At 48.5% G+C, this 130853-nt stretch overlaps 2 protein-coding genes across 9 annotated transcripts; both read right to left on the bottom strand.

Annotated features, from left to right (window-relative positions):
• Positions 1-4279: 4279 nt before the first annotated feature.
• On the bottom strand, positions 4280-15879 carry LOC133353838 (potassium channel regulatory protein-like). Of its 3 annotated transcripts, none has more exons than XM_061570274.1 (6): positions 15806-15879; positions 11771-11908; positions 10702-10884; positions 9402-9587; positions 8161-8315; positions 4280-5839 (listed from the first exon to the last, which is right to left on the bottom strand). In XM_061570274.1, exons 2-6 carry the CDS (start codon positions 11903-11905, stop codon positions 5575-5577), a joined length of 924 nt encoding a protein of 307 aa, XP_061426258.1. In that variant the 5' UTR covers positions 11906-11908; positions 15806-15879; the 3' UTR covers positions 4280-5574. The 3 variants fall into 3 exon arrangements, with proteins under 3 accessions (XP_061426258.1, XP_061426257.1, XP_061426256.1); XM_061570273.1 differs by lacking the exon at positions 15806-15879 and adding an exon at positions 15413-15789; XM_061570272.1 differs by lacking the exon at positions 15806-15879 and adding an exon at positions 15393-15789.
• Positions 15880-22360: 6481 nt separating this feature from the next.
• Positions 22361-112905, bottom strand: LOC133353936 (serine/threonine-protein phosphatase 2A regulatory subunit B'' subunit beta-like). Of its 6 annotated transcripts, none has more exons than XM_061570455.1 (15): positions 112802-112905; positions 109919-110346; positions 108584-108701; positions 53375-53611; positions 50435-50538; positions 49694-49796; positions 39940-40014; positions 38221-38307; positions 37301-37457; positions 36366-36414; positions 33613-33702; positions 33276-33451; positions 31957-32075; positions 30766-30872; positions 22361-28995 (listed from the first exon to the last, which is right to left on the bottom strand). In XM_061570455.1, exons 2-15 carry the CDS (start codon positions 110155-110157, stop codon positions 28863-28865), a joined length of 1794 nt encoding a protein of 597 aa, XP_061426439.1. In that variant the 5' UTR covers positions 110158-110346; positions 112802-112905; the 3' UTR covers positions 22361-28862. The 6 variants fall into 6 exon arrangements, with proteins under 6 accessions (XP_061426439.1, XP_061426438.1, XP_061426435.1 ...); XM_061570454.1 differs by having other exon boundaries at positions 112601-112874; XM_061570451.1 differs by lacking the exons at positions 108584-108701; positions 109919-110346; positions 112802-112905 and adding exons at positions 88209-90494; positions 100095-100301.
• Between the last annotated feature and the right edge of the window lie 17948 nt (positions 112906-130853).

The following is a 130853-nucleotide window of genomic DNA, read 5'->3' on the forward strand; positions in this document are numbered from 1 at the left end:
ACCGCTAGAGACGCGCCCATTGCGTTGGTGACGTGAAACTTTGACTCGAGCGTCGAGCTACAAAATCTAATGTGCTCTCTACGGACGAACGACCCGGTCAGCTTCCCGTGCCTAGACGGATTATGTTCTTAGTGCAGTGGATTGCTACGTTACTTAACACTGAATTAAGATATCAGTAATGGACCCATGCATGCATGCTAATTAATCCTAGGCTACGTGCACACCTCTTGGTAGGTCAGGGGAGATGCCGAGTCTGTTTGGTTTTGCCACAAACGATTAAATTAGGTTACACAGAGACCCATAGAGCTGTATAGAGACTCATAGACATGTTGAAAAACCCATATGCCTACAGAGAGACCCATAGACCTACACAGAGAGCCATAGACCTACACGGAGACCCATAGACTTACACAGAGACCCATAGACCTACACCCATAGACATGCACTATGTATTGCTGTGTGTGTGTGTATGTGGTCATCATACAATGCGCGTGTGTATTGCTGTGTGTGTGTAGATGTGTGGTCATCATACAATGCACTATGTATTGCTGTGTGTGTGTATGTGGTCATCATACAATGCACTATGTATTGCTGTGTGTGTGTGTGGTCATCATACAGTGCACTATGTATTGCTGTGTGTGTGTATGTGGTCATCATACAATGCACTATGTATTGCTGTGTGTGTATGTGGTCATCATACAATGCACTATGTATTGCTGTGTGTGTGTGTGGTCATCATACAGTGCACTATGTATTGCTGTGTGTGTGTGTGGTCATCATACAATGCACTATGTATTGCTGTGTGTGTGTGTGGTCATCATACAGTGCACTATGTATTGCTGTGTGTGTGTGTGGTCATCATACAATGCACTATGTATTGCTGTGTGTGTGTGTGTATGTGTGGTCATCATACAATGCACTATCTATTGCTGTGTGTGTGCGTGCAGTCGCTGCGTTGGGAGGACGATGTCTCAGAAGGGCGATCGCGTCCAGGGGAAGTGAGTGGGGCACCAATCACCGATACATCAAATCACCGATACATCAAATCACCGATACATCAAACCCACGACCCTCGGGCCCCTCCATCCCACGTGTGTCAATCCACTGCTGGATGAGGGCCTCTCCCACGCCACCGTGCGGGTCCGTGGCAAGCATAGAAGTACGGTACAACGACGGGGTTTTGTCGCCCTGAGCCCTCCCCCGTCTCGCGTCCGAGGCAACACGCGGCGCATCGTAGGTACGTTGCATGTACGTGGGACTTCTTTCGCACCGTACGTAGCCACCCGCGCGAATTTCAGGCGTCGATGCAAGCCGCTATGCACGCAGGCTTTACCCTGATTGAATTTAAAAAAACAAGACGTGGATTAAAAAAGCCTGTACCCTCCCCGGCATGGACACTGGAGGAGCTAAAGATGTTCGATTTAAAGCTTTCGTGACTGCAGGGATTCATCTTCTTGGTTCTTTTGGTAAAGTCGCGTAGAAGGGAAGTAATAAAATAATAGTATTTATTATTATTTTATTACTTCGCTTCTACGTGACTTTACCGAAAGACCCAAGAAGACATATATATATATGTGTGTGTTGATGGTGTTGACCCATAGTGAGCAGGTGGGAGGCGAAGCGGGCAAGCGGACAAGCGTGGAGTGAACGCGTCATCTCGCTCAGCAGCGGGCAGGCGAAAACCGGCCTCTGGTGTAGCAGCACAACACGATCTGTTTGGCGTTGGCTCTGCCAGAGCGTGATGTGCTGCAGCACGAGGGCAGGGTGCTCACGACTGCCGCTGCTGAGCAGACTCACGGACACAAAGACAAAGATCCCCCGTGTAGCCTTCACGGACTTGTTGGGGCAAGTGCTGTTAGCGAGCGGCTACGAAGACCCGGAACGGTACACAAGGGGGGTGGGTGGACAGCACCACGCCCGGCCGCCTTTGTCTCCCCGGTGGCGATGTTTACTACACGCCGCGCCAGGTACTCATTTCAGGCTGAGTCGACCTAGGGGAGGCCCAGGACCGGTTCAGATGATCGTCACTGGTGTTGGCCGTGAGCGGGAATCGAACACCGGGTAGTCATGGATACGCTGGGTAGTCATAGATACGCCGGGTAGTCATGGATACGCCGGGTAGTCATGGATACGCTGGGTAGTCATGGACACGCCTGGTAGTCATGGACACGCCGGGTAGTCATGGACACGCCGGTAGTCATGGACACGCCGGTAGTCATGGACACGCCGGGTAGTCATGGAGACGCCGAGTAGTCATGGACATGCCGGGTAGTCATGGACACGCCGGTAGTCATGGATACGCTGGGTAGTCATGGACACACCGGTAGTCATGGACACGCCAGGTAGTCATGGACACGCCAGGTAGTCATGGACACGCTGGGTAGTCATGGATACGCCAGGTAGTCATGGACACGCCGGTAGTCATGGACACACCGGTAGTCATGGACACGCCAGGTAGTCATGGACACGCTGGGTAGTCATGGATACGCCAGGTAGTCATGGATACGCCGGTAGTCATGGACACGCCGGGTAGTCATGGACACACCGGTAGTCATGGACACGCCGGGTAGTCATGGATACGCCGGGTAGTCATGGATACGCCGGGTAGTCATGGGCACGCCGGGTAGTCATGGATACGCCGGTAGTCATGGATACGCCGGTAGTCATGCAAGAGTTGTTTCTTTTTGTTTGCATTTTGACTGCTTGTGTTGTGGTTATTGCAAACATGATCCCTTGTATAAAGGTGTCAGTTTTTGTACCAGTTGAAAGGGTAAAAACCTATTACTAGAACGATGCCACCTTAGCAGCTGTTGAGGGCCACGTGACCTCATCTCCCCTCCAATCCAAAGGCCGTCAGCGCAAAAACAACGCAGGGATAAGCGTGCACATTAACACGCAAATTAACCTGCGTTTTGTACACGAATACAAGCAGTTCGTGTATGTACGTGCACCGCGTGTGTATTGTAGAACATTGTCATGTATGAACATGTATTTAATTAAAACAAATGTTTGTATTTTTTGTTGATTTAATTTAGTTGTTTTCATTTATTTTATTTTTTACTTACGTGGCTTTACCGAAAAAAACAAAGAGTATGAATCCTTGCAGTCACGAAAGTTTCAAATCTAGAATAGCATTTTTAGCTCAGAAAGGTTGAAATGCTCAGGGTTTTGATGAACACATTTGCAGGATATTCTTGTTTTGTGTGTGTGTGTGGCGATAATCGGGACCGAGGACTGCCTGGATATTTATAAAACATCGCCCCCTCAAAAAACATATTTGAAATTATTTCTGGTTGTTTGCGTAATCAGACGCGTTCATCACGAAACCCGCCGCACTGCGAAAAGCGCCTCCCCGCACCGCAGGGAGTGGAAACATTTTTTTAAAGTTTGGTTAAATTTGAGGAAAGATTCAGCCGCTATTTGTGCCGTTATCACAATTGTGCACGACGGATTTTTTTCACAAATAAATGGACAAATGTGCGCCCGTGTGTGTGCGTGCAAACTGGCCCTGTGAGCAAAACCTTGTGACATGGGATTGTTCCACTTAACATCTCGGAGGTGATCCACACACTCCACTACCCACACACTCACTCCACTACCCAGCCACACACTCCACTACCCACACACTCCACTACCCAGCCACTCACTCCACTACCCAGCCACTCACTCCACTACCCAGCCACTCACTCCACTACCCACACACTCCACTACCCACACACTCCACTACCCACACACTCCACTACCCAGCCACACACTCCACTACCCAGCCACACACTCCACTACCCAGCCACACACTCCACTAGCCACACACTCCACTACCCACACACTCCACTACCCACTCACTCCACTACCCACACACTCCACTACCCAGCCACTCACTCCACTACCCAGCCACACACTCCACTACCCAGCCACTCACTCCACTACCCACACACTCCACTACCCACACACTCCACTACCCAACCACACACTCCACTACCCAGCCACACACTCCACTACCCACACACTCCACTACCCACACACTCCACTACCCAGCCACTCACTCCACTACCCAACCACTCACTCCACTATCCAGCCACACACTCCACTACCCAGCCACTCACTCCGCTACATCGTAGTTCTGTGGGCCTTATCTGGTAAAATAAAAAATAGTTTTTTAGAAACAAGCGTAATGATGATAATGACAATAAAACTGGGTTCTCAAGTGGAGTGAGTTAATGGTCTTAGCCTGCTCATCAATAGCTGTACACACACATACACAGAATATTATCACGATGAATAACATTTTTGTTCGGCAATTTAATTCGGCTCCAAATTCCTTCTCTGCGATTTCAAAACGTCGGCCCGTGACCCTCACGGCACGGGCATTGGGGTCGGGGCACAGCGGGTGGCAATGTGTCGCCCCCTGCTGTGTCAGATGTGGTTCTGGGATAACCACTTCCGTAGGCCTTTCCCTAGCACGGAGGGCGCCACGGTGGCTAGGAGATGTTAACGACCTCGCCTGGTACACAGGAGGTCGTGGGTTCGATGCGGACCCTGACGCCCGCTGCTGCTGTATATTCGGAGTTTGCGGTGTCTCTCTCTCTTATCATCATCACGGTGGCTAGGAGATGTTAAATACCTCGCCTGGTACACAGGAGGTCGTAGGTTCGATCCGGACCCGACGCCTGCTGCTGTATATTCGGAGTTTGCGGTGTCTCTCTCTCTCATCATCATCACGGTGGCTAGGAGATGTTAAATACCTCGCCTGGTATACAGGAGGTCGTGGGTTCGATCCGGACCCTGACGCCTGCTGCTGTATATTCGGAGTTTGCGGTGTCTCTCTCTCTTATCATCACAGTGGCTATGAGATGTTAACTACCTCGCCTGGTACACAGGAGGTCGTAGGTTCGATTCGGACCCTGACGCCTGCTGCTGCTGTATATTTGGAGTTTGCGTGTTTCTCTTTCTCCACGTGGTCGCGAGGATTTTTCTCCAGGGTCCTCTGGTTTTTCCCTCCACATGTAGAAACAACATCACGCGTTGAGAGTAACTTGGCCGCTATACATTTCTACGTGATTGATGAGCCACTTCGTTGAGCAATCATTTGTGACTGCCAGGTCGCTTGAGCTAGAAACCTCAGTGGGGGCTTACCTGGTAAAAACATAAAATATAGTTTCTAGTATTCTTGGGTCTTTCGGTAAAGTCACGTAGATAAGTTAAACCTATCTACGTGAAAGGGAAATAATAAAATAAATATAAAACAATAAAATTCTCACGACGTTTATTGTTTAATATTAATATTATTTAATTATTTCCCTTCTATGTGACTTTACCGAAAGAACCAAGAATATAAATCCCTGCAGTCACGAAAGCGTTAAGTCAAGATGTAGTTTAGAGTTTAAATAGCTGATAGCTTTTCAACTTCTGCTCAAATTATGCACTCCCAGAAGGCCATTGGTGGTGGAGGAGGGGGGTGGGGGCTGGCGCTGGTTTACGTTGTGATAGGTCTTCTTTACTTTCTACAATTCCATGCGGAGACACGGACTCAGAGGTCAAGAGAAAGTCCCCCTCCACCAAACCTACCCCCAACGGCTACTTCTTCGCCGGCTTGCCATTGGCTGCCTTGCCGTGCCCTCCGATTGGCTGCTCGTGCCCCGCCGCCGTTGCCTTGTCGCCGTGATGCTGGCCTCCCATTGGGTGACCTCGCTCAAAGGTGTAGCACTCGACCCTGTCGTCGAGCGAGGCGGTGCGCGCGGCGACCAATCGGAAGCCCTCCCTGAGGACGGTGTCGATGAGCAGGCCGAGCACGTTCACCCCATTGGTCAGTCGTCGCTGATCGGGCTCGATCGACACGTACCTGGACGGTGACGATTAACAACAACAACAAAACCGCACGTGACTCAGCAGCAACAACAACAACAACAAGAGGAAATACAAGAGGTCAATGACTCACCTTCGAATGGCCTCACGCAAATCTTTCAACGTCCATACTGCGAAGATGCCAGGCGGTCACGTGACATTTTCGCCGTTAAATAAACGGGCAGCATTAACCCGGGGCGGCCTGCCGGATTCGAGTGGCGACATCTCCCGGCGCCACGTGTGACTCGCCCCTGCTGCTTGCACCGTGGTCACGATTTTTAAAAAATATTTTATCTGACCACGTGTTTAAGCTTAATTTGGAGCTTTCGTGACTGCAGGAATTATTCTTTGGTTCTTTCGGTAAAGTCACGTATAAATATAAAATAATAGATTTGTGTTTCTATTTAATTTATACCTGATGATGATTGCTTGTGTTGCAATCGAAACGTCGTATGCTAGTATTTAATTTAATTTATTATTTTATCTTTATACGTGACTTTACCAAAAGAACCAAAGAATAACACGTGTTTAAGGCCCACTGGAGCCGTAGAGCTCTTATTTTTCAGAAGCGACCAGGTGACCACAAATGCGAGCCCGTCAAAGTGGTTTATCGTCACGTGGAAATGTATAGCAGCCAAACACTCTGAACGAAAGTTGTTTCTAAATGTGTGAAGGGAAACAAACCCGGAGGACGCGGTTGAAAAATCCAACCCTGACGCCTGCTGCTGTATATTTGAAGTTTGCGTGTCTCTCTCTCTCATCATCATCATCATCACGGTGGCTAGGAGATGTTAACTACCTCGCCTGGTACACAGGAGGTCGTGGGTTCGATCCCAACCCTGACGCCTGCTACTGTATATTTGAAGTTTGCGTGTCTCTCTCTCATTATCATCATCATCACGGTGGCTAGGAGATGTTAACTACCTCGCCTGGTATGCAAGAGGTCGTGGGTTCGATCTCGACCCAGACACCTGTTGCAAATTTGGAGTTTGCGTGTCTCTCTCTCATCATTATCACGGTGGTTCGGAGATGTTAACTCCCTCGCCTGGTGTGCAGGAGGTCGTGGGTTCGATCTCAACCCTGACGACGCCTGCTGTAGTTTTGGAGTCTGCGGTGTCTCTCTCTCGCCTTGGTCGCGTGGATTTTTCTCCGGGTCCTCCGGGTTTTCGCTCCACGTTTAGAATCGACATCACCACGCGTTTCGAGTAATTTGGCCGCTATACATTTTGCCACGTGATGATGATGATGAGCTTCTGGTAGAATTAAATAAGTAAATGTTCACAGTTTAACACAGGGGTGGGCAACGTCCGGCCCGCGGGCCGTATAAAGCCCGCAAAATCATTTGGTGTGGGCCCTGCCAAGGCAACCGCAGACGGGACTCGAAATTCAATAAATCTAGGAGCAAACCTGGCAAAGCAGTTGCGAGTAGCAGCAACATCATCAATACCAGCTAACATCACACGCCTCGCCAAAGAGAAGCAGTTCCAGCCATCACATTAGGGGTGAGTTAATTAAATGTTCCACGAAATATAACGGGCTAATTTTTAAGTTGAGAATCTTGTATGGCCCGCGAATGATGTTACGAATATCCAAATGTCCCTTGTCAGAAACAAGTTTTCATATTCTTAGGTTTTTTCGGTAAAGTCACGTAGGTAAAAAATTTAAAATTAATAAAAATAAAATAAAAATCACGACGTTTCGGAGGCAACACAAGCTTCCGTCTTCAGGTGGAACCGTCACAGCACGATAGCTGTATCTTATTTGACAGACTATTACAGGTTTACCATGTTTAATGGTTGTCTCCTTGTCACAGGTTGAGTCACAAACCGTACCTCTCCATAACAAAGGCTCAGCCTTATGCAGTCTATTCTAGTCTTAAGCCTCACCTTACCATATGAATAAAAAGTGTGCCGTACTTGGCCTTTCCCCCCCCTCTCCAACCATTATATAAACGGAGTGGTAGCTCCAGCAATCTCTCATTTACTTGATACAGCTGTCGTGGCTGTGACGGTTCCACCTGAAGACGGAAGCTTGTGCTGCCTCCGAAACGTCGTGATTTTTATTTTATTTTACTTTTATTAATGTTAATGTTTTACCTACGTGACTTTACCGAAAAAACCTAAGAATATGAATCCTTGCAGTCACGAAAGCTTCAAATCTAGAAGTGAGAGAAATTCCAAGAACACCGTATTTGTATATATACTGGTTGAGGGTGGCAGGAGCCAAGCTAGGCCATTCATATTATTTCGTGAGTTTTCGGTGCGGCTGAAGCACGCTGGACTTGAACAGCTGAGTGAATCTGGTGAGGTCGTGGCCGACCTCACGAAGCTGGCGCCAGTGGAGGAGGGCGCCGGGCCGCACTGGAACACGAAGTCGTGGTGCGAGGGCCTCTGCAGGGACACGCGCTCCAGGCTGGCGGCTGGCCCCGACGATGACCACGTCGGGGCCGCCTGCAGCGGCCACCCGGCCCAGCTCTGAGAGCGGGGGGGGAGGGGCGGGGGGGGGGGAGCGGGGGGGAAGGGGGGGAAGCAGGAGGGGCGGGGGTAGCAGGGGGGGAGGGGGGAGCGGGGGAGGGGCGGGGGGAGCGGGGGAGTGGGAGGGGCGAGCAGCGGGTGGGGGAGGGGGGAGAGAGCGAGGGAGGGGGAGGAGGTGATAGCGGGGGAGGGGAAGGGAGAGCGAGGTGGGTGGGAGGGGCGGGGGGGGGGCGGGAGGGGCGGGGGGGGGAGCGGGGGGGGGGAGCGAGGGGGGAGGGAGGGGAGGTGATAGCGGGGGGAGGGAGAGCGAGGTGGGTGGGAGGGGCGGGGGGGGCGGGGGAGCGGGGGGAGCGAGAAACGGAGGGGCGGGGGTAGCGGGGGGGGGAGGGGGGATTGAGGGGGGAGCGGGGGGGGGTGGCGGAGGTATCGGGGGGAGGGGGGTAGCGGGGGGGGGGAAGGAGGGGGAAACGGAGGGGCGGGGGAGCGGGGGGGGGGGGGTAGCGGGGGGGGGCGCAGAGATGGAGGCACACGGGTGAACACAGAGGAAGGGCGCAGAGTCGCGATGTCCGTTGTTGTGTTGAACTTCCTTCGCACCGTACGTAGTCAACCGTACCCCGAGGGACGGCTCTGCATGCAGTGAAGGTGCTGATAACTGGGCAGCAGATGGCTTACAACGACAGGGTGGCGAGTGGGCTCCTGTGATTAGCAGGTGGTGCTACTGCTGCTGTTGGTGCATGTGGTGCTACTGCTGCTGCTGTTACCGGGTGGTGCTGCTGCTGGTGCAGGTGTAGGTGCTGCTGCTGCTGCAAGTGGTGCTGCTGCTGGTGCATGTGGTGCTACTGCTGCTGCTGCTGGTGCATGTGGTGCTACTGCTGCTGCTGGTGCATGTGGTGCTACTGCTGCTGCTGTTACCGGGTGGTGCTGCTGCTGGTGCAGGTGTAGGTGCTGCTGCTGGTGCATGTGGTGCTACTGCTGCTGCTACCGGGTGTTACTGCTGCTGGTGCATGTGGTGCTACTGCTGCTGCTGATACCAGGTGGTGCTGCTGCTGGTGCATGTGGTGCTACTACTGCTGCTGCTGCTGTTACCGGGTGGTGCTGCTGCTGGTGCATGTGTAGGTGCTGCTGCTGCTCGTGCTCGTGCTCGCTGGAGACGTGGACGCGCTCCGCGAGCTCCAGCACGGAGTCGGCGCGGGAGCCGAACACGCGGAAGAAGGCGGCGCCGCCCTCCTGCAGCGAGAAGCGCACCTCGAGCAGCTCGGACCGCGACGCAGCCTGCCACGGGGAGACAGGGGGAGACACGGGGAGACAGAGACACGGGGCGTGAAGACACGGGGAGACACTGGGACGTGGAGACACGCAGGGACACGGGGAGACACGGGGGGACACGGGGGGACACGGTGAGACACGGGGGGACACGGGGAGACAGAGACACGGGGCGTGAAGACACGGGGAGACACGGGGGGACACGGGGAGACAGAGACACGGGGCGTGAAGACACGGGGAGACACGGGGAGACACGGGGAGACAGAGACACGGGGCGTGAAGACACGGGGAGACACGGGGAGACAGAGACACGGGGCGTGAAGACATGGGGAGACACGGGGAGACACGGGGACGTGGAGACACGGGGAGACACGGGGAGACACGGGGGGACACGGGGACGTGGAGACACGGGGCGTGAAGACACGGGGAGACACGGGGAGACAGGGGGAGACAGGGGGGACACGGGGAGACACGGGGACGTGGAGACACGGGGAGACAGGGGGAGACAGGGGGGGGCACGGGGAGTGGACGGGAAGACACAGGGACGCGGAGACACGGGGCGTGAAGACACGGGGAGGAGGGGACATGACGATGATGGTGCTGACGATGATGACGATGATGATGGTGCTGACGATGATGGTGATGATGGTGCTGATGGTGCTGATGATGGTGACGATGGTGATGATGGTGTTCACGATGACAGTGATGATTGTGTTCACGATGAAGGTGATGATAGTGCTGACGATGATGGCGATGATGGTGATGCTGCTGATGCTGCTGATGATGATGGTGATGATGGTGTTCACGATGACAGTGATGATTGTGTTCACGATGAAGGTGATGATAGTGATGATGATGATGGTGATGACGATGATGGTGATGATAGTAATGATGATGACGATGCTGCTGATGCTGCTGATGCTGCTGATGATGATGGTGATGATGGTGTTCACGATGACAGTGATGATTGTGTTCACGATGATGGTGATGATAGTGATGATGATGATAGTGATGACAGTGATGACGATGATAGTGATGATGATAGTGATGACGGTGATGCTGCTGATGCTGCTGATGGTGCTGATGCTGCTAACGATGACCAGGGAGGTCCCGCGCCCGCCACCTCTGCCTGCTGCACGGCCCGCGCCAGCGCGTGCAGCTCGTAGAAGACGGCCTCGCGTCCCAGCGAGCGCAGCTCGGGGCCCTGCAGGCCGGGGCTGAGCGCCCCATCCCGCAGGAAGGCCAGCACGTGGCGGAACATCGTCCCGTCACGGTCCACGAACAGCGGCTGCTGCTGTCCTGATCCCTAGAGACAGCACAGGGTCAGAGATGATGCTGCTGCTGTTGCTGATACCTAGACACAGCACAGGGTCAGAGATGCTGCTGCTGCTGTTGCTGATCCCTAGAGACAGCACAGGGTCAGAGATGATGCTGCTGCTGTTGCTGATACCTAGACACAGCACAGGGTCAGAGATGCTGCTGCTGCTGTTGCTGATACCTAGACACAGCACAGGGTCAGAGATGCTGCTGCTGCTGTTGCTGATACCTAGACACAGCACAGGGTCAGAGATGCTGCTGCTGCTGTTGCTGATCCCTAGAGACAGCACAGGGCAGAGATGCTGCTGCTGTTGTGGCTGTCCTGATCCCTAGACACAGCACAGGGTCAGAGATGGGTAACGGAGATGCTGCTGTTGTTGCTGTTCTTGCTGATACCTAGACACAGCACAGGGTCAGAGATGCTGCTGCTGCTGTTGCTGATACCTAGACACAGCACAGGGTCAGAGATGATGCTGCTGCTGCTGTGGCTGTCCTGATCCATAGAGACAGCACAGGACAGAGATGGGTTACAGAGCTGCTGCTGCTGCTGCTGCTGTTGCTGATCCCTAGACACAGCACAGGGCAGAGATGCTGCTGCTGTTGTGGCTGTCCTGATCCCTAGATACAGCACAGGTCAGAGATGGGTAACGGAGATGCTGCTGTTGTTGCTGTTCTTGCTGATCCCAAGAGACAGCACAGGTCAGAGATGGGCAACAGAGATGCTACTGCTGCTGCTGTTGTGGCTGTCCTGGTTCCCAGACACAGCACAGGGCAGAGATGGGTAACAGAGATGCTGCTGCTGCTGTATACCAGGCGAGGGAGTTAACATCCCCTCGCCACCGTGACGCTCGCTGTCTGGGGTCTCCGCCACCAACCTGTCCGTGGGTGCCGCGATGCACGAGGCGAGCGAGCAGCGAGTCCGGGTACCGCGTGAGCGTGGCCATTGAGGATGAGAAGTTCGTGCCGCCCACGTTCAGCACCACCGGGTGGACAGCTCCGGGGTCTGACATCACCTGATGGGCGAAGGGATTCATCTTCTTGGTTCATTCGGTAAAGTCACGTAGAAGGGATGTAATAAAATAATAAAAATAAAACATAATAAAATAATTCTCACGACGTTTCGGCCACAACGCAAGCAGCCGTCCTCAGGTGAAAACCAGGTCTGTCGAGGCGACAGCGTCTGAATGAAACAGCGCACGAGCTTGGAGCATATATATAAGCTGGGCGCCTTGACAAAGGAATTAGCATATCAAGAGGCCCGCTCGTGTGCCCTGCCGCCTCGGGCAGTGGATATTCTCAACGTGGTTTGGCTACTGCCGCAGCTAGTTTACACAACAAAGGCTCATTCCTAACAGCGTGCTTCAGCCGCACCGAACCTCACAAAAATAATATTCAGGGCCTACCTTGGCTCCTCCCACCCTCAAGCAGTATATATACAAGGACTGTTTTCTTGGAATTTTTCTTACTTGATGCAGCTATCGTGCTGTGACGGTTCCACCTGAAGACGGAAGCTTGTGTTGCCTCCGAAACGTCGTGAATTTTATTTTATTTTTATTTTACTATTATAAATTTTATTTTTTTACCTACGTGACTTTTCCGACAAAACCTAAGAATATGAATCATTGCAGTCGCGAAAGCTTCAAATCTAGAATTGGCTATTGCTGTTTACCCCCCCCCCCCCTACGCACGCCGCCCCTTTGTTGAATTTAGTTTCATCCGAGTACCCCGCTTGCCCGAGCCAACGTGGCTATCTCCCCCTATCCCTCCCCCAACCCCTCTCTGACTTATATAACTTCCTTAACTCCGGCATCTCTCCCACTTCAGTAAAACAATTCTTGCTGTGGTTTTCACACCTGATGATGATTGCTTGTGTTGCAATCGAAACGTCGTGATTTAATTTACTTTTATTTATTTTTATTTTTAAGATTATTTTTCACCGACGTGACTTTGCCGAAAGAACCAAAGCGTATAGATCCTTGCAGTCACGAAAACTTCAAATCTTGAATAAATGTACGAATTAACGAACGTCAATATTTCCACCCAATTGTTCATTTTGCGAGGCTGTTCCTACTCGCTAGGAACTGCAGGGCGAGTGAACAAGAAATATTCAACGGACGCTGTGATAATTTTCTCAAGCTCGCTGGATACTCTTGAAAACCAACATTGTTAAAGATCCAATTCTAGATTTGAAGCTTTCGTGACTGCAAGGATTCATACTCTTAGGTTTTTTTTTCGGTAAAGTCACGTAGGTAAAAAATTAAATTTAAATTAATAAAAGTAAAATAAAAATCACGACGTTTCGGAGGCAACACAAGGCAACACAAGCTTGTATTTTTATTTTACTTTTATTAATTTCAATTTTATTTTTTACCTATGTGACTTTACCGAAAACAAAAACCTAAGAGTATGAATTGTTAAAGATCACCAAGTTTAGAAATGTATTTAACATCGTTCTCAGTTGCCATATGGATTTACAGTTTATCGTCGTTATTTAATATTGGCGGATTCACACGGCGTGATTATTCACAATCGACTATCATGTGCGATATAATTTCACTCATTTAAAAGCCACCTCACGTGTTGTGACGGTTCCACCTGAAGACGGAAGCTTGTGTTGCCTCCGAAACGTCGTGATTTTTATTTTATTGTTATTTTACTTTTATTAATTTTAACTTAATTTTTTTACCTACGTGATTATATAGGTGTGTTTTTCAGATGCGAACTCACCACAAATGATAGCTCAGCGATGTGGCTTATAACGTGGAAATTCAAAGCTGCCAAATACTTAAAACGCGCGTCTCACCCATATCCGGAAGAACGGCGCTGCCGTGCCAACAGAGTGGAACAACGCGCGCGTTCAGAATAAACACCACCTCATTCGAGACTCAAACATCATCACACCTCCTCCTTGCTTCGACATTCCTCCTCGAAGACACCGGTGTGACCATCTACCGCATTGCAATATCAACGGGCCGATACGCACGTCTCCTGCATTAGTGGAAATTTAAAGACAGCCACAGTGAGTGCGATTGTGTCCGTGCAACCCACACTACGGACCTAAAAACACATTCCTCCTGCGGAGGGAGCTGGTAGGAACGTTGGGTTGCTCGGTCAATGGCCAGGGTCAACGGCGGCGTGGTGTATTCCGCAAATATGCCCGACTGTGAGGGCGGGCACAAGCCGGCGTGAGTAGGTTAAACGTTGAGTTTTATAAGGGCACCACGGGGTGACCAGCCCCTCCCCATCCAGCCCCACCCTTCGCACCCCCCACCCAGCCCTACTCTCTCTACCCAACGCCTCCCAACCCTCCCCACCCAGCCCCTCCCCACCCTCCCCACCCAGCCCCACCCTCCCCACCCAGCCCCACCCTGCCCACCCAGCCCCTCCCCACAATCCCCTACTCACCCAGACCCACCCTCCCCACCCAGACCCTCCCCACCCCACCCAGCCCTGCCCTCCCCACCCAACCCCTCCCTGCACGACGGACACAATAATCCCCTGTGTGCTGGTGTAACCAGGAGGTTCCTACCAGTATAACTCACTGGAGTCTGCGCTCCTTCGACGGCGGAGAGGACAGCAACACGACACGACCTCTCTACCTGGAGCCCTTTCATCGTGGCGGCGAGCAGACCTCGGCAATGGCATGAAGTGCCAATCGAGTGTTGTTTGATTTATTTATTTGACCAGGTAAGGCCCACTGGGCTTTGCAGATATTTTTCAGAAGCGACCTGGCCGCGACTGAAGTGTAAATTTACAGCAGCAAAACTACTCTGAAGCAGCGTTCTTCACTACTCTTCTTATCGGCACTTTCGCTGATAAGACATCATCAGCGTGAAGGTGGCCGCCACGCATTTGAAACCATTGTTGGGTTTTTGACGGCAGCGCGACTATGATGATGATGGGGGTGGTGTTTTCACTCTTTGTGTATTTCGATTTAAAGCTTTCGTGACTGCAGGAATTCATCTTCTTGGTTTTTTCGGTAAAGTCACGTAGAAGGGAAATAATAAAATAAAAAAATAAAACATTATAAAATACGCTCCAAGCCTGGTAGTGTTTCATTCAGACGCTGTCTTCCCGACAGACCTGTTCTTCACCTGAGGACGGCTGCTTGCGTTGTGGCCGAAACGTCGTGAGAATTATTTTATTATGTTTTATTTTTATTATTGTATTATTTCCATTCTACGTGCCTTTACCGAAAGAACCAAGAAGATACATTAAAACCGTTAGAATACCTTATGCCAGAAAAAGTGTGTTGACCAGTGTAATCAACCAACGACAAGTGCGGAGAGGACTCACCTATCTTAATTTGGAGCTTTCGTGACTGCAGGAATTACTCTTTGGTTCTTTCGGTAAAGTCACGTATAAAGATAAAATAATAAATAAAATACTAGCATAGTATGCTATTATTTAACTTATTATTAGTATGCTATTATTTAACTTATTGTTTTATCTGTATACGTGACTTTACCGAAAGAACCAAAGAGTAAGAGGACTCACCTACTGAAGCGTTCACACACCTCGCTGACAACCGCAACCTCCGCTGCTGATCCGAGCCGCGGTCTTCGTGATCCACGTGATCTTCGTGATCTTCGTGATCTTCGTGATCCACGCGATGCACGTGCTCGACCCCGACCTACTCGAGAAACGTCGCGGCTCCCGATTGAGTTTCCCCGGAGAAGTGAATCGGACCGGGAAGGAAAACCCTCCAAAAAAACCGAGTGACAATTGTGGTCAATGATACGATGGCGCTACCTTCCCCCTCCACTCCGCACTCCCAAATCGCCACGGCCGATCCCCTGGCCGGCTCACGCAGTCGCAGTCTGGGTGCTAAATGCGCGGCTGCTCACGCGCGCTAACAGCACTTGCCCCAACGGTCTGTGAAGGCTACACGGCGTGGGTGGGGTCTTTACCTTTGTTGCGTGTGTAGCGTGTGAATCGCACTGTGCTTGCAGGTGAGCACTTGCACAGGTTGTTTAGCCACCTGGTGTCCTAGGCGACTGAAACCAACGCCAAGTCTCCCCCCCCCCTACCCCCTCGTCGTTCTCTGCACCCCTCTCGGCGTCACCGCGGGTACATCACAAACCCCTTCGGCTCCCCCGCCACCCCCACACCGTCCCAGCCAAGGCCCCCCTCCCCCCTCCACATCGCGGGTTCGCAACGATATGCCCCGAACGAACACGTTGTGTAAACAACACATTGCAGAGTACTGTATGGGAACATTGTGTGTGTGTATATAGTGTACTCGTAAATCACGCCTGTAAGCGTTGGTGGATTGCCGCGGTGGCTAGGAGATGTTAACTCCCTCGCCTGGTGTACATGAGGTTGTGGGTTCGATCCCGACCCTGATGTCTGCTGTATATTTGGAGTTTGCGTGTCTCTCTCTCATCATCACGGTGGCTAGGAGATGATAAATACCTCGCCTGGTGTACAGGATGTTTGTGGGTTCGATCCCGACCCTGACGCCTGCTGCTGTATATTTGTAGTTTGCGTGTCTCTCTCATCATCACGGTGGCTAGGAGATGTTAACTACCTCGCATGGAATACAGGAGGCCGTGGGTTCGATCCCGACCCTGACGCCTGCTGTATATTTTGGAGTTTCGTGTCTCTCTCTCCCCGTGGTCGCGTTGGTCTTTCAACCGGGTTCTCCCTCTACATTTAGGAATCAACATCACGCGTTTAGAGTATCTGGCTGCAGGTCTCTTCTAAACAAACAAGAGCTCATAGCTCAGTGGGCCGTACCTGGTAAAGGGCCGTCCATAAATGACGTCACGCGATTTTGGATGATTTTAGACCCCCCCCCCCTTCGTCACACGGCGTCACAAAAAGTCAGACCCCCCCTCAAATATGACGTCACAAAGCTCTGCCCCCCCAAAAAAATACATGCTTCAAATCGCGTTATACTATTGTCATTGTAGTGCGTATTTAATGTGGCGCTGCACTCTGATGTTGTAGGAGAAAACATTTATTAAAAAGTCTAATTAATTAAGTAGAACGTGTTGTCTACATTTATTTAAAGTTGCGCATTTTGATGTGACGTCACATTTCTCACCCCCCCCCCCCTCGTCACACATCGTCACAAACGTCTGCCCCCCCCCCCCTCTCGGTGCGTGACGTCATTTATGGACGGCCCCTAAACTAAAAAAAAGTTTAGCTTCGTTGTGAAAATTCCTTCCCGTCGGTGGGCGTTCCGAAGACTGTACCGGACCGTGGCTCTGCCAGAATGTTGACCAATCTCCCATCTGTATCCATCTGTACGGGGATGGAGTGGTGGTCCCTCGCACGCGTGGACTTGTTGCACGCAACCTGCGTTTATAATGCCGCCCACAACGTGACCGACGTCTCCGAGCACAGGAATAGGAGGAGACGTGAGACGCGAGAGGGTAGCAGGCGGGACGAAGCAAGGGAAGGAGTACCAATGTCCACGTGCCAGCAGGTGCAATGCCCCTTGTTAGCTTGGGCGTGGAAACATGAGATGGAGTTACAGCTCAGAGGATTGGGGGGGGGGGTTGAGGAACCGCTGATATTTCTGGAACTCTGTGAGCAGCCGTAGACTTGTGCCGTTGTCAGACTGCTCGTGCTGTGTGTGGAGAATGCTGGCGGGCAATGAGGAAGAGTGATGGGATAAACAAATGCAGGCGGGGAGAATTCCTCGTTTAACGCGGTGGTAGATACGTTCCTAGGGGTGTAGGGAGCTCTGGGTAGAGGTAGTACCTTTGTTTTCTGGTAGCTGCACTCAATTTTTGAGTGGACGGAAACACTGGTCCTCATCCATCTCCTAAATCTCTGACGTCTGGCTCCTAGTGCCACACCCCGGTAAACCGCTTCAGCTGGCGGGCTAAACGACGTGAGGGGGTGATGTCAACACTGCATCACTGGGCGAATGAACTCCCACGACGGAGTCACCGGCCAGGGCGGAAGGGTTTCGTTAGGACCCAACGGCCAAGTGTTCGGGAATAAGGCGCGCCACTTCGTTACTGTGGACTGCGGCTGTGGCCTACCAGCTATGGTTTGAAATAGCAGGGAAGGTGGATCTCTTCAGCCTTGGAAGGCCGTCTACCTAGGAGAAGGAAACTCTGATGTAAAACCTACGGCCCGAGGACCTCGCTGTCACCGTCCCAGCTTGCTAGGCCATGGCAGACGAACCCCGGGTTTAAAGGGTGGGGTCAGTTCTGCGCACACTGCACTCCACTTGAAAGCTCCTTTGCGCAGGCAAGAAGGAAATCTTCACGTCTACCCCCCCCCCCCCCCCGGTCTCACTAAGTCCTGTAGCGATGGGAAAGGGGCGAACTCGGCAGGTGTAAGATGACACTGGCAGCCGCAGTCTCAATCCTGCATGCAGGCGGCTCAGGCGCAAGTGGTCGTCTGATGATGACCTGGAAACGACATCATCACCCGGCAGCACCCTGAGCGACCAAGCAGCCTTTTCTAGGGACAGCACTGCTTGCTCCACACGGAGAGGGGCCTAGAAAAGGTGGCCTAAACAAAGCTCGTCTCCTCCTCCCTCAGTTGGCTTACCGCGGTCAACGGGCATCTTCATATGCGGTCGAATTACATCAAAGAATCGACGGCGCATCCCACTCGCCTTAAAAGGTGGGAAAGGACTCAAACTCGCATGCTGGAACATCAGAACCATGCTAGACTCAGCTGACAGCACTCGACCTGAGCGACGATCTGCTCTAATTGCACACGAACTCGCTCTGCTGGATGTTGACATCGCCGCCCTCAGCGAAATCCGCTTTTCAGAGGAAGGGAGTCTGAGGGAGCATGGCGCAGGTTACACTCTCTACTGGTCAGGTAAACCAGCGACAGAGAGACGCCGTTCAGGTGTCGGCTTCATGATCAGGGACTCTATCGCTACCAAGCTTGCAAGCCTGCCAACTGGTCACTCTGACCGCATCATCTCAATGCGTCTACCACTTCGTGACCAGCAACACGCAACGCTGCTCAGTGTGTACGCTCCAACTCTCCAGGCAGATCCCGCTGATAAAGACAAGTTTTACTCCGACCTACGCAGCCTTCTGCAGGATATCCCAGCTGACGACAAGATTGTCATCCTTGGCGACTTCAACGCCAGAGTGGGCAGAGACTCGGAAACCTGGAAAGGCGTACTTGGAAGGCACGGTGTGGGCAGCTGCAACGACAATGGACGCTTGTTACTTGAACTCTGTGCGGAACAGCAGCTTTCCATTACCAACACCATCTTCCAGCAGAAAGACAGTCTGAAAACAACCTGGATGCACCCTCGGTCAAAACATTGGCATCTCATAGACTACATCCTTGTGCGCCAGCGTGACCTAAAAGATGTCTTTCACACCAGGGTAATGCCCAGCGCCGAGTGTCACACAGACCACCGTCTTGTCCGCTGCAAACTCAGCTTTCACTTTAAACCCAGACCAAGAAACGGTGGCGCCCCGAGGAAGAAGCTCAAAGTCTGCAGCCTTCAGTCTGCCGTGGTCAAAGCAGCTTTCCAGAAAAGCCTACGATCTAGGCTAGAGGAACCGAGCTGCCTAGGAGACTCGCCTCCGATTCCTGAAGTGCTGTGGGACCGCATCAAAACTGTTGTTCTGCAAACATCTGAAGATACCCTCGGATTCTCCACGAAGAAAAACAGAGATTGGTTCGATGAGAACAACTTAGAAGTCCAGGAGCTGCTGTCAAAGAAGAGATCAGCACACCAGGCCCACCTGGCCCGACCATCCTGCCCGCACAAAAAAGCAGCCTTCCGCCTGGAATGCAGCACCATCCAGCGCAAGCTTCGAGAGATTCAGAACGAGTGGTGGACCAACCTCGCAGTAAAAACTCAGGTTTGCGCTGATACTGGCGACTACAGGGGATTCTACGAAGCCCTAAAAGCGGTATATGGCCCCTCGTACCAAATCCTGAGCCCCCTGCGGAGTGCAGACGGGAACAAACTGCTCACTGAAAAGGACTCAATCCTGAACCGCTGGTCTGAGCACTTCTACACGCTCTTCAATGCTAGCCGCTCAGTCCAAGAACCAGCGATTGACCGCATCCCACAACAACCAGTGAAAACCGAACTGGATGTGGCACCAACATTACAAGAGACTGAGGAAGCCATTAAACAGCTGAAGAGTGGTAAAGCTGCAGGAGTCGATGGCATCCCTCCTGAAGTATGGAAGAACGGAGGCCCAGCATTTCACACCAAACTCCATGAATTCTTCGTCTGCTGCTGGGAGCAGGGTAAACTCCCTCAAGATCTCAAAGATGCAGTCATCATCACCCTGTACAAGAACAAAGGGGAGAAATCAGACTGTTCCAATTATCGTGGCATAACACTTCTGTCCGTCGCCGGCAAAATCCTCGCAAGAGTACTGCTGAATAGACTGGTACCCGCAATAGCTGAAGATCACCTCCCAGAGACCCAGTGTGGCTTTAGAGCCAACCGGGGAACCACAGACATGGTGTTTGTCCTGAGACAGATTCAGGAAAAGTGCCGGGAGCAAAACAAAGCACTGTACGTCACCTTTGTGGACCTGACAAAAGCGTTTGACACCGTGAGCAGGCAGGGACTTTGGAAAATCCTGGACAAGCTAGGCTGCCCACCGAAGTTCCTCACCATGATCGTCCAGCTTCATGAAGACCAGCTTGGACAAGTCAGACATAGCAACAATCTCTCGCAGCCCTTCCCTATTGCAAACGGCGTGAAACAGGGCTGTGTTCTTGCTCCCACGCTGTTCACCATTTTGTTCAGCACGATGCTCCAGCAGGTCACAGAGGACCTCGACGACGCTGATGGCGTATACATCCGTTTTCGTCTCGACGGGAGCGTGTTCAACCTGAGGCGTTTGCAGGCCCACACAAAGACCATGGAGCAACTGATCAGGGAGCTGCTTTTTGCTGACGATGCCGCCCTCCTTGCTCATACAGAGGCAGCTATGCAGCGAATTACGTCCTGTTTCGCGAAAACAGCTCAGATCTTCGGCCTTGAAGTCAGCCTGAGGAAGACTGAAGTTCTTTATCAGTCCGCACCCCAGGAGGAGCACCATCCACCAAGCATCTTCATTGAACAAACAGAACTGAAAGCTGTCCACCAGTTCAGCTACTTGGGGTGCGTCATCTCGTCTGACGCCAAGATCGACAACGAAGTCGACAACAGGCTGGCCAAGGCAAACAGTGCATTTGGCAGACTATACAAACGTGTCTGGAACAACAGAAACCTTAAAAGAGCCACAAAGGTCAACGTCTACAAAGCTGTTGTGCTGACCACTCTCCTGTATGGCGCTGAGTCATGGGTCACGTACCGTCGTCACCTGAGTCTCCTCGAGCGTTTCCATCAGCGCTGCCTCCGCACAATCTTCAATATTCACTGGAGTGACTTCGTCGCCAACACTGAAGTCCTCAAGTCAGCGAAGGTCATCAGCATCGAGGCCATGGTCCTCAAGACACAGCTTCGTTGGGCAGGGCACATCGCCAGGATGGAGAACCACCGCTTGCCTAAGATTGTGCTGTATGGGGAACTGTCCTCTGGCCATCGCGACATAGGGGCACCACGAAAGCGATACAAAGACTCCCTGAAGAAGTCCCTCACTGCTTGCTGCATCGATCACCGTCAGTGGGCAACACAAGCAGCTGATCGCAACTCCTGGCGGCACACAGTCCACCAGGCCACCTCCTTCTTCGAAGATACCCGCAGGGCCCGTATGGAGGACAAAAGGAGGAGGAAGAACCGTGATCCCTCAGCACCCATCCCAGATGAGACCTTCACTTGCAGCTGTTGTGGCAGGACCTGCCTGTCCCGCATAGGCCTCTTCAGCCACCAGCGTGCCTGCAGAAGACGTGGATGTCCTTCCTAGATCTTCGTTCGCGAAGCCAAGCCATGATGATGAGATACGTTCCTGACACGTGACGCAGGCTCGGCGAAAACGTTGCGTGAAGCGAACTAGCAATTTGCCCACGAAACAAAAAAAAACGTAACGATAACGTTTGTCGAGATACGGCGCACTAACTGCGACACGCACAGCGAGACGACCGGGCAATCAGCTGACGATTCGCCGCTGCGTCACTGCATCATTCCGTGTTCTGTGTCACCACCGCCACGGCCGCGAAGCTCAAGACACGGATTCGTCACCGACCGCTCAGAAACCGCCTTATAACAGGAAACGCATTCCACGTTATAACAGGAAACGCATTCCACGTTATAACGGGAAACGCATTCCACGTTATAACAGGAAACGCATTCCACGTTATAACGGGCAAAGCTTGGTGGTGTTCATTCAGACGCTGTCTTTCCGACAGACCTGTTCTTCACCTGAGGACGGCTGCTTGCGTTGTGGCCGAAACGTCGTGAGAATTGTATTTTATTATGTTTTATTTTTATTATTTTATTATTTCCCTTCTACGTCACTTTACCGAAAGAACCAAGGAGAAGAAGACCTCCAGTCGTCAACACGTGGACATGATGAAACTCTCAGAGCTAACCCTTCGGAATGACCAGGCACAGTCTCTTGGGAGTCAAGACCTTTTTTTAATACGCAAACCAACGAAAACACTTTTTTTTTTAAACATCCTTTTTCTTTACAGTTCACTATTTACACAAATCAAGGCACGTACACATCCACACGACGACAGGAGTGAGCCACACAGCCCTTTTGGACAACGTTAGACTCCACTCCAGTCGGTCGCAACGCCCCACGGTAATCCAGCTTTCCGTCATCACCAACCATCACGTGCGTGCAAGCGTTCGCAGTGGGCTTAGTTCACGTACGGAATAGACAAGGCTGGTCACCAAGAAAGACGTGGACCGGTGGGGGGGGATTGGTCGCGAGGACCGGAGTGGACAAACGTTCCTTTAGGATGTACAGCCCCCCTTCAATTATTTATCCCATCACTCTTCCTCATTGCCCGCCAGCATTCTCCGCACACATTACGAGCAGTCTGACAACGGCACAAGTCTACGGCTGCTCACAGAGTTCCAGAAATATCAGCGTTTCCTCAACCCCCCCCCCCCCCCAATCCTCTTGAGCTGTACTCCGTCTCATGTTTCCACGTCCCCGCTAACAAGGGGCATTGCACCTGCTGGCACGTGAACATTGGTACCGGGCGATATAGGAAAGCCTAAACGTGGAGTTCTATTCACACGTTGATACAGAAATACATTGTGTGTATCACAACTATACCAGCTATAACTTAAGAAGCAAAAACACATAATTTGGCTCCATGCTCTCGGATATCGCAGTGCACGTGGTATTGCTTTAAGTGTCGTATTCGCTCAGCTCTCGGTGGCATTCATTTGGTGGCCATGGCGATTGCTCAATACGGCTGAATTGTTCGATTCAAGTGAGACTAAGGCTTTCATGAACACTACGCAATTGTTCAATGCTATATGTCTCTACATTGCAATGTTCTTCAATTACTACGATGTTGCACAGTACTACAACCCAAACCATAACGAGTGGGCAGTGACCTCTTAAAAGGGTCCCGGGACCCTCAACATCACCGACCCATACTGACCAACGTGGTGAAGTATGGTCAATCATTCCCACGATCGACACGGTGCAGTGAGGCCTTCAGCGTATTGCCAAGGGGCTGAGCAATTACAATTCCCATATTTGACGCAATCGCAGATGTGGAATCACAATACTTTTTGAGCATTTCCAATCGACCTGATGTCGTTTTCTGGATCGAACGGATGCAGATAATCGCCCAGCAAATATTCACCGCGGAAAGACGGACCATTTTGCTCCAAGAGCCGAGAACCAAAGATGATTTGCTTTTCTTTAAATTAAAGACTCCACCGCGCTAGGCTACGAACAATTACATGTAAATGCCGAACGCAAAAGGCACCTCAAAAACAAAACGGCCGAAAGAAAAATAAAAAAAGCAACCATTTGCTTGCTTGTCGTCACCATTTCGTGTTTTCCTCCAGGAATCTGCCGTCGACTGAGCGACGCCCTATCGGCGTGCCGGGAACGCGTCGGCCGCTCTGGGAGAAAGAAAAAAACCCAAAACGAACCGGGCGGCCAGACGTGGTGGCACGTGACGAGGGGGCCGCTGCTTGGCCACGATCACGTCAGGAGCTCCCTGCCGCCACCGCTCCAGGCCCTCTCTCTCTGGTCGAGGATTATTCGAACGAATCTTACCGTAGCAAGATCGGCACACTACTCGCGCCGAATTCCACGGGGAAGGTGGGGGGCGCGGAGCGTCTAACGGCCGCCCGGTCTCCGTTAACCGCGGCAAAATGACGCCGTCGCGGTGAAGGACCTCGTCACGCGGCACGGACGGACGGACGGACGGACCGACGATTGAATTGGAGGAATTGAGAACGCACTCCGAGGCGTTGCTGTAGTGTGAGAGTCGATGAATGCATTGCTTTGTGATGCCATGTGCCGACTTGAAGCGGTTGACGTGTGTTTGATTTGACGTCTTTTGCCATACGAAAGAAGATTTGCTAGATGTTTTTATTTTATTTGATTGCAATAGAATACTGTACAACGGACATGCGACCCTTTTAATATGTGCAGACATTTTGCCAGCACTCTCCTAAACGTTATGGTATTCCTGTTTAACCACGAGTAGAACCTCTAGGCTTATAATATAGAAGTTGTAGATCTGATCGCAGTGAGTGTCGTGTGAGTCGTCGTTAAGTGGTGCTGGGGGATGAGAAGCGATTCCGTCGAGCCAAACTGCTGCAAGGCAACACTTTGCTCACACACAGGATGTGTTGCCAGGCCTTGGCAAGACCATTGCACCCAAGGGTCACATGAACACGCACACACACATTTGAAAAATAAAATACAAACGTTCATTTGAATTGCAAGTGCATCGTGACTCCCATGCATCCACTTGGAGGAAAAAAAAATCAATCGACAACACTGCCTTAAAAGATAGCTTTTTTCAAGTAATCACGTAACGTTTTGTGGCAATGGTCGTTCTTTATGTGCTGTGATGGGTTACTTGTGAAGAAGGGCAACTGCCCGAAACGTCACCGATTATATATTTGTAATTTTTTTAAGGCAGTGTTCTTGACGAGTAGGTGTTGACATTCGTTGTTCATTGTGCTCGCGCTGCCACTGCCAATGCGGCCGCAGCAGCAGGAGCAGCGTCACCCAAATGCAATATTATCAAATCGAAAACAAACGTTTCGATCGCAAGCGTGGTCTCCAGACCTCTGTTGACGAGCTCACAGCCTCGAAAGAGCAAAACGATGCTCTGGGCACGCTCGCCGATCAGCATCGGCACCCGAACAACTCCGGCGAACTTTTAAACGTTCAGAGGCAACGGCCCCCCCCCCCCGGCAGTCAGCCCCCCCCCCAAAAAAAAACGCAGGTCTCATCTCTCACGCCTGTCCTCCGAAACGTTGCCACGAACTTACGAGGTAGCAATCTCTTCATTCCCGTCGCTCTACGCCCCATGTACCGTTCCCGTTCAGCACGGTCGGCTACGTACCATGCGCAGAAAGAAGCTCAACATACATACAACGGGTACCAATGCCTACTTTATTGAGATAGAGAGATATTGGCACGTCCAGACTGATTGACTGATCGATATAAGGAGACGTCGCTTTTTTGTGCAACTTTCAAGCCGGGTGGCATAGTGGTTCGAGTGTTTGACTCGAAACCAGCAGGCCCATTCAGTGCCTAAACCATGGGGAGGGAGGGGACGATTTCTTGTGTAGGCGAGTCGTTCTTCTGCGTTCGATATATAACGAGTTCAACCTCTGCACAGATTCAAAGCTGGTTCTCCTATGGATAGACTGGGCCCCGCCATGTGAATGTGTAATGTCCACCGCAGGCCCCCCCCAGGGGCCACCAACGGAGATGGGTACCGCTTTGCACTCAGATTTGAGCAGGGGGGGAGGTTTTGCCTCGACTCCGCTGGTCTCAGTACGGCGCCTCCGCACACGGCAAACGCCAACGTTGCATTCCAATATTTCGGCCGTGGGAAACGTTTACAGGACCAAATGGAACTCTCACTGACGGTATACTCGGGGAGACGTTTGGGAGTTCTTTCAAAGTGTCAAGTTAACCCGTCATCAGTCTGTGGGTATCAAGACTTTTGACAGGAATGAACTCCAAAATGTCTCTATCGAGGATACATTTTTCGTCCCGAGTTCAATTTCTTCGGACAAACTGCGCTCATTTAAAATGTGTGCCGCCCCCCCACCCCACCCACTCCACCACGTGATTGAAACGGTGTGCGAGAATGTACCAGCCGAGCGGTCCGAGGTGTTTGCGGGCGCGCACATGCACACAGGACGAGCGAAACAGGAAAGAATTTGAACAGCACACAGGAATGTACGATTGGAAAAAAATGAATAATTATAAACAGGCTTCAAACAATCGCACGGTCAATCACGAGAGAAAAAACTCAAACTCAAAAAACGCAGGAAGGAACGTGCAAACGATGTTGTGAGAAGGTCAAAAGGTTACAGCAGTTGTTAGAATGACATCTGGGTCACGTGAGCTCTTGGAAGTTTTTGTTTGGGTAATTTTTTTGTGTGAAAAACAAAAAGTTGTATTTGTCCATTACAAGTGTCTTCGTTAATAATAATGATGATGTGAACTTATTGAAATGTGCTCACGGAAAACGTGCGAAACGCAATGTTGTTTCAGCGCGGCTTACGAAACGTTATAAAAAAGTTGACAGGCACAGTGGAAACGTCCTCGTGACGAACACGACCGTCAAGTTAGCTCAGGCGTAAAATGTTTGCGAAACTGCATGGGCACGGGCCTCGTTTGCATCACAAGTCTCATTTTATCGTAACGGTCTGCACTACTTACATGTTTAAAATAATTGAAACCCCAACGTTATTGAAGAAGCTCTGCCCCTTTTTTGTATTTTTTAAATTCACTTTTATTTTCAAAGGCTGACGATGCAACGTTATCAAGAACATCCCGTGCCACCACGGGTAGCAAATTTCCCCCCCCCGCCCGCCACCCGCCGTGGTGTTCCGCAAACTTGTCACCCCTACGCGAAGGAATGGCACAGCCCGCTAATGCGGTGGGTTTCAAACGATGGCGGCACGAACCACCGCGACAACGCGCAGGGGGAGAGGTATAAAGACCGCCAAAATGCGTTACGTCGGTACGTCGCAACCGGAGTAGAGTTGTTTTTGAATAGGCGGGACATGTGGCATTTGTGCTATTCCCCGGTGCCAAAACAACGTGCTATTTCTGTGTCGAATGCAGAGGCACAGTGCGCTAAGGCAGCATTGGCCTACATTAAAATATAATTTTCACATATAACCCCACCTCAACAGAGGATTAAGTGTTCAGAAACACTCGGCACAAGTGTTGCATAGCACGCGTGCACGTGTCTGTGTGTATACATATTACAGCTGTGATGATGTGCACATAATTACATCCATTACAATCGTCTTAGCACTCATTAATATTATTACTACTGCTACTACTATCGCCAACAGCCATGAGTCCACACAACCCTCGCTCACAAGCCCGCGCCTTAAAAGCGCGATTGTTAAGTGAACCCACAACCACCCCCTCCCCCCCCCAAAAAAAAACAACTGGCACTCATTGTGCAAAACCCGGTCGACGATGCTTGGACCTGGTGGTCACGGCGGAGGTTTGGGATATTCCGAGTTGGACAAAAACTTTACCGTTAGTTTAATGTACGACCGGAACAGAAACGAAACACAGAAACCAAACTTAAAAATTAAAAAAGTGCCCATGCTACACACGGGCCAAAGCTACAAACCGAGCCCAGCCCAGTATAGCTACTACACTTTGCGTCCTGGGCCAACCGGAGCCATCTCAGGTCGATGTGGGCGAGCGAGAGGCCGGCCCAAGATGGGAAGAGTGATTCTGGAATAGGAGTCGGTGCGATTGCCAGACTTGATTGAGGTTTCAGAAGTAACGCGACTCAATCCCGCGTGCTTTTGCATCGCAAAACTCGCAGCACCGGGTGAATTCGTCGCACGACACATTGCTTTCAATAGACATCAGGGTTCAAAGTAAGAGAACCCGTGATGTGACTGCGGGCCGTGTGTGGTGTGATGTGCATGCTGTGGCTGCTGCTGTGCTCTCATTCGTCCCAGCTGCTGACCCCCCCCCCCCCATCATACCCCCCCCCCCCCCATTGTAATTGTTATTTTGACACTTACGAATTTATCAAAATGAAAGTAATCACAAGAAGTAGTTGACCGCTACATGCTACCTAACCATGATCTGATCACATACAAAAAAACAACACCCTAAAGAGTAATAACACAGGATTACACACACTGGGCTTTGGCGATCCGATCACATTAACACACGGTTAATTAAAACACGTTAACTCTGCAACGCTGAGAACCAGCCCAGCATAGCCCAACGCCTATAAAAAGCCGGCCCTCATCTTGCTTAGCGCTGCGTCATCAATTTTAGCCCGGTTTAGCACGGCCAAGCCGGGGGGGAAAACGCTGAGACGCCGCTGGGGCGTCAACACATCACAGCAAGGGGCTACCAATTTGCTCACTGTGCCTGGACAGTGCTGAGCTTCAATGGGACTAGCCACCGGTAGAAGCGAAGGCTGTGCTCGGCCCTGTTTGGTTTGGCTTGAGAGAGCCTAACCTCAGCGTGACCTGCAGAGTCCTCTGTGGTCTATGTACAAATGCATGGATTAGAGAAAGAATCCGGTGTGAAAGAGTCTCTGCCAATGAGAGCTGTACAAAGGACAGCGAGACGGTGAGAGTTTGTGAAAGTGACAGATACAGAAAGATAGAGACGCACACGCACACAAAGTGTTTAGCCTTTTGGTATTCAGTCAATATGGACAGGCAAGCTGATGTGTATGAAGATTTACAGGCGGACAAGATAACCGACAAAAAGATGGACGAATTAATAGGCAGGACAGATGGACCTAAAGAATACGGAAGAAACTTAAGAATGTACACACGGATGGATGAATGGTTGGATCGACAAGCAGACCGGCAAATATATGAACAGACGGACGGACGGATGTGCGGGCAGACGGGCAGGGAAGGGACACGGGAGGGCGATGTCGTCGCGTTCAGTACTCGAAGTCGTCGTCGTACTCGTACTGGTCGTCGCTGAAGCGCGTGCTTGGGTTGGGAGGGTCGCTCAGGGTTAGCCGCCCGACCTGCTTTCCCAGCAACGCCTCTTCCAGGTCCTCCTCGTACGAGCTGCACAAACAAACCAGCAAACTGTTACAAACTAAAACTAAACAAAAAGTTGTTTTCTTACTTTACCAAGTAAGGCCCATAATCGTAACTCTGTTTCTGAATGGAGTTTTAAGCTCAGTCATAGCTTGCAAATGATAACTTTAACCCTGACAATTAATCTTAGCCATAACCCTAACTCTGACGCACTTTTTCAGAGTGACCTGGCCACAAATAAATAGCCCAACGAAGTGGCTTATCGCGTGGAAATGTATGGTAGGGAAACACCCGGAGGGACCGGAAAAAAATCCACGCGACCACGGGGAGAGAGACACACAAACTCCATATATACAGCAGTAGTCAGGGTCGGTATAGAACCCACGACTTCCTGCATACCAGGCGAGGTAGTTAACATCTCTCCACTGCAGCACCACAACACCACCACCAGCACCACCGACGACAACATCATCATCATCATCATCAGACACAGTGACCGGCTGGCTCTGTCCAGCCGGCAACGCTGAGGATCTAGGGTTCAAATCCAAAAAGAGACCTGTGATTAAATCAGGGTTGTAAGTGTTGTTGGTTGTGGCCCAGTCACCAAAGATTTGGACGAAAAAAAAACCCACACATCAAAATTGGTTCTTCACTTAATTTGCACTCTGTTTGGCTAAATTCCAGCTCTTGAGAATGGGATCGTGCTGATCAACCTGGAGTCTCGAGGCTGATGAGTTATCATTGTCAGGGAAGAAACCAATGACTGCACAAACAACAAAATACATAACCCCAGCACGTTGAAAACATTAATGCCATCAGAATTGAAATTATTGGTTTCATCCTCCTACAACGAACAAATATTCTTCATGGCAGAGCAAGCGGGTTGGGAGGGTGCTGCCCTCTAGCGTGTCAATCACAGGTCATTTAAGAAGTAGTTATATGATATCCTTTAGTGGGTGGTTCTCTGTAGGGGCGGTGGTTAGCGGCCAGGGTACAGGTTGACATCATAATTATTCACAATGAAGGTTTGTGGGTGAAATCGCGGACGTATGAATGTGTTGTAACCCTCCACCACCCGACACCGCCAGTAAGGTTTGTCACGTAAACAACGCGCCATTTACACTGAGACCTCCTTTACCAGTGGCAAAATATAGTAATAGGTTTTTACCCTTTCAACTGGTACAAAAACTGACCAGTTGAAAGGGTAAAAACCTTTTACTATATTTTGCCACTGGTAAAGGAGGTCTCATAGTGTAAATGCTTACCCCGAGCTCTCAATACTCTGATGGTGCACTGTTTTTTGAGTTGTACGCCTTTTGGCGTTATCTGGTCCAACACCAATGGAGACTAGGCTCTAAGAAAAGCTGTCTCGGGTGTGGACCAATCAACTTCAAGGACAGTGCATATCATTATCAAAGTTGTTTCTTTTTGTTTGCATTTTGACTGCTTGTGCTGTGGTTATTGCAAACATGATCCCTTGTATAAAGGTGTCAAGTTTTTGTACCAGTTGAAAGGGTAAAAACCTACTACTATAACACACCATTTAGTTACTACTTTAGCCCACCGGTGTGTTTGAAAGTAAATTGTAAATGTTGTGGATTTACACTCTGAAGTAGTGAACTAATTAACGCGTTGTTTAAGTGACAAACCTTACTGGCTCAGTCGGGTGGTGGAGGGTTACGACACATTTATACTTAGGCGATCTAACCCAAAAAACCTTTATTATGAATAATATTGGTCGCGAAAGCCTACGTGTTAAACATCAAAATTATTGCTGCGTGAGTCTCTGTGTCTCACATGGCCTGCATCCGCTGGTTTGCCGACTCCTCTGCGACCAGGATCTCGTACTCCTCTGCGGCGTAGCGATCCCAGTCCGAGGACTCGGGCACCTCCCCATCTGCCTCCTACACACACACACGAGACAGAGACAAAGATCCCACCCCACCGTATAATCTTTAACAGACTGTTGACGCCAAGTGCTGTTAGCGAGCACATCTGAAGGCCGCGATGGCACACGAGGGGGTGGGTGGCCAGCACCACGCCCGAACGCCTTTGCATCCCCAGTGGCGATGTTTATACACTTATACACTGTACCACGTAATTATTCAAGGTTGAGTCGACCTAGGGGAGGGCCAAGGCCCGGTTCATATAATTGTCACTGATGTTGGCCGTGACCGGGAATCGAACTCGGATCACTGGGTTCGTAGTGCAGTGCACTAACCGCTACACTACAGCTACCCCTAAAAAGATCCCCCGTATAGCCATAAGACACTGTTGGGGCAATCGCTATTATCGAGCACCTATTAACGCCGGCGCGAAGCACGTGGGGTGGTCTCAAAGGCGGTCGTTAGGTAGTGTACGCAGGCACCTCGAGAGCACCGGCTCGCAAGCTTGCGCTGGTTGCGGGCGTGCGAGGCGGGCGAGTTCAGAATCAAGATCCGTATTTATCCTGGAGGGATCCCACTGAGCAGTGAAGTTCTTTATCATGAATGTGTCCAGTCGGGGCGGGTCAGCGAGTTACATCAACAAGCTGTACGATGTAGGCGCGAGATTGAGAGGAGGTAGGTGAGCAAGCCGCTAAAACAAAAACGACTGCTAAACACAAATAAAGAACGCAAAGTACAAATTGCACAAGCGCAGAAATTCTTGCCGATTTGTCAACACCGATCGCAAGCCGAGGAATTTCGATTTGAAGCTTTCGTGACTGCAGGGATTAATATTTTTGGTTCTTACGGTACAGTCACGTAGAAGGCAAATAATAAAATAATAAAAATACAACAATACACCTGATGATGATTGTGTTGCAATGGAAACGTCGTGAGAATTTTATTGTTCTATATTCTATTATTTCATTATTTCCCTTCTACGTTACTTTACCGACAGAACCAAGAATATGAAGCCAAAGGAATTGGCAGCAGAGCAGCAGCCGAAAACAGTCCGCAGGCCACAGCAAGCCGACGATCAGTCTCCTCAATTGCATCGCGATACCTTTTGGACGGAGAAGGGGTCCTTCTGCTCGTGCTCCAGGTACTTCTCGAGGTTGAAGAACGTGTCGTAGAAGACGTACGCCATTCTGCACCGCTTCAGATCCTTCAGCGTGATTTTGCCTGGGGACGGGGGAGCACCAAGACGATAACAAAAACATTTCAACGGGAAAAAAATTTACAAATCTCCCAAGGCGGCCGAGTTGTTCAGAGGTGGCTTGAGTCATGAGCTGACCACTGCAGAGATCCTGGGTTCGAATCCGGCTTTCAGTCGCATCTGATCAAACCCGATTCTCGAGTCTGGTGAGTTGACAGCCTCAGTCCAGGTCACATTGTATTGTTGAACTTGTACTGGTAGGAACCTTCTGGTTACATCAGTCCACAGGGGATCATTGTGTCCGTTGTGCAGGGAGGGGCTGGGTGGGGAGGGTGAGGCTGGGTGGGGTGGGGAGGGGAGGGTGGGGAGGGTGGGGCTGGGTGAGGAGGGTGGGGAGGGGCTGGGTGGGGAGGGAGGGAGGGGCTGGGTTGGGAGGGGAGGGTGGGGAGGGTCTGGGTGGGGAGGGGCTGGTCACCTCGTGGTGCCCTTATAAAACTCAACGTTTAACTTACTCACGCCGGCTTGTGCCCGCCCTCACAGTCGGCCATATTTGCGGAATACACCACGCCGCCGTTGACCCTGGCCGTTGACCGAGCAACCCAACGTTCCTACCAGCTCCCTCCGCAGGAATGTCTTTTTGCACCGTACGCAGCCAACCATGATAATCGGAGGTGCGGGGTAAGGACAACAAACTAAACAACAAAAGCAGTTCATCTTCTTGGTTCTTTCGGTAAAGTCTTGTAGAAGGGAGATAATAAAATAATAAAAATAAAACATAATAAAATAATATAATTGTATTGTATATAATTGTATTGTATTATTTTATTATGTTTCATTTCCATTATTTTATTATCTCCCTTCTACGTGACTTTACCGAAAGAACCAAGAAGATGAATCCCTGCAGTCACGAAAGCTTTACATCGAAATTTAAAAGCAGTTCAGTTTACAAATATTTGCACTGTCAGAATTACAAATATCAGTTTCACCCTCCTGCGACTACCCATGAGACTTTCGTGGCAGAGCGAGCGGGTGGGGAGGGTGCCGCCCCCCCAGCGCGTGCCGATCGCAGGTCACTTGTCGGCATCTCGGAGGCAGCTCTACGATATCCGCTTCTGTCGGCGGCTGCCCTGCGAGCGCTCCCAACGGACGCTTCGTCACGTGACACGACAGCCCGACCAACGGCGCGGTCGGCACGGCAAAAGAGATTCGCAAAAGACAACACGAACCTTCCACCTGGGGCTTGACGAGGTCGAGCATCTGGCAGAGGCAGTCGCTGAGCGGCAGGGGCTCGATGCCGAGCTTGTCCATGCGCGCGCACTGCTCGCCGTAGAAGTGCTCCAGCTCGTACATGGACAGAACGCCGTCGCCGTCCAGGTCCATGCAGCGAAACCAGTACTCCACACTGGCGCACGGACGCGCACAAGCACAAACGTGCATACGAGCACACGAACGCAATAATGTATACGCACGCACGTGCATACGCGTGGACACGACACAGACAACGGTGCACGAGCATTTCTGTTGCTGCTACATTTGTTGAATTCGTTTTACACGACGCCTCACCTCGTCGCGGTCTTTTTGTCTTCCTCCGAGATGAGAAACCACACAAAGTCGGCGTAGCTCATCCGCTTCTCGCGCTTGGTGGCCGGTCCCCTGCTCACACCGTACCGCATGACACCGCAACGTACAATAACACACCGCACAATATCACACCGCTCCACACAACACCACACCGCACCGCTCACCGCTCAACACCATACCGCTAAACACCATACCGCTCAACACCACACCGCTCAATACCACACAACACCACACCACTCACCGCTCAAGACCACCCCGCTCAACACCACACCACACCACTCACCGCTCAACACCACACCGCTCAACACCACACCACACCACTCACCGCTCAACACCACACCGCTCAACACAACACCACACCACTCACCGCTCAACACCACACCGCTCAACACAACACCACACCACTCACCGCTCAACACCACACCGCTCAACACCACACCACACCACTCACCGCTCAACACCACACCGCTCAACACAACACCGCTCAACACCATACCTATCAACACCACACCGCTCAACACAACACCACACCACTCACCGCTCAACACCACACCGCTCAACACAACACCGCTCAACACCATACCTATCAACACCACACCGCTCAACACAACACCACACCACTCACCGCTCAACACCACACCGCTCAACACAACACCGCTCAACACCATACCTATCAACACCACACCGCTCAACACAACACTACACCACTCACCGCTCAACACAACACCGCTCAACACCATACCTATCAACACCACACCGCTCAACACAACACCACACCACTCACCGCTCAACACCACACCGCTCAACACCACACCGCTCAACACAACACCACCCCACTCACCGCTCAACACCACACCGCTCAACACCATACCTATCAACACCACACCGCTCAACACAACACCGCTCAACACCATACCTATCAACACCACACCACTCACCGCTCAACACCACACCGCTCAACACCACACCGCTCAACACCATACCTATCAACACCACACCGCTCAACACCACACAACACCACACCACTCACCGCTCAACACCACACCGCTCAACACAACACCACACCACTCACCGCTCAACACCACACCGCTCAACACCATACCTATCAACACCACACCGCTCAACACAACACCACACCACTCACCGCTCAACACCACACCGCTCAACACAACACCGCTCAACACCATACCTATCAACACCACACCGCTCAACACAACACCACACCACTCACCGCTCAACACAACACCGCTCAACACCATACCTATTAACACCACACCGCTCAACACAACACCACACCACTCACCGCTCAACACCACACCGCTCAACACCACACCGCTCAACACAACACCACCCCACTCACCGCTCAACACCACACCGCTCAACCCCATACCTATCAACACCACACCGCTCAACACAACACCGCTCAACACCATACCTATCAACACCACACCACTCACCGCTCAACACCACACCGCTCAACACCACACCGCTCAACACAACACCACCCCACTCACCGCTCAACACCACACCGCTCAACCCCATACCTATCAACACCACACCGCTCAACACAACACCGCTCAACACCATACCTATCAACACCACACCACTCACCGCTCAACACCACACCGCTCAACACCACACAACACCACACCACTCACCGCTCAACACCACACCGCTCAAGACCATACCGCTCAACACCACACAACACCACACCATTTCGATTTAAAGCTTTCGTGACTGCAGGGATTCATCTTCTTGGTTCTTTCGGTAAAGTCACGTAGAAGGGAAGTAATACAAATAATAAAAATAAAACATAATAAAATAATTCTCACTGTGAGAATTATTTTATTATGTTTTATTTTTATTATTTGTATTACTTCCCTTCTACGTGACTTTACCGAAAGAACCAAGAAGATGAACACCACACCACTCACCGCTCAACACCACACCGCTCAACACCATACCGCTCAACACCATACCTATCAACACCACACCGCTCAACACAACACCACACCACTCACCGCTCAACACCACACCGCTCAACACCACACCACACCACTCACCGCTCAACACCATACCGCTCAACACCATACCTATCAACACCACACCGCTCAACACAACACCACACCACTCACCGCTCAACACCATACCGCTCAACACCATACCGCTCAACACCACACCTATCAACACCACACCGCTCAACACCACACAACACCACACCACACCGCTCAACACCACACCGTATCGCACGACACCAAACCACAAAACAGCACACCACACGGCAGCACACCGCACCAAACCACACGCGTTCCTCCCATGGGGCTGTCGCTCGCTCGTGCTCACACAAACACCGGCGCTGGAATGCGATCAATACGGACTGCGAGCGAATCTCACCCAACACGCACGATATGGGCCAATCGAACAACAAGGGAGCTTTTAAGCACGACGCTGTGCCACCCAATGGGATTACTGGACCCACGGGTCGCTCGCCAATTGAAATCGAAGCAGCGATTGACCCTCGGTGAGCCGATACTCTTAACGTGGCTGTCGGATCGACCGCGACCAGAATCGATAAAACAGGCACCACGGTTCGGGTTCCACGAGACCAAATATGGGCAGGGGGACGAGCCCCCTCCGGTCGGTGATTTCGTCGGGGTGTGCCGATTTCGTGGCGTCACGGCGCCGCCTTGTTCTGCGCAAACGCCGCACTGCGCGAGCCATCAGGCACCGCGTACCTCGTGACAGCTCCGGAGAATATCCTGTCGATCATCCGGCTTGAGATCGCTGCGGCGACAGGAAAACATCGACGGCAGTGACTTTGCTGCTGAATGCAAAGATGGTTGTAATCTGGCGCTTTGGGGGGGAGAATGTTTGTAGGATCACACAAGATTTTGTGGGCGGGCGGTGGAAGTACAGTAAGTGGGTTCGTGTTCCCGTCTGTGCGGAGCCTCCAGTGGTGTCCACCAAAAACATTTGGCGAGTCTTCTCCAGGTGCTCACCAGAGTGGCGAGATAGTTAACTACCTCGCCTGGTATGCAGCAGGTCGTAGGTTAGATCACGACCCTGACGCGTGCTGCTGTATATTTGTAGTTTGCGTGTCTCTCTCTCTCTCATCATCATCATCACATTGGCTAGGAGATGTTAACTACCTCGCTTGGTATGCAGTAGGTCGTGGGTTAGATCACGACCCTGACGCCTACAGCTGTATATTTGGAGTTTGCGTGTCTCTCTCCCTGTGGTCGCGTGGATTTTTCTCCAGGTCCTCCGGTTTTTCCCTCCACGTTAATAAACATACGTTTAGAGTATTTGGCTGCTATAAATTTCCACGTGATAAGCCACTTCGTTGGGCTATTTATTTGTGGCCAGATCACTCTGAAAAAGTGTGTCAGGGTTAGGGTTATGGCTAAGATTAATTGTCAGGGTTAAAGTTATCATTTGAAAGCTATGATTGAGCTTAAAACTCCACTCAGGAACAGGGTTACGATTATGCTTCGGGGTAGTGTCAGGATTAGGGTCACGATAAGCATGAGTCTCGGGTTAAGGGTCGTAGCTAGTGGGCAGGGCTGTTTGTATTGCAAGTGTGTACGTTGAACGTAGCCAACCGTGCTAGTCAGACGTGCGGGGGACGGACAACAACGCGCTAGAGTTGAAGCGTTGGTACGAGCCGTACCGTGGTCGTTGTGCTTTTCCAGGTCCTTGCGGTCAATGTAGAGGTCGTGGTCCGTGTCCAGCTCCCAGAACTTGCAGTAGATGACGTAGAAGTGCTCGTAGGAGAAGTAGTCGGTGATCTGGTTGATGTCCTCCTCCTCCTCGAGCAGCGCAAGCGTCTGAACCCATTCAAGTCGCCAATCACAGCGATCGTCGTCATCATCATCATAATCATCGATAACAACATATTCGTCGTCATCGTCAGTACGATGAAAAACAAAATATCTTCGACGCCGTGTTGCTGCAGTTTGAAATGTAGACGCGCCGTCGGAAGTTTGCTCGCTCGAATCTCAAATGTCAGTCGGGTGTCATATTGCCCAACGTCGGTTAAATTCCGTCTCCCTGTGTCGGAAATCCACGGCGGTTCTTCTAACTATTTGAATGAGGGAACATTATACGAACTGCGCAACCGAGTAAATCTCAGCGACGGTTAACCTGGGATTATGCCCCACTTTGAACTCTGTCTAACGTTGTGGGGAAGCCGACAGTGTTTACTGCAAATATTTAAACGTATGAAAAGAAAAAAGCATCGAATGAATGTGTGATTTCGTGAAGGGGAGGAGAAGAGCTAAGAGCAAGATGGTGCCCCCCCCCCTCACACCTTCCCGTTCTCCTCTCCCCATCCCTGTCTTTCTCCCAGCGTGTTCTTTACCTTCCACCCTCCTTACCCTTTTCCCCTCCCCATACACACTCTCACGTCCCTGATCGTCGTCTCAGGAAACACATATCGGTCTCTTAACAGCGATGTTCATATGCGAAGAAGAGTATTTCATTCCTTGACTTTGGCATGGACAACTGTGCGCCGAGTGTGACCGTTGTCAATCAATCGATCGATGGAAGATTCGGCAACAAAAAAAAGCTGAGAGGGAATGCGCGGCTCACCTGCAGGAAGTTGCTTTTCCGTAGCTCGGTCAGCGAAATCCGTCCGGACCACGAGCGATTCACAACGTAAAACACTCTCTGGATCACCTGCGGGTGCGGGTGGTCGGGTAGGGAATTGAATTCACCAAGGCCCTTGAATGCTGCAGCATCTGACAGCGCCCTTCAACGCACGAACCGGCGAAAATACCCAGGGCATGCTTGAAAATATACACGAATGCATAAGGAGGAAAACGTAGCATGCAAATTGGAGACATCGTACCGACTGCTAAGAAAAGTAAGGACACGTCGCGATAGAAGCAATGCTGGCCGCTGGTCTAGACTAACGACGGAGTGGCAGCCCAAGGAGGTAACTCACCCGGGAGGAGGCCCACCGCGGGAACGCGGTGCGACTAAATCAACGAGACGGACCGTTGCGCCGTAGGACCGTGAGCGGATTCGCGGTGACATGAGAGGAGGCCTCTATCCAGCTGCGGACAGATCGTGGTTGACGACGACGAGCGAGCGAGCCAGCGTGCGCACGTAGAACCTCTAGCGGCTGCCGGGTGTTTACCTCGCCTGGTATACAGGAGGTCGTGGGTTCAATCTCTACCCTGACGCCTGCTGCTGTATATTTGGAGTTTGCATGTTCTCCCCCGTGGACGTGTGGATTTTTCTCCGGCTCCTCCGGTTTTTCCCTCCACATTTAGAAATATGCATTTAAGAGTATTTGTCTGACGTACATTTCCACGTGATAAGCCACTTCGTTGACCTATCATTTGTGGCCAGGTCGCTTCCGAAAGAGAGCTGTATAGCTCAGCGAACCTAACTTGGTGAAATAAAAATAGTTGATGGTTTAGTTTAGGCAAACCAATCGCGTTCGCCAAGCGCTCAATCCAAAAGGAAAGAGTCTTACCCGGCACGACTCCATGCTGGCAGCGTGCGCGCGGGACATACGGCTGGCTGGCTGGCTGACGAAACTAAAAGTCAGCTGCGTCGCAAGGGCAACGGGAACGGTGATCCCAGCGTCACCGCCACGGTTTCGCGGTGGAACAAGGCTTACGGGCGGCAGCGCGCGCCCGGGATTTGTGGAGATCAGTGCGGGGGCGGCAGCTGCGTGGTTATTATTAACGCCGATTTTGGCCGCTCCCGAGACCGAGCTGCCGCCGATGTTTCGTTTCCCGGTAATGTCACCCCCGCGACGCGGCACGAGCGTGCCGCTGGCCGCAGACCGAGTCAATGGGCGAACGCCGGGCGCCTCCAAGCCCTTACAAGCCAATCGGCAAACCGCTGACGTAGGGCCAGGGTATATTCTCTCACCGACCACGCCGCCGCCACCATAGGAATGAGGAATTTCCACCACTGGTGAAAAGAGGATGAGCGCTGAGCCATGCTTGTTTGAGCAGAAAAAACCGCGGTGCTGTTTTAAAGTACATTTTAATAAATAGGATTAGGTGATGTTGTAGAGTTCGGGAGATAGGGTATATGCAAAGTTAGGATATATTGTAGGATTACGGGTCGGTTGTAGTCTAAGGGTAAGTGGTAAGTTGCATGGTTAGAGTAAATTGTCAGTGCACAGTCAAGTTTCAAGTTCATAGACTCGTTTGCAAGAGTGACCCGGGTTATCAACATGACATTACAGGGCAAGTGTGCGTTGCAGCGTTGTGGGTTTACTATACACGGCTGGGAGGCAATTCAATGGTTAAGGCACAGAGTTGGTTGCAGGCTATGGCATCGCCTTACCGTTGTGATGTACCGCGAGTGGAATTCCGGTGCCTCCTTCAAAAATGTGAGTCCAGGGTGACTGTCCACGATGTCCTGAGCATTGGGACGTAAACGGGAGAGGACAACCACATCAACGATAATGAATTTGACCTGAACATAGCCATATATTGCCATTCACAATTACAATAATGCATTTGTATACCTGGTGGTGCTGCTGGAAAATAATTATTTTTCAGGAGCGTCCTACCAAGTTGTCGCAGCGGGGGGCGACGTTAGTTGCTGCTGGGCGTAATCCTAATTTGGGTCATTTGCAGGAATATATTCAGCGGTGGGATGTTTTGGCCAACACCAGCCTGTTGTATTGTGTGTTATTTGTTATGCTATGGAACGAAACCGGAGAACGCGTGAGGAAACCCACGCAGAACAGGGGGAGAACATACAGACTCCACACAGAGATGGTGATTAAACGGGGGTTCTCAATCCCAGTGAGCTGATGGCCTCAACCCAGTCACCACTGGTCATACAAAAAACAAAAAGTGCTGCATTTGCTGATGTTGTAACCCCGCACATTCCAGCTGCAGAAATTAACACAACTCAAGGCTGTCACTTTATTAACCCTCTTTACGGGGAAAATCATTCGAGCTGGGTTATCCGTTAATTTAAGTATATCGATTATTCAACGAATCGGATATAATACAATTGCAGTCTTGATTGGAAGCTTGCTAATCTCTCTAATCTCTCTGCCTAATCTCTCCCATCAACATAGTGCTAATCTCACTATGAGATCTCTTTTACCAGTGGCAAAATATAGTAGTAGGTTTTTACTCTTTTAAACTGGTACAAAACTGACACCTAATAAAGGTGTCAGTTTTGTACCAGTTTAAAAGAGTAAAAACCTACTACTATAGTGCTAATCTGCCATCAACACTGCTGCGGTGCGCATATGCGGGGACGATACTCTTATGCAGCGACGGAAGCTCACTTCGGCATGCTAATCTCTCTCCCTAATCTCCTCCATCAACACAACTGATGTGCTTGCGTGCGGGGATGGGACTCCTTTCCCGCCTGCTTGCCCTTGGCCAACATATATAACCTCTTGTTGTAGCAGCTCTCTCGCTGCTGTGTTCTTCCTGGTTCAGCAGCTCTACTGCTGGATTATTTTTTTTCCCGCCCGAGGACGATCGCTTGTGTCGCGATCGAAACGTCGTGATATATTATTTTTTATTTTCTACCTACGTGACTTTACCGAAAGAACCAAAGAGTATGAATACAATTGCAGTTGGGGGGGGGGGGGAAGGGGGAAAGAATGTCGTAAAAAAATATCGTCGCCTCCGTTTCCACGCGTGACGCTGGATGGGAGGGGAGGCGGTTGGCTGAGCTTGATGACCCCATCACCATCATCAGCCGCGTCACGCTGGGCGTGGCTCCTCGGGGGTTGCCTGCCTTCAGGAGGCAGGATGTGGGGGCGGCCGCCGTTTTCTTATAAGGGGTCAAAATACCGAAATTTAAAAACGTCGATTGCAATCTCGAGTTGATAAATGAACTCATCGTCCCGGCTCTACCCTGTGGCTAAATCAAGTAATTTGTTTATTTAGTTTTTACGCTGGTCTAATAGTGCACGGCTATCACGAAGGCGCTCTGTTTCACGTAGCCCGTAGCAGTTTGGCGACAGGGGGTGACGTTGCTATGTGTAATCCCAGTTGAGAATATCGCGGTTACATTTTCAAATTCGCACAGCTTTTTGACGCGATATTTCAGAAGTAGTTCTACAACTTCCCATTTCCCTAACGCGATCTCAGGGTTGCATTTGCTCACTGTGAGAGTTCCCAATGGACATTTCAATCGGCTCGTGACAACATTGCAATGCCTCTCGGAACAAATTGTAATCAAAACTGCGAATATATTCAGTCAAAAAATAAGTGGGCCTGTGTGTCAGAAGTCACAATCGGGTACCCGATACCCGTACCCTACCCGATACCCGGCTACCCATTTGCGACCCTGGTGCGGCCGGGTACGGGTAAGGAATCAAAACCCGTTTGCGACCTCTGCCGTGTGTGGTGTCTTTTTTTGTCTCGCGGTACATTTTCGCGCTGCGTGCACGCACGTTCAACTTTTTTCGCACCATACTTTGCTAACCGTGCTAAATCGGAGGCTTTTATTTATTTCTTGGTAATGATTTGTTTCGGGGTCGTACTTAGCCGCTTCTGAAACTGAGTCGCGCGAGAAACTTGTTTCGGTTTGGCGCCCACCCCTCCTCCCTTGCCCCCCTTCCGGCGATGCCACGGGCAGCGTCGGTTCGCGGAGTAAATGCGACCGTCGTATTTTTAGCGCGGCGTGATTTATTTCGAGGCTTGCCCTCTTTGGGCTGGAGGCATTCTCTTCTGCTGCGTGGTATTAAACGTTTAAAAAAAAAACTTACGTAAGTCTATGTTTTTTTTCAATGTGTATCACCGATAGCACTTGTGCGTCTATCAGAGTTACGATACCATGTAAGGTAAAGGAAGATGAAACCGTGGAATTACTCGCATCGTCACATCCAGTAAGCCTCTCTCGTCCTTCGTGTTGTCTGAAACACGGAACTTTGTTGCATTTCTGTCATCCAGTGCATTTATAACTTCAGAGCTGCAGGAGGCATGTTTTAAAATTGTGTTTTCACGCACTCATCGATGACTAAGATGGGCCCAACAAACGTGCTACACGGTTGAGAACCTGATTTAATCACAGAAAGCTTAACATGTCGTTGGCTTTCGCAACCGATATTATCCATATTCGGTTTTTGGGTTCGATCACGGAAATACAAATGTGCCATTCAAAACCCGCCACCACCCGACACAGCCAATTAGTAAGGTTTGTCACGTAACAAAAACATTCCAATTCGTTACTCGTACAACACACCGGTGCGTTGGAGAGTAAACTCAAAAATTTACAATTCGAGTACGACGTTTCGCCAGTAATTACAACTAGCATCATCAGGCGACAGCCAGAATTGTGGAGAAATCTCCCTGTTTCGGTCTTAAATAGACAGACAGCTGCCTGAATATGACATGGCCATTGAGCCCCTCTGCCATATGCTACGAGGACACACGTGTGTACTTTCCTTTGCATCTAAATGATTTCATCGTAGATTTTTAAAGGAGTCTGTCTGGGTGGCGCTGCGATTAAAAGTACCCGACTCACAAATTGGGACGCTCCCGATTTCAAATCGCCCGCCGACTCATCGGCCCCACGCTTTGCGATAAGTCGACGGCGTTCGTCCAAATGAAGAGACCGTCTTCTTGCTGTGTGAATGTGGAGTTTCCACCATCGGCTCAGGGCCAGCGAAAGAGATCCCAGTGCTCATTAGAGCAGAGGGAAATCTTCGCATTTGGCCCGTATGCGGCAAATGAACCGCTCCGTTTTGCCAATCACCGGAAAAGTTTAATGTACGTTTGTTGAACTTCTTTCGCACCGTATGTAGCCAACGGTGCTCACCGGAGGTGAGGGAAAACTGCCCGTGGCATTTTATTATCCGCTCTACGAAGCGTGAGAAGACGTTGCGAGCTGGCGACAGCTGCTAAAAACGAATGCGGGGGTGGCTCTTTAACCATTCTATTTCGGACGTCTGTTCTTGAGAGAGCGAGCGAGCGAGCGAGAGAGATACGCAAGGCATGGTGATGGCGAGCCGGCAAGCCGGCAGGGAGCGGGGCGAGGCGGGAGGGAGGGCCGGCATGCCACAATCGGCGCTTGTCTAAGCGGCCCGGGGTAGGGTCCCGATGTAACGCGACCTCTCGGCTGACGCACTGCAACAATACGCCCGCTGGGGCTGTTATCGCCGCCACCGCAGCCGCACCGGTCCGGCGTTTAGAAATCAACGGTTGCGTAACAACGGGGCTTCGTGCAGACGAACCGGCGAGTGGACAGAATTGTTCTTTAAACGGATCGAAAACGGCGAGTTTATTTATTTTTTGGTTAAAAGGAAGACTTATCCCAAACTGACAAACACAGCTCTTGCAGATGCATATGTATGACGGTGTTTATCTTGGCTGGCAAACCGCTGGTTTCAAGATACATCCACGAGAGAGATAAGATTCTAAAGAACATGATGGCCAATCATAGTGTTCTGGTGATAACAGGGCACTGGAGTATAATTAAATTGCAATGGAGCGATATTAAATTTGGGTCAGCAGTGCCATAATGGTGCACTTGATGTGTGTGTTTAACTTCTTTCACACCGTACGTGACCAGATATTCGGTGGTGGTAGAATTTTTCTTAAAGTAGCTTGAAATGGCTATGGTTGACTGAAATTAGTGGCATGTGGTTTCTTATGTTTCATTCGTCAAGTTAAAGCATCACTTGTGAATAATGTCGAGCGAGTAAGTGATGGAAATTCCATATTCTACTGACAGTGGCCAATCTTTCCATAGGACAACCACATTTGACTTAATACAAATTACATTTTATCATGCTCTTTAGCAGCATATAAACAATTCCAGATCAGTTACATTTCATGCTTACCAATGAGATGTTGTTATCTCAAAATAACTCAAACAGAAAGGTAGATGGGGAGAAAAGGTTCCGCAGCAGTAACTTTGTGCTACGAAACTGGCGACCTGGGTTCAATTTCCAGCTACGGCTGACATCAGTAACAAGTAATATCTGGGCCCCAATTTACCAATCCACAAAGACCAGTTTGGCGAAGTATGACCAAGCAACCACGCTGACCAACTCCACGTGGGGAGGCCTTCATTCTACTGAGGATTGACAAAGGGCTGCCTGTCTGTCTGTAGAGCAGGGCGGAGTGGCAGATGGTTGTAATCTTGTGCTTTGGAGAGAATGTTTGTGGGATCACACAGATCTGTGAGCAGGAGATGGTAGCATAGAAAGTGGGTTCATGAAAGTGGGTTCATGTTCCCATCTGTGCAGAGCCTCCAGTGGTTTTATCAAAGTATTCGCCAAAGTGGCGAGATGTTAACTACCTCGCCTGGTATACAGGAAGTTGTGGGTTCGATTCTGACCTTGATGCCTGTATACTCGGAGCTTGCATGATCTCCCCGTGGGCGTGTGAATTTTTCTCCGGGTCGTCTGGTTTTTTCCTCCACATTTAGAATCAACATCATGCATTTACAATGTTTGGCTGCTCAAAATTTTCACGTAATAAGCCTCTTCATTGGGCTATCATTCGTGGCCATGTCGCTTATGGGAGCCTTACCTGGTAAAAAAATATCGTTAGCGGTTAAACTCAGGTTTTCCTTCCACACGACTCAAAAACACAACTTAAAAAAAATAACCGGCCAACCACCCCAAAAAGCAGGATCCTCTTGAGATAAAAAGAGCCGTGGGATTCAGCAAGGCTTGCCCAGACCAATCAATGGGAATCAAAACCAATTGACCTTCAGTATCAGGCCCTCACCATCCCCACCATGCAGTGGGGCTAAACAACAGCACTCGTAGGGAACCGGCGTTACTAAGCCACGCTCGTCTGTCTAGCAGCGCCAATGACAGCGGAAGGATAAACTTACGCATCAGCGCAGCCCTCATCGCTGGAGAGGGGCGGCTTTGAAGCCCAAATTTAGCGCTCGGCGCGCAACCTTCAACGGAGCCGGGCAGAGGAGAACGAGCCGCAGAAACACTCGGTAAGCGAGGAGGCGCGGCGCGCGCCGTTCCCGTCTGCGCGGGCCGACAAAAGAGGCCACGGCGAATTTAATCTTGCGCTTGGAAGAGGTTGGGAATCTCTCTCCTGTCTCGCTCTCAAAAAACACCAGTCTATCAGGTCGCTTCTGGAACCTAGAGTCACCAAGGTGGTTAGAACGGCGGTTATAAACGCCCGCGAAATTACACATTCGATTTCCCAGTTGGGGGAGGGTTGGGATCGGTCTATCGTCCCTCCTGGGCTAGGGGGCGCATTTCTTCAACCCCAATCCCTAAAAACCCTCCAAAGAAAATTTTTCCCAAGTTCACCAATGTAAAGTGTCGCTGGAAAACCAGGTGAGAGAGGTTGTAGGGCCTTCGAGGGCCTCTGTAACGACGGTCTGTGTCGGGGAACCCTGCTGCTGCTGCGAATGTGCAGCGGGGATTGATCTTTTTGGTTCTTTCGGTAAAGTCACGTAGAAGGGAAATAATAAAACATTATAAAATAAAATTCTCACGACGTTTCGACCACAACGCAAGCAGCCGTCCTCAGGTGAAGAACAGGGCTGTCGTTCATTCAGACGCTGTCTTTCCGACAGACCTGTTCTTCACCTGAGGACGGCTGCTTGCGTTGTGGCCGAAACATCGTGAGAATTGTAATTTATTATGTTTTCTTTTGATTATTTTATTATTTCCCTTCTACGTGACTTGACCGAAAGAACCAAGAAGATGAATCCCTGCAGTCACGAAAGCTTTAAATTGAAATTTGCAGTGGGGATGACGACGTACCGGACGGTGCGGGCTACCACGGAGAAATGACGCCGAGGCCAGAGACAGCCATGCCGCCTCTGTTTAAACACACACTAAGCGGTCACGAGCTGCACACGTCTGCCTGCTGATCGTGACGCTCGTTCCACGTGACCTAAAGAGGGCCGGTCGTGTTCGAATTCCAATCGAGATGCGCGCGTGTGCACGCGTGTGCTTACACGCGATTAAGAAGCGCTCTCTACGATTCACGATTGACTGTTCAGTCAGGCCACACGAGCAAGATGTGTGTCGTACACCCTCCTCCACCCGACACGGCCAATTAATGAAGCTGTCACAATTATCAACTGCCTGATGATGCTTAGCTGTAACTACAAGCGAAATGTCGTAGCAAAACCCTGTGTTCGCCACGGTGGCGAGATGTTAACTACCTGGCCTGGTAGGCAGAATGTCGCGGGTTCAAACCCGACCTTGACGCCTGTATATTTGGAGTTTACATGTTCTCCTCGTGGTCACGTGGATTTTTTTTCCGGTTCCTCCGGTTTTTCCCTCCACGTTTAGAATCAAAGTCACACGTTTAGAGTATTTGGCGGCTATACATTTCCACGTGATGAGCCACTTCTTTGAGCTATCATTTGTGATGGCCAGGCCGCTTCTGAAAAATAACTACACAGTTCAGTGGACCTTACCTGGTCAAGTAAAAAAAATGTGTTCATAGTTTGAGTTTGGTTGTGACTCAAGAGACGAGGGCCACCCTTGCCGTAGTCAACGGAGATGCGTTGCCGCCCGCTTGAGCTGCAACACTCCGGGCCAAATTCGATGACCGAAAAACATCCTTACTTGGCAGCTTGTGGCATTGTTGTTGTGTGAGATACAGAGGTCGCAAACAGGTTTTGATTCCTTACCCGTACCCGGGTACGGGTAGCCGGGTATCGGGTAGGGTACGGGTATCGGGTACCCGGTTGCGACTTCTGGCGAGATATGATGAAGATTTTGTGGAGAAATTATTGGGAAGAAAATTATCATTTTCCCGCAGGATAATTGGGTTCCGTTAACTTTCGTGCCGTGTATAATCGACAAGGAAATGGACGTCCACTGGGGAGACGGATTGTGCAGGAGATTAGGTGGATTTTTACATTGCAAGATCGTGACAGGTGGCGGCGGTGGCTTGGGTTGGCCTTCATCCAGCAGTGGATTGGCCATGGCTGACGAGGATGATGATCATTTACAGATCCATTCATACACTAACGCTGCAAGCACAATCACTTACATGTCTTCACAGCCCTCTGTAAATCCACTGCTGGATGAGTGTAACATTTGCATTTGTAACAATTTAATTTTGTTGCTCATGGAAACCTCACTGAAGTCTCAAGATTATTTTGAGGAGCGAACTCCTTGGGATGTTTGGACAATTGCAAAATTGTTTAAGTTTACTGTGTGGAAGTTAACCCGAGCGCATGGAGAAACAGCATGCTAGTGTGTTTCTCAAGCGCACATAAAATATAGAAATGTATATAGGAACACACAAAGAAAAGTAAATATGTAGAAGAACACGTTAATCGAGGAGATGCTAAGCTGCATTAACAAGAATGTGAACTGTGTAACGGATAAGATAAAGCTATTTTAAGCAATGGTCTTTATTTAGCTATATGAGCACTCACTGAGACTCATCATAATCATAATAATAAAATAATCATTTGCATCCCCACCCCCCTACTGATCCACTGCTGGAACGCGTCTCCAGCTGTCCCCACATCAAAATGGTTATGGGGGCTGCTTGACCATACTTCACCAAACTGGTCAGTGTGAGCTGGCAAGGGTGGGTGGGTGGGTTAGTGGAGGGTGGGTTGGGTGGCTGGGTTAGTGGAGGGTGGGTTGGTGGCTGGGTCAGTGGAGGGTGGGTTGGTGGCTGGCTTCGTGGGGGGTGGTTTGGTTGGGTCACGTGGGTGGGTTTGTGGGTGGTTTATTGGGGGGTGGGTTGGTGGCTAGGTCAGTGGGGGGTGGGTTGGGTGGGTCACGTGGGTGGGTTAGTGGGGGGTGGGTTGGGTGGGTTAGTGGGGGGGGGGGGTTAATGGAGGGGTGGGTTAGTGGAGGGGGGGGTTAGTGGGGGGTGGGTTGGGTGGGTGGGTTAGTGGGGGTTGGGTTAGTGGAGGGGTTGGTTAGTGGAGGGGTGGGTTAGTGGGGGGGTGGGTTAGTGGGGGGTACCTTAGTGGGGGGTGGCTTAGTGGGAGGGGGTTAGTGGAGGGGTGGGTTAGTGGGGATGTGGGTTGAGTGGGCGGGTTGGGGGGGTGAGTGGGTTGTCAAGGAGAGGTTCAGATTTCACACGCCACTGACGTTAGCCGCAGCCAAAAGTCAAACTCGGCCCACCAGGCTCAAAGGGCCGCAAGTTGCTCTGACAACACCGATTCTAGAGATTCTGAAACGAATGAAACGAGATGGCACAAACGATGACGCCGACGAGGACGACCACATACCAATCGTGCCGATACCGACCCTGATACTAATGACAAGAAAACTTTCCACCACCGATACTGATGACACTCACACGTTGTATTGTGCTTTGTATTGCGATGCGGCAAGTACGGACAGAGGATATTCGTGCCATTCTGAATGCATGAACGCTATCACGACATGGCTATGTCCTGTCAACTTCACGGAACATTTCCCACTTGAGGCTGCAGCTGCTGCTGCAGAACTGGTTCAGAATTGGTGACAACTCACAGACAGTGACCGGCAGAGAACTCCACATAGATGGGCCAGACATTGCAAGGGTGTGCGAAAGGCTGAGTGGGGTTGGGTGGGTGAGTGAGTGAAGCGAGTGGCTGAGTGAGTGGATGAGCGAATGGGTGAGCGGGTGTTTGAGCGAGCGAGTGGGTGGGTGTGTGTATGTTGAACTTCTTTCGCACCATACTTAGCCAACCGTGCAAATCGGAGGTGCGGGTCAGTGAAGGGTGAGTGGGGTTGGGTGGGTGAGTGAATCAGCGAGTGGCTGAGTGAGTGGATGAGCGAGTGGGTGAGCGGGTGTTTGAGCGAGCGAGTGAGTGGGTGGGTGTGTGTGTATGTTGAACTTCTTTCGCACCATACTTAGCCAACCGTGCTAATCGGAGGAGCGGGTCAGTGAAAAAATTAATGGGAGCGTGAGTGAGTGGAAGAGTGAGTGGGTCAATGGATGAATGAGTGTCCGTGCGGTTGAGTAGATGGGGAAGGACACCGCAATATCTTTGGGGGGCGGGGGGGGTGTTGATATCAACTTCTCGGTGCGTCGGACAATCAGGTCACCGTGCATTGCCAACCGGAGTAAACGACGGATGCCTCACGCGACCAGAACAATAATTCCGAATCGTCTTCGCTGCTCTTCGTCAAACAGACGAAGAGCACGGACCGCTCGTTCCTCCTCACCTGCAGCAAGGGGATGAAGTCCTCCTGTACCAGGTAACTGCAGCCGGGACGCGCGAGCAGAGCCACAAACTTGGCCGAGTCGTCGTGGCAAGTTCGCAAGAGCCTGCGCCACCGCGGGGAGTGGGTGGCACGCCGGCGAAATCATCGTCACAATCACAACGAGGGGCTGTCAAAATCATCACGGTCGTCAATCGTCGACACAATAATTATCAACGTGGTCATTGCCGGGCACCGTTCGTTTTGTTACAAGTACAATTTTACTAAAATGTATAGTCCAGGAAAGCTGTAGTGGGTCTCAATACTTGTATTCGTGAGCATCGAATGGGCATTACGACAGCGCTTGGCTGCATTGGTGGCCGTTGAGCAGGTGGTGTAAATTCCATATTCCTATGGCGAGGACTGGTCGCACGCAAAGACAAATGTCCCCCTGTATAGCCTGGAACAGGCTTTTGGAGCAAGTGTTGTTAGCGAGCACCTATGAAGGCCGGCACAGCACACAAGGGGGTGGGGTGGCCAACACCACGCCCAGCCACCTTTGTCTCCCCAGTGGCGATGTTTATACATCGACCTAGGGGAGGCCCAGGACCGGTTCAAATAATCGAGACTGGTGTTGGCCGTGAGCGGGCATCGAAGTCGGGTCGCCGGGTTCGTAGCGCAACACGCTAACTGCTACACCACCGCTCCCCACATGGTGAGGGACCGGTCAAACAAAGACACGCACACCCCCATACACATACTCACTTTCTCCACATGGCCACAAAGGTGTGCACGGACACGAAACCCGTTCGCTCCCCGCTCGCCGCATGGAACAACGCCGACTTCCAGTAAACAGGGCAGCCACAGGCCTGGGCGGACAGAAAAGCAAGCGGGATTGGGCAGGACGGGTTGCTATGTGGAACGGCGTCCGGTGGTCGAGACTAGCAACAGAGAAGGGGCACAATGGAGGGAAAACGCCCGAGAGGACATCCACGATGTTCGTAAAAACTCTGACCTCGCTGGCAAAGAGTAAGTCTGAACATTTGCTTTTGCGCACTCTCACAAGTACAGTTCGTCACGGATTGCACAGAGTAAGCTCTTTGGAACAACAACACCGTTTTAAGTTTGTTGGAAAACTGGCTCAGACTCAAGGATGGATACCGAAAATGTGCCGGCAACGGGCTCCAGGTCTTTGGGCCGGAAACTCGGGTAAAACTGCACTGGCCGTATGGCAAGGAAAAATGTGATACAAGTTAATGTAAGCGTAGAGCACGATTATTTTAACTATACCTTCTGGCGAGCCACTCAACGAAATTAGCGTGTGCTGGCGGACCACGTGATGTCATTTTCCACGTGCGCAGATGCTGGGCACCACAGTGATGAGATGTTACCGCCCTTGCCTGGTATACAGGAGGTCGTGGGTTCGATCCCGACCCTGATGCCTGCTGTATATTTGGAATTTGCATGTCTCTCTCTCCCTGTGGTGGCATGGATTTTTCTCCGGGTTCTCCGGTTTTTCCCTCCACATTTAGAAGCAACGTCCGTTTAAAGTATTTGGCTGCTATAAATTTCCACGTGCTAAGCCCCTTCATTGAGCTATCATTTAGCTGGTAAAATAAAAAATTGTGAATAATTCAGTTTAGTTTAACATCGCCCCGTCACGTTGTCGCGCCTGTGTGTGCCACCACCGATCTGTACTTCTTGTCTCCAGGTTTCTCATCTCTATCTCTTGTTAATCATTCTTTTGTCTCACTAAGCCGAATATTTTTTATATCTTGGCAAACATTACTTTTCGGTGGGCCAAAGCTCGGTCGGGCCACTCCACGTGCCTTCGTGGGATACATCCGTCTGTGGCGGGCAGCTAAAGAGCCCTGGCTTAGGCCATCAATTCCAGGGCAAGCATCCAAAGTGGTTGGATGCAAAAATGGACGTGGAGTGTTTTCCATCTCGCTGGGCCGATGGTGAAGTTTCCATATTCCTACGACGGGGGCGATTAAATCGGCAGGCGAACCAAAGCTCGACTTACCGCAATTAATCTTCTTGGTTCTTTCGGTAAAGTCACGTAGAAGGGAAATAATAAAATAATAAAAATAAAACATTAAATAATTCTCACGACGTTTCGGCCACAACACAAGCAGCCGTCCTCAGGTGAAGACCAGGTCTGTCGGGGAGACAGCGTCTGAAGCTGTCTGAAGCTGTCTCCCCGACAGACCTGTTCTTCACCTGAGGACGGCTGCTTGCGTTGTGGCCAAAACGTCGTGAGAATTATTTTATTCTGTTTTATTTTTATTATTTTATTATTTAACTTCTACGCGACTTTACCGAAAGAACCAAGAAGATGAATCCCTGCAGTCACGAAAGCTTTAAATCGAAATTCACCGCAATTAAATCAATGCATTTGGTGACGCTTCATTGGCAGGCGTGCACAAGCACAATTACAAAAACAAAACTCAACACATTCAACCAACAACAAAGCTCACATTCAACAATAACAATGCCTTAAAAAGAAAAGAAAAAAAGCAGGCGACGTTTTGGGCAAATAGCCCTATCTTCATAGCACTTTCCAGAAATGGGTACTCATTTAATTTACCAAACAGCTTCTCAGCAGAGATGGAGCGATGATACCAGTTTCATGTGCAGGCGTGTGACGGATGATCCCATGGCAGGATTGCGTGCGATGGCGAATGAGTGGGGAGGCTTTCGTTCAACGGTAGCTGAACAACCGGTGGTGAACCAACCTAGCAGAGCGACGCCATCCGCCCCGTGTGTACCGTCCCGGAACCTACGCTCAGCCGGTGTCGGACCGGCCGACCTGTGCGAGATACACTCGGCTTCGGCAGAACGGAGCCGCTCATCTGCAGCCCATGTGACCTGGAGTGGTCTCTGTCGACTGAAGCCCGCTCAAGCGTGACTATCGACGAAAAACATTTATTTTCTCTTCTGTAACAGTTTCATTCAGTTCAAAATGTTCTGTGCCATCCGCGTCTCAGCGTTTTGCCGAACATGGCGCGCGTTGCAAATCGTGGGTTGATTGATTGATGAAGTTAAAAATAGGAATCATCTACATGCCGAAGATCACCCCCCACTGCGAAAACTTGGCAGGGACCTTCCGACAAACGGTCATGAGACTTAGCGAGGCTCTCCTGGGTAAACAAGCGAACTAATAAAATAATAATGGTCTTAAAATGAATGCTGTTGTTGCTGATGTTACTTCAGTTGTTATTAATGTTAATGATGATGCTGTTGCTAACAACGCTGCTGCTAAAACAATTCTGCTCATGATGTCGTGACTGCTATTGATGACAATGACCCTGCTGATGATATTAAAAAACGTCTGCTGATGTCGATTTTGCTGATGCCAATGATGCTGATGTTGTCGATAATAATGACTTCAAAACGACTAATGCTGATCGGAATGCACACAAACCCATGAGATCTCGGAAGCCAAGCAACGTTGAGACCAGACAGTGCCTGGGTAGGGCACCCATCATGCACAGCAGGTTGCTGTAGGCTACTGCGGGGCGATGCGATGGTCAGCAGGGGGCAGTGCGGCTAATTCAATCGTTGATATTTTATATGCTCCCCGCCTTCACCAACCCCGGACACACACACACGCACTCCCTCCCTCCCTAACGTGTACGTGGCAACGTACGGCACGAAAGAAATTCAACACACGCACAGGTCACAGATAAAGAGCCCACGCACCTTGGCCACGGTGGCCATCTGATGAATGTCGGCGCGCTCGTCCGGGTAAGGCGTGAACGACTCCTCCACCCGCTCGATCATCTGGTCCGACGTGGGGCCGTTGGGCGCCGGGCGGCCGTGCGGGAAGTAGAAGCGCGGCACGAGCGAGTGAGCCGGCACCGCGTGCGGCTTGGGCAGCGCCGGAGGCAGCGACTTCTTGTCCTTGACGCCGGCGGCTGTGGTGCTTGCGGGCGCGACCTGAAGATCACGGTGCGGCGGGGTGGCGAGGAGGGAAGGTGGGGGTGGCTTTTAGCGATGACGTTGACAAAGTTCACAAGTCGACTCACTAGCCTGTCTTCCTACGCTCTCAACTGGCTACCCATCGCCAGTAGGGTCACATACAAGATCGCCTGCCTCTGCCACAATGCCTTCATATCCGCCTGCCCGCCGTACCTTTCTTCATTATTGACAACTTGCAGCTCAGCACACGGCAGATGCCTGCGCAGCGCGACTCACGACCTCCTCTTGATACCAAGATCCAGGATGGTCACGTCTATGCGCCGCTTCTCAATGGCAGCCCCAACAGTCTGGAACGCCATCACCCCTCTGCACATTCGCAGCATCACCTCAATCGCCTCCTTCAAGAGACACTTAAAAACTCACCTCTACAATCTACAATCATGCTTTCGAGCGACTCTGAGCTCGGCTCCGCGCCTCTGAGTTGCGGCCATTACGTCCGCAAATTTGCACGCGTTATAAATTGAACTATTATTATTATTACAAGTCAAGGTGGTCCCAGAGTCTCCCTGCCCAAACGGGGAAGCAGGGCGATGCTCATCTCTGCTGGTGCCACTGAACCAGTGGTGTTAATGTGACGCTCACGTAATGGAGTTCCTCCATTGCCTCTCAGCCCTTTTTCACCAGCACATCCGAGCCGAGCCGGCACGGGTGGTTTTTCCCACTGGCCGTTTTGCCGTGCCGAGATGCGCTGGTCTCACGAGACGCCTCAATCTGGCTCCGGACCAAGCAGGGCTTGGGGCAGGGCTAACGATGCGTTCATTGCGTGTTACGCCGATGGTCGTGAGCCAATAACGACCATTCCACATTCACATGGCGAGGGACAGTCTTCCACTGCAGGACGATTGAAATCCTGCCGAGAGAAACGGGGCGCTTCGTCTTGTCGACCCCGGAGGGATGACGGTTGGGTTGACCTCCAATCAACATGCACTCACGACCTTCAGAGTTCTAGCAACACCGGTTGGTCAATTCGTTGTACACGCGAGTTAGTTTTGTCACTCTAGTTAGCACAAGTTTTATATGCCCTGCAAACAGCGATCGTCGCATGGCAATTGATTCAACGTTTAAGTGTCCACACCTGGAATGTATCCAAATTCTGTGTAAACACAATGAAATAAATCAGTGTTTTTTACATGTGCAGACATTGGTTACTAGTCTGAGAGCAAGTAACTTGCCTGACTTGTAACCCGGATTAGAACCCAAAATCTCCAAGGCGCGACTCGGCTGTTGTGAGCCCCCCAGAGTCATGCAGCCATCGCACTTGTATTAATTATCACCACGCCATGCAACCAATGTCGATAAACCAGCAACATAAATTCATTGAACACTACGCATGCAATACACACAATACTTTGCGCTTAAGAGGGAAGGGGCGCAAAGCGAACGTTTGTTGTTAAAAACCTTAACGAAAAGTGTGCGATTCCCAGGTTGATGGAAACGTGCATTTGTAGCAATTTTGGTCAAGCGGACATCGAATCATGGAATAGAGAGGAGACGACAGTGAAAAACAGGCTCCATATAGATCGTACTGCGTTGTAGAGCAATCTCCTACGTTGTTAACATAGAAGTCAAGGATTTATGTTCGTAAATCAAATGCCACGGCGTCCCAAAGCGACTCGCAACGACAGATGAATGTATGGGAAGAGTCAGAGGGAAATAAAAAGAGAAAAAAACGACGCAAGCACTCAACGGCAGAGGGACACGGCCGACACAGAAACGAAACAGCGACCAGTTCGGACAGCGACAGTCGCCGAGAGATGCAGGAGCAACAGCAGCAGAGTCCGAGGGAAAGTCCGGAAAACACGAAAGAACAAAACACGCCTGGCCTGTGCCAATTTACACATCACCCCACCCAACCAACACCACCACCACATACTGCCAACAACCACAACCCAGCTAATTACCAATAAAAACCGTCACCCCCAACAACTCACATAACCACTGCCACCAATCACCGCCAACCCCAACCACCACCATCCAGCGGCACAAACCACAACCCATCTAACCGCCACCATTTACTAGCACCGCAAAGCACAACCAACATAACAGGACCACCTACCACCAAACATAACCCACCCATCCACCACTACCAAACCACAGCCCATCCAACCACCACCACCGAGCATCAACCACTCCTACCCACGCAACCACCACCAACTACCGCAACCCACACTGCTGCACCAAACGCCAAATGTAGCAGTCAGATGAGTAGGATATAAGCGGGTGAAATGCAACTTCTCAGAAGCAACGTGGGGAAACGAGATGGGACAGCATGAGGGACAAGGACATGGAGACACGTGGCAGGTAACCTGCTCGAAATAATTCAACGGGCAAAAACCTGAGTGGTAAGGCCAGATTAGGCAGATGGAACATTAGTTTACTGAACCAGTGTAGTCCAATCAGTATGTATGTTGAAATTATTTTGTACCCTATGTAGCCAACTCTGCTAATCAGAGGCGCAGGGAAAGGACAACAAACTAAACACAAAAAGCAGTTCTAAAGAAATTAGTTTTCAATCTAAATTTAAAAGTGCATAGCTCCAGTGGCCTCCTAATATCGGAAGGAAGAGCGTTCCAGACGGCCACAGAAGCGCATCTGAAAGAGCGCGATGCGGTGACCGTCTCTGTTCGATGGCCAGCCAAAAGCCGCTGCTGTGAGGTTGACCGCAGCTCGCGTGATGGTTTATACTCCTTGACGAGATCGGCGAGGTATTGTGGTTCATTTGTGGCAAGCACTTTAAAGACAACAAAAAATGACGATGACTGTGTCAGCTGATGATATCGACGATACGTTTTCCTTTTCGATTTAATGCTTTCGTGACTGCAGGGATTCATCTACTTGGTTCTTTCGGTAAAGTCACGTAGAAGGGAAGCAATAAAATAATACAAATAAAACATACGGTCTTTCCGACAGACCTGTTTTTCACCTGTCTTTCTGACAGACATGTTCTTCACCTGAGGACTGCTGCTTGCGTTGTGGTCGAAACGTCGTGAGAATTGTATTTTATTATGTTTCATTATTATTTTATTATTTCCCTTCTACGTGACTTTAACCAAAAGAACCAAGAAGATACGTTTTCCTTTCATTTTCACCCCACCGTTCTGTGTCCACAGCCCTCTCCAGCGGCCCATTACAGGCCCCAAAACATTCTCCAGCTGCTTTTGAGCACAAGATTAATGTACTGCCAAAAAACCGTCCACAGACACCTGTTTGCGGACGAGCGATTGGGAGGGCCCGAGCACGGAATCCTTGCCGCCGCTTGCCTTACACGGCGCTGCAGAGAGGCGGAAACTGTGACGCGCCGCCAAAAGGCTGGGACCTCGAATCGTGCTACGATTTGCGCGCTGGCAAAGCGAGTAGAGGTGGTTTGGTTAAGGACGACGACGACGACGCAATGGCCCGCGGTTGAAATGACAAACAGTAGACGTGTCAGAAAGGCACCGAAATCTACTGACCGAAAGGGCACCGTTCATCTACATTCATGGTTCTCCGAAGCGGTTGTGGAAATTCCACATCTCTATGGCAGGGACCAGTCTTGCCCTGACAACTACCACGTAGTTCCACAACAATTTCAAAAACATCAGGATAATATACATGGTTGTCATTTTGAAGGTAATTATCGCTACTCTGAGAAAGCTTTGCTTATTCATGGAAGGAGTCATTTCACTGTCACCATCATCCCAGCGTGGATGAATACGTCTGTTCGCTCAAAGTACATCTGACACCGCGGTATAGTATGAGCGTTTCTCCCAAATAAAGAAAGTAGGACAAATTATTTCTGTGTGTTACTGACATGCTATGCTCAAGTAAAGAGCCACTACGTGATTACAGGAATGATTATCAATATCCTTAGAGATCCAACATCGTGAAACTTACGCTACTATGAAACATTTCAACCAAGCAGGTTGATGTTATTGATCCAGGAAGCGCGATTGAACTCAGTCTGACAAAACCGATGGACACACACTTGTACATAGACAGGCCAACAGAACAGGCACATACAGCAGAGGCCAAATGATAGGCACGCAGACACATCGATAGACAGACTGTTGGGGCAAGTGCTGTTAGCGAGTACCACCAATGAAGGCTGGCACAGCACACAAGCGGGTAGGTGGGCAGCATCATGCCCAGCCGCCTTTGTCTTCCCAGTGGCAACGTTTACACATTGCGCGAGATACTCATTTGAGGCCGAGTCGACCTCGGGGAGGCCCAGGACCGGTTCAGATAATCGTCACGAGTGTTGGTGGGTGTGAGCGGGAATCGAACTTGGGCGGCCGGGTTCCTGGCACAGCGTGCAAACCACGACACAACCACTCCCGACAAACAGACAATAGACGGAATGGAAACCATACACACACCCTTTAAAAACAAGAAGAAAAGTACAAAACACAGAGACATGCCAGAACACGGCGGAGAGAGAGGCCAGGGCAGACGCACCACGCATCAAACGCACATAGACGGGGCAAAGATCGCTCATCGGCAGAGCTGGCCATGTTATTCTTAAGACGTTGTTGGGGTATGTGCCAGCTGTTGCTTATTACTGCTGGCTGAATGATCAAGGGACGGGGAGGTGCGTGGTGAGGGGAAGTGGAGGGGGGGGGAGTTGCGGGCTATGTTAGAGAGGTCTTGAAAACGAAGCAGGTGTGTTCTGTTTGCCACGGCCCCCACTGCTTTGATAAAGACAGCACCGGCTCGAGATTTTGAGGGGTCCCCCCCCCCCCATTTATACTGCCGTTGTGCCTTTGCCACTGCTGTCATTGTGATGATGATCCCCCCCCCCCCCGTGTGGAATTCGTGCGGCGAGTCGCGGAGGTCGCCACGCCATGGCGTCACGACGAGACTTCTGTGACGGGGATATTTACCTTCAGAGCGTTTGCCATGCGTCCATCAAACCGCAAATCTTATTACTCGGGAGTCGAGATGAGATGCATTAAGCGAGGAACGCAATTTACTGTCGTGGGTTTTTTGTTGTTGTTGTGAGATCAAAACATGTGCTACAATTGAGGACCTCCCGTGCAATCCACTCATGGCTGAATCCCAAATTCAAACTCAAGTGATGCCAGCTCAGTGGCTGTCAGAGCCAATATGAACCCCTGAATATACATACAGACAGAGACAATTCTAGATTTGAAGCTTTCGTGACTGCAATAATTCATACTCTTAGGTTTTTTCGGTAAAGCCACGTAGGTAAAAAATAATAAAGATAAAATAATAACAAATGAAAATAAATCAATTAAATCACGACGTTTCGGAGGCAACACAAGCTTCCTTCATCAGGCGTAAAAAGACACAGCAAAATAACTTTAGTGGATTTGAAGCTTTCGTGACTGCAAGGATTCATATTCTTAGGTTTTTTCGGTAAAGTCACGTAGGTAAAACATCAAAATTAATAAAAATAAAATAAAACCAAAATCACGACATTTCGGAGGCAACACAAGTCTCCGTCATCAGGTGGGACTGTCACAGCCGGATTAGCTGTATCAAGTGAGGCAATGAATCAAGATGTAATCCCTTAACAAGCTCCCCCCCCCCTCTTCTCCCCCTCAACTTGCTTGTTAAGGGATTACATCTTGAATCATTGCCTCACTTGATGCAGCTAATCTGGCTGTGACAGTCCCACCTGATGACGGAGACTTGTGTTGCCTCCGAAACGTCGTGATTTTTGTTTTATTTTATTTTTATTAATTTTGATGTTTTACCTACGTGACTTTACGGAAAAAACCTAAGAATATGAACTTTAGTGGAGACAGAGACAACCCCACTCATGGCTTGGACCCAGGATCTCAGCAATAATGCCCAAACAGCATCGTTATGGGTGTAATAACACACACATTCCGTCGTTATAACACGTTTTTTTGCACACTACACAAGCATCGAATTGCGTAAGGACATAATCTGATTTGTATAACCTTACGTAATCGGTTCATTTGACTAATGTACGATATCAAAATACCAAAATCTTGAATTGAATCGCCGTACAAATCGTGACAACGCACTGAATCGCAATGAGGTATAAGCGTTAGAGGCTGCAGCATGGATACCGTGCAGGATACATTTCTGTCTGCCGGGAACATTATCACCATATTGTGACGACAAAACACACTAAAACACAACATGAAACAAATGCCTTACTAACATACTCTTAGTTTGTTCGGTAAAGTCACGTAGGTAAAAAAATGAAATAAAAATTAATGAAAACAATAAAATCACGACGTTTCGGAGGCAACACAAGCTCCTCCGAAACGTCGTGATTTTATTGTTTATTGTTTTCATTAATTTTAATTTCATTTTTTACCTACGTGACTTTACCGAAAGAACTAAGAGTATGAATCCTTGCAGTCACGGAAGCTTCAAATCTAGAATGCCTTACTAACACCGCATTGACAATAGGTGTGGACTTGTGATCTGTCTGCATTGGGCGGGGGGGGGGGCACGGTGACCAGTGGTCTGGATTGGGGGGATGCCAAACCAAAAATAAGGACATCCACTTCCTACTCAGTATGTGCCAGGGCATGGTGGAATTCGATGGCCTTGCAGTCACAGCACTCGAGCACGAACGCATACGTCCGATCCCTGCTCCTGGCACGGCAAAATGACTATCCACGGCAAAGCACTGCAGCCTACTGTGACTTCTTCACAGTGGTGCCAAACACACGTGTGCAAAGTAAAAAAGAAATTGGAGTAGAAGGCAGGGAGACCAAGGGGAAGAAAGAACGAAAGCCAGATGATGGAATACCGGTGCAGCGGACCTTAAAGATCACGTGACAACTCTGCAACAGCCGCTGGATTTCGCAACCTTAAGGGAAACAACGGCGTTGTTCTGTTCCTGCATCAGCATCGGCCGCACGATCTCTTAAAAGGGCGAAGGGAAAGAGCGAGATCGCGCTAGGAACACATCGGTGGAGGCGTCACCACCGCGCCAGCTCAAGGTGCCTTCATCTGCTGCGAGAAGTCCCTTGCCAGCTGCACGGTGGAGCGTGGCGATGGAGAGTGGCCGGGGTGGAATGTTTGAGGTCACCCTTGAACGTTCCCAGTCCCTGCCCTGAACCATCTGATCTCTCGCGTCAGGGGCGGCTACGAGACAAACATGGTGGCAACCAGAGGCTCTCCCTGTTAGGCAGGCACCGGCAGTGTGTAATTGTAACCAGATGAGAGCCCGTTAAGGCAAATTACACTCGCAAAAGGAGATGATCGTCAGCTGGGTGGGGGACCCTTTGCGACTGGAAGGAATGAGCCCTCTTCTGTCAACATTTAAAAGTTATAACGTTTTATTGCAAGACACCTATGCATGCTAACTTAGGCAAATCCATCACATGCAAACCCCACACGGTCCAGAATTCAGCTGCCCGACTGCTCACTGAACTATCAACTGAGGCCACATCACCGCAATCTTCAGATCCCCGGCTTCCCCGTCCAGTCGCAAAGCAACTGCAAAACTGCTCTCCACTTGGTCAATATCCTCCACGGATTAATTCCTGTCTATCTCTCCCCCCCCCTCTTATCTCACTCAATTTTCCTGTTATGGGCCTTCAGCTTCTGTTGAAACCCCAAGTAGCCACCAATTCAGATCTAGATAAAGCTGAATTTGAGGAGTTATCACACTGCGGCGACATTAGTTCAAGCGAGGCAGGGTCAAAAGAGTCAAGGGGGTCAGTCGGTGATGGGCACGCGAGAGGGAGAACAGCCCACTCCTGGATATGCAGGTATGTCTAGAGCAGTGGTTCTTATCCTTTACTGCAGCCTTGCACCCCCCCTTTGGTTGTCAATCGTAAAAAAACATAATATTAATACATAGGTTTGATGAAACAAAGTACAGTAAAACCTTGTAACTTGGTCTGCGAGTGTTTTGCAAAACGAGCAAATTTTTTAAGTAAATATTTATTTGATAAACGAGCGAGGTCTTGCAACACGAGCAGTACGTGTATACGCTTTGTCTGCCGAGCATCACGTGATCACACCTGATATACGAGTGATTTGATATACGAGTGCTTTGGATTACAAAGACGTTTCCGGAACGAATTATGCTCGCAATCCAAGGTTTTACTGTAGCTTTACTTACGTGCCCGTGCTTAATTTGTATTTCGATGATTTACCTTCTAAAATATCTGGCCATGGCTCGCACCCCCCCCCCTTCCCAGAAAGGGCATTTCGAAGCCCCAAGGGGCACGTGCACCCCAGGTTCAGAAGAACCACTGGTCTGGATATACCACGAGTGAGGCCACCAGCTAAGGGTTGCACATCCTGTTCCTTGGCACCGATGCCTCTTCCATTTCAGTCGACTCATGCGAGGTGCTTCCAAAACCCCAAGTCAACTTCCACTCAAACTCCACTGCCATCGCTAGAGACCATTCCCTATTCAAGTCAAGGCATAGGAACGTTTCAACTGATTGCACCATCGTCATTCCAGGGTGTATCAGTTCGTCCGATTACGTCCGACACCGCAGTATATAAGGAACAATTCTTCCTGATCAGGAGAGGTGGACACTATTTCTGTTCGAATTAAAGTCTCGATCATTTGATGCACTAATGTATTACCCACATCTTTAAAGTATCTTAAATGTACATCTACACGCCCATAAGTTGTTCAAGGTGAATGCTCTTAAATTGGACTTAGAAAGTATTTAAACCGGGCAAGGGAACACTTGAGATGATGGTTCATTTATTCAATAGAAATCTGCAATTAAAAGAAAAAACATGGATAAAACAAACTAGACTTATGTATAAATGTATAACTCCTTTTGCACCGCACGTAGCCAACCGTCCTAATGGGAGGTTCGGGATTCACCCTTCTTTTAAGGAAACAGCCCACACATTCAAATGCAGGACCTTCCTGAGAGAAAGAGAGAGTCGCGAGACTCAGCGAGGGCTCCCAGCGCAAATAAAAGGCCACGCACGTATTTATTTACCACCGCGACGATGCCAACAAGCGAAACAGGGGGCCACTTCTTTGGCCGATTTTGGATAAAAACACAACGGGTACAAACGGGACCTCCACCGACTTGGCAAGCCTCACGGGCGAGAGATGGAGGCTCGCGCGGAGAGAGAGGGGGGGGGGGTCGGTCCGCGTGAGTCAGCGTGTCACCGAGAGAGAGAGGCCAGTGTGAAGAGGCGAGTCGCCACTCATAAGGGCGCCTTTGTGTCGGGACGCCCGTACAGTTTGGAAGGGAGCTGAGAGAGGTTTTTTTTTTTACGCGAGCCAAATTTAGGTGCGCGCAGAACGCCGGTGCTTGAACCCACGTCACGTACCGGGCCTCGGCATCGAAGTCACGCAGCGAAAGTCAGACCGGCGCTCACGTGAGAATCACACGTTCCCATGACAGAGCCCACTCCGTACACTGGACCGCCACTGACGACTTCCCTAAATTGATCCCCCCCCCACCACCCTACTCCTCCACAACAGGAGGATGTGTTGTGTCGCTCCACCGAGCGGGATTTGGATGAGAAATAACGGGATGACTTCAGGGCATTCGCAAACAAACCTGCGCAAGAGTGGTGTTGGAGAGTAATGCATGACAAGTTAGTTTAACATCACCCTTACCATCTCCAAAGGTCACCCATGCGCTCGCCGCTTGCCTACTTCTCCCATCTCTCCGCAACTACCCTCCACACACTCTCCTGCCTGTCCTCACATCTACCGTCTGTCCACACACTCTCCTCACTCTCCCCGTCTCATCTCAGACTACTCCCCACCACACACTCTCCTTCTGTGGGCCATTCTCGAACAGGATCGGATGCACTGCTCGGGATAAAATTGTGGAGAAAATGGCACAAACGAGACAAACACGTCGTGTTCTCCGAAGAAAAAAAAACACAAACATGGCATTACTTTATTTCTACCTTGCCTCTAGAACCACATGCATAATCAGTAACGAGGAATACAACTGGGCTGGCCAGCACTGTGCAAAGGCGATTACGTTGGATGTGTTTGCAAAAGCTCGGGCGAGCACGACACACGGATGCAAATACGCCCGTGCGTTGAAACGCGTACGTAGCGAGCACAGACGCTACATCTTTGGGCATGGCCGGGTGTATAATCATAGCCATATGAGAAAGAAAAATTGTGCCTTTTTCCCCCTTCTGGCTTACCACCATCTACCCCCACCTCTCTCTCTGCATTTGGCTTCCCTGCTCTGTGATTGGTATTCATTTCCGTTGGGGGGGTTAGCGGGGGGTGGGTGGGGGTAACAGGGTTCTAGAGACTTTGGTGAGTATTCCATGTTAGTATGACAGGGACCAGTCTTCCCTTAACTCGCGCAGCTACAACAAGAGCACCCAGCTGTCCTCTCTTTGAACAAATAACAGATGGATGATGAAGATTGCAAATATGATGATGATGACGGCAGTGGTGATAACGGTGGTAATTAAGTTACTGGCCGTGGTGATGATGATGTTGGCGACGATGATGTTGATGAAGATGGTAGTGTTGGTGGTGATGATGGAAGTCGTGAAGATGAAAGTGGTGATGATGATTATGATGACAATGATAATGGAACCAGGTCAGGGCTTGAACTCGCGCAGCTTCACAACTGGAAGCCCCGCTCGTTGTATCAACTCAGAAGTCCGTTAAGCCGATCAAAGCCTTGCAGCAGCAACAACAAAAAAAAAGGGGCCTGCAACACACCGCCTTGCCAATTAGCTCCACAGTTGCTGAGCGAGACACGGGCAGGCCTTCCTCCAAAAAGTTTAGAGCAACGGTGGTGCATTTTTACGAAACAATTTTTTATATTCTTGGTTCTTTCGGTAAAGTCACGTAGAAGGGAAATAATAAAATTCTCACGTTTCTATTGCAACACAAGCAATCATTTTATTGCATTATTTCCCTTCTACGTGACTTTACCGAAAGAACCACGAATATGAATCCCTGCAGTCACGAAAGCTTTAAATCGAAATTTAAACTATTTTTTATTTTATTTTACCAGGTAAGGCCAACTGAGCTACATAGCTCTTTTTCAGAAGTCAGCCTGGCTATCACAAATGATAGCTCAAAGAGGTGGCTTATCACGTGGACATTTATAGCAGCCAATTACTATACATGCAAGTTGACTCTAAATGCAGAGGGAAGAGCCGGAGGGCCCTGAGAAAAATCCACGCCACCACAAGGAGACACACGCAAACTCCAAATATACAGCAGGCGTCGGGGTCGAGATCGAACCCTACGACCTCCTGTATAGTAGGCGAGGGAGGTAACATCTCCGATCCACCGTTGTCCCCATTCCCCAATGCAACCTCTGATGTCTTAAAACACAACGGGAGTGCAGGAAGGTCAATGTGGAGGAGTGCCGGCATAAATAGTTGTGACGCGCGCACAAATAAGGCATGGAGCCACACCGCTCTGCTCATGGCCCACAAAAGGAAAAAAAAAAACTGTAGAAATAATAAAATAAGGTGGCTGGCACCGCTGTAAACCCTTGACGTGGACACATTGAGCGCACACGTGTAAACACGCCACCCATATCCATAAGCGAGAATCTAACCCCAGCCTTGGGATAATAGCACATGCGCGTAATCTACTGCCCATTGGCAGAGCACAAAAGAAAGTGGCAAAGACCCCGTGTGTGGCACGGTAGATCGTGGTGGGCAAATGCTGTTCGCGAGCACCTATTTTGCACTCCCAGAAGGCTTTGTGGTTAACCGGAAGTGGGAATAAAATACCACTTCCGTTTTACGTGGAAGGACGGATATGTGATGGACCTCCGATTAGCACGGTTGGCTACGTACGGCTGTGCGAAAGAAGTTAAACATACATGCAAAAGATATACTCGCTGATAATCATTCACGTCGTTACTTAAATTATTCACAATGGTGCCAATGGTTATTTTGTATTAAGGCTGGAATGGCACATGATAGAGTGGTGTGGCCAGCAATAGATCAAGGCCACCTTTGTTTCTGCGCTGCTGATTTTGTTCCACGCATTTAAGAACGACCCCACTGAGCGGAGACCCAGGATGCCAATTCCCACCGACTGTCGTACATGGCTGGGAATCGAACCCAGGTCGCCAGGACCGAAGCGCGTTGCACGAACCACTACGTCACCACTACGCACGCACGCACGCACGCAAACACACACACCAGGCGTATTCGGTGACACCGAAAGCCGGGAAAAAACACGCACGAGGTAAAGTTTCGTTACGGAACACGTTTTGCGCGCAGACGTGCAATTTATCGGCGTGGCCAAAGCACAATGAGGCCATTCACGCCCCTTAGGAGGCAGCTTGAAGGGGTGATTTGTCACGCCACTGTAAAGCTCACTCCTTGTAAGCTTGTTGTGGTCGCGAGCTGGAATTGCAGTGCTCGTTAACAGCCCACAGCCATCACACTCCCAACGTGTGCACACGTGGTGCTGCGGTGGGGTAGTGGTTATTGAACCCAACGACCCGAGTTCAATTCCCCGCTCACGGCTAATATCAGTGGTGAATATCTGGACTGGTAATGGCAAAAGTTAATTTGCCACTTAAATGGTTGAAAACTCATTTCTTCAGAACTGCTTTTTGTGTCTTAGTTTGTTGTCCTTCCACCCCGCCCGCACCTCCGATTCGCACGGTTTGCTACGTACGGTGCGAAAAAAGTTCAAAATAAATAGGTACATTGCACTGTACTGCAATCCCAAATGTCTGTATTTGATTAACCGGCCGCGCGTGCTCTGCCTTAAACGAGGGATCGAGTAGCTGGTGAGATGTGCAGACACCGGGCACTGTGGAGGACAAGCCTCTGGTGCTGGTGCCACCACCACCCCCCTCGTGTGCAGTGCGATCCCAAACCTCATCATCGTTTTCAGTGCCTTTGTCAACCAATTTTGGGTGAAGGCCTCCCTGTACCGTGTCGGTTATGGGGGGAGGGGTTGCTGGACCATACTTCATCATACTGGATAGTGCAGGTTTGTGAAGCTTGCTTTGAACCGGTGTTTAGTCATGGCCAGGAATACAACCTAGGTTGACAGGTTCACAATAGAGTGCGGTAACCACCGCACCACATATCTGCCAGCACATTCTGTATTACCACATGTAATACATCAGGTATGCTTTGCGCGCTTATGTTGCAAGCCGCCCGATGTCTCACGATAAGCGGGGTCATCACGGGGCCATTACTGCCGATCGCTAACTTCCAAGTTGCTTACACTATGCCCCCGCGCTCCCCAGCATCCATGCCTGCACATGTGTGCCTCCTGTCGCAAAACCTGCTCATCCCCAACTCATTCCTGCCACCACCATCTCTTCCTAAAATCCCCCCGGGGGGAGGGGTCACTTCCGTGCGGCAACCGGGTCCACCGTTACCTGCAGCTGGCGGTAAAGCCGCAGTCGGCTCTTGAAGCGTGACGGGAAGACAAAGTCGCAGCCGCGGGCGAGCGACGCGAGCTCTCCGCGCAGGTCGGGGTCCTGGCGGAGCGACACGCTGTCCTTGATCATCATCGCGCCCGCGTGCCGCCCCCGCTTCTCCGCGCCCCCCCGCGTGGCCCCCCTCTCCGTGCTCGCGGCAGGGTCGGAGTCCCGCTCCCTCCTCCTCGGCACGGCGGCCCGATCGTCGCCCGTCGTTCGACGTCGAGTCTCTTATCCCTCCCCTCTTTCCCTCCCCCCTCCTCCTCCTCCTCTTCGTCCTCACCACCACCCCCGTTCCGCCGTCACCCAGAGTCGGATTTGCCGGCGGACGTTCGGCAGATAATATTAATCTAATTCAGAAAAATATTTAGAAAAATTCGGGCGTTTGGTTGCGATGGTTTTTGTCTTCGGCTGCACGAGCAGATTTGACTGATCCGACTGCTTCTGCTGTGCCAACTGCCAACTGCTTATGCTTCCTCCTGTTGCGTCCAATGCTCGTTGCTTTCTGTTGCTGCTGCGCCAACTGTGCTTCTGTTGCCGATTTTACCGCTGCACCTATTGCTTGCTGCTGTTGCCGATGCTGCAGTTTATCTTGCCGTTGAACCACCTCGCGCTAACACTGCTGGTGTCAAGTGCAGATAGAGTCGCAGGAATTTAAGAGAGAACAATGCGTTTGTACGTTCAAAGTGAGTGCTACGCGATACGGACGCGAGCATATACACGCAGGCGCGCGTGATGTAAAACGTATACAAAAACGAAAGGTTTGGCGTTGTCTCGAAATCAATTGGATGTGCCCCAGAATGGATCGTTGTTGTTATTGCTCATAATAATACCAAGCAGATGTTCAGGGACAGCTAAAAACAACAACACAGCGTTGCTACAGATTTATTGATCTTTCCCTCGATTTTTTAAACTCGCAATTTTGCGTCCCGGTCTGCGTTAAGGGTCGCTCGCAATTTGAGTCGGCGTAAAAGTTCGCAGAATGATGATAGCGATATTAAAACAATTATTTAAAATTATATTATGAACGTAGCATTTAAATGCATATATTCTAATCAATATATGAAAATGTATTATTGAAATATTGTTATTATATTAATAAAATTTATGGAAAGACAAAAAGGAAAGCAAATTGCTTATAAATAAAAGTGTTAAATAATAAATCACTGCAAGACCTTTATCACAAGAGTTATTTCTTTGCTTGTTGATCGGATCAACTAAAGAAAAGAATGAGAAATGTATTTCTAAACTTATTAAAATACCGTTTTATTTGTAACAAAAATTACAAACTACAGAAGAATGTTTGATTCCAAATCGCCTCTTAAAATGGACCATGCTAAAATAAATACTGTCAAAAGTTTAAAGCTGCGCTCAACACAAATACGGATCACTGACACATAACTGAAATTTTAAGATTTCTAAAAATGGAAGAAAAAAATGTGTCTACTTCACTCACGTCACGACTTGACTTCGTGAATGAGCTTCGATGAAAAACCCTGGCGAGGTCGTGGAAAACGCAAGAATATTCCCGCGTGGATTTTCGTCCAGCAACAACGACGAGAAGACGTGTTCTCGTTGAACTCGAGTTCGAACAAAGGCCGTCACCGGCGTTGGGGTGAAGAGATCGTTCGAGTCCTTTGGGCGCAACGGCCGGCAACGTTTTGCAGCGATAGCCGAAATCTTCAAGGGTGATCGTCGACGCGGCAAGACAAGCGGCACTCCTTACCGCAAAATCAAAGAGTGGCGTGCATCGTGGCAGAGTTGCGTCCGACCGAAAAGAGTGTTGCGCACAGCGCTGTCAGCCGCTTACACCGAGTAAACAGACCGAGTGAGCAACGGCGCAGCGAGTGACGGCAGGTGGCTTGAAAGTTGAAGCATCGTTTGTGCGGTCGCGGCCGGCACAAGTGAATGAGACGGAGGGACAGGAGCTGACACAACTCTGTTGTTCCCAGGCTCCCATCAACGCACGGAAAATCTCTGGAATCCAACAAGCGGCTTCTTCTTCGCCAAAAGCAACGGGACCGTGCAACGGTTTGCCAGCGTTAATACTGTGTTCATAATACTCGCGGTGAATTATTTTTACAAAGACATCATAACTGAGAGGTGGTGGAGAGGGGGGGGGGTGGAAAAAATGAGCGGAGGAAAAATGCCGAATATTATTTGACTTGTAGAAATGCAGCTAGTAAAATGTCAGAACAGACTTCAAACAAAAACTACGCTTACAATACAAATGTAACGAAAGTTGCAAGAAAAAAAAGAAGTAAAATAAAAAAAAACCGATATACGCAAGCAAGGCGGAACACTTGAACACTTGCGGGATTCTTGTCAGAACAACGACGCGCAGCTCCTCGAGTAGAAATCACTCCGCTCGTGGAATCTGAGCTCCCCGATGGAACGTCGCGATCTTCGTCGTTTCCTCGCACGCCTTTCTTCAACACCACAGCGAGAGCCGTGCGCGTCCGTGTGTTGTGTGAGAGCGCCAAGGGTGTTCGTTCGGTAGGAGTGGCTAAGAAGCAAGAATAGTAACAGCACTGTACTAAAAATAAAAAACGTAAAGCCACCCCTGCTTTTTGGGCTGTACCATGTGGCTCCAAGAACCTCTGACAGCAACAGGGTGAAGGGGGGGGAGGAGGTTTGGACAAATCCACGGGCTTCAAAAGAAAAAAACATATGCCCGCACAGACTGTACCAAGTGTTCAGGAATGACAGGCAAAGTTACTTCAGGGTGACTTTGGCTGCCATGGGGAGGGCGCATCGGAAAGTTTAGCTTTTTCTTCTTTGGCCGTTGTAAATTTTTATGTTTTCCAACCCAGTTTGGAAGTGTTTATGCATTAGCTCTGCCCGGCTGTCTTTCTACGGCATGGGGGTTGGTCCAGGAGGAACGCGACATCGCTTATAAAGATGATCCGATATAATTTAAAAGTTTAGTTTTCAAGTTGTGTGACTATTAAGGACTTGCCCTATTATCAGGGGTGAGCAACCAAAATAATATATAATACAGGGCGTTTCAAAAAGATGGACCCAATTTCAAAAATATAGCGATTTCAAATCGGGTCCATATTTTTTAAACACCCTGTATAATCCAGCCAAATGAACAATCGGCGTTACCCAAAACTTGGGAGTAAAAAAAAACAGCGTTTGGCAGACAAGTCTTTTGGGCCAAGGTGATGACGTCACGCGCCAATTCGAGCGCCTCCACTCCCAATGACGTCATGCCACGCGCGACACCAACTGTGACGTCAGATGTCACGCAGTTTGCACGACCAGTTAAATTCCGAGTGGATTTTAAGATACTGCTATCTTACCTATAGGGCTTTAACAGGGGCTCACCCCATATTGCTTGTAGGAACTAATACATTTATATTCCATCAAGATCCTTAACATATTCTAATCTCCAGCTGCTCATCACTCCCAGGTCTCGGTTGCGCTCTTTTGGTGATCGGGCTTTTGTTAGCGTGACATCACAAACTATGGAACACCTTCTTGGTTCTTTCGGTAAAGTCACGTAGAAGGGAAATAATAAAATAAAACATATTTAAATAATTCTCACGACGTTTCGGCCACAACGCAAGCAGCCGTCCTCAGGTGAAGAACAGACCTGTCCTCAGGTGAAGAACAGACCTGTTCCTCACCTGAGGACGGCTGCTTGCGTTGTGGCCGAAATGTCGTGAGAATTATTTATTATGTTGTATTATTATTTTATTATTTTCCTTCTACGTGACTTTACCGAAAGAACCAAGAAGATGAATCCCTGCAGTCACGAAAGCTTTAAATCGAAATATGGAACACCTCACCACTTGAAATTAGGCAATCGCAGTCGGTAACTTTGAGTCTGCCTTGAAAACCGCTCTCTTTAAAGTGGCCTTCCCTCTTCAGCTTGGTCAGTTGGCCCTGGTTCTGTTTTTGTTTCTTCCTTGTCATGCATTGCGCATTAGGATCCTAGGATGGAATGCGTATCATACATTTAAATAATTATTACCGCGAATAAAGACAAACTTCCGAGAACAAACGACGTTTTACAGGATTTGTGCGCAACGCCGGAATTTTCTTCCTTGTTTCTCTGAAGCTTTAACGTCGGGTGCTGCGTTTTCTCGGTGGCACTGCGTTAAACGGACGATTTGCACAAATTTGACCATTAAATTCCCATCGCAGCTGACGTTTTGTATGTACTTATGTACAACTTCTTTCGCACCATACGTAGCCAACCGTGCTAATAGGTGCGGGGGAAGGACAACAAACTATGGGTCTCTGTGTGAGTCTGTGTCTCTGTGTGAGTCTATGGGTCTCTGTGTGAGTCTATGGGTCTCTGCGTGAGTCTGTGTCTCTGTGTGAGTCTATGGGTCTCTGTGTGAGTCTATGGGTCTCTGTATGAGTCTATGTATGTATGTAGACCTTCTTTCGCACCGTACACGCTAATCGGAGGTGCGGGGGGGAAGGACAACAAACTAACGTGCAAAAGGCAGTTCTAAATAAATTATTGTCAAATTTTTGCTGGGAGGGGCGGCTAAAGATGTGCCGCTGTGGCAAGGTTGCTCCACGTGCAAAAGCCGAAGGCTGCGAGAGTTGGAAAAACACAATTGCGGCTCACTCGACGCATCATCCCTTCCAGGTTGATGCAAACGACCATCACTCGGTGACAGGTCAAGGGGGGGGGGGGGCAATCCTCGGGGGAATGTGGAATTTCCATTCCATCACCGACACAGAGATGAGCATCGCCCCACGCTCGTCGGAGCTGGCAGACGCTTTTATTCTTGGAGAGATTAGGCGGAGTGTGCCACCTGCTGTGAAGTGGATTTTAAAGACCCGCTGTGTCACCATAGCCACCACCAAGTTACATTACGTTTCAAAATAACGCTGTGTGGCCTTGAAAATGAATAACTTATAATAGGCCAGAAACGTTGCTTATTGTACATTTATCCTTTTAAGGCAGCGCTATCAACGAATGCGTTGCATTTGTTGTTGTTTGTGCTTGTGCACCACCGCCAACGTCATCACAACATACTTTATTTTCATCATCATCATGGTGTTATTGTCAAGCCTCCTCATGGTCCTGTGACGCTATTATTCCATCTAAAAAAACTAAAACTAGTTTTGAATTTTACCAGGTTAGGCGCACCGGGCTATATGGCTCTATTTCAGAAGTGATTTGCCCACAAATGACAGCCCCAAAGAAGTGGCTTCTCAGGTGGAAATATACAGAACCCAAATAATAAACGCAAGTTTTTACATGTGGAGGGGAAAAAATAAAACCGGAGGACCCCGAGACATGCGAACTCCAAATATACAACAGGCGTAAGGGTAGGGATCGAACCCACCTCATGTGCACCAGGCGAGGTAGTTAACACATCTCACCACCGTGGCGAGATGGTCCCTGTCACAGTAACGTGGAATTCCCTCCACTCGATCGGGTCCACCGGTAGAGCCGAGCAGCGCCGATCACGCCCATTGCGTTTGTGACGTGAAACTTTGACTCGAGCGTCGAGCTCCGAAATCTCATCCCGCGTTCCAGCGCGGGATGTGATCTCATCGCACAATCTCAATTGCGGTGGTTGTTCCTCCTGGGTGCATTCTCTCCTTTGGTTGCAGCATTTCCATCGCCATCCTGTCAAGCAGCTTACAAATCCTTTCTAGCAACGTGATCCCACCCAAGCACACTTTGACTTTTCTTCATAGCCAGTACAAAATTGTAGCTCAATTTGCATTCGTTGCCAGATTCACATGTTCCCCTTTCTGGCTCATAGTGCAAATTCCAAGCGTTCATACAAAGTATTTCTATATCTCGATTTAAAGCTTTCGTGACTGCAGGGATTCATCTTCTTGGTTCTTTCGGTAAAGTCACGTAGAATGGAAATAATAAAATAATAAAAATAAAACAAACGTCGTGAGAATTATTTTATTATGTTTTATTATTATTTTATTATTTCCATTCTACGTGACTTTACCGAAAGAACCAAGAAGATATTTCTAAATCATTTATTTAAAAAAAAAAACTTTAGAAATAATATCAATACTCCTTCACGGAGTTTATTTCAATGCTGGTTCACGTGATGGAATATACAAGTAGTGACTGAAAGTGAAATCTGATTAATTCTCTTTATGGTATCGCGATCTTTAACAGCGCCCGACTAGCACTGCCTCCCAACCACAGCTATGTCCGCAGTTGTCAATCAGTCACCACGACGGATGATGGAATGGTGAACAATTCCCAATCGTTCTCTTTGCCTTGCCCAGACACACACTGTCGCACGCTCTCTGGTACTCGCTCAGTACTTCTTGCTGTGCCACTCGGCTTAGCCTAGCGATAATGACTCCGATGTAAGCGTACGTTAACAGGTCAGACGACCGATACGTGGCACAGCGGTGTCGAGGTAGAGGCCTATTGAAGTGACTACTTGATCAGTTCTGGGGATGTACCCCCGAATTCACGACATGAAGGAGTTTTAGAACATCTCTTTGCCGTATGGAACTCCTCGAAACTCAAATCTGTAGCATACTTGGTATTAAAAAACATTAAATATGCAGACATGAATAAATGTATGATGGCGGCAGTGTCACAGTGGTTATCGGACTGCACTCGCCTGAGAAGTGGTCGGGTGGCTCAGAGGTTTAGAGCGCTACGGTGGAATATGAGGTCCTGGGTTTTGACTCCGGGTTTTAACCATCTGTGGTGCAACCGGGTTCTCAAGTGTGGTAAGTTGATGGTCTCAGCACAGTCAACCAATGACTGTGCAAAAAAAAACCATCAAAGCAGATCTGGTTCTGTGCTTTATTTGACTAAATTGCAGCTCTCCGAATTAAATATATACGTTTCACTATCATGCAACGAACACAAACCCACGTGGCGGCGTAGGCGGGAAGGTTTTGCCTCCTCGTAGGCCTCTCTTAACTTGTTTCGTGATATCCACTTCCGGAACGCCGTTCTCCAACACAGGCAGCTGCACGGCTCTGCGAGGATTGCCGACGGATTCTTCGTCTAGTGACGCAAATAACACGATCGGGATAGCACGTTGGGGAAAATACGAAACAAAAAGCAAGAGCCCGAACCTATGCTGGCCGGAGTGGGGATTGTTGGGGTTGTGCCAGGAGACTGGGACCCGAGTCGTTGAAGGGGGGAGTTCAGCAGGGTGCTGGTGGTAGTGGTGATAGTGGTGGGATGGGAGAGCGGCGGTGTAGCGGTTAGCCGCTACGCTGCTCTGTGAACCCAGCGACCCAGCTTTCGATTCCCGCTCAGGGCCAACAACAGTGACGGTTATCTGAACCAGTCCTGGGCCTTCCCCAAGTTGACTTGGCCTCAAATGAGTACCTGGCGCGGTGTGTAAACATCGCCACTGGGGAATCAAAGTCGGCCCGGCATGGTGCTGGCCACCCACCCCTTCGCACACCGTGCCGGACTTCGTGAGTGCTCACTGACAGCACTTGCTCTGACAGTCTGATAAGGCTATACGGGGGATCTTTGGCTTTTGTCTTTGGTTAGTGGGAGAGAGGGATGGCTGAGGGGGCAGAGTGTTATTTTCGTAAATGCACTGACACACACACCTGCCACGCCGGCTTCGAGTTGTTGTAATAATATCAGCTGACATTATCAGCACACCACGCTTTAGGCAGCACAGAGCGGGTCCCAAAAATATCCCTCCGACAAAAAAAAACCCCCCCAAAGGGGGAAAACATTTCCTACGCGGAAACTTCCCGTAATTAACGGTGCCGTTTAAATTGCCGCGGCCGTTCGCGTTAAAAAAACGTTTGCACCTTGGCCGCCTGCATTGCGGATGTGTAAATACCGTTTGAATTGAAGCCGCTCTCGTTTCAGCATGCTCCACATACCCATGCGTGTCACATGAGACAAGTTAAACGACTCAATAACTTCACCAGTGACACAATAACATTATAGTATCAATGAAATACTTTCGCAAGATCAACTAAAACGACTACTGCATAAACCAAGCTAAAAGTTGACGTGGACTTTCACTGATGTCAGTCATGGGAGTTGTATTGGCCATACTTCACCATTCTGGTTCGTAAGGGTTGGTGAATGGGAATGAGGGGAGGCGGGGTCGAGACCAGTTCAGAAATCACTCACCACTGACGTTAGCCATGTGGTCTAACTCAGGCACGTCAGATTCATAGCACAGTGCTTGTTAACCACTCCGCACACTGCTCCACCCATTAAAAAGTGCAATGATTTATTAACATGGTGTGTTTGTTGTACGTTTTGCTGTGGTTCTGCGGTATCATCTTCCAGGACCATTCCCTGGCGTGATGCGACAGACTGCTCACTGTGAGAATTTCGGAAGGACGTGTCTTTCACCTCGTGTCTTACCTTCGACTGCGATACGTTTCGTATTGAAATGTGCCCCAGTGTATTATGGATGTTGAACTTCTTTCGCAGAGTACGTAGCCAACCGTGTTAATCAGAGGTGCGGGCAAAGGACAATAAACTAAACACAAAAAGCAGTTCTGAAGAAATTAGTTTTCGATCTAGATTTAAAAGTGCATTGCTCCAGTGGCTTCCTAATATCGGAAGAGCGTTCCAGACGGCTGCAGAAGCGCTTCTGAAAGTGCTCGATGCCGTGACCGTCTCTGTTCGATGGCCAGCCAAAAGCCGATGCGAGGATGACCACAGCTCGCGTGACGGCTGATGCTCCTTGGCGAGATCAGCGAGGTATTGTGGGTTTCATTTGTGGCAACAACGTTGCGTGTAAAAAGCAATACTTGCTCCAACGCTGCCATACCGACCAATCACATCGGCCGAGTGAGGGAGAGAGATTTTCATGAATATGGAAAGTCAGCATTGTTGAGATCCTGCCTTCAAATCCATATTTCAGTCCCTTGAAATTAAAGCAGGCGTGCTGCGTTGATGGTCTACGCGCAGCTATGAATGACCGCAGTGAAAGCAAAATCTAAGGAATGATCCAACTTAATTTAGCTTGGCTTCGCTAGGAACTGGCTAAAGTCTCTATATATACATTTTACGACCCCCACATATGGTGATTTACCGTTCTGGATAGATTTAATTTATGACACACATACTGTACACATTATGTAAGAGCGATCCAAAAAATATTTTGGCAAATTTCACATGCAAATATCATACACACAATAACCGATATCAAACGAAACGTCTATATTATACACACACGCGCGTCAATGACGTCGTTTGCAAATTTAAAATAATTGTAAAAAAATAAAAATAACACTAAACTTTTCGCGGGGGGTACTTAAGCAGTTTTGCCGCCTAGGTTGCGCAATGGCACAAACGTTGGGATTCTCGTCTTATCTCCAGCTGTTCCATCTTGCCCAGCTAATTCCACTTTCCGCAAACGCATTAGAAATGCGTTATTGAAACAAAGCTCACGCGCACACAAACGCGCGCACACCGCACAAAGAGAGAGAGAGAAAAATGGACCAATTAGCACGACGCTGGCCAACGTCCAAATCTAACTGTGATGATTTTTTTTTGGTGACGCCGTGCCAGCCAATGTTTCCATTGCAAACGACGAGCACGGTGCATTTCAGCCATTCCACTGGAGCGCAAAAATCTCGCGCGAAGACTGCTGGGACGAGTCCTCTCGGCCGCGAGCACCCGTTAAGGCCGGCACCGCAGCGCACGGCGGGTGTGTGGTGTGGCAGCCACCACGACACCCTGCCACTGTTTGTGTGTTTGTCTGCCACCGATGCCGGGTGAAACGTCTCAGGCCGAGTCAACGTAGGGGGGGGGGGGGGGGAGTCCAAGCAAAGGTTCAGATTCCACTCGCCAGTCAAGCGAGACTTGGCCTGGAAACCAACTCGGACCTCTCGGTTCATGGGCGTAGTGCGCCGACCACTGCGCCACCGCTCCACGCACATTCTCGCACACGCGCGGACACGCACGCACACGCGCGCGCAGCTCGGCTCTGTATCTATTTTTACTGCTCAAATCATGCCGGCCATTTCATAACACGCTTTAAGAACTCCTCGAAAGCTTTTTTGCGCTGGGGGTCAAATTCTTCACCCCGTTTTTTTTCCCCCTCTCTCTCTCTCTTCGCAGAGGTCACCAAACCAGAAAACGCTACCAGCCTTGACAGCAAAGCCAAGAGCAGCGAGTTCCACCACCACCTCCCCCCCCCCCTCGTCTGCCGCCAAGCGCACGGAAAATGCGCCGTCATTTCTCGGTGTTCACCAAAGTCCAAGAGAGTTCCCGCTCAAAGTAATGACCCCGCCCCTACTCGAACATCGGTGGATAAAGAGCTTCGTAGCTCATCGGATTCCTTCGGTCCTTAGAAAGATTCTGATTATGACGCATTGTTGCTCACCTTCCCCATTCACTGGCCCTCAGAGAGGTGGAAATTCTGCAGCCCCGTGGCGGTTGCCGAGTCCATCTACAGGGCAACTCGTTTTTATCGGCCTCACAAGGATGTTGGGCCGAGTGAACCCACGACCAGGATTAGAACTCGTAACCTTCCGATTGCAAGGCGTCCGCAGTACCGCGGGGCCGGCAGGCCGGTGGTCACAGCTAATCGCCACATTTTTACTTTTCCATTTCAGACAGAACTGAACAACCGGTGCCAATGTTTTCCCCTACCTGGTGCTGTTCTGTAAACTTACTTTGAATATTCTTGGTTCTTTCGGTAAAGTCACGTAGAAGGGAAATAATAAAATAATATAAATATAAAAAAAATTCTCACGACGTTTCGACTGCAACACGAGCAATCATCATCAGGTGTGAAATCCACAGCAAGAAAAAAAAATTGCTGTGGATTTCACACCTGATGAAGATTGCTTGTGTTGCAGTCGAAACGTCATGAGAATTTTTATTGTTTTATATTTATATTATTTAATTATTTCCCTTCTACGTGACTTCTCCGAAAGAACCAATAATATGAATCCCTGCAGTCACGAAAGCTTTAAATCAAAATTTACTTTGAATACTTAATACATGTGTAAGGATTTAAATTGTTTTGGTAAATTATTTTTTATTGATCCAACCACAGGGCATGGGGGGGGTGTGTACAGCTTCCGCGACAGGTGAGTGATGCATAGCGGGATAGGCGGCTTGGACAGACAGCCAAAGCGGACGTGTAGGGCCGAAGAGTGAATGTGGTACGTGAGTCAGATGCCATTTCATTTGGGGAATGAAGGGGGAAAGAGGGGGGAGGGGAGTCAGTCACATTTCAAGTTCAATCATGTAAGGATGTATTTAAATCCCTTTTGTCACTCCACTGCTGGATGAGAGCCTCCCCTCAAACTGAACTTCCCCAAACCTGGTCAGTGTGGGCTGGTGAAGGCGGGGAGCATAGATGTGGGAGCATAATACAGTACAACAATGGATTTTGTTGTGTTGCCCTCTCTGTTTCTTGTTCATGTTTTTGTTTGTTGCAGTTGCACCCGATTCAAGAGCCGAATGGCTCACAGGGCTATACCTAATACATGAAACTGAAAAACTGAAAACTGAAACTGCCTACTAAGTAGCCCAGCAGCTGCCTCGAACTTGTATTCAATGCTTGGTGGTCACCCATCCAAGCACCACACTTGAGAATAAAAACAGCTCTTTGCGGCGAGGGCCGTGTCCACACTGCAGGGTATGTTAACAAGGCACTTTATTTGTGCAGAATCATGTAGCCTTGAACGACTCCCCTTCTAATAACCAGGCTCAAAACCTGCTTAGCTCGCGAGCTCTGATGAGACCGAGCAAATTCCGGGTGACTTGGGTCAAATGCGCCACGTCCTAATATGGAGGGGATTGTTCCACGGGGGACGGCACAAAAACCGTGATGCAGAGGAGATGCTTCAATAAAAGTAACAATAAGAATAACACTACAACCAGGAAACTAAAATAGTCCTTGGGCGACACCAGAATGTGCTGCAAAAACACATACCGAGCAATCCAAACAAACTTACTCGCGGGCCAGAAAAAGGGAGAGAGAGACAGCTGTGGGGGGGGGGGGGGGGGGGCTCTGTGGGCCGTGCTGAGCGACAGCAGGGCCTAAGCAGCGAGGGAGGGCAGCTGTTCGGTCAGGCAGGGCCCTTCGGAGTTGCCGACCACTCACGGCTGCTATCGGGGGCACGAGGTGGAGAAACGCGGGCAGCCAACGGGCACGCTGGAGCGCGCGCGCGCAACTCTGCGAGCAAAGGGGGTCGCGTCGATCGGGGCGGATTTATTTTTTGAACTCGCGAGTGCCCGCTGTGCTACGAAGTGGCCAGGCGGTGGCAGTACAGCAAGCGGGTTCGTGAACCCGTGCGCGCGGTTCCAATCGAGCGTTTATATTGTCGTGTAAGTGGTGGGTTTTTTATATCTACTTCGGTTTTCTCGCTTACGTCATTTAAAAAAGAGAATCTAGATTGAAAACTCATTTCTTTAGAACTGAGTTTTGTGTTTAGTTTGTTGTCCTTCCTCTGCACCTCCGATTAGCGCGGTTGACTACGTAGAGTGCAAAAGAAGTTCATACGTAGATGAACGTGAAATTTGCCAAATATCCCTATTCAAGACCCTGCTGAAAATGATCTTAGGACTTGGTGATCCTCTCCTGGATCATCATCATTATAATCATCAGCCATGATCGACCCACTGTTGGATGAAGGCCTCCTCAAGTTGTCTTTGTCGTTCAAGGTTGTTTGACCATACTTCATTTGATGCATTAGATGCCCAGAACCGTTTCAGATATCACTCGCTCTGGATTTCAGCCATGGCCCGTAAATGAACTCAGGTGAACGGGTTCATTTCTGATAATTGGTTTTTTACCCTTTATCTGGCAACAAAACTGACACCTTTTTTACGAGAAGTCATGTTTGCATAGACCACAATACCTGCAGTCATAATGCAAACAAAAAACATAACTCTGATAATGAATGCAATGTCCTTGAAGTTGATTGGTCCACACCCGAGACAGCTTTCCTTAGAGCCTTTTGGCGTCATCTGGTCCAACCCATGTGAGACTAGGCTCTAAGGAAAGCTGTCTCGGGTGTGGACCAATCAACTTCAGAGTTATGTTTTTTGTTTGCATTATGACTGCAGGTATTGTGGTCAATGCAAACATGACTCCTCGTAAAAAAGGTATCAGTTTTGTTGCCAGATAAAAGGGTAAAAAACCAATTATCTTTTTTTTTTACTGGCAAATGAGGTACCAATGGGGTTCATTTCTATCGTGCGCTAACCACTGCAGCAACACCGCCCTCCCCTGTAGAATGTACAGTGGTATGAATGTGCAGAATCTATAAGAGACTCAATCATTCCAAGATTTGTAACGCGCGGCTACGTTCAGCAAGAGGGCGAGACGGGAGCGCGGATGGCGCTGAGGAAAAGTAACGTAAATTAAACTCAACAGAAGAGAAAATTAGATGTTCTTAAGCCGGTCTTAAAAAGCACCGATAGCCACGGCTGAGCGGGCTTCAGTCGGCAGAGACAGCCGCTCCAGGTCATGGGGGCTTCAGATGAAGGGCTCCGTTCTGCCGGCCGAATCCGAATGGATCTCGCACACAGCAACCGGTCCACACCGGCTGAGCGTAGGTTCCGTACACATGAGGCGGAAGGCATCGCTCTGCTAGGCTGGTCCACCACCGTTTGTCTTTACAGATTGTATCGTGGTATGAATGTACAGAATTTATGGTGGTACGATTCTACAGATTGTAGAGTGGTATGAATGTAGAATCTGCAGTGGGATGCAAAGAAAATGGACATAAATTGATGCTTATAAATATCGTCTGATAAAATGTTATTAGATTGTTGTCTTTTCCACAATTTTTATGGCGATTGTATTCTAATTTCCATGTCACGAGATAAAACATCCATTCGGAACTCCCGCAAAGTGTGCAACCCCCATGTTAGAGAATGCTCCGCAGAAGTGGAGATCACACAACTACTTCTGACATCCCGTTTGGTGACCTTTGAACCACACCAGGAGGGGGGGGGGCAGCACTTTCACACCCCACCCTGTTACAAAAAAGTAATGTTTGTTGCACGGCAGTAAAAAATCGATATTTAATAACGAAGCACGGAAGAAAATATTACGTTGGCATTTTTAGCGCCGCCTTTGTTGATGGAGCTGAGACATCAATTCACTGCGCTCGAGAATCCAGTTTTATATTTTTATTATTTTATTATTTCCCTTCTACGTGACTTTACCGAAAGAACCAAGAATATGAATCCCTGCAGTCACGAAAGCTTTAAATCAAAATCCAGTTTCAATCACGGCTGGCTTCCCCCGATTCAAACACAAGTTTTGAACGATGCCAGTTCGATGCTGAGCTCTGCACCCCACCACCTGGCCATCTCTGTAAAAAAAAAAATCTATTTTAACAAACGATAAAACTAACACTTGGACCCTAAGTATTGAGTGGAATTGCCAAAAGCCTGCGGTAAAACCTCTTGTAGGAACTTGCAGGAATGCAAGGTACATTTTCACAACCCACAAACAATATCGCCAAAGTTATAGAATCTCTCATGAAGCAAAGCAGGGCACGTTCACGTGGTGAATGAACCTAGTTAATTGCTTGCGAAGGGCATTCACAGAAATTGCACTAAATTCTTATTTATTGCCGAACAGCTGCTGTGGAAAGCAATCGTGGAATTCAGCAAAGACACCGGCTGAGCAGGGTATTACACTCGCCTTTACAGCAGGTGTCTAAGCCCATTACATTTCTTCGGGCTAAAAATAGTTCTAAACATGTCGAAAATGCCACAAGATGAGCAGTTACGTATGGAACGTATATAAAGCACTGTAATAGAATCTGAAAAATGTGTCAGCGTCCGCGTGCGTGCGTGCATATGAATTATCGTGCATGGATTCATAGTGCCTTAGTCAAAGTCGCTTTACAATAATTATAAAGTTGTACATTAGATGGTAGTTGTTAAGATAAAAGAGTGGGGTTAGTGTAGCTATGGTGAGAGTTAGGATGACTGGAGGGAGTGGTTAAGGAGGGGTTGGGGTAGGGTTAGTGGTAGGGTTAGTGATGGGGTTAGTGATGGGGTTAGCGATGGGGTTAGTGATGGGGGTAGTGACAGGGGTTGGGGTAGATCTGGCCGTAGCTGAGAGGCCGGGGCAGAAAGTAGCAGTAGGGTAGGCAAGGGAAGAGAAATGGATAGTTTTAAAGGAGGAACGGAAGCAGGTTAGTGAAGATGAAATTTAGTGTGCGTGTGCGTACACGCGTGCGTGTGTGCATACGTGTGAGAGGCACCTTGTTCTTATCCCGTGACCTCCTGCTAGCGGGCATTCGACACTTCACGTGGCATTAACGTGCACATAACCTCGCCACTGAGTGGCGAATCGCGGTTGTTGTGTGTAGTTATGGGAGAACGTGGGAGCTGCGATTTACGCACAGGAGCAACGATCCCAGCGATTCAGATTTGATTTATGTCTACGATGCAAAACATCTACGGCGCTTGGTGCCTGAACCTGTCCTGTGTGCTGGGCCTCCGCTAAATCAACTCGGCCTCCTGAAGAGTGAAAGCTGCTGGATATGAACGGTGCTCACCACAATACCCCGTGTGCGCCCTGCTGGCTTTAAAAGGTGCTCGCTATCAGCCCTACAACAGCCCCGTTAGGTTGCATAGCCTCTGTCTTTCAAGTGTATAATCAGGGCGGCACATTGCATGTTTAAGCCACAGTGTGGCAGCACAGCATGAGAGATGAAAAGAGGTAGGAAATGAGGCAAGTGAGATCCGACAATTCGTTGCAGATAGTTATACAGTTTTATGAAAGTTTATGGGTTGGGACACAGGGAATATCAAATTGCACGAATGTTACTAAGTAAGCTATAAAGGATTATTCCATCACCAAACTAAAGTAGGACTTAAGCCTCCTATTGTGCACTGATTATCTACAATCTTGCAAGAAAGGGTATGAATGATTTAGTATGCTGCTGTGCTGCACTGAACTGAATCTCTAATAGCGGCCCTTCATTGGCCACACGGGATGACCATCGCAGCCCTCTCGTTGCGAGACATATGTACGTACGTATGTAGAACTTGGTTCGCACCGTACCTAGCCAACCGTGCGAATCGAAGGTGCGATATTACAAAAATAAAAACGTTCATCACCCAATGGTTCAGGCAACTGATTAATGTCTTGGTTGAACAAAGGATGCCGACTGACCGACCCCGTTGACTTGCAGGTTCATGGAAAGGCAATCTGAAGTGGGAATTGCAGCACCGCTCCTAAGAATGAGGCGCTCGAGCAAAACGAACCGAAAAGAAACGCTCTTTGCTGGAGGAGGAGGAGGAGAGGTGTAGGAAGGAAGACGATGAGGAGGAGAGAAGGAGGAGGAGGAACCATGTGGTTGGTCAGCATCTTGTTGTATCTCCTGGTGACACTACGAGGCCATGGGGCCACGTTTAGGCCCCGAGAAGACAGCTTCGTGACTGTGCCTAAACTGGACTCCTCCGGCTGCCTGATTGTAAATTGATGATGATGATGTATGTACGTACGTATACTGAACTTCTTTTGCACCGTACATAACCAACCGCGCTAATTAATCAGAGACGAGTACTCTTGCCGTCACGCTTTACCAGGCCACGGCCTGTTGTGGACAATCAAAGAAGTTGAAACTGGGTAATTCTAGATTTGAAGCTTTCGTGACTGCAAGGATTCATATTCTTAGGTTTTTTCGGTAAAGTCACGTAGGTAAAAAATTAAAATTTATAAAAGTAAAAAAAGTATATATATAATATATAATATAATATATTTTATTTTTATTTTACTTTTATTAATTTAATTTTTTTACCTACGTGACTTTACCGAAAAAACCTAAGATTTTGAAACTGGGTACCTTGCTCACGTAGGCCCACCGGTTGATGGGACTTAAGCGTTATTTTATTTTGGAAGTAAAAAAGGATTTTTCCTATTTATAGCTTCGAGTTATTTTATTCACCATTATACCCAGCACGTAATTGGGTATCTTCTGCTGATGATCCCTTGTGAAGGCGAACCTCGTTGGTATTTATCAATGGCCTATCCACTGCTGCATGCAGGCCTCACCGAGCTGCCACCGTCTCCGATGACCTTGAAATGCAACAAATCATCAAGCACCTGCACACTTGCTTTTGTGGCTTTATTTTGGTGATTTTCGATACGTTTTTTGGTTTGGCCATGTTTGTTTGTTGTAAGTACAGAGTTAGACTGATGGCCTTAATCTAAGTTGTCTTGTAGTTGTTGTTGTTTGACTTGCATCCCACTGGGATTTTTGCACATTTTTGTGTGTACGGTGATTTATCTGCAATGTTTTACTGTCTTTTCTTGGATTTTCTGTTTGCACTCAGTCACATATTCACTTTAAGATGTTTTTTGTTCATGTTTTAGTTTTTTGTTTGTTGCAGGTTGCACCCGATTCAACAGCCGAATGGCTCACAGGGCTATACCTAATAAATGAACTTAAACTTGAACTTGAAGATATAAAAACGAATTTCATTAAAAATGTTTCGTGTTTAGTTTGTTGTCCTTCCCCCGCACCTCCGATTAGCACGGTTGGCTACATACGGTGAAAAATAACTTTAACAAACATACATACTCCAACTCCACGGTGGACGTGTTCTTAGACACGCTCCTCTCTTTGGCAGCCACTCCATCGCTTGTCCCTTCTAGCGGCGTGTCCTGCCCAATCCCACTTAATTTTCTACACAATCAATGTGATGACTAACTTGTGTTTGCCCTCTGAGCCATGGTGTTCCTCTCTTCCTGTTTCTTTGTGCAATTCGAAGCATGCACCATGCAAATTCTGTTCCGTTACCTTGTTGCTCATACTACGCACGACAGCAATTTTTCTTCTGACCAATTCACCTCGAATGCACCCGATCTCAATCGGATCTCGGAATCCGAGCAGGATTTTAACCTGGTTAATAGATGGATGGTTAACCACCAGAGCGTGCCAGGCGGTAGAGGCAATATGGCTGTGGGAAGGCCAGCAGATGGTAGTGTTGAGCGTCACCCCATCATATGTATAAAACAAATTATTGGGCGACGCTGCGTTCGTTGGCAGCGGAGCACAAGCACCAGTCCACTCCGCTGGCCCTCTCTCTGTGCTGTGAAGAAGGGCCATTGCTCGAAACGTCGCCTATTCTGACATAATTTTTCTTTTTTCTAATTGCCACGTGTTATTAGTGACGAACGTGTCGAGCCTCTTTGCTATTCCATTAATGAGAAATAGACTTTCAAGTTTTGACACGGCTGCATTGACACCGAATCTAAACGTTAGAGAGCAGCGATGTCACAGTGATGTCACGAGCGGACCATGACGCCACACTGAAGCGTAGCTTATAATCTTAACACAAAAAACACGAGGAATGTTGTCTTTAACCGGCCACCGGTCCCATAGATACGGAATAATAATACGTTAGAGCCCTTTGTCAAACCACCGCTGGAAGAAGACCTCTTCATACCATGTCAGTCACGGAGGTTGTTTGACCATATTTCACTGCGCTGGTTGAGTGCGAGTTGATGTCGTGGAGGGCTCAGAACTGATTTTAGCCATGGCCAGGAATCAAACTCCAGTACCCGGGTTCACAGGGCATCGTGCTAACCACTGTGTCACAGTCTAAGTGTACGGCACTAATATAACAACCCCAAAGTGTGTATATTAATGGTCATTGGACTGCGATCTTAAATAAATCACAACAAGCACATGCAGATTAGCAGACACTCTGGATTAGTGGCAAAAGCAATTAGATTACAGAGCACCAAGCAAGAGTGATAATAACAACTTAGCACACATACGGCAGGCTTTGTCAGAATGTATGCGTTCCAGCCTGCCATTACATAACAGTAGAGAAATTATTACTGGGAAAAATACCACACGGCTAGATCACCGTCATTTATAACCAGGCAAGAGAAGGCCCATGTTGAATCATGAAGGAAAACTGGGTGTGAGGACAGCAAAACAAACTCATATAAAGAACCACGGACTTACTTATCTTTAAACAGACTAATTAGGCATCTTTCCCCGTAAAGTTGGATACAGATGGAGATTAGTCCACTTGCTGTACCGCCTCCTCCTGGCGAGCGACGGTATGGCACCTCTTTTTTCGATTTATAGCTTTCGTGACTGCAGGGATTCATTTTCTTGGTTCTTTCGGTAAAGTCACGTAGAAGGGAAGTAATAAAATAATAAAAATAAAACATAATAAAACAATTCTCACGACGTTTCGGCCACAACGGCTGCTTGCGTTGTGGCCGAAACGTCGTGAGAATTGTTTTATTATGTTATATTTGTATTATTTTATTATTTCCATTCTACGTGACTTTACCGAAAGAACCAAGAAGAGGTATGGCACCTCCTCAACACCCACGGGAAGGGAGTTTCACAACATTCGTGCGGTGATCCGCCGACCCTCGATTTCAGTGCTGGATTACAGGCCACATGCATAGCCACCAGCACCGCCCAGCCATCAGCCTACGATGTTAGAAAACATCGGTCCACAAGATCCATAGTTGTGATGGATCGAAGTGGGGGGTTTATTCAAGCGGAAAAAATATCCATCATTGCATAATGCAATTTATGTTTAAGTATTACGAGAACATTTAAAAATGGAACAATGCAAATGAAAACAATGCATTGTGTTAATTCTACTCGGCATTGTGAGACCGCGCGATCTGTGCTGGCACCCTGGGTCCACGACCCGAAGCGACGAGACCTACTCCAAAGCTGGTACGGATTCTAACACTTACGAGAATAGGCAATCATAATCATGATGTTTCTCAAAAAGCGCCCTTTAAGCCGGGGCGATCTCGGTCTCCGGAGTGAGCCACACCAGAGGAAAACCACTGATGTCTTCCCACAGGTGAGAACTCGTTTTACGGAGCGAGAGTTGAATTCGCGACCTGCCGAATGTGTGTGGCATGCTCTGATAATGGATTCACAGGGCTTGCATTTTTCATTTTATCATTCCGTTCATTTTCACTTCCGTATTTATAAAAGCCGAACAACCGCAAAAAGACTCCCTGGTATTGTGATTTTGTTGCAAAGATTTAGGAGTGCCTGTTTGGTCACCGTGTACATGACCATAAAGACGAGATAACGCTTACATTAAAATATCAATGTTTTTTTTACTCAGTAGCAACTAAACACCACAAAATACATATTTTAGAATTATAGACCACCAGAAAAACATATCCAATAAATCCGTCAGTCACTCTATGCCCACAAAGAAGAGGTTACGTCTTAAAGAGAAGTCCTAATTCCACTGGACTAAATTGTGAATACCACACCTCCCTCTACAAGAACATAGTTTTATTACTCTAGCCCGTGGAAAACACAAGATGCCTCGGTTAGTTACTCATTCATAAAGTACTGCATGCATACCAGATCAAGTCAAATGTAAGGAATTGCACTGGCATTGGTGTGCAAGTGCAAACCGAAAACACGATCCATAAGACAAGTTTTTTGGGTTAGATCGCGTAAATATATAAATGTGTCGTTAAACCTGGCCACCACCCGACACAGCCAATTAGTAAGGTTTGTCACGTAAACAGAACGTGGCCAACTCGTTACTAGTACAGCACACCGGTGTGTTGGAGAGCAAAGCCACAACGTTTCTAATTTGAGTACGACGTTTCACCAGTAATTACAACTAGCTTCATGAGGCGACAGACAGATTTGTAAATGTTAATCAAACACACTGCTTTCGAAGAGACATGCATTGAGCAGGCTCAGGGTTCGAGCGAGGGAGGAAGAAGTGCAGTTGATATATTCTTGTAGCTGTAGAATGCCACTTAAAAGGGTGGCGATTTAAAAACGTTTAAATTAATGGGGGAAAGAAAGCACCAATACATTTTTGATCATAGACTGCATTTTTAAACGTTAAGCTTCAGCTCGCTCAAGCGAGCGTGGGGTAGTACTCGGCTACTGTTTATATCCCTGACTCAGTGGTGTAAATTCCACATTCCTATGATGGGGGCTGAGTCACTCCATAGGAAACAACTGTTGACTTCCCTCCGAGCGATATTAAATTCGTGAACCCTGGAGGAATGATGGGCTACTTTGGTCACTGAATGGGATTTAAAACAGACGCTTTTTACGACTTGCAGTTGTGAGCTTGCGAACACTGCGCCACCCAACCGGGTGAGGAAATAGATACAATTTACAATGAGAAATTATAAATACATCTCACGTTCAGTGGAGCCTGTTGAGGCCAATTTGTATACACACGTTAAGTTTTATTTACAACCGGGCTTGAGAGCTCACTTGAACAACTGCCTCTTGCAATGAAGGCCGAGGACAAGGCAAATTAAGATGTGTCGGAGTGTTTCGCGGACCACTTAACGCACGGCACGCGATTGAAATACCTTCAGCACCCTCGGCGACTGACTGAGCACCACCTGATCAGCTCCATGTCTCCCGGCGCCCCATCTGTTGGCGAGCGATTCGATCCGATACGACTGCTTGACGCCGTCAACGAGCGGAGGATCTGGTGCTGGAGAACGAGCCGGTCCAATAACCCGATGTTGAACCCGATTCTCTCGATTTACAGCCTCCTTGTCGGAGCGGAGTCCACTTGTCGAGATCGCCGTCCCGGTTGAGGCGCTTGGTGCCATTGCCGAATGTTGCCGCGTCGCCGTGTCCTCGCTGCCGCCGTTATCTGCGCAACCCGCGCTGCGAGAGAATTCCTCCAACTCATTGATTAACCTTTCGAGATCCATCATCTCCTCCTCGTGGCTTGGGGATGTCTCCACATGCCGCTCTCCCGGACGGTTTCCTCGGTGGCTGACGATCACTGAAGGACGCTGCACGCCCGTACGATGCGCCACTACCGCACCTGACTCCGGAAGGGTCACCCCACTCACGCCATCACGGGCGAATTGCCCGGCTCTAGAAAAATCCTGTACTAGGCCCTGCTTACCGATGACCTGCGAAGGAGACCCCACTGCTTCCAAGTTCCATTGTCTAGAAACCCAAGGTGCATACACATATCGTGGCCTTTGCAACTGTTTGTCTGATGAGAGAAAGAGACCTTGGCCCTGAGCGGCAGTTGGAAGAGAGGACTTGGGGCTCACGCCAACATCTTCTCGTTCTTCCACGATGTGCAAGGCCTCCGTACATCCGACCCCCTCTTCTGGTAAGACCCGCCGAACTTGCACGGGCACCGAACCCGAGAGGACGTCACTAACCGGCAATCTGGCAGCGGCGACACGCTCATCATCCAACAGCCCTTCGAGGTGGCCAGCAGCTTTAGCGCCGCCAACAGTGTCCGGGATCACAGGCCCGACGACATCCTCGTATCGGGGCGGCCGCTCGCCCCCATGCTCTGCCACCCCCTGCAGCTCACAGAGGCTCTGCAGGAAGTCGGCGAGCGCCTCTTGCCGAGGTCCATCCAAGCCCTCCTGCGGGGTCGGCAGCTTTCTCAAGTGCATCGACAGCTGCGACACGAGCTGCCGGTACTGGTTCTCGGCGTCTTCGTCAGTGCCGCCGCCGCCGCCGTTGGGCGAACTCTTCCGCTGCCGGATGCTCCTGCGGATAATCTCGGTGCACTGCTTTAGGTCCTCAGAGCAGCGCAACAGGATGTGGAGGCACGACTCAATGCCCTCCCGTCCGTACGCCCGCTTCAGAAGGCCCTCCACATCAGCCGGCGTCAGGAGACCGCCCAGCGGGAGGCCGGGGAGGCCGAGATCGCGCGTCTCCGAGTTTGCCGTGGCGCTGGACATAAGCTCTGCGAGTTCCATTGCGAACAGCTGACTCTCACGCTGGCTGCCCGTTTCCGCCTTCACCTTGCGGCCACCTGCCCTGCGCATCACTACAGCCGGCGGATTTGTGGCCGATGCTGGCTGGTGGCCACCACCACCACCACCACCACCACCACCACCACCACCACCACCACCGCTGCCACCACCTCCACTGCTGGGTCCACCGCCAAAACCGCTACCAGTGGACGGAGACAACGCGGCCACCTTGGACCAATCCCCAGAAACCTCCTTGGCCTTTCCACTTGCCAAATTAATGACGGTGTTTTTCTGTGGCGCTGCATGGGGACCAACGTGTTGATGGTGATGATTATTATTATGATGGAGACCGTGATGGTCATGGTGATGCTGAGAGAGCTGCAGTTGTTGATGATGCTGCTGATCAAGATTCTGCTGCGGCTGCTGCTGACACTGTTGTTGGGTTCCTGTGTGATGATCGCCGTCTGCAGAGGCCCAGGAGCGATGGTGCGGTAATCCATTCCTCCTCCCCACCGTTTCGCCATAGCGAGGCAAGCTGTGCAACGGGGCAGCTGTGGGCTCAGTGCTTGAACGACGGTGGCCGGCGGCGGGCGGTTGCACGTCCTGTAGGCCAGCAGGGCTGTAGTGCACGGGGCCCATGGGGCTTCTCTCCACGAGGACATTTCCGAAACGCTGCACGGACGACATCTTGAGGGTGTAGGGCACGGCTTGTTGGTCCAGCCACCGCGACTCCATCTGTCGTCACCCCCGCTTATTGACGGACGACAGGCGAGTCCGTGTCTTCATCGGTGCGGTCGTACACCATTGAGTTGTCGAAATAAAATGAAATGACTTTCAGAAAAACGTTTTGTTCTTTGGCAAGCTATTAATTTATGTCCTTCATGAATTACAGCGTAAACAAGTCAACTGCTGTGCCTGGTTGAAAACAAAAAAGGAATGTTAAAAAAAGACAGGGTTTGACAAACATTAATAGGAATTTAAAAAAACACGACTGACAAGCCTCGACTATTGTGGGTAAATTATTTGGTTACTGTTCTACTGCCCGAGCTTATCGATTCTCGGTCAACATAATCTCTCCAGCCAACTTTCCTGCCCTTGACAATGAGCACTTGTTCAATCGCGCGCCACTACACCCGCTCGTAGCTTTCCTGCAATGAGCTGCCACCATCTCTCTCGCTCTCCAGGCTCCCCCTCATCCCCACCCCCCCCTCAGGGAGCTGTTTAAACATCCCACGTGGGCAAATCTGCCCGTAAAATTGCTCCCGACTATTAATGCACATTGGACGCGTACTCACCGCCAGCCATGACATCAACAAGAGGACCGAGCGGGCCGAGAATTTCCTGCGCGTGACGGCGGGGCGCCCTACGTTGCACGACTACAAGTGCACTTTTGTTGGCCTTCGTACGCCTTTATTGGCCATCCCTTTGAAAACAGGGTGTTCCTTCCAAGCGGGCATCTTTATTTATTTATTTTCTGTGTGGTGGGAAGCCAAGGGGGGGGCGGGGGGCGCAGAAAAAAAGGTATGTCTGCAATGCTTGAATAACCACTTTATTTTGGATTTTTTTTTCCCCCACCGTCTCTTGTTTTCTTGTTTTCCTTCTACGCGACTACGAATGATCTATCCCTCAGCGCTTGGCCGTTAACCGCACGCCGGCGCGAGACCTCTTGCGTGGCGTCAATGGGATTTTTTCTGTAATGTGCTCTCGGCATCCGGCCGTTAGCGGAGCAACGTTACGTGCGGTCTGCCATTTAACGAGGATGATTCAATCTGCGTGTCCTTCATGGTTTCCAGATGACTCGATCGCAGCCGAGGTCACACTTTCAAATGTGCGAATGCGTACACATACGCACTTTTGTTTTCCAAATAAGCGCGGATTAGCAAAATGTTGAGACCTTTTTTTCCTCTTGGGCTCGAGAAAAACAACCTCGTATTATTTATAATTAACCTGCTAACTAGTGTATATGTGCACTATAATTAACCTGCTAAGGTAACTCTGTGCCTTGTACGCAGCGTGCATATACAATTCTGTTCATACGTATATTAAGTTACATTTCTGTTGTTTCATTGATCATGCTCGGATATACTAACTAATAAGTGCATCTCACTCGCACGAAAGATATTCACTTCAACGAAGCAGCATAAACACACAAGTATTACCACATTCCACCTGATAGAACACACGGCAGCTAATGCACACCACACAAACATCGCACAATGAACATTAAAGCGCGGCATTATAAATACAACTTACGTTGCACTCCTGAAGGAAGGACTGCTATGCGAGTAGACTGCAACAGCAGTGAGCATGTGCGACCTCTCTCCCTCTCTCTCTCTTTCAAATACACACGCGCACACACACACGCACGCACACAGAGACTCTGGAATGAATGCTACGCCACTACCGCCAACGCCGCCTGCCACAACCACCACGACCACCGGCGGCACAGAAACTCAAGAGTGAGGAGCGTTCCGTACTTTGGCGGGAGCAGGTGGGCAAGCAAGCACTCGCCGTGCTGGCACTGAAGCCCAGTGTTTTTCATGGGAGGAGTGTGGGGGGGCCTAGCAAGCAGGTACAACACGCCCCAACGCGGCCGTGCGTACAGATCATTACGTGACACACGAACGCAGCGCATGTGTGCGGGTGTGTGCAGGTATCTCTACAGATATGCGGCGGCGGTGGCACAGTAATTAGCGCGCTGCGCTACAAACCCGACGAGAATTCGATTCTCGCTCACGGCCAACACCGGTGACGATTATCTGAACTGGTCTAGGGCCTCCCCTAGGTCGACTCGGCCTCAAATGAGCACCTGGTGAAATGTGTAAACATTGCCACTGGGGAGACAAAGGCGATCGGGCGTGGGGTTGGCCACCCACCCCCTTGTGTACTGTGCCAGCCTTCATAAGTGTTCGCTAACAATACTTGCCCTAAGTCTGTCAAGGCTACACGGGGGATCTTTGTCTTTTTGTACCGATATGTGGGGAGCGGTAGTGCAGCAGTTAGCATGCTGCGCTACAATCCCAGTAACCCGAGTTCGATGCCCGCACAGGGGCAACACCGGTGACGATTATCTGAACTGGTCTAGGGCCTCCCCTAGGTCGACTCAGCCTCAAACGAGCACCTGGTGTAATGTGTAAACATCACCACTGGAGAGACAAACGTGGCCGGGCAAGGTGCTAGCCATCCCCTCGTGTGCAATGCCGGCCTTAATAGGTGCTCGCTAACAGCAATTGTGTCAACAGTCTGTTTGACCTATACTTTACTGATATGTACAGCCCTTCGATCACTTGAGATACAAATCCAGCAATTGTTGTCAATACACTGCTGGATAATTGCCTCGCCGCTACGTGCGGATTGTGGGTGTCGTCTGACAATTCACACTAACCAGCCTCGCCACGCTGGTTCGTGTGAATTGGCGAAGGCAGAGAGTAGAAGTGTTAGTGCTGGATATAACTGATGTTGGCCTTCGCCTGTCGTCGATCAGGCTTTGTGTCACGGACTTAAAGCACAAGCAAAATAAATATTAAGTTGTCGGAACAAATCGAGAGCTACCTTTGAAGTCAGGACGCTTAAAAACCTCCAGATACCAACTTCCATAGACTGAAAGTTCAAACACCTAAAAGTTTACTCTCGTTTCATAAGATTTTGCAGACAACAAAACAAGGATGTACGTTCAATTTTTTCCAAGTTATAGGCATCAACTCGACAATATTTATTCCAATGTTTTGCTCTCTAGGCCTTCGAGAACATCATTAGAATGTACAAGTCACCCAGTCACTCAAAAGGCCTAAAGCCAGATGGTGGGACAATTAAAGAGTGAGCCTTAGAGGTCTGGGTATTGACAACAACAGCTGCAAGATCTGGCAGAAGGAAGGGAGTGATCGCGAGGTGCAGTGGCACCAACAATCTTGATTGTGATGACCTGTTGACCTTTGCTTTTAAGTAGTATAATAATCAGCTGTAGTCAGGGTGATGGATTCAAATCCTGACAGCGGGTCAAATTCAGCCCATCATCCTTCCAATGTCAATAAAATGGGGACTACTTTTTTCTGGTTGTCCTATAGATACTGAGCCGTGTCACAGAAGGTGGAATTTCCTCCACTAGCTCAGAGTGGCCAATGAAGGTGGACGCCACCTCTATGCTTGTTAGTCGGTGCTCAAGATGCCCGTTGACCCAATGTCCCTAGAATTCATCTTCTTGGTTCTTTCGGTAAAGTCACGTAGAATGGAAATAATAAAATAATAAAAATAAAACATAATAAAATAATTACATTTCTATTTAAAGCTTTCGTGACTGCAGGGATTCATCTTCTTGGTTCTTTCGGTAAAGTCACGTAGAATGGAAATAATAAAATAATAAAAATAAAGCATAATAAAATAATTCTCACGACGTTTCGGCCACAACGCAAGCAGCCGTCCTCAGGTGAAGAACAGGTCTGTCAGAAAGACAGCGTCTGAAATTGTATTGAAGCGTTTGTGATATTCCCCTATCTTACAGTGAGACTCAGTATGGTTTAAATGAACTGTGATATTACGTGACTGGTGCACAGAGTTGGTTTAATCATTGGCACTTCATGAACGGTTACTCGAACTATTACGTTGAGCAATACACAAAATTACAAACACACAAGGCATAGATGCAGTACATATGCTGCCAACAAACACTGCACACCCACCATAAAATTATAATACAGAAACCCTTCGCCAACCGCAGACTTTCCAACCATGTGTACAAGGTTTATTATTTGCATACCAATTTACCAATTGCCGCCTGGAAATCTGAGCATCCATGCGTCAGCACTGGGTCCGCAACACGCGGTTACAAATTCTTATTGGGCATCATTCCTCGTCCAATTGCAAACAGATGGAGATTATCCCACTTGCTGTACCGTCTTCTCCTGGCGAGCCAGGGTATGGCACTTCCTTGACAGGCACGGGAAGGGAGTTTCACAAACTGTCTGCGATTCTCCACTAAATGGGACGGCACACGAGGGGGTGGGTGGCCAGAACCACGCACCAGCCACCTTTGTCTCCCCAGTGGTGATATTTACACATCGCACCAGGTACTCATTTAAGGCTCAGTCTACCTACGGGAGACCAGTTCAGATATTCTTCACTGGTGTTGATCATCAGCCGGAATGGAACTCTGCTTGCCGGGTTTGTAGCAAAGTGCATTAACAATATACCAATGCTCCCCTACCGCTCAGCACACGCACACACGGTACATACATACCTCAAACCCCACTGTAAAAACAACTCTGAAATACTAAACAGTTCAGGTGAATGTGACCTTGGGTGAGCGTGGCTTTGGGGAACTGTATCATTCGCTACCCTACATTTAATTAAATACAGCAATACCGGTGCCGCAAAGTCCCATTCACTCACACCATCACCTACCTACGCATTTCCACTGCTCTATTCGTATTTAATAATTACAGTGCTGTGCAAGATTTAGTCATTTTTTTCTGGAATAAAAACAATTCAAACACGAGATGTAAAACAAATAATGAGCGGGTCAGTGTGTCCCGAAATTGGCAACAATTCAGAATCGTTGTGACGCAGGGTCACGCTTTGCATTCGATAAACAATTGCTATTTTTTTACACGGCAGTCAGTGGTCGTGCTCCTAGAGGCTGCTGAGGTGGTACGACTCATTTAAATGCATTCACGAATTCTAAAAAATAAACTTAATTTCTTACACACACACACACGAGATTAGATGCATGTGCTGTGAGCTTCAGAATCGATGTCTAATCAACAAATTGATGCATTGTTCCACACCTATTACATGCCTCATGCACCGCGCTATAATCAATTCACAACTACAGCTGACATCAGTAGCGAGTGATAATTACCAACCCAGTGATAACCAAGCCGATCCTAAGTGCCCCCCATTCACCGCCCCCCTTCACTAACCCAGTGAACAGCGTCGTGAAGTATGGTGTAAAAAACCCTTACAACTGACACGGTCGGTGGGGGCTTTCATTCAGCAAAGTGACTGCCAATTGGATGTTCGGTTAATTTCCACGTGAAAATCACACGCAAAGCACGGGTCTCCTTCCACGTATCCTTCACGGTACAGTGTTCACACAGGGCCCCCCACCCCCCCCGGCAATGGCGAAAATAGATGGTGAAAAATGTTTACCACAACTTTGTTCAGAAATCGGATGAGCTGCTGCCTATCCACACTGCAAGTAAACTTCACAACGCCATGCAAACGCTAGACGGCTACGTGGGTCACCAGAGCCAAGAGCAATCACAAATACTATACTAGACGATAATATTTTTAATTTTTTTTGTTTTTTTATTTCGGGCAGCGCTTAATGTAGGGTCGGCGTTCCCCGTAGACTCCCTAAACTAGAACTCCCTAAACAGGTCAGGGGACACGCTGTACAGTATACCATTATGTAACACGACAGCTCCTTACCGGCCTCACTGAGGGGTATAGGGCTTGCAGAGTTTCCCTTTAAGGGGAGATGCAAAATAAAAAGAATACAACAGCTTAATAAACCTTGTCGATTCGTAATTTGGCCGAGTGTACCGTATTTCCCGGGCTGACCAACGTAGTTTAAAAAAGTTTTGTTCATGACGACGATTAAATAAAAGAAATAAAAAAATACTTTTAATTTAATCTACAACTCTGCAACTCAAAATTTCGATTTAAAGCTTTCGTGACTGCAGGGATTCATCTTCTTGGTTCTTTCGGGAAAAGTCACGTAGAAGGGAAATAATAAAATAATAAAAATAAAACATAATAAAATCATTCTCACGACGTTTCGGCCACAACGCAAGCAGCCGTCCTCGGGTGAAGAACAGGTCTGTCGGGAAGACAGCGTCTGACCTGTTCTTCACCCGAGGACGGCTGCTTGCATTGTGGCCGAAACGTCGTGAGAATTATTTTATTATGTTTTATTTTTATTATTTTATTATTTCCCTTCTACGTGACTTTACCGAAAGAACCAAGAAGATCTGCAACTCTGGTTATGTCACGCAAGAGAATACGAAGGAGGCATAACAGCGTTAAAGCCACTCCACTTCCCCTGACGTAATTAACTGGCTCAAGCAGCTCAACGTACGAACAAGAGACTTTACTGAAGTTACAACTGCGATTATGTCACGGGAATGCACGTACCACAAATGAAATGAAAATGTGTGACAAAGTTGCAGTGCCATGCATATATCACCCAAGCATGTCAGCGGCATTCCTAAAAGGTGACTCTTAAAACTTTTTTTATTCTCATGGCAGATCTTCAACCTCGTTCTAGATTTGAAGTTTTCGTGACTGCAAGGATCCATACTCTTTGGATTTTTTCGGTAAAGTTACGTAGGTTAAAAAAACCTCGTGTTGAGCAGGCCAGGAACCAAAGCCTGGGTCCGTGTCTGGGCAGTTCCAGAAGTAATGAATTATCCTCATTACACGTGGTGTCATTTTGAAGGTGAATAATATCCTTTTTTGAAAAAGTAGAGATTATTTACAGGAGTGAGTGGTTTGACACACCTACCAGAAACTGAGTGCATCATCGCCATGGGAGCGTGGATAAAAAAAAGTCAGAACGTCCGAGGAAGTCCCAGTGCGTTCGACACCGTGGTAAATTATACGAGCATTTTCTCCTCGATCCACAAAGACGGACAAATTATTCCCACCTGAGTTTCAATACTAACTGCTAAGAGCCACCACGCGACTATACTAACGACGGCTCGCGTGTTCGAAGGTGTCCGCAATGCACGTGAGAAATCGCGAAACTTCCCCATCTGCTTTTGAATCGCCGTCCTTCTTTGAAGCTACACCCCGTCGCTCCCTGCCGTTGTTAATCTCTTGCCCAGCAGCATCGCAACTGCCTGCACTTCACTCTCTCAATCTCCCAACGTCGTCATCGGTCATCAGCTGGACAGCCGCTGGTGGATGAAGGCCTCTCCTCAATTCGTCAACATCCCTCGCTTCCCATAATAGAGGCCTTTTTTTGGGTTAGAATCGCGCAAATATAAATGTGTCGTTAAACACGCCACCACCCGACACAGCCAATTATTAACGTTTGTCACGTCAACAAAACATGCCAATTTTTGTTACTAGTACAGCACACCGGTGTGCTGGAGAGTAAATCCACAACGTGTACAATTCAAGTACAAAGTATCGGCAGTAATTACAACTAGCATCATCAGGCGACAGCCAGATTATTTTTGGTTACTTTCCAACACACCGGTGTGCTGTACTAGTAACAAATTGGCTTGTTTTATTTACGTCACAAACCTTACTAATTGGCTGTGTCGGGTGGTGGCGGGTTTAACGACACATTCATATTCACACGACCTAACCCAAAAGCCTTAATATTGGTCGCGAAAGCCTACTACGTGTTAAATCCTTCACTTCTTGAAAATGCAACAATGCCCCCACCACCTCCTGCACGCGAGTTGACCTCATCGCTCTGTCTCCGTGGTTGGCGTCCTCGAGGGTATATTCTATCCCCTGGCTGCCATTCTATTTCTCAGTCCCTTCCTTCACCTATTCTCGTCTCTTCCAGCCACAATATTTCCTGCTCAAGCCAATTAACCTTTCGTTCACAGTCATCGTGGCATCTCCGACATGCGTTAATTCTTCGACGCGTTTGTTGCTCTGTCTGTCTCTTAAGTGAAATTCCGAGCATACATCTTGTCTATGTGCTCTTTTTTTAAATCCTTTATATTAAGTTCGCTTGCTTGCTTGCGTGCTTGCTTGCTTACGACCGTGCAAATCTTTCGGTCGTTTTTTAACCCACTTCCCGTGATCCAATCGAGCTGACATTTTGCACACAGACTCGTTGTGCGAGACAATTAATGTTCGTGAAATTTTTTTTCCAAAATTTTACACTGTTTAGGGAAAACAAATTTAATATTTAATTACCAATTGCTTAATACTGGCAGACAATCATCTGACCCATAGGTGGCAGCCATCTCAAGCCAGAGGACGAGAGGACTCTAGCCACCACGCATATAAAGGATTTATAGTGAAAAACTTTGTTTTTACGGGTTATACTTATTCTACATTATCTCCCCGATATTCATCTCAGATTCCTTGCCAGGTGGGATTCCACAAGCAGTGAACCCTAACGCCTTGCCACCTCCTGTCAAGTGCTATGTTCCACATTTCAAAGGTGTGGGGATCTGGGTGTACGTGTGTGTCGTTTTGCAGGTTCATTGTTTTTTGCCGTCTCACTTTCTTTGTTGATCGCACCGTGAAATGAATACGATCGTCATCCTCTAAAAATGCAGCCCTTGCCCGCACGCACGATGCGAAGATTACCGTATAACACAACGGGAGAATGAATTCATTAATTCAACACCGGCACTGACAGTAACATTCCCAAGTGACCGGTCAAAACATCTCAGTCGGACCGACCACCTTGGCCGTGAGTCATCACTCCGCTAAACTTTCCTTCGATAAAACCAAGACGCTATAAATGGACCTGCTCACTGTGGTGAAATAAAAAAAAGTCAAATAGAAAGTAAACACCATTTTTACTCGAATAATCAGCCTTTTGACGAACAAGTCAATATTTTCCGTTTCATTTGCACTCAAAAACTCGACTTGGCACTCATCTATTATTTATAGTTCAGTCACACAGCTGATGTAAGTATGTTGAACTTGTTTGGCACCGTACGTAGCCAACCCTGCTAAATTTGGCGACTGATTGAAATGAATACAATTCTAGATTTGAAGCTTTCGTGACTGCAAGGATTCATACTCTTAGGTTCTTTCGGTACGGTGCACCGTACATGCAGTGTACAAGCACCGTACATGCAGTGTATAAGCACCATACTTGCAATGTACAAGCACCGAGATGGTCATCTCCCCCCCCCCCACTCATTGGCTCCTCCCTGCCCAGCACACTATATAAAAAAACACGTGTCTTGAATAGCTTTCTTCACACGCTACAGTAATTTTACTGGAGCTTTCACACCTGATGACGGAGGCTTGTGTTGCTTCCGAAACGTCGTGATTTTATTTAGTTATTTTTATTTCTTTATTTTTTTTATTTTACCTACGTGACTTTACCGAAAGAACCTAAGAGTATGAATACAATTGATTTCCACAATCGCCAAATTGGTGGCGCTGGACTTGGCGGTACTAATGATGATTGTGCCACCCCCTAGCGTGATGATAATGACGATAATTGTCACTCCTATGATGATGTTATTTCTTTCGTTACAATTATGATTATGATTGATTGTGTCACTGCAATAACATGAAGATCATGACAATGATGATGAACGTAATGAAGACGACAATGTCTGTATTTGACGATTTACAACAGCCAACCAAAAAGCACGGGGTCCATTTTTGAAAACAAAAGGTCAGAGAGCAACAAAGGTCAAACATTTAAAGAACCAAGTACACTCAACCAGCGATGATGAAAACACAACAAAAGTACGGTCATTTCAAACGTTCATTCATAACATGCCCAACATAACAGCAGTTACAACACAGCACATGTATCGCATACACAAAAAAAACAGGAAAAAACATGAAAGTTAAACCAACCTCTTGTCCTCAACCAGCCCACCGCAGTGCGTGCACGGCATGCCGGAGACTTATACAATTTAATTTAATTGTTTTTGATTTTTTTTTTCGTTTTTAGCAAAGACTGCAAAAAGGGCCAGGCGCACACGTGGCCGTCGCTCACTCTTAACACCGCCAACCAAACGAGGCGGTGTGAAATCCCAGCGCCGAGCCCGGCTGCCGTTGTCACAGTGGGCGATGGTGAAACGTCCCACCTCTCTCCAACTCTCTCCCTCCGCGGTCGCCTTCGCTGCCCACCCACGCACACCTCCCCACCCTTCCTCCGAGCGTCCACAGGCGAACCCCCCTCCCTCCCATCCCACCACCACCCGGAGGCGACAGCTGCCGCTCGCCGTCCGAACTATGCCCGTGCCAGGCTAGGTTCACTTGTGAGGCCACCCGGCCCGCTCCGGGTATCGCGTGCCACCGCAGTTGTGGCACCATAGAAAAAAATATTTTAAAACGAACCTTAAACTATTTTTATTTTACCAGGTAAGGCCCACAGAGCTATACAGCTTCTTTTCAAAAGCGACCTGGCCACAAATGATATCTCATTTATAGCACCCAAATACTCTAAACACATGGTGATTATAAACGTGGAGGAAAAAACCAGATGACCCGTATAGAAATCCACACGACCACGGAGAAAGAGAAACATGCAAATTCCAAATACACAGCAGGTGTCAGGGTCTGGGTTGAACCCACGACCTCCTGCATACCAGACAAGGGAGTTAACATCTCGCCAACGCGGCACTTGCGTCGACGAGAAACGAGAGAGCTGTCATGGCACTGCACAATCACTGACGTTCGCCACCAAGTGGCAATGACTTCAGCGCGCCATTTGTGCCAGGCTAGGTTCAATCTTGACTTAAAGCTTTCGTGACCGCGGGAATTCATATTCATATGGGTCACTTTATTTTCATTCATTTTTATTTTTATTATTTTATTGTTAGAATTTTTTTTTCTATCTACGTGACTTTACCGAAAGACCCAAAGAATCGGCTGGGTTCACTTTGAGGTCAAGTCAAGCGGCAAAGGGGCACTGAACAGGAGGTCCTGGAGCAGACACGAGATAATTTGAATTATTATGGGTTATCAGACGACGGTGACTGGCAGATGCTCCACCAATACTTCTCGCTGTGTTAACACTGAGACTTATCCAACGTTCTGCTCATTGTTAGAAGCGTTAATCCAAGTAGCACAAAGGCAAAGATCTGCCATATAGCCTCAACAGACTTTTGTGGCAACTGCTGTCTGTAAGCACCTATGAAGGCCAGCAATTCAAGCACCACAAAGACACACACCTGCCCATCATTGTCTTACCTGTGCTAATGACGACGGCGACCACCATCACAACAGGTGCTACTCATTTTAGGCAGAGCTGACCTGGCAATGCTCAGGTGAGTTTCAGATACCAATCACCATGCCCAGAAATTTCACTGAGAGGACTGGCATATTAACACAATGCGCTTCTACCTTGAACATGTGTGCATTTATAATACAAATTAAAGCTTGTCTTTTTGTAAGTACAATTCAAGGAAAAATATCCACCGTATAGCCTGTATAGGCTTTTGGAGCAAGTGCTGTTAACAAACACCTATGAAGGCCAGCACGGCACACGAGGGGGTGCGTGGCCAGCACCACGCCCGGCCGCCTTTATCTCCCCAGTGACGATGTTTACACACCGCACAAGGTATTCATTTGAGACAAAGTCCACCTAGGGGAGGTCCAGGGCCGCTTCAGATAATCGTCGCTGGTGTTGGCCGTGAGCGGGAATCGAACTCGGGTAGCCGGGTTCGTAGCGCAGCGCGCTAACCGCTACATCTGGCAATAACATTAGCAAGCTGCAGCATGTACAAAATTGTCTGGCACGTGTCGTGACAGGTACTGCAAGATCGGACCATGTCCGTCCAGTGCTCGCCGAGCTGCATTGGCTTCTAGTTACCGAACGAATATGTTAGAAGGTCGCACTCACTACAAAGTGCTTGCCACATATGAACCACAATACCTTGCTAATCTCGTCAAGGAGCATAAACAAACACGCGAACTCCGGCCATCCTCACAGTAGCAGCTTTTGGCTAGCCATAGAACAAAGACGGTTACCGCATTGTGTGCTTTCAGATGCTCTTCTGCGGCCGTCTGGGACCCATTGAAGCTATGCCTTTTCAAATCTAAATTGAAAATAAATTTCTTTAGAACTGCTTTTTGTGTTTAGTTTGTTGTCCTTCCCCACACCTCGTTTTAACACGGTTGGCTGCGTACGGTGCGTAAGAAGTTCAACCCTACCGCTCCCCACCAGCATGCACGCACGCACGCACCGCACCCTGAAACTTCACACAGCCACGAGCCACAGCTATTATTTCTAGACTTTCTCTCCGATGACCTTTGGTGGGAAAGGCAGAGACGAGGTGCCGAGCGGGGCGGGGACAAGTGCGGGTGGGTGGGTGGGTGGAGATGGGGGTCACGTCACCTTCTCACCTCAACGTGCCGAGGTGACACGCTGGTTAGCACGCGACGCCACGCTCTGCTGCCAGTTTCTCCCCGATATTGCAATGTGTTCCTCTGAACCAGCAGGTGTGGTGCATGCCAGGATGAAACTAAAGCTCTCATACTCTGATGGTGCATTGTCTTTGAGTTGTGCGCCTTTTGGCATCATCTGGTCCAACACCATGTGAGACTGGGCTCTAAGAAAAGCTGTCTCGGGTGTGGACCAATCAATTTCAAGGACAGTGCATACATTATCAGAGTTGTGTTTTTTGTTAGCATTCCTACCGCAGGTATTGTGGTCAATGCAAACATAACTCCTTGTAAAAAAGGTGTCAGTTTTGTTGCCAGATAAAAGGGTAAAAAAACAATTATCATATTCAAACTATATTTTGTTTATTTTACCAGATATACACCACAAATGATAGCTCAACGAAGTGGCCAATCACGTGGACATTTATAGCAGTCGAATACACAAAAAAATGTGAGGGGGAAAATCGGAGGACCCGGAGACATATCCACACGACCACAAGAAGAGAGAGAGAACATGCAAACTCCAACTATCTCTCCACTGCAGCACCGCAGATACAGCTGGCACAGTGGAGAGTGCATGCAATACATCTGTCAGTCATCTCAGTCAGTCAACCCATAGTACCTGGGCCTGTCCCTCGACCTCCTGCCCACAAGCCTTTGACATGTCAAGTTGCCTTGTGTGAAAATAGCCTCACACAATTACCCTGGCCATGTCACCACCACTTATTGGCAAATGACAGTTGTTGTTATATAAGGGTGGCGTGTAGGTTGGCACACTGCACTACAAACCCAGTGAACTAAGTTCGAATCCCAGCCACGACTAACATCAGTTGCGGGTATTTGCCCGGCCTCTGCTAGGTCGACTGAATGCTTAATTGAGTACCTGGTGCAGTGTGTAAACATCAGCAATGGAGAGACAAAGCTAGCTGCATCGTGCTCCTGGTCACACCAACCCCTTGTGTGCTATGCTGGCCTTAATGTCCTCGCTAATAACGGGGAAATCTGTTTGGATATATATGCACACTTGCCGTACAAAGAGGCTTGCCAATTGTTTTTAATCAATTGTCGTACGGACTTTGTCACATGTTAAAAGGCAAGGTACCTCGTTGGTCAATCGAGCAATGACTGGTTAAATTTCGATTTAAAGCTTTCGTGACTGCAGGGATTCATCTTCTTGGTTCTTTCGGTAAAGTCACGTAGAAGGGAAATAATAAAATAATAAAAATAAAACATTGCGTTGTAGCCGAAACGTCGTGAGAATTATTTTATTATGTTTTATTTTTTTTATTTTATTATTTCCCTTCTACGTGACTTTACCGAAAGAACCAAGAAGAACAATGATTGGTTGTTTACCGCAATTGGTGGCTCTGAGCGATTGGTGGAAATTCCACGTTCCCAATGGTAAGTGTGTTAGAGAGACAAATGCCAATGTTTATACCGCAGGTTCTGTGGGCCAGACGTAGTCAACTTCACGTACACTTGGAAATGTGTGAGGCTCCTTCTGGGGGGGAAAAAATACAGCCGACATGACCCAGCGCGGCTAGTCAGACCTGTTTGCCTTCTTCTGGAAACTACAAAGGCAACCCCAACACATGGAGACGAGACCAGCCCCACTGCCTTAACCCTTTCATTAAAAGGTGGAGAAATAAAATAGGAGCAAGCGGCACCACCAGCACGGTTGTTTTATTTAACTGGCAGGAAAGTGAACTGAGTAGCTGCTGGGACATACCATTGTCAAGTGAGTGTAAAAAGCGTGACACTGACGCTTATTCTGAACTCTAATCCCGACTCCTAATCCCTACCCCTGGCCTTGACACGAAAGTGTCTCCCTGACAATAGCACTGTCATTAACACTAACCCCAGCAGTAACACTAGACTTAACCCTAATCCTGACACTGGTATTCATTTTATCACCAAACGTAACCCTAAACAAAATACTAATTACGTAACACTCTGTAAGGCCAAGTGAACCCAGGATCAGCCTGTCATTTGTTGAAAGCAACTGCTGTTGCTGATGATGTACAACAGATATGAATTGAACTCTATCGAGTCCCCGACGTCCACCTTTTCACGAATCAAAGTATCTCCCCTGCTCAAACGAGGAACGCGCCACCGCTCGTCTCTACTGGCGGACCCTCAAGGAGTGGTGGAAATTCCATCGTGAGGGCCGATCTCAGCATAGGACAACCACTACCGACTTCCCACTAAGCAGTCCACTCGTAAATGTTTTTATTAGAATCCGTCTAGAGGGATGACGGTCAGGTGTCGACTCCATCCGACTCGACACACCCGACCGAGACTTGAACTCGCATAACAGCTTCCGAATGTGAGTTTAGTGCCCCTCACCGCAGCCCTATGCGGCCAGCCTCACCGCTGTTATTCATACGTTACTGTCTCGCGGTGTGTTTTGTGAAGGCGCAGGTGAGACAGCCATAGGCACGCGCCTAAGCTCCCCCGTCCCGGCGGGGCGGGCAAGACGGAGCGCGTGCCGCATACCTCCGTGGCTTCCAGCGAGCCTCAACGTGGCTCTCCGCTCGCGCGCCACGACTTCCAGTCCGTATTTGGTACCAACAGAGGAGTGGACGGAGTGATGCATCGTGGTCAATAATGGCTGTGCGAGTCAGTTACCGCCGTCGTGTTGGGCTTTTAATCGTGGTTTTAGGTAACCACAATTAAGCCAGACACTTACAAAAATATGTAGTGTATGTATAAATGTGTTCCCCAGTTGTATCCCGATTGTGCCATTCGACGTTATGTCATTATACGAAGTATACATACTGAAATAAAATAAATCACGACGTTTCGATCGCAACACAAGCTGTCGTCCTCAGGCGGAAAAAATATAATCCAGCAGTGGAGAGTATGGATTCCTGCAGTCACGAAAGCTTCAAATCAAGATTAAACATACTGAACTCTAGCAGAAAAGTGCACCTTAATGTGTTATACGTAAGCATGTATGCATATATGTTTACCTTCTTTCGCACCATACCTAGCCAACCATGCCAAATTGGAGGTTCGGGGAAAATCGGAGTTGCCGGGTAGCCACAGACGTCACTGTGGGGATCTCTTCCACACTATAGGGAAGCATTTTCCCATCCGCCCTTCTACAGAGAGAGCAATGTTCCTTGCATGATAGACAAACCAATACTTTTAACCCTTAGAGCTCGAATTTAGCCAACTGAAGTACACACACTAAATATTTTTGATATGTCATTGGTGACCAGGCTGAGAGCATGAAATAACAACACTTGAGAACGCAGTTTAATTATAGGTGGCTGCCAGGATTTTCAACCCAAGATACCAGCAGTAGCAGCTCAGTGCGCTGACCTCTGAACCAAGTGGGCATCCCGATGCAGTCGGACTCTTAAGTGTAGCGAGCTAATGCAGTCGAGTGGAGATTCTATTGCGGGAGAGGTTGTAGGAGTCTGTGCCCCCTATTTAACAAAGCTTTCAACTTATCCCCTCCCACCTTAATTCAGAGGTAGCTCCCTGCTCTGGCTTGGGAGAGACTTACATTCAAGATACAGAGCAAGTTAAGAACAATGCAGTTTATCTTCTTGGTTTTTTTCGGTAAAGTCACGCAGAAGGGAAGTAATAAAATAATACAAATAAAACATAATAAAATAATTCTCACGACGTTTCGGCTACAATGCAAGCAGCCGTCTTCAGGTGAAGAATGAGACACTGCCAAGCTAGGAGCTTATATAAATGCAGTTTATGCCAACCACACCTTGTCATTGTTTTTTTCCTTTTGCATGTCATCCTACGCATGGAGTTTTACACCTAGGTTGTGGTATTAGTAATCCTGCCCCCCTCCATGTTCAGATGAAGCGTGTTTTTGTGTGTTGTGTGTACCGCGTTCTACAATCGTTCTTGTCTGGTCACCAATGATGCGGCAACAAAAACTTCATCACGTTCAATTTGACTTGTCACTATGTGTGGCCTATTTTAGCAATTTCAGTTGAACTAATATGTGATGAACAATCTCTGCAGGGCGCAGGGGAAGATGCACCACCTAGCGTGAATTCAAATGCATTACCCAAGTGTGCCGATGCAGAACTTAAAAAAATACATGGATGAAGGAAAATATGTTCACGTTGTTTTGTGAACGACACAGAATTGAAAGTGATTCACCGAACTCATCGTTGAACCGAAACAATTGTTGCGATGTGATCTTTTCCGACCAAAAAGTGGCGCACGCATTGCTGCTGTGACGGTTCGGATTAAAAATGTCTTCACGTCACAACACCAAAATCAATAACGCAACACGAGTTGAAAAATACGCCCTTCTCGGACACAAGGCCGACTGTCGTGCAGGTTGCTGTAAATCAGCGGTCGGGAACCTATGGCTCGCGAGCCATATATGGCTCTTCCAGTGACGGCATATGGCTCCCAGACAATTTTGAGTTGAAAAAAAAATCAGTTTGGAACTGATTTTAAAATACTTGTGATATTGCTTAACAATATCGTGTCGTTTTAAAGTAAACAGAAATTAGTTTTGAAGATAAATTTCACGGGTCACGCCTGCACGAAGCTCAACGTCACCAACGTATGAACCAGACTACAAGGCCATCAGCAAAACCACGCAGCACCAGAAGTCGCATTAAAAGTAAGACATATTTAATTTATTATACGTTAAAAATTACTATATGGCTCTCAATGAAATATATTTAGAAATATTTGGCTTTTATGGCTCTCCCAGTCAAAAAGGTTCCCGACCCCTGCTGTAAATGTTAGACACGGGCGCACGTCACCGTCGCATGACAGTATGCCAATCGTACAACTGGAAATAACGATTGCGAGATGAGAATAAATAAATGCATACAAAAAAGGAGCGGCAGTAAGGCAACAAACGGTAATACAAAGCAACAGGGAGTGAACATCTCAAACAAGCCACAGCAGCGAGCTCGCTATTCATTACAACAATCACTTTGCCATTTGTCACATAAGCTGTTAATGTGGTTGGAGGTGAACGGAGGAATGTGGGGATTAAAGGTAAATGCCCCATGTAATTATTTTTCACTTTTCTTTTTGTGTGCGTGTTGTGCGAGTGCGTGCCAGTGCGCACGTGGGCGTTGGGTTTTGTGAAATATAAAATAAATAAACGATTCCGTGGATTGTCAGGATTCAGGGTCACGAATATTTTTTTTTATAATGCCTCTAGTGGCAGACATACAATGTATAGAGAAAGTGTTAAACACGGATGTACGCATGCATTTAAATGCATATATTGTGATTAAAAATATATAAATCTTGATAATTTTATAAAAGTATTGTTGGGACATTTCTCCCGCTACACTTTACCATCTTCCAAAATTGCTGGAGTTAGGTTGTTAGAGCCTTTGACATTAACGGACTCTTAAGAGACTCTAACCTCGGTCCGTTGTGACATATGCAGCTCACAGCGAGTCACAATTCTTAAATATACTGGTTGTGAAGGTACTTCTTTCCTTCGTGTTCTACTATTCATATTATGATGTCTTCGTGCTTGTGTGTTCTGGCTGTTGACCTCTCCACAAGGTGATACTAATTTTTATCATCCCCAGAGGGATGTTTTGTGGCAACCCTCAACCATGATTTGGAACTTGCCACCTTCCAATTGGGGGCTGCTCACTCTACAACTGAGCCAGAATCAGAATATGTATTTATACTGGAGTAATCCGATGAGCTATAAAGCCCTTTTTCACAGATTTCCAGTAGGGTCGGTCAGAACATTACAACAACAAAACAACAAAACACGATGGGTGTGCAAAGTAAAGGAAAGGAAAGCAAAGCACTTTAAAAAATACACAAATAAAACTTAATTTTTATTTTACCAGGTAAAACCCACTGAGTTAACAGCTTATTTTTCAGAAGCGACCTGACCAAAGTGGTTTATCATGTGTAAATATGTTGCAAAGAATGGTTAAAGACGGACTCAAAGACAGAGGAGTCCACGGAGATTGTGGCCTTGCCTGCCTGCTTCCCAGCAGTCGTCGCGGGGTCCTGTGTGATCCCGAGAGGATGTGGGGGCTGCGTGGACTTAAGGGGGCACCAGAGCCCAGCATGGAGTGAGCAGGCTGCCTTGGAGATCTGCAAGAGCAGCAACAACGCCGCCGTCAAACCGGCGAGAAGCATCGTCCGCAACCGCATAGAACACGGGCGGGCCACATCTGGCCAACAACTTCACTTTGCACGGTCCGCAGCCACACGAGGCAGAAGCTTCCCACTTGCAAACGGACGCAAACGATACTGATGCGTCACTGCAAGCATCTTGGCCACGCTAAATACGCTCGCAGGAATGGAAGAATCTCCAGGCACACGTCGCAAATTGTTGGTAGAACCCGAAAACACATCAGAGATCAATAATGCCACTCGTTTACCCAGGTTCCAGGTACGTTTTTGGAGTAGGGGGCAACGATTGCCGTCTTTCCAAATAAAGTAATTCGCGAGAGATTTTTTAATTCTTCAAATCTTGGACCATAAGCTACAGAATGTCATTCAGCTTTGCCACTTTTACTGCTTTCATGATTTACACATTGTCTTGTGAACACATTTTTATGCATATTCTTAGGTTTTTTCGGTAAAGTCACATAGGTAAAAAAATTAAATTCATAAAAGTAAAATAAAAATAAAATAAAAAAAATGTATTTTTATTTTACTTTTATTAATTTTAATATTTTTACCTACGTGACTTTACCGAAAAAACCTAAGAATATGAATCCTTGCAGTCACGAAAGCTTCAAATCTAGAATTAATACATTTTAATGCGTTTGCTGGATTTAAATATGGCAAGCATGGCAAAATAACAATTGATATGAAATCGGAAAACTCTTCACTCGTTACGTTCTCGGTGAGGAGCGAGTTTGCCTCAGTCAGCTCAATTTTCAGATATGGAATAATCCAATAAAGCTTTAAACCAAATTTCATGATTTTTTTTTGTGCAGTTATTGGTGACCAGGCTGAAAACTTAGCCAGGGTGCATAAGTCCGTTCCTCAAGGATTGCAGTTTTTTTTTATTTTCAATCCAACTGAGCTTTCAAACACTTAATCAGTGCTTAAAGAGGACTTTTTGTTGTTGACTGTTTTGATGAACTCGGTGTAATCTATAAACTATGCTGGATTGTGGCCTTCAAGGACCAGTGTCATGCAATCCTGCCATCAACTGCCAACACTTGGAAACTCGATTTAATCACGGGCTGCCAAAACCCAGATTCAAATCCAGGATCTCAGCGGTGCCCACTTAGCACTCAGAAACAGCACCCGTCTCTTCAGCCACTCATCCATATCAGTGTCGGCAGCAGCGGTACCTGGGCGAGGATGTCAGCGACGTTCGGCCGAAATCCGACGAGCTCCCGTTTGCACTCAGCATGGCAGCATCATCCTCCATGTTGCCGTCACAGTCCGGAGAGCCCTCCTCCCCTCCCGTCGCGTCATCATCAGAGTTTTGAATTTGATAAAGAAGCTCCTTCAGGGACCGCCGAACATCATCGCTGCTCAACCAGCGGGCGAACAGCTCGTTCACCTTCATCTTGAGCACCGGCTGCATGGTTGAGTTGTCAGCTCAAGCCAGCAATGGTGATGGTGTTGTTGTTGTAATTGCGGCTGCGTCGCCGGTGCGGTCCGGACAGTCTCGATTGGGTACAGACAGTAGGCCAAGACTTCTCACTTTTCAATTAAAAATTATTGCTTGGCCTTGTCTTGTCCAGGGAGCCCAAGAAACAAGGCTACGCTTGACCTACAGCAGGGAGATAGTGGGGATTGTGGGAAAGGAAACAGTGGTGGTGTTCAAGGTCACGGTTTCACATTCGCGTGAGCAATAAGGCACATATTCTTTGGTTCTTTCGGCAAAGTCACGTAGGTATAAAATAAAATAAATCACGACGTTTATTTTATACCTGCGTGACTTTACCGAAAAAACCAAAGAGTATGGATCCCTGCAGTCACAAAAACTTCAAATATAGATTCAATAAGGCACAATTCATTGTTTTCATTCACGTCCCATCTCCACCTTCACAGGAAAAAAAAAACATTGTACACAATATAAGGAAGTTTCTTTAAAACACATTTAACGCTCACCTGTCCAGCCTCTCAACTATTCAGGCCGGCTTACGAGGGACTTGGGAGCTCTGGCTCTGTGCCTGCCGAGTTCTGTATTGAATACCGCGCCCAATTTGCAAAATATGCACGCATTATAAAAGGTGTTCATTATTCATGGGATTTAAATAAATAACGATGCCCTTAATCCAAGAACTCCTCGCTGAAACACCAACATATTTTCAGGAGGGTTCTACATTGGGATGTTCGGTCAATTCCAATTCTGAGCGTTTCGATGGAAACCAAATGTAACTGTGCATTCCACAGCAGTAAAAAAAGACCAAGTTAGAGATTTTTTGTTGGAATGATCGTGGAATGGCGTTTATCGGCCGTTACTAATTTACAGCCTTGGTTGGACCAAACGATAAAAGCTCCACTCTGGCTTGTTGTCGATCTTCCCATTAGACAATGTATGAACCCAGGTCTCCTTTTGAAAAATTGTTTCACTGGGCCCTCACCTGGCGAATGTAAAGTATTGTTTAACACTGGCTTTCGCGACCAATACCATCCATAATATAGGTTATTTTGGGTTAGATCGAGTAAATATAAATGTGTCGTTAAACCCGCCACAGCCAATTAGTAAGATTGTAAACGTTGTGTATTTGCTCTCCAACATACCAGTGTGTTGCACTCGTAACGAATTGGCATGTTCTGTTTACGTTATAAACCTTACGAATTGGCTGTCGGGTAGTGACGGGTTTAACGACGCATTACTGTATATATTCATAATCAACGTTGTTGGGTTTAGATCGCGTTATTTATAAATGTGTCGTAACCCTCCACCACCCGACACGGCCAATCAGCATATTTACGCGATCTAAACCAAAACAACCCATGTATTATACTGCATATGTCTTTATAGATGTAACGTCTGTGGCAGTTGTGATAAGTCTACGGGTCTATCTAATACTTATCTGATTTAAAGATAATCTAACATCATTCATGACCTATCCACTGCTGGATGAAGGCCTCCCCACGGTTCTGTTCAAGTTCATGTATTAGGTATCGCCCTGTGAGCCATTCGGCTCTTGAATCAGGTGCAACCGCAACAAACAAAAAACAAAAACATGTGATGCTCACGGGAGCCGATTCGATCTATCCGCTCCATATTCGCGGTGTTCATCCTCTTGGGCACGATCACTCCTTTGCCTTCCGTCAATAATCAGTCTCGTCCATCGATCATCCTTCTCGTGATTGAAAACTGATTTCATGAAAGCTGCTCTTCCGATAAGCGCCGCTGGCTACGTACGGTGCGAAAGAAGTTCTACAATGTGTCCTTCCGACACCCACTGACTTAATGCGTTTTTCTTGAAATCAATGGTATCGCCAAACATACCTATCCATGCTTCTTTGCTATCTTTACAACTTTTGTTTGACGTGTATTTCAGTGTACACGTCCCTCATACCCCTAAGTAGTGGCAGGAACGCACACCGATTGAAAACTTTCTTTTGCAAGCACGTTGCTACGTAGTTTTAAATTATCAATTAAATGTAGCTTTCAAAGAGCGCTCCGACCTCTTACGCGTCTTGATTTGATCGATATCATCTCGATCAGCCCTCAATAGTTAAGCCGAAATCGTAACCGTGCCTCAAGTTAGCAAATACTTGCAAAATACGATATTTTCGCAAAGGATAACAATGATATTTCGTTGCACATCGTAACGACTCGCCTTGATTACTGAAGGAAATTCCACATTCCCATAAAGGTGACAAGTCCATCCAAAACACACCCCTTCTCAACACATTTACAGCTGAACACAGTCGCAACTGCAAGCGATTACATTTGAAACATTCCATTGAAATGCAACTGCAATTTTGCATCTGTACTTTCAAGGTACAGCAGCAGATTGGAAGATTAAGACTTAAATAAGAGATTGAATGAGTTGAGGCCTTACATCGACAGACCGACCCTTCCGTCGCCTAGAATTCATACGGAGGAAGGAGCCCCAAACCCGGCAGGAAGGCCAGGCAACTTGGGGGGTCCCCGCGAGATAGCGCAAGCTTCAAGCGTGAAAGTAATACATCCCCGAAGAGTAAACAGCGCAGAGTACTGAAGATCTTGCACGTGTTTAGTAATGTTTAAAGTAGTTCGTTACCTTCGTTGGCCTTAAGGAAACGTTATTTCAAATTAAAGCCGTAACATTTTACAAACTTGAGGCGTTTGCGGCGGAATAAGCCAATGGGGGGGCGCCACGTCACGGTCGCTTTGGCAACAGCGCCGCGTTGGTCTTGCGTGATGACGTCAACGCGTTGCGTAGTGACGTCACTAATTCACGTTGCCGGAAAAGCCCGCCAAGGGTGCCGTGTTAAATTGCTAAATAGGATAAGCGTGCAGGGGTTGGTCATTGTTGAACTGTTAGACAGGATAAGCATGGGAAGCGTTCCTTTTAAATTGGTACAACAAATACGTAGCCACATGTTGAATTGCTAGACAGGATAAGCATGGGAAGCGTTCCTTTTAAATTGGTACAACAAATACGTAGGCACATGTTGAATTGCTAGACAGGATAAGCAGCTGCTTCGCGTCCGTATGAAATTGTACACTTCGATATATAATAATTCAACACGTAGACCCATAGACTCACACAGAGACCCATAGACCCGCATAGAGACCCGTATACTCGCATAGACCCACAGAGAGCCGTAGACTCACACAAAGACCGACAGATCCGATTAATTATCGCGCCTGGCTAAGTACGGTGCGAAAGAAGTCCATGCAAACTCACCAAGAGACCCACAGACTCGCAAAGAGAACCAAAATAGTTCAACTTCCATCAAGTTTCAAGTTCATGTATTAGGTATAGCCCTGTGAGCCATTCGGCTCTTGAATCGGATGCAACCGCAACAAACAAAAAACTAAAACATGAACAAAAAACATCTTAAAGTGAATATGTGACTAAGTGCAAACAAAAAATCCAAGAAAAGACAGCAAAATGTTGCAGAAAAATCACCGTACACCAACACTGTGCAAAAATCCCAGTGGGATGCAAGTCAAACAACAACAACAACCACAAGACAACTTAGATTAAGGCCATCAGTCTAACTCTGTACTACAACAACACAAACAACAACAACCACAAGACAACTTAGATTAAGGCCACCAGTCTAACTCTGTACTACAACAACACAAACAACAACAACCACAAGACAACTTAGATTAAGGCCATCAGTCTAACTCTGTACTACAACAACACAAACAACAACAACAACAACCACAAGACAACTTAGATTAAGGCCATCAGTCTAACTCTGTACTACAACAAACATGGCCAAACCAATACACTTTTCAAAAATCACCAAAATAAAGCCATGAAAGCAATGAGAAAGCAATCGTAGGAACTGTGACGGAATTTTCACAATAAATGGCATAAACAACATGTACTACCAAAACCCTGCAGCCACCAGCGATTCCGAATACTTTATTAGGTTTTTCTGTTAAGCCTTTAGGGTCGTCCATAAATGACGCCACTCGATTTTGGGCGATTTTTGACCCCCCCCCCATCGTCACACGGCGTCACAAAAAGTCAGACCCCCCTAAACTATGACGTCACAAAGCTCTGCCCCCCCCCCCCCCCAAAATATAAAACATGCTTCAAATCGCTTTAAACTATTGTCATTGTAGTGCGTATTTAATGTGGCGCTGCACTCTGATGTTGTAGGAGAAAACATTTATTAAAAAGTCTATTTAATTAAGTAGAACGCGTTGTCTATATTTATTTAAAGTTGCGCATTTTGATGTGACGTCGCATTTCTCACCCCCCCTCCCTCGTCACACATCGTCACAAATGTCTGACCCCCCCCCCCCTAGGTGCGTGACGTCATTTATGGACGGCCCCTTAAGAGAAATGACTTAACAGGCAGATAGCGATTTAACGCGATTAGTGTAGACTCGTAGAGGAATCTTCGCGATGTGGTACCACGATTTCTATTCGTGACTCTTTATATCTTACATCGTTGAGTGTATAGCGACCTCTAGTGGCTGGAGGGGCAACTTCAATTCTAGATTTGAAGCTTTCGTGACTGCAAGGATTCATACTCTTAGTTCTTTCGGTAAAGTCACGTAGGTAAAAAATGAAATTAAAATTAATAAAAATAAAACAATGAAAATCACGACGTTTCGGAGGCAACTGATGACGGAGACTTGTGTTGCCTCCGAAACGTCGTGATTTTCATTGTTTTATTTTTATTAATTTTAATTTATTTTTTTACCTACGTGACTTTACCGAAAGAACTAAGAGTATGGGCAACTTCAAGTTTCATTTTATTAGGTAAAGCCCTGTTGAGCCATGCGACTCTTGAGTCTGGTGCAACCGCAACAAACTGAATATGAAGAGAGAACATTTTAAGCGACGACGCGCAACAGAAACATCCTGGATAAACCAGCAAATCATCCAGAGTTAAACACATTCCTGCGGAGGGAGCTGGTAGGAACGTTGGGTTGCTCGGTCAATGGCCTGCAGGGTCAACGGCGGCGTGGTGTATTCCGCAAATATGCCCGACTGTGAGGGCGGGCACAAGCCGGCGTGAGTAGGTTAAACGTTGAGTTTTATAAGGGCACCACGGGGTGACCAGCCCCTCCCCACCCAGCCCCACTCCTCCCACCCCCCACCCAGCCCCACCATCCACCCAGCCCCTCCCCACCCAGCCCCTCCCCACCCTCCCCACCCAGCTCCTCCCCACCCCACACTCTCCACCCAGCCCCTTCCTCCCCACCCAGCCCCTCCCTGCACGACGGACGGACACAATAATCCCCTGTGGGCTGGTGTAACCAGGAGGTTCCTACCAGTAAAAAAACCGTATTAGAACGTTGCGCGCAAAAATCCCAGTGTGATGCAAGTCAAACGATAACAACCATTAATTTAACCGGTTGTCAAACCCTACAACAGAACGCACGAATTGAAAACGATCGTTCGCACAACGCACAGGTAACCCCAGCGACCCGAGTTGGATTCCAGGCCTCGGCTAACATCAGCGGGTGAGCGATATCTGAACCCGTCCTAACTGTGACCTTGCTTCACTAATCCACAGTATGAGTCAAATAATAATAATTTCGATGTTTTAAAAGGCTCACTTAAACGAATCGTTGTCAGTGGCGCTATGCCTTGGAAAGGCGAGAAATAGTTCAACAACAACCGAGTAGAGAAGAGGTTTTTCTTTGAACCTATCAACGTGACTTTAACAAAAGACCCAAAGAATATGAATTCTTGCAGTCACGAAAGCTTTAAGTCAAGATGTAGCTATTGTGTACGCCTTTTGGCCTCCTCTGGTCGAGCACCAATTGGCTCAAAAGAAAGCCGTTCCTTGGTGTGGACCAATCAGTTTCAAGGACAATGCATATTTCTAGATTTGAAGCTTTCGTGACTGCAAGGATTCATATTCTTAGGTTGTTTTCGGTAAAGTCACGTAGGGGAAATTTTAATTAATTAATAAAAGTAAAATAAAAATAAAATAAAAATCACGACGTTTCGGAGGCAACACAAGCTTCCGTCTTCAGGTGGAACCGTCATAGCACGATTGCTGTTTCAGCAATCGTGCTGTGATGGTTCCACCTGAAGACGAAACGTCGTGATTTTTATTTTATTTTACTTTTATTAATTAATGTTTTACCTACGTGACTTTACCGAAAAAACCTAAGAATATGACTATGCATATATTTTCATAGTGTGTCTTTTGTTTGCATTTTGACTGCAAGTATTGTGGTTACTGCTGACATGAATCCTCTCGTTCAAAGGTTTCAGTTTTGTTGCCAGAAAAAAAGGGGGAAAACCCTATTATTATCTAGTGTGTGTTGAGTAACTGTGGCTAATCCAACCGGTAATATGTCCTGCAAATTCTCAGATGAATATTATCTATTGTATGTTGATTAACTTGACTAACCCAGCCTATAATAGTTACCTATATTCTTTGTTCTTTCTGTAAAGTCACGTAGAAGGGATATAATAAAAATTTAACATAATAAGATATGTTTTATTTTTATTACTTTATTATTTCCATGCAGTCACGAAAGCTTCAAATCGAAATTTAGTTACCGTATATTCTCAGTTTAACATAATCCATATTAATTGATTTGGTTACCTTAACCACCCCTCTGAACTTCGCACCTGATAGGCTCACAGTGATGACCTGATGAAGCTGGTTGTTGTATTAACCAGCGACACGTCGTACTCAAATTATAATTGCTGTGGCTTTACTTTACAACACACCGTTGTGCTGAAATAGTAACTAATTGCCACGTTTTGTAAACGTGAGAAACCTTACTAATTGGCGATCTAACCCAAGAAAAAACCTTTATTGTGAATACATATACGGCGTTTGCTTCAAAAGTGTCAGTAGATGTTAAACTCCAACGTGAAGACGATGGGCCGAATATAAAACAACGCGACTCGCAAATTGATTCGTTGATTGGAGGAAACTCAAAGCTCAAGAGCTCATCTCCCCCACGCTGTGAAAACTGAACACTGCGGCCGCTAAAAAGAAACATTATATATTCTTAGGTTTTTTCGGTAAAGTCACGTAGGTAAAAAATTAAAATGAATAAAAGTAAAATAAAAAAAAATCACGACTTGACCGAAAAAACCTAAGAATATGAATCCTTGCAGTCACGAAAGCTTCAAATCTAGAATTAAACATTATATAATAGGCGACGTTTCGGGCAGCAACCCTTGTTCATAGCGAACAGCGATTTGAGTTGATTCTGCACCTAACATCGTAAACTCCAGAGAGTCGTGCACGTGATGACACTGGGCACAGTGTTTCGAGATCGGCATTTGAGACGAACATCTTAAAATTCTCTACCGCTCGCTTTGGGGAAAACGATCTGTTTGTGGATTGTTTTCTCTCCGTTTCATTATTACATTTTTGTTGAGTGTGTGTGGTTTTTTTTTCTATTCTTAAATACCCCTACGGGGATGTAAGCCGATTAACAATGCCTTGCCCCTGGCAGCTATGACATTTCAAGCCATGCATAATTGAGAGGTGGGTTAGGTGTGCGAGTGTGTGTGGAGGTAGCCGAGTGGGTGGGGAGCGGTAGCGCACTGCTGCGCTACGAACCTGGCGACGCGAGTTCGATTCCCGCTCACGGCCAACCACCGGTGACGAATATCTGAACCGGTTCTGGGCCTCCTCTAGGTCGACTCAGCCTCAAATAAGTAATTGGTGGTGTGTAAAACATCGCCTACTGGGGAGACAAAGGCGGTAGGGCGTGGTGCTGGCCACCCACCAGGTGCTGCTCGCTAACGGAACTTGACCCAACAGTCTGTTAAGGCTATTCGGGGGAATCTTTGTCTTGTTTTGTTGTTGAGTGTGAAGCTGATTTTTTGTTAAAATACGTTGGTACATAAACCCCCTCCTTGCATCTCTGAGTCGTCCTCGCTCTGAGTCTCTACGAAAGTCAGCGAATACTGCATAGCAGTGGCGAGCTGTCAGTTGGCATCATCATCATCATTCTTCTTCTTCTCCTAAGAGGGAACCCGTTGTTGCACTGAAACGGAAAATAAAAGACAGCTGTTCATGCTCAATTTCATAACCCTCCTGTACTCGGAGCACTAAAATAATTCAATCTTGATTTGAAGCTTTCGTGACTGCAGGAATCCATACTCTTTGGTTCTTTCGGTAAAGTCACGTAGGTAGAAGAGTATAAAATTATACAGTTTTTTTGTACGTAATAATAATACAATGAATGCCAAGAATAAAATGTATCGCTGGGTTGTTGTTTTATTATATAGTGCCGCGAATTAAAGGAACATCCTGGCGAAAGAACGACATTGATGAGGGTAAGCAAATGGAAAGTTAGAGCGATGTTTAAATGGACTGTCTTCTATATAACACTGGTCAACACACTTTTTCTGGCATAAGGTATTCCAACGGTAATAATGTAATTTTGGGGTGCTGATTCCAAATCTGGCATCAGTTTCTGTCTATCATATCAAATATTGCATTTTCAATCAAAACTGCAGAATAAAAATATTAAATAAATGTGGATATCTACATAAAATGATATTATAAACACACTATCCTAAAAATACAGCACCATATTTTAACACTAAAGCAGTCACTGACTCGCAACAACTTGCAATCATAAGTGACAGAGTTAATTTCGGGTAAAATCAATGAAAATGGGGTATGCCGATAGCATAAAATGAGATGTGATAGAGCAAATCTGAGATCAGATTTGGAATCAGCACCCTGAAATTAGTCTAAAACAGCTGCAAAAGTCCAGGCCAGAAAAAAATGTATTTTTTGTTGTTGACCAGTGTTATCAGCTCCTACCTCTTCGTTACTCGCACGCCTCTACGAGTGTTGAATAAATAAACAAAACCGACCTCGGATGTACACGAGAGAATACGCGCACGCTGTCACCGACTGTGCCAATTTAATCACCGCTAATTGTTTATTTTCCAGGCATTGATGCGTAAAAACCCCCGACTCGTTGAGAGACAGCCCTGCCTCGGAGGGCATCGCCTGGCGCTGTTCCCAAATCACACAACATCCTGCTCGTATCGCGAAGAGCTATCGTCAGCCAACCTCCCAGAGGCATTGCAAAGCGGATCCGTGGACCTCACAATTAGAATCAGGCCGGCTGCTACGTTTATTTTAGTGGAAGGCGACCGTCCACTAAAAGTCAGAGTTCGCGGTTCGCTACCGGCGCAGAAGAAGCCACTGCACGTTGGTCAACTAACGCAACGCTCCGTGATGTGTAACGTTTCGGGCAACGGCCCCTTCTTTAAATACACACAGAGTAGGTGACGATCCGGACAATGGCTCACGATTATTCATAGCACGAAGAATGTCGCCGATTGTTCGTTGCTCTTAAAGCCACAGTCTCATGAATGAATGTGTTAAGTTTTGTTGAACACCGAGGAGGCTTTCGCGACCACTAGTATTTTCAGTGGAGGTTTTTGGGTTAGAAACGTCGTGTTCAAATTGTAAATGTTGTGGGGTCAATCGCCAACACACCGGTGTGCTGTACAGGTAACGAATTGGCATGTTTTATTTACGTGACAACCCTTACTAAATGGCTCTGTCGGGTGGTGGCGGGTTTAACGACACATTTATATTTGCGCGATCTAAACCCCCCCCCCAACAAAACACCTGTACTGTGGGTTTTGAGTTCTGTTTTTGTTAAATTGTGATCGGGCATCACTGCCAACGCAGCAGCAATCACAAGACAATTTATACCTTGTTCTAGATTTGAAGTTTTCGTGACTGCAAGGATTCATACTCTTTGGTTTTTTCTGTAAAGTCACGTAGATAAAACATTTAAATAAATTAAATAACGACGTTTCGGGCGCAACACAAGCGTCCTTCTTCAGGTGGGGAAACAACTTAGCGAAAGCATAATCGCTTAAGTGTGTGGGACACACTTAAGCCCGAAACGTCGTGATTTAATTTATTTAATTTTTGTACCTACGTGACTTTACAGTAAAAAACAAAGAGTAATTTGTACTTTCGATTTAAAGCTTTCGTGACTGCAGGGATTCATCTTCTTGGTTCTTTCGGTAAAGTCACGTAGAAGGGAAATAATAAAATAATAAAAATAAAACATAATAAAATAATTCTCCCGACGTTTCGGCCACAACGCAAGCAGCCGTCCTCGGGTGAAGAACAGGTCTGTCGGAAAGACAGCGTCTGAATGGGCACCACCAGGCTTGGCAGCGTATATTTAAGCTGGGTTGGAGGGGGGGAGTAATTTATACCTCGTAAAGAGTACATTTTAATAAATAAATAAAGAGTTATTTATACCTCTCGTGTGTGTGTTGAACTTATTTCGCACCGTACGTAGCCAAGCGTGCTTATTCATCACACACCTGCGTCTGATATGCAGTGCAGGTGTGTGATGAGTTGAGGACGCCAATTACCATGTTGGTTGACATGTGCACGTTTGTAAATCGTGGTTTACATTGTTTGAAAGCAAGCACAGTGATAACAAATAACACGATATATGAAGCATGTACAGCCGCTTATGTCAATCCACAGCTGGATGAAGTCCTCCCCACACCGTATCGGTCATGCTTCATCGTGACGGTGAGTTGCGGGTTGCTGGAAGGGGTGAGGTTTAGAGCCAGTGCAGACATCACGAGCCACTGATGGTAGCCGTGGCTGGGAATAGAATTTAGGTCAGAAGAGTTTAAGAGCAGTGCGCTAATCACTGCATCATCCCTCTTCCTTTAAAATAAAATAATCCTGTAAGTATTCACCTTCAAATTCGTTTTTAGGTCAATTGACGGTTGTTGTTCAAACAAATTAAAGATGTCTGTAAAATGAAACTGGAGTGTAGCCTGAGAAACTCTCCAGGCGAGGAGATCACGCAAACGCCACCACCGCACACCACGGAAAACCACGGATCCAAGTCTACCCTTAATTAAAATTAAAATTAATAAAAGTAGAATAAAAATAAAAATCACGACGTTTCGGAGGCAACACAAGCTTCCGTCTTCAGGTGGAATCGTCACAGCACGATTGCTGTATCAAGTAACTTGCTTATCTTACTTGATACAGCAAATCTAGCTGTGACGGTCCCACCTGATGACGGAGACTTGTGTTGCCTCCGAAACGTCGTGATTTTTTATTTTATTATTATTTTATTTCTATTATTACTTTTATTAATTTTAATTTCATTTTTTACCTACGTGACTTTACCGAACAAACTAAGAGTATGAATCCTTGCAGTCACGAAAGCTTCAAATACAGAATCTATCAGAACCTACTTGCTGCACCGCCACCCACAGGCACCAAATTGGTTTCTCCTGCGGCAGCGTGCCTCGCTCGTGCCACAGCAGCCGCGTCTTTGTGAACTGAAGGTCCAGACACGTGGGGGCGAAACGTCGGGACATCGTGGGGCGCCGCGGTGGCTAGGAGATGTTAACTACCTCGCCTGGTTTGCAGGAGGTCGTGGGTTTGATCCTGTCCCTAACGCCTGCTGCTGTATATTTGGAGTTTGTGTGTTTCTCTCTCATCATGATCACGGTGGCTAGGAGATGTTAACTACCTCGCCTGGTATACAGGAGGTCGTGGGTTCGATCCCGACCCTGACGCCTGCTGCTGTATATTTGGAGTTTGTGTGTTTCTCATCATCATCACGGTGGCTAGGAGATGTTAACTACCTCGCATGGTATACAGGAAGTCGTGGGTTCGATCCCGACCCTGACGCCTGTTGCTGTATATTCGGAGTTTGCGTGTCTCTCTCTCATCATGATCACGGTGGCTAGGAGATGTTAACTACCTCGCCTGGTATACAGGAGGTCGTGGGTTCGATCCCGACCCTGACGCCTGCTGCTGTATATTTGGAGTTTGTGTGTTTCTCATCATCATCATCACGGTGGCTAGGAGATGTTAACTATCTCGCCTGGTATACAGGAGGTCGTGGGCTCGATCCCGACCCTGACGCCTGTTGCTGTATATTCGGAGTTTACGTGTCTCTCTCCCCGTGGTCGCGTGGAATTTTCTCCAGCTCCCTCCGGCTTTACCCTCCACATTTAGAAACATGCGTTTAGGGTATTTGTTGGATATAAAGTTCCACGTGATAAGCCACTTCGTTGAGCTATCATTTGTGGTCAGGTCGCTTCTTGTGTAAAATAAAAACAAATGTTTTAAGTTTGATTCCTAGAGAAGTTCTCGATACGTGGAGCGAAACGTCGGGACACTGTGTTCAGATCCTAGACAAGTTCCCGGTACATGGAGCTAAACGTCGGGACATCGTGTTCAGTTCCTAGAGAAGTTCCCGGTGCGTGGAGCGAAACGTCGGGACATCATGTTCAGATCCTAGACAAGTTCCCGGCACGTGGAGCGAAACGTCGGGACATCGTGTTCATTTCCTAGACAAGTTCCCGGCACGTGGAGCGAAACGTTGGCACATCTTGTTCGGTGCCTGGAAGCATCTCCCGACAACGTGGGGGCGATGTGGTTTGCGGGTGCGACCCACATCGCCGTGCTCAGAGGCGCATCATTATCAACAACGACAACGACAACAACGACGCGTAAATAAACACAAACGTCCCTTGCCACTTGTTTGTGTGGACGCGCGTGAAACTGGGCAGGCGGCGGCTTGCGCGTCTCTAAGTAGCGTAGTTCACGTCGCCGCTCAATTAGAGTAATTGGAGGCAGATGGCCCTGCGGAGTTTCGCATTAAGCGCGGCGCTTAAACCTCCACCACCCACCCCCCGCCACCAGCTAACTCCATCAGGGATTCGCACTCTGCCCGGTGACAAGAGACCCCGCGTTCTTCCCTCCAGCCAGAGTAGGCGAATTAATTGCGGTATTTGGTGGTGGTGATGGTGGTGGTTGTGGTGATGGTGGTGGTGGCAGTGGTGATGGTGGTTGTGGTGGTGGCGGTGGTGGTGATGGTGGTGGTGATGGTGGTGATGGTGGTGATGGTGGTGGCGGTGATGGTGATGATGGTGGTGGTGATGGTGGTGATGGTGGTGGCGGTGATGGTGGTGATGGTGGTGGTGATGGTGGTGGTGATGGTGATGATGGTGGTGATGGTGATGGTGGTGGTGATGGTGGTGGTGATGGTGGTGATGGTGGTGGCGGTGATGGTGATGATGGTGGTGGTGATGGTGGTGATGGTGGTGGCGGTGATGGTGATGGTGGTGGTGATGGTGGTGGTGATGGTGATGATGGTGGTGATGGTGATGGTGGTGGTGATGGTGGTGGTGGTGATGGTGGTGATGATGGTGGTGATGGTGGTGGTGGTGGTGATGGTGGTGGTGATGGTGGTGGTGATGGTGGTGATGGTGGTGGTGGTGATGATGGTGGTGATGGTGGTGGTGATGGTGGTGATGGTGGTGATGCTACTTCTGTAGCGCGGGAAGTGGTGAGCAAACACAGATCGCCAAACTGAGTTGAACGCGTTCGTCAATAAACACCGTGGCATTAAAATGAATAAGTGGACACTTAGGCGACGTTTCGGGCAACGACCCTCCTTCACAGCGCATGCGATGCCCCCACAGAGCCGTAGACCCCCAAATGAGGTTTAGCCGTGCAGAAAAAAAAATCGTCTTTAACTTGTTCGCGAAACGTGCATCGTCACGGGGGGAAATAAATCTGGGTGAAACCCTGATGACAATGTGCGGCCCTATGTCAATCCCATAACCAGTGCACCCCCCCAACCTACCCCCCCCCCCCGAGTGGGTTCTACGGTATTCTCTTTCTGTGCACGCTGGCAGTGCGTACAGCCGATACAATGTCGAGGTCCGCTGCTGGCCACGACGAGAGGGCTTCAGCAGTGTGACAGATGACGGGGAGCTCTGCATGCTGATATGAGCTACCCGTCGGAGGCCGTCGGACTGCGAGAAGGGCTGCGTGCAGAACGAGAGAGAGCGAGAGAGTGAGCGAGAGGTGGGGGTTTACATAAAGCAAAGTTATAAAAAAAAATGTTTACGAAATAATGAACGAAACAAAGTGCCGAATACACCGAGCATCTTCTTGTTTCCACTGATCGTAAAAAAAAGAGAGAAAGTTCGAGAGGGTGCGTGGCGTAGCACTGTTCCTCATCCTCCGTTGCAAGAGCGCAGGCCACAGTGGGCTTACTGCGTGGTGCAAAGTGTAAGTGGGTAGGGTCTTCCTTGTTGTAAGCATCGGAGGAAATGTGCCCACGTTTTGTTGTGTTTACGAGATGGGCAGCGGTCTCACCCTCTGGACAGTCCTGCCCTATACCCACCGAACACGGCACCACCACCATCATCATCATCTTCCTGTTCTTCATCTCACCAACCGCACTCTTCATCAGCGATCCTTACCATCCCCTTCCCCGGCAACGCTCTCTCTTTAATAGGCTTAACGCAGATCCGATTGGCGTGGGGCTTCTTTTCTTGTCACACACACGCACACACGCACACTCTCGCTCACACTCAGAATGAGCAATCTCAGGTCTGCGGGCAAATCACTCGCCGCGCACTCTTTCCCTCTCTCTCTGTTCCAGCGAGTATTGTAATCACTCTTAAAGTGCCGGCAAGAGGTGTCCATGTGTCCGTGTGCGTGTGTCTATGTGCGTGTGTCTGTGTGCGTGTGTCCGTGTGCGTGTGTGTCTGTGTGCCTGTGTCTGTGTGCGTGTGTCTGTGTGCGTGTGTCTGTGTGCGTGTGTCCTTGTGCGTGTGCCTGTGTGCGTGTGTCTGTGTGCGTGTGTCCGTGTGTCTGTGTGCGTGTGTCCTTGTGCGTGTGTCTGTGTGCGTGTATCTGTGTGTGTATCTGGGAGTGGTAGTGTAGCGGTTAGCGCTACGAAACCCGGCGACCCGAGTTCGATCCCCTCTCACGGCCACCAACACCGGTGACGATTATCTGAACCGGTCCTGGGCCTCCCCTAGGTCGACTCAGCCTCAAATGAGTACTTGGTGCCGTGGGTAAACTTCGCCAGCGGGGAGACAAAGGCGGTCACCCCCCTCGTGTGCCGTGCCGGCCTTCATCGGTGCTAACAGCACTTGCCCCAAAAGTCAGTGAAGGCTTTACGGGGGGGTGGGATCTGTACATTTGTGGCTACAACCGGAGCGTTCTTTCAATTTGCCGTCATCATCAATTCCTCCACTGAAGATCCACACACGCGCACACGTACACACACGCACGCACACACGCACACACGCGCACACACACGCGCACAGACGCACACATACACACGCACACACACACACACGCACACACAGGCACGCACACACACGCACACACGCGCACACACACCCACACACACACACACGCGCACACACACACGCGCACAAACGCACACACAAACACACACACGCACACACACACAAGCACGCGCACGCACGCACACGCACACACACGCACGCGCACGCACGCACACGCACACACACACACGCACGCGCACGCACGCACACGCACACACACACACACGCACACACACACACGCACGCACACGCACACACACACGCACACACACACGCGCACACACACGCACACACACGCATACACACGCACACGCGCACACTCACACACACACGCACACACGCACACGCGCACACGCGCGCACTTCTGTTGACGCACTGACGCAGCAGTGAAGAACGCGCGCGGGTGTTCCGCTACCGTCGTGAATGTTACATTTGGCGCTGGGTTTGACTTCGACTGCGACGTGTCGCCGGTTCGCGCAGGATGTAACGGACGGGTCATCCGCGTCGTATCTCAGCCGGTAAGTAGAATGACATTTCGTCGACTTTTATCGCATCGTGACACATGATTGCGCGCGTGTATGTGCAAGCGGGCGATGTTTTACGTGCAGGGTATAGCCCAAAAAGTCAGGGCACACAGGGTTTGTGATATTTATCTGAGCAAATGTTCAAACTCACTTCCATTGACATTAAAACATACGAACATTTTTTCTGAAGGATGATAATCCTACACCTATGTCAGGGTGTAACATCTTAAAGTGTTAGCATGCATAACACAACTATTTGCATTCGTTGCTCTTCAGTAAATTTTATTTCCGTGTTTAAAAATCATCGAGAAAAGAAGAACCAAAAAAGACGAAAACATATATTAACTGAAAGTGTAAAACAATGAAAGTGTTTTAATGCCAGTCTTAAAATAAATCTAAATAAGTTTACCACCTACGGAGGCTTTCGCGACCAATATCATCCATAGCAGAGTTTTTTGGGGGTTAGATCGCGTAAATATATGAATGTGTCGTTAAACCCGCCACCACCCGACACAGCCAACTAGTAAGGTTTGTCACATAAACTGTAATTATAATTACTGGAGAAACGTCGTCCTCAGATCTGTAAATGTTGTGGCTTTGCTCTCCAACACACCGGTTAGTGCTGTACTAGTGACGAATTGACGTTGTCTTTACGTGGCAAACCCTTACTAGTTGGTTGTGTCGGGTGGTGACGGGTTTAACGACACATTTATTAATTTAAGCGAACAAACCTCAAAAAATCTCTATCATGGATGGCAAACGGAAGTTTACGAGTTCAATCCCTGGTTGGTGGGTTGACACAGCCCATCATCAATCACTCCGCGGTCGATAAAATAGGGGGAACCGCTTCGGACGGAATGTGGCATTCTCAGCAGTGGCTCAGTGCTCTCAACATGAGCACCGCTTCGAGTCTCATGTTTACTCTGAGCTTGCGTGTAACATTTTTATTCGAAAAGCTATGGGATTTCAGTAATCCATTGGATAGGCGTTTATAGAAAACTATCGCAAACAATCACCGCATCAAACGTTATTGTCCCAGTTTCTGCACTCATTTACCGTATTCTCAGGATTACACGACGCTCTTACTCCCTTGTGTTTTAAGAAGCCACGAGATTGGGGTGCGTCAGACTTTCTTGAGAATGCGGTAGCTGTTTCAATGATGTTTTTTCAAACAAACTTCTGAGTTCGAGCCTCAAAACTTCAAGCGGCCAGTAACAAACATCACGATAGCGGTTGTAATAGATCAACAGTGTAACAGGTTTCTTCAACTGAGCTAGGTTATCGTGTGAACTTGGGGAAAGAGAGAAGATGGGGTGTAATTCCAAAATGACGCAGTGCAAATGAAAGAAACAGATAGAGAATGTTTGTAACCAGCAGTGACAGGGTGGTTGAGTGAGTGAGTGAGTGCGCGCGTGGGTGGGTGAGTGAGTGGGTGAGTTAGTGGGTGAGCGGGTGGGTGAGTGAGTGGGTGGGTAAGTTAGTGGGTGAGTGAGCGGGTGGGTGGGTGAGTGGGTGGGTGAGTGGGTGGGTGAGTGAGTGAGTGAGTGGGTGAGTTAGTGGGTGAGTGAGCTGGTGGGTGAGCGGGTGGGTGGGTGAGTGGGTGGGTGAGTGAGTGAGCGGGTGGGTGGGTGAGTGAGTGGGTGAGTTAGTGGGTGAGAGAGCGGGTGAGTGTGCGCGTGGGTGGGTGAGTGAGTGGGTGAGTTAGTGGGTGAGCGGGTGGGTGAGTGGGTGAGTTAGTGGGTGAGTGAGCGGGTGGGTGAATGGGTGGGTAAGTTAGTGGGTGAGTGAGTGAGTGAGAGACCGGGTGAGTGAGTGAGTGGGTGGGTGGGTGGGTGAGTGAGTGAGTGGGTGAGTTAGTGGGTGAGTGAGTGAGTTAGTGGGTGAGTGAGTGAGAGACCGGGTGAGTGGGTGGGTGAGTGAGTGGGTGAGTTAGTGGGTGAGAGAGCGGATGAGTGTGCGCGTGGGTGGGTGAGTGAGTGGGTGAGTTAGTGGGTGAGCGGGTGGGTGAGTGAGTGGGTGGGTAAGTTAGTGGGTGAGTGAGTGAGTGAGAGACCTGGTGAGTGAGTCAGTGGGTCGGTGAGTGAGTGAGTGGGTGAGTGAGTTAGTGGGTGAGTGAGTGAGAGACCGGGTGAGTGGGTGGGTGAGTGAGTGGGTGAGTTAGTGGGTGAGTGAGAGAGCGGGTGAGTGTGCGCGTGGGTGGGTGAGTGATTGGGTAGGTTAGTGGGTGAGTGAGTGAGAGAGCAGATGAGTGAGTGGGCGGGTGAGTGAATGGGTGAGTTAGTGGGTGAGTGAGGGAGCGGATGAGTGAGTGGGTGGGTGAGTGAGTGAGTGAGTGGGTGATTTAGTGGGTGAGTGAGAGAGCGGATGAGTGAGTGGGTGGGTGAGTGGGCGAGTTAGTGGGTGAGTGTGTGAACTGTTATGACCTGCATGCACTGTGGTGGTTGAACACAGTGTGGTGGATGCGATGTAGCAGTTAGTGAATGGCAGAGGATGCGACTATCGCTCCATCCACTGTAGCCCTTGCTACTGTGCAGACATGAAGATCGTCTCATCCGAGTAACCAGCGCCGGATGAAGCTAGTGCGAGGCCTGTAGCATGATGTTAGAAAGGGGCCCTAAATAAATAAAGAAACACATAAATATAAAAACACACACATTTTTTTGTTGCACAGTAAAGTAATTGTATATTTGCATTTGCTATACGGCCAGATAATACGACAAATCGCTAACCTTAAACACCCAGTCGTCGTAAAAGTTGAAGGCGGTATAGTACTATAGTAATAGAGCAAGTGCAGAGTCACTGAACCGGAATTGATATCTTGAAAACGTTTAGCGCGGGGCCCTTGAAAGTGCGGGGCCCGTCCGTAGCATATGTAGCTACTTGTGCCACTACGATAATCGGGCACTGCTAGTAACTACTAGGCAGGACGCGACTGTAGCAACGCTCCCATCACTGCCGGCATTGTTCAAACGAGCTCTTGACTGGCCTCGGGGTTTGCCTGCCATCATAGGACTTCTCTCTCGATAAAAAAAAGATGATTTCACCGTCGACGCCGCTAATAGTTTTGCCATACTAAACGCAACAACAATCATCTGCATTGTGGTCAAATTCCGGCCAGTGTAATAACAATAACAACAATAGCTTCAGTGGAACATAAGAGAAAGAGAGAAACACGACTTTTTGTGGACTGTTAATCTGATGTTTGCAACCCCCCCCCACCCCTAACCCACCCCACCCCACCCACAACGTGTATTGTACGGCCAGGGAACGGATACGGGGTGGGTTAGGTCTCGGAGATGGCAGTGGGAATAGAATGTGGAGGTCTGACCTCAGCTGTTTGCCGCCTCTGTGAGGTTTTCCCAGGGCCTGGACACAATGCGAACCGGACTCACGCCACCGGCCAGATCAGAGGACGAGAACAAACACCACCCACCCCCAAAAAAAAAATTCTGCCTTAATATTTGAGCGATTTCCCTATGCATCGTTTGAGTAATTAACAATGCGGATGCCGTGTGTATTTATAGTCGCGAGTGGTGGGCGGGGGTGGGGAGCGGTGGTGCAGAGATCTGCTCACTGCGCGCACGGAAGCGACGACCCCACTTCGCCCCCCTGAATCGACGATCCGGGCATCGCCCCTCGACTAGGCTCTTAACGAGTTCCCGCTGCGCTGCGCAAATGTCAGAGCTGGGAAGGCAACATCTGGTGCTGACCCCCCACCCCTTCCACCCCAGCCTCGTGTGCAGTGCCGATCTTAATAGGTGCTCGCCAACAGCACTTGCCCTTACGGGCTGGCGAAGGCTATACGGGGTGGGCATTTAGACTTTTCATCTTTTTGATTATTTCGGTAAAGTCACGTAGAAGGGAAGTAATAAAATAATAAAAATAAAACATAATAAAATTATTCTCACGACGTTTCGGCCACAACGCAAGCAGCCGTCCTCAGGTGAAAACCAGGTCCGTCGAGGCGACAGAGTCTGAATGAAACAGCACACGAGCTTAGACTTTGTGTGGGAGGCGGGGAGGGGAGGGTGGACGGGAAGCGGTAGCGTAGTGGTTTCACGCACAGAGCGACGCGTACCGACATCCGCTCACGGCCACAATTGGAGGCCAATTTAATTGAACCTAGATTTGAAGCTTTCGTGACTGCAAGGATTCATACTCTTAGGTTTTATCGGTAAAGTCACTTGATACAGTAAAGCTAGCTGTGACGGTCCCACCTGATGACGGAGACTTGTGTTATTTTATTTTGTTTCTATTAATTTTATTTTTTACCTACGTGACTGTACCGAAAAAACCTACGAGTATAATTGAACCTGCCCTGGGACAGGCCCCCCCAAGGTCAACGCTCGTGCGTACGCTGCGTGAATCGTCACAACTGGGAGAGGCATAGGTGGCCGAAACGTCGGGCTGGCAAGACCGACCCCACCGTCTACCCGTGCCGCCGTGTCCAGCCTTCATAGGTGCAACTCGCGAACAGAACTTGAAAATAAAAGACGACAAGCGGCGATCTTCGTCTTTGGTGTGAATTATTTTCACCCTGGGAGAGGCGGGGTGGGGGGGGATGGGGTTAATACCGATGGTTAAAATTATTTATATTTCATCATTTATTTGTGTTCATTTATTATTTCCCCCCCCCCCTTCCATCAAGGAGACCTCGCGAAGAAAGTCTTCCCCTCCGGCAGCGAAGCAGCAGGCGATGTCGCAGTGGGCTTCGGGAGGTCGCGGTCGCCTGCTGGACACCCCGAGAATCCAGCGGACGCGAGGTGGTGCCTTCGAGAAATTGACAACACCAGCAGCAGCAGCAGTGGAAGTAGCAGCGGCAGCAAGAGCAGAAAGTCACGGCAACAGCAGCAGCAGCAGTAGCAGCAGGAACGCGGTCCTTAAAAGAAAAACGACTTTTGACAATTTCAGCGGGAGAGTCGCCCTTAAAAGCGACATAGAGAAGAGCAGAATAGCATGCTGTCAGCGCGGCAGCGGCAGCTGGAGCAAAGGCGACAGCAGTAGCT

The sequence above is a fragment of the Lethenteron reissneri genome, chromosome 45 (assembly GCF_015708825.2).
Source record: "Lethenteron reissneri isolate LAM-NWPU_2019-01 chromosome 45, ASM1570882v1, whole genome shotgun sequence".
In the NCBI taxonomy this organism is placed as follows: Eukaryota; Metazoa; Chordata; class Hyperoartia; order Petromyzontiformes; family Petromyzontidae; genus Lethenteron; species Lethenteron reissneri.

What these genes read in the sequence shown, in the direction of transcription:
- LOC133353936 (XM_061570451.1), bottom strand. Translation starts at nt 90,314, where the DNA reads ATGGAGTCGCGGTGGCTGGACCAACAAGCCGTGCCCTACACCCTCAAG. An exon ending in TTTGTGGCCATGTGGAGAAA is followed by an intron (nt 49,797 to 50,434) that starts GTGAGTATGTGT and finishes GCGGTGGCGCAG; the next exon opens with GCTCTTGCGAACTTGCCACG. An exon ending in GGAAAAGCACAACGACCACG is followed by an intron (nt 36,415 to 37,300) that starts GTACGGCTCGTA and finishes CTGTCGCCGCAG; the next exon opens with CGATCTCAAGCCGGATGATC.
- LOC133353838 (XM_061570274.1), bottom strand. Translation starts at nt 11,905, where the DNA reads ATGTCAGACCCCGGAGCTGTCCACCCGGTGGTGCTGAACGTGGGCGGC. An exon ending in ATCGCGGCACCCACGGACAG is followed by an intron (nt 10,885 to 11,770) that starts GTTGGTGGCGGA and finishes TGCTGTCTCTAG; the next exon opens with GGATCAGGACAGCAGCAGCC. An exon ending in GGGCCGTGCAGCAGGCAGAG is followed by an intron (nt 9,588 to 10,701) that starts GTGGCGGGCGCG and finishes TCCCCGTGGCAG; the next exon opens with GCTGCGTCGCGGTCCGAGCT.